General features: G+C 42.0%; 4 protein-coding genes and 1 long non-coding RNA gene across 11 annotated transcripts in view; 3 read left to right on the top strand and 2 right to left on the bottom strand.

Annotated features, from left to right (window-relative positions):
- Nucleotides 1–9,595: 9,595 nt before the first annotated feature.
- LOC109881069 (synaptophysin-like protein 2) lies at nt 9,596–18,573 on the bottom strand. Its single transcript, XM_020473235.2, has 6 exons — nt 18,380–18,573; nt 18,135–18,212; nt 15,952–16,073; nt 15,182–15,383; nt 12,289–12,480; nt 9,596–11,647 (listed from the first exon to the last, which is right to left on the bottom strand). The coding sequence occupies exons 1-6, from the start codon at nt 18,395–18,397 to the stop codon at nt 11,513–11,515; spliced, it is 747 nt and encodes a 248-aa protein (XP_020328824.1). The 5' UTR covers nt 18,398–18,573; the 3' UTR covers nt 9,596–11,512.
- A 7,121-nt stretch (nt 18,574–25,694) lies between these two features.
- LOC109884909 (sortilin) lies at nt 25,695–72,888 on the top strand. Its single transcript, XM_031794761.1, has 19 exons — nt 25,695–26,247; nt 46,451–46,510; nt 47,162–47,235; nt 47,340–47,442; nt 47,736–47,897; nt 50,542–50,615; nt 53,043–53,092; nt 53,532–53,659; nt 53,936–54,080; nt 54,556–54,711; nt 56,303–56,512; nt 60,724–60,892; nt 61,508–61,698; nt 61,907–62,096; nt 62,705–62,821; nt 63,579–63,690; nt 64,043–64,155; nt 68,210–68,333; nt 68,533–72,888. The coding sequence occupies exons 1-19, from the start codon at nt 25,984–25,986 to the stop codon at nt 68,545–68,547; spliced, it is 2,457 nt and encodes an 818-aa protein (XP_031650621.1). The 5' UTR covers nt 25,695–25,983; the 3' UTR covers nt 68,548–72,888.
- On the bottom strand, nt 69,817–75,186 carry LOC116354445 (uncharacterized). Its single transcript, XR_004203748.1, has 3 exons — nt 74,616–75,186; nt 74,132–74,240; nt 69,817–73,948 (listed from the first exon to the last, which is right to left on the bottom strand). It is a non-coding gene; the product is annotated as an uncharacterized LOC116354445 (long non-coding RNA).
- Nucleotides 75,187–75,346: 160 nt separating this feature from the next.
- Nucleotides 75,347–95,334, top strand: LOC109884907 (nuclear transcription factor Y subunit alpha-like). 6 transcript variants are annotated; one of them, XM_031794766.1, is made up of 10 exons: nt 75,374–75,491; nt 79,855–79,981; nt 84,226–84,312; nt 84,789–84,935; nt 85,142–85,318; nt 86,830–86,959; nt 87,933–88,087; nt 89,954–90,127; nt 92,256–92,360; nt 94,171–95,334. In XM_031794766.1, exons 3-10 carry the CDS (start codon nt 84,274–84,276, stop codon nt 94,234–94,236), a joined length of 993 nt encoding a protein of 330 aa, XP_031650626.1. In that variant the 5' UTR covers nt 75,374–75,491; nt 79,855–79,981; nt 84,226–84,273; the 3' UTR covers nt 94,237–95,334. The 6 variants fall into 6 exon arrangements, with proteins under 6 accessions (XP_031650623.1, XP_031650622.1, XP_031650626.1 ...); XM_031794767.1 differs by having other exon boundaries at nt 75,466–75,491; nt 84,226–84,309; XM_031794763.1 differs by lacking the exon at nt 84,226–84,312 and having other exon boundaries at nt 75,347–75,491.
- Nucleotides 95,335–99,439: 4,105 nt separating this feature from the next.
- The window catches only part of LOC109885827 (S-adenosylhomocysteine hydrolase-like protein 1), a 72,810-nt gene continuing 28,070 nt past the window's right edge, over nt 99,440–144,179 (top strand). The window contains exon 1 of one of the 2 annotated variants that reach the window (XM_031794759.1): nt 99,440–99,976. In XM_031794759.1, coding sequence (XP_031650619.1) covers nt 99,785–99,976 — 192 coding nt within the window. In that variant the 5' untranslated portion in view covers nt 99,440–99,784. The remainder of the gene's footprint in view (nt 99,977–144,179) is intronic. The other variant, XM_031794760.1, reaches the window with a different exon arrangement.

Below are 144,179 nucleotides of genomic sequence, written 5' to 3'. Positions count from 1 at the left end.
TCTCTCTCTCTCTCTCTCTCTCTCTCTCTCTCTCTCTCTCTCTCTCTCTCTCTCTCTCTCTCTCTCTGTCTCTCTGTCTCTCTGTCTCTGTCTCTCTCTCTCTCTCTCTCTGTCTGTCTCTCTCTCTCTCTCTCTCTCTCTCTCTCTCTCTCTCTCTCTCTCTCTCTCTCTCTCTCTCTCTCTCGGTTAAACAGATTTATTTCACAGTGTTAAATAAAGCCAGTATCTAGCGGCAGTAATCTTGGTGCCAGGGGAGGAGCCTTGTGGTGAGATGTACGGGATTTAAAGGGGTTCAGTAATCTTGGTGTCAGGGGAGGAGCCTTGTGGTGAGATGTACGGGATTTAAAGGGTAATCTTGGTGCCAGGGGAGGAGCCTTGTGGTGAGATGTACGGGATTTAAAGGGTAATCTTGGTGCCAGGGGAGGAGCCTTGTGGTGAGATGTACGGGATTTAAAGGGTAATCTTGGTGCCAGGGGAGGAGCCTTGTGGTGAGATGTACGGGATTTAAAGGGTAATCTTGGTGTCAGGGGAGGAGCCTTGTGGTGAGATGTAGAGGATTTAAAGGGTAATCTTGGTGCCAGAGGAGGAGCCTTGTGGTGAGATGTACAGGATTTAAAGGGTAATCTTGGTGCCAGGGGAGGAGCCTTGTGGTGAGATGTACGGGATTTAAAGGGGTTCAGTAATCTTGGTGTCAGGGGAGGGGCCTTGTGGTGAGATGTACGGGATTTAAAGGGGTTCAGTAATCTTGGTGTCAGGGGAGGAGCCTTGTGGTGAGATGTACGGGATTTAAAGGGGTTCAGTAATCTTGTAGTCCCATCTATGAATCTGGTCCCGTTGTAGTGTGTCTGGACCTTTCTGAGAAGAAGAGGATTATTGTTTCTAAACATACTGCACTGTCATTATAAAGATTACATTTCATTCCACTGTCACCATTATCACGAACACAGACAGGCAGGCAGGCAGGCAGGCACACACACACACACACACACACACACACATACACACACACACACACACACACACACAGACACACACACACACACACACACACAGACACACACACACACATAGACACACAGACACAGACACACATACACAGACACACACACACACACACACACACACAGACACACACACACACACACACACACAGACACACACACACACATAGACACACACACACAGACACACATACACACAGAGGCAACGCTGATCTGATCCCTCAAAGCAATTTATTTTCCCTCTAATCACTTATCTGTCCTTTCTGTCAACTCCAGCTTCACTAATGAATGATTTCCACTTTGTGTTAGTTTCTCTTGACATGATCACAGATGACATGATGACATGATCACATGCGCAGTGTAGCATGGAGAAGAACCAACCAGAGAATGAGACCACAAACAGGGGGGTATCTCCATGTCTCCATACAAATGGCCTTTTCTGAAAATGTATGTCTGCAATATTCTGTGTAGACTAGCTTCTAAAACATCTAAAAAAATGTTTTAAATGACTTCCTTCCCCTCTCTAGCAGTTGTGTGTACTTAACATGGCCTGGCATGACTTTAGTCCAGAGTCAATGAGCCGGTAGAGATGAATACAGAACATACTGAACATAGTCAGTGTTATTCCTCTGAGATGGACTCATTCACTAATTTGCCGGATCATTTTTTCTATTAGATTGATTTCCCTCTCCAATGGATCTTCTGAGTATAATTCTGTGTTGCAAACCAGCCTGCTCCTCTGTCCTTGTAGAGATAAAAGGAGAACTGAAAGTCCCACCCTTGGGAGATATGAGGGCCAGGACATGGCTAATGAACTGAACGTTTTCTTCTCAAGATTTGAATCAGACGACTTTGTGTCTGAGGTAAAAAACAAACGGAAGCATTATTACAAATGTATGAGACAGTTGTTGTTCAACAGTCTGATGTTCTTCAGTTGTTCAGGGGATGTAACACATACAAAGCCCAGACAAGTTAAGTGGGCATGTGTTAAAGCACTGTGCTGAACAACTGGCTGGTGTTTTTACAGACCTTTTCCAAACCTCACTCGACCAGCAACACGTGCCAGTAGCGTGGAAAACCTCACTCGACCAGCAACACGTGCCAGTAGCATGTGAAAACCTCACTCGACCAGCAACACGTGCCAGTAGCGTGGAAAACCTCACTCGACCAGCAACACGTGCCAGTAGCATGTGAAAACCTCACTCGACCAGCAACACGTGCCAGTAGCGTGGAAAACCTCACTCGACCAGCAACACGTGCCAGTAGCATGGAAAACCTCACTCGACCAGCAACACGTGCCAGTAGCGTGGAAAACCTCACTCGACCAGCAACACGTGCCAGTAGCGTGGAAAACCTCACTCGACCAGCAAACACGTGCCAGTAGCGTGTGAAAACCTCACTCGACCAGCAACACGTGCCAGTAGCGTGGAAAACCTCACTCGACCAGCACACGTGCCAGTAGCATGGAAAACCTCACTCGACCAGCAACACGTGCCAGTAGCGTGGAAAACCTCACTCGACCAGCAACACGTGCCAGTAGCGTGAAAACCTCACTCGACCAGCAACACGTGCCAGTAGCGTGGAAAACTCACTCGACCAGCAACACGTGCCAGTAGCGTGGAAAACCTCACTCGACCAGCAACACGTGCCAGTAGCGTGTGAAAACCTCACTCGACCAGCAACACGTGCCAGTAGCGTGTGAAAACCTCACTCGACCAGCAACACGTGCCAGTAGCGTGTGAAAACCTCACTCGACCAGCAACACGTGCCAGTAGCGTGTGAAAACCTCACTCGACCAGCAACACGTGCCAGTAGCGTGTGAAAACCTCACTCGACCAGCAACACGTGCCAGTAGCGTGTGAAAACCTCACTCGACCAGCAACACGTGCCAGTAGCGTGTGAAAACCTCACTCGACCAGCAACACGTGCCAGTAGCGTGGAAAACCTCACTCGACCAGCAACACGTGCCAGTAGCGTGGAAAACCTCACTCGACCAGCAACACGTGCCAGTAGCGTGTGAAAACCTCACTCGACCAGCAACACGTGCCAGTAGCGTGTGAAAACCTCACTCGACCAGCAACACGTGCCAGTAGCGTGTGAAAACCTCACTCGACCAGCAACACGTGCCAGTAGCGTGGAAAACCTCACTCGACCAGCAACACGTGCCAGTAGCGTGGAAAACCTCACTCGACCAGCAACACGTGCCAGTAGCGTGTGAAAACCTCACTCGACCAGCAACACGTGCCAGTAGCGTGTGAAAACCTCACTCGACCAGCAACACGTGCCAGTAGCGTGTGAAAACCTCACTCGACCAGCAACACGTGCCAGTAGCGTGTGAAAACCTCACTCGACCAGCAACACGTGCCAGTAGCGTGTGAAAACCTCACTCGACCAGCAACACGTGCCAGTAGCGTGTGAAAACCTCACTCGACCAGCAACACGTGCCAGTAGCGTGTGAAAACCTCACTCGACCAGCAACACGTGCCAGTAGCGTGTGAAAACCTCACTCGACCAGCAACACGTGCCAGTAGCGTGTGAAAACCTCACTCGACCAGCAACACGTGCCAGTAGCGTGTGAAAACCTCACTCGACCAGCAACACGTGCCAGTAGCGTGGAAAAACTCACTCGACCAGCAACACGTGCCAGTAGTGTGTGAAAACCTCACTCGACCAGCAACACGTGCCAGTAGCGTGTGAAAACCTCACTCGACCAGCAACACGTGCCAGTAGCGTGGAAAACCTCACTCGGCCAGCAACACGTGCCAGTAGCGTGTGAAAACCTCACTCGACCAGCAACACGTGCCAGTAGCGTGTGAAAACCTCACTCGACCAGCAACACGTGCCAGTAGCGTGTGAAAACCTCACTAATTACAGCCCATCTTAAAGCTTCTAATCCCTCTGTGCTGAATGACTACCGCCCTGTCGCCTTGACATCCTTAGTAATGAAATGCCTTGAGAAACTTGTGAAAAGTCATATTCTCAGCGTCACCCAGAAGCTCCTCGACCCATTTCAGTTTGCCGATCAGCCCAGCAGAGGACTTGATGATGCCATTCTTACCCTCCTTAACAGGGTAAGAATGGGAGGGGCGAGGGAGGGGGGAGGGAGGGAGAGGGGGAGAGGGAGGGAGGAAGGGAGGGAGGGAGGGAGGGAGGGAGGGAGGGAGGGAGGGAGGGAGGGAGGGAGGGAGGGAGGGAGGGAGGGAGGGAGGGAGGGAGGGAGGAGGGAGGGAGGGAGGAGGGGAGGAGGGGAGGAGGGAGGAGAGGGGAGGGAGGGTGTTACTGCATGGGGTCCAGGGTGGTACTGCATGGGGTCCACAATTATTTTGTCTATAGACATCTAGAGGGTGCCAAATCTTATGTTAGGGTTCTGCTTGTTGACTTTTCTTCTGCCTTCAGTGGCTGTTGGACTTCCTGAGCCGACGCTCACAGTGAGTCAAAATAGGTCCCCACGTGTCGGACATAAGCAATACCAACACAGTCTCTCCTCAGGGATGTGTTCTGTCTCCACTCCACCACCAACACAGTCTCTCCTCAGGGATGTGTTGTGTCTCCACTCCACCACCAACACAGGCTCTCCTCAGGGATGTATTGTGTCTCCACTCCACCACCAACACAGGCTCTCCTCAGGGATGTGTTGTGTCTCCACTCCACCACCAACACAGTCTCTCCTCAGGGATGTGTTCTGTCTCCACTCCACCACCAACACAGTCTCTCCTCAGGGATGTGTTCTGTCTCCACTCCACCACCAACACAGTCTCTCCTCAGGGATGTGTTGTGTCTCCACTCCACCACCAACACAGGCTCTCCTCAGGGATGTGTTCTGTCTCCACTCCACCACCAACACAGTCTCTCCTCAGGGATGTGTTCTGTCTCCACTCCACCACCAACACAGTCTCTCCTCAGGGATGTGTTGTGTCTCCACTCCACCACCAACACAGGCTCTCCTCAGGGATGTGTTCTGTCCCCACTCCTGCACATCTTGTACACTAATAGTTGTATTAGTTCCCATCCTGACAGACACCTCGTTAAGTTCGCTGATGACACTGCTTTGATCAGCCTGATGCATGATGACGATGAACATCATGGCCTGGTCCTAGATGACTTTGTAGAATGGTGTGAGGAACATCATGGTCTGGTCCTCGATGACTTTGTAGAGTGGTGTGAGGAGCATCATGGCCCGGTCCTAGATTACTTTGTAGAATGGTGTGAGGAACATCATGGCCCGGTCCTAGATGACTTTGTAGAATGGTGTGAGGAACATCATGGCCCGGTCCTAGATGACTTTGTAGAATGGTGTGAGGAACATCATGGCCCGGTCCTAGATGACTTTGTGAATGGTGTGAGTGTAATGGATGTGAAACGGCTAGCTTAGTTAGCGGTGGTGCGCGCTAAATAGCGTTTCAATTGGTGACGTCACTTGCTCCGAGACCTTGAAGTAGTAGTTCCCCCTTGCTCTGCAAGAGCCGCGGCTTTTGTGGAGTGATGGGTAACGATGCTTCGTGGGTGACTGTTGTTGATGTGTGCAGAGGGTCCCTGGTTCGCGCCCGGGTATGGGCGAGGGGACGGTTTAAAGTTATACTGTTACATGAGGAATCACACTTGGTCCTGAATATCAACAAGACCAAAGAGATGTGCATAGACTTCAGGAAGTGTATAACACCTACCTCTGCAACATCTATCAGAGGTCTGATTGGTTTTATCCTCTGGCCTGTCTGACTGGTTTTATCCTCTGACCTGTCTGACTGGTGCTCTCCTCTGGCCTGTCTGACTGGTGTTCTCCTCTGACCTGTCTGACTGGTGTTCTCCTCTGGCCTGTCTGACTGGTGCTCTCCTCTGGCCTGTCTGACTGGTGCTCTCCTCTGGCCTGTCTGACTGGTGCTCTCCTCTGGCCTGTCTGACTGGAGGGAGATACAGACACAGGAAGGAGGGGCTGGAGGGAGATACAGACACAGGAAGGAAGGGGCTGGAGGGAGATACAGACACAGGAAGGAGGGGCTGAGGGGAGATACAGACACAGGAAGGAGGGGCTGGAGGGAGATACAGACACAGGAAGGAGGGGCTGGAGGGAGATACAGACACAGGAAGGAGGGGCTGGGAGGAGATACAGACACAGGAAGGAAGGGGCTGGAGGGAGATACAGACACAGGAAGGAGGGGCTGGAGAGAGATACAGACACAGGAAGGAGGGGCTGGAGGGAGATACAGACACAGGAAGGAGGGGCTGGAGAGAGATACAGACACAGGAAGGAAGGGCTGGAGAAAGATACAGACACAGGAAGGAGGGGCTGGAGGGAGATACAGACACAGGAAGGAAGGGCTGGAGGGAGATACAGACACAGGAAGGAAGGGGCTGGAGGGAGATACAGACACAGGAAGGAGGGGCTAGGGGGAGATACAGACACAGGAAGGAGGGGCTGGAGGGAGATACAGACACAGGAAGGATGGGCTGGAGGGAGATACAGACACAGGAAGGAAGGGCTGGAGGGAGATACAGACACAGGAAGGAGGGGCTGGAGGGAGATACAGACACAGGAAGGATGGGCTGGAGGGAGATACAGACACAGGAAGGAAGGGCTGGAGGGAGATACAGACACAGGAAGGAGGGGCTGGAGGGAGATACAGACACAGGAAGGAGGGGCTGGAGGGAGATACAGACACAGGAAGGAAGGGCTGAAGGGAGATACAGACACAGGAAGGAGGGGGCTGGAGGGAGATACAGACACAGGAAGGAGGGGCTGGAGGGAGATACAGACACAGGAAGGAGGGGCTGGAGGGAGATACAGACACAGGAAGGAGGGGCTGGAGGGAGATACAGACACAGGAAGGAAGGGCTGGAGGGAGATACAGACACAGGAAGGAAGGGCTGGAGGGAGATACAGACACAGGAAGGAAGGGCTGGGTTGGCATGATAAGCGATGCTGTAGAGCTCTACTGTGTTCACCGGTTTGGGATTTACTTGTGGTGATGACAGCATTTTGATCTTGAATTGAACAGTGACTTTACCAGCCTTTTCTTTTATTCAACAGTGATGTGCTTGTCCAATGAAAACATTACAACAGATGTTGTCATAGTAACACCGGTAAGTTATTTCTGATGTAATGTAGAAATGTATGAATGAAATTGTGCTGAATAGGAACAAGGAACCGAGTGGCTGACAGACAATCATTGAATATATAATGTAATAGAATGACAGTGAAAAAGCATGTGACTCTCCAATAATTTCACCCATCACACAACAACGTTTTAGAAGATAAGGAAGGATCTGGCAGCGAGGACGGTTTAAAATTTTTCTCTCTGCAAGTCTGTCTGTCTGTCTCTCCTCCCCTGTCTGTCTCCCTACTGCCCAGTAGGGAGATGTCAGACAGACAATGCTGGAACTTATCACATACGGACCCCCATAACCCTGTGTGTTGGACTGCACCAGATTTGCCAGTTCTTGCTGTCAGATGTTACCCCACTCGTCCACCAAGGCACCTGCAAGTTCCCGGACATTTCTGGGTGGAATGGCCCTAGCCCTCACCCTCCGATCCAACTGGTCTCAGACGTCCTCAATGGGATTGAGATTCGGACTCTTCGCTGGCCATGGCAGAACACTGACATTCCTGTCTTGCAGGAAATGACGCACAGAATGAGCAGTGTGGGTGGTGGCATTGTCATGTTGTCATCCCGCTCCAGACTACAGGCCTCCGGTGTAGCGCTCATTCCTTCAACGATAAACGCGAATCTGACCATCACCGCTGGTGAGACAAAACCGCAACTCGTCAGTGAAGAGCACTTTTTGCCAGTCCTGTCTGGTCCAGCAACGGTGGGTTTGTGCCCATAGGCGACGTTGTTGCTGGTGATGACCTGCCTTACAACAGGCCTACAAGCCCTCAGTCCAGGTGCTGACTCATCTTGGCCTCTCTAGCCCTGTAGAGCTGTCCATGGTGCTGATTCACATTGGCCTCTCTAGCCTTCTGGAGCTGACCAAGATCCTGCACTTTCCTTTGTAGCGCCCTGCTAATAATGTTCTCTCTCAAGCAATCGTTTTGTCATAGAGTTAACTTATCTCAACATTCAATGATTGCCTGAACTCTCTTCTCTGTGGATTTTTAAAATATTTTATTTGATCTTTATTTAACCAGGTCAGTTAAGAACAAATTCTTATTTTCAATGACGGCCTAGGAACAGTGGGGTTAACTGCCTGTTCAGGGGCAGAACGACAGCTCGGGGGTTTGAACTTGCAACCTTCCGGTTACTCGTCCAAAGCTCTAACCACTAGGCCATCATGCCGCCCCAAAGGCTGTGTTTCAGCCTCTCCCTCCTCAGAGATATCTATTTTAAGCTTCCTTCTCTTTTCCCAACTCCTTGCAGCTACTACTGATTTTAATAATAATAATAATAGTTATAAACAGCCGACCTCTGAATTTTGAGATGCTAGCAACTTCATACCTTCAGGTCTGTTTTTATTTTGGAACACCATTAGGAGTATGAAATCAAATCAAATGTTATTTGTCACATACACATGGTTAGCAGATGTTAATGCGAGTGTAGGGAAATGCTTGTGCTTCTAGTTCCGACAATGCAGTAATAACCAACGAGTAATCTATCTCTTATTTTGGAACACCATTAGGAGTATGATGACCTGTGTCTGGTGAGGTGTATGCTGGGACGTTAGATGGTTTTCACTATGGACCACTTGGTAGCAAACTGTCTCAAACAGGCAGGGACTACTTGGAAATGTTTTCCTACAGTATGCACCAGACCAGTAGGCCTCGTTCAGGAAAGTAGAACATTATAGAATGTTCATGTACAGTATAGAGTAAAATAGATATGAATATCTGTCCTTTTTAATTAAGTATAATATTTAATTGAATAAAAAAAAACATCTAGACAGTCTAGTGACAATGGATTAATGTCAGGGGGTTTGATACTGATACTGACCAGTTACTCTGTATAAAACGTAATGTTTTAGTGCCACCTGGTGTTGAAATGATGTAACTGATCTCTCCTTGTCCTAGCCTGTTTCAAACTGGCCACCATTGTCCCTGTTCCTAAGAACTCAAAAGGTAACCTGCTTACATTACCAATCTCCCTGTAGCGTTCACATCTGTAACTAATAAATGCTGATGAAAGGCTGGTCAACGTTTCTGGGATGATGGTGTTGATGTGAGCCATGACAACCAGCCTTTCAAAGCATTTCACGGCTACAGATGTAAGTGCTACGGGGCAATAGTCATTCAGACAGGTTACCTTGGCCTTCTTTACCAACTCTTTCCCTTTAATAATTTATAGCATTTAAAAAAAAAATGATACATAACATTTGACATTTCTCTCCTAATAAAATGTGTGAAAGAAGGTGATAATTAGAAACATAAAATACAAGGTGAATTAAAAGCAGAACAGGAGTTCATTGACAGCTAGAAGTAGTTCTGCCTTCTCATCACATTGAGGTAGAAGAGAGGCACAAAAAAAACATACAAGTAACTTAAACCAGTCTTCAGTATTTTTGCGTAACTGGAGTGGTAAAAACTGAAACAGTACAGAAATGTTAAGAACTGAAATGGTTGGTGACAAAGGGATTTGTCATCAATACTGTGAGGTCAGCGTGAAAAACAGGAGTTTTGATGGCTTTATTTTCGTACAACATTGTTAAAACAATATGGCAAACCATGCTGCACAACAGAGGGGGAAAAAGGCACATTTCAAAGACATGGCAGGAAGTACTGTAGGATTGCTGATGGCAGGAAGTATTGTAGGATTGCTTATGGCAGGAAGTACTGTAGGATTGCTTATGGCAGGAAGTACTGTAGGATTGCTGATGGCAGGAAGTACTGTAGGATTGCTGATGGCAGGAAGTACTGTAGGATTGCTGATGGCAGGAAGTACTGTAGGATTGCTGATGGCAGGAAGTACTGTAGGATTGCTTATGGCAGGAAGTACTGTAGGATTGCTGATGGCAGGAAGTACTGTAGGATTGCTTATGGCAGGAACTACTGTAGGATTGCTTATGGCAGGAAGTACTGTAGGATTGCTTATGGCAGGAAGTACTGTAGGATTGCTGATGGCAGGAAGTACTGTAGGATTGCTTATGGCAGGAAGTACTGTAGGATTGCTGATGGCAGGAAGTACTGTAGGATTGCTTATGGCAGGAACTACTGTAGGATTGCTTATGGCAGGAAGTACTGTAGGATTGCTTATGGCAGGAAGTACTGTAGGATTGCTGATGGCAGGAAGTACTGTAGGATTGCTTATGGCAGGAAGTACTGTAGGATTGCTGATGGCAGGAAGTACTGTAGGATTGCTTATGGCAGGAAGTACTGTAGGATTGCTTATGGCAGGAAGTACTGTAGGATTGCTTATGGCAGGGTTCCCCAACTGGTGACCTGCGGGCCAGATTGATGTTATTTGGCCAAAGCTTACTGAGCAATTGTTCTAAATTGTTGTACACAAGAAAATAAACAAACAGCAAATCAGCACCAAGTGCTTTTAATTTTGAACATCTTTTCAAAGTAGTCCCACGTATCAGAGAGATTTATGATCTAAATTCAAATGTAAGCAAGGTTTGTAATGTTTCAGTCAAATACATCTGTTTGGATTTCTTGCAGTCTATAAATAATTTGTAATTAATATTCTCCTGCCCACCACCTTCTCTTCCACAAAAAAATGTTTTTTACATAAAAATAAAATCGGCCTGCAGCTGAATCTATATTAGTTGATGATCCCTGGCTTTTGGCATCACTTGAAATGTCAAACCATTTCAAAAACAGAGTGAATATTTATTTTAATTTGCCAAATAACAGCTTGTTATTCTTGTTGTAACATTGATATAAGCACCGCTTATTTTTTTTTATATACAGAACAAAAACACTAAACCATCCTCAAAGTAACAGCATAAAAAATACAAAGTTTCTGATCAACAAAATAAATTCACACGTCTTGACTCTTTGAATAAACGCAGGGATGCATTTGATTGTTGGATATACTGTTAAACTAAACAATTACCTGCATGAAACAAAACTAGTTCTGACCTAAATGTATGGCGTTCCCCCATTCCGTATTTGTACCTATTTAGATAACTTAAAATTGGACCACTTTGTAATAATAAACGTGGCGTTGTCAATGCATGAAAAGAAACTGTTTCCAACTTAATAACCTACTAGAAGACATTTCTAAGCAGCGTTTTGCCCCCGAATGAGACATGCGACTTTACAAGGCATTTGAAAATGGTATAATGTAGGAACTACTTAGTTGGAGGGAATTTCAGGCCCGGGTACAGATCGGCTGCAAAAAGCACACACACAAAATCTCAAAACACACCTCAAAACACACAAGTGTTTAACAAGTCAGAAATCACATTAGGGGCAAATCTTCACGTCCACAAAGGCACATTGTCTACCATTGGCATCGATGACTAAGTGCAAATATGTGTCAAAGTTAAGATTCGACCCCAAGATCGGTTAATTTGTGCAGTGCAACTGCTTTGCATGCAGTCTGGAACGTAGCCGTTGACAGCAGGGAACTGCTGCTCAGTTAGGAAGTCATGGGCCTGACACCTAAACCCTCCTCGGCGTCACCAAGCGGATTGGCTGACTTGTGGAAGGGCGTCTCCTTAAAGATGAACCAGCAGTTACCACCCCACAATATCAGGTTGAGGAATCCAAAGACCTGCCATAAGACAAAATCACATTTTTTAGACAGGACGAAAATAAAAAAAATAACATGTTTTTTTTAGTTAAGAACAATCACATTTCTCAATGGCTCCACGTTTCAATTTGTTGAAAATTAATTGAGGGTATATGTAAGATACATGGATTAAATTCTGTAGCCAGGGTTTGAGGGGAAAACGCAATGGAATTCGGTTCTCAAGCAAAAGCTCAGGTTGACATGTAAAACTTGTTTTTGAGTCGAGTTCCCAGTTTCCCCGATTCCAAACATGTACAGATAATTCAGGAGGGTACTGTATTATTAAAAAAAAAAAAAAAATGTCAAAATAATTGTGTTATTACATGACACAAGTAATTTTTCCAACAATTGTTTGCAGATTATTTCACTGTCTCCTTATAACATTTGTTGATGACATAACATGTTTGAATAATTTTAACTCTATTAATATGTTAGATTCATATGATATTTTGAGTGTAAGATCAAGCTGATCAACAAATACTCACTCTTTCCCCCCCCCCCCCCCCCACACACACACACACACACACAGACAGACTTTTGTTCATATTCATCTAGGGTGCCAATAATTCAGGAGGGCACTATACATAGCCACCATTAACAACACTACAGGTAATATAGCCTACCACAGAGGAGTTGAGTCGCCCCATGTGAGGCACTGCTCCTGGTGTGCACTTGTTACCGACGTCCTTGCAGGTGGAGATTAAGCCTACCAGGTTAGAGGGGCTGGTAGCCCACTTCACATCTGTCAGGCCTTTACCCCAGGCAGAGGAGGACACCAGCCACAGGAAGGTGAAGGCTGCTGTCAACAGCAGGTCCTGTTGGAAGGACACAAGACATTGTAAATACAAGTATATAAAATGCAGGTTCAAGAGGAAAGTTGGAACATAAAAATCAGACAAACACACATACAAACAGTATGGAAAGAGCCCATATAAACAACCTCACTTGTTGGTAACACCTGCATCCCACCACCAAATCCAAATAATTAGCCAACACGCTTTTTCATTTGAATTGTTATGCATCCGATTGTGTGAAACTTGAATTAGTGAAGCAGACAAGTATTTGATGTTTGCTTAATTCAGCTTCGATTTTGCACTTTTGGAACTAATATATTGGTTCCATTGTACTGGGAAAACTAAATCAAGTGCACCTCAAATATCTGACAACGTACTTGACCCAGATCCGCTGGTCCACAAGCAACCAAAATATACCAAGAAACTGTCATTGAACATGACTAGTGGCTTCATTATTGCTAGAGTTGACTTCATGAGGAACACACCCCTGACTAGAGGTCGACCGATTAGGATTTTTCAACGCTGATACCGATACAGATTATTGGAGGACCAAAAAAATACGATACCAATTAAATCGGCCGATTTTTACATTTATTTGTAATGATGACAAATACAACAATACTGAATGAACACTTGTAATAATACATCAATAACATCAATTTAGCCTCAAATAAATAATGAAACATGTTCAATTTGGTTGAAATAATGCAAAAACAACGTGTTGGAGAAGAACGTAAAAGTGCAATATGTGCTATGTAAGAAAGCTAATGTTTCAGTTCCTTGCTCAGAACATGAGAACATATGAAAGCTGGTGGTTCCTTTTAACATGAGTCTTCAATATTCCCAGGTAAGAAGTTTTAGGTTGTAGTTATTATAGGAATTATAGGACTATTTCCCTCTATACCATTTGTATTTGTATGGCACTTTAGTATTGCCAGTGTAACAGTATAGCTTCCGTCCCTCTCCTCACTCCTCCCTGGGCTCGAACCAGGAACACATCGACAACAGCCACCCTCGAAGCAGCGTCACCCATGCAGAGCAAGGGGAACAACTACTAGAAGGCTCAGAGCGAGTGACGTTTGAAACGCTATTAGCGCGAGCTAACTAGCCAGCCATTTCACTTCGGTTACACCAGCCTCATCTCGGGAGTTGATAGGCTTGAAGTCATAAACAGGGCAATGCTTGACGCACAATGAAGAGCTGCTGGCAAAACACACGAAAGTGCTGTTTGAATGAATGTTTACGTGCCTGCTTCTGCCTACCACCGCTCAGTCAGATACTTCGATACTTATATGCAACGCAGGACACGCTAGATAATATCTAGTAATATCATCAACCATGTGTACTTAACTAGTGAATATGATTGATTGTTTTTTATAAGATAAGTTTAATGCTAGCTAGCAACTTACCTTGGATTCTTACTGCATTTGTGTAACAGGCAGGCTCCTCGTGAGGCGGGTGAATAGAGCGTTGGACTAGTAACCGTAAGGTTGCAAGATTGAATCCCGAGCTGACAAGGTAAAAATCTGTCGTTCTGCCCCTGAACAAGGCAGTTAACCCACTATTCCTAGGCCGTCATTGAAAATAAGAATGTGTTCTTAACTGACTTCTCTCGTTAAATAATTTTTAAAATATATTATAATTATTTATTTTATAAATCGACGTCCAAAAATACAGATTTCCAATTGTTATGAAAACTTGAACTCGGCCCTAATTTAAATCGCCCATTCCGATTAATCGATCGACCTCTACCCCTGACCCTACCCAGTTCCAGGGGAACACACCCCTGACCCTACCCAGTTCTGGTTCTTCATTTACAGACCACCCGTTCAGTGCCCTTCCTCTCGTTAAGTGCCCTTCCTCTCGTTAAGTGCCCTTCCTCTCGTTAAGTGCCCTTCACACGCAGACGTCAAGTGTCTATAGCTATTTCGTGCCACTGCTCAAGCTCTTTAGCCTTGTTGGGTTCTGAGAATACTAAATAAACGTATTCATGTTACTGAGGAGAGAGGGTAACGTATAAAGTTTACATTATGTCAGGATATGTTATTGTTAGCCATCAGGGATACTCTGGGAGGAGAAAGAGACACAGTCTGGTACCAATCACCATGACAGCCTTGAGTTGGGGAGGAGTGAGCACTTTGGGGTAGAGGTCAGGTCAGATGAAGTGAGGAAGAACAGATATTACTAAGGTTCTGTCTAGCAACAGAGATGCATTGGCTGTTCAGATGTGGAGGAGGAGACTCAGCCTAGGAGAAAGGGTTAAATATCAGTGCTTGTACAGATGTGTAGAAGGAGACTCAGCCTAGGAGAAAGGGGTTAAATATCAGTGCTTGTACAGATGTGTAGAAGGAGACTCAGCCTAGGAGAAAGGGGTTAAATATCAGTGCTTGTACAGATGTGTAGGAGGAGACTCAGCCTAGGAGAAAGGGTTAAATATCAGTGCTTGTACAGATGTGTAGAAGGAGACTCAGCCTAGGAGAAAGGGTTAAATATCAGTGCTTGTGTGAACAAATGTCTTTGTCTAATGCAGCTCTATTGCTCCTCTGGGAAGAATAAACTTGCTTTGAGCTTTCATAGTGTCGGTCGAGTTTTTACTCAGAATTAAAACCCAACAGCTATTCCAAGTCATTCTATAGACTGGGATTTTCCTCAACGCCTAACATCAACACCTTCCGTCAAACACTACAAAGAGAATGAACAGAACAATCCCCAGTTAACTCACCACAATGGGGCCACGGCTGGTCTGCCTGTAGACGTGCTGGTAGCCCAGGTAGATCACCAGGCTGGTGGTGCTGTAGAGGAAGGCAAACACCCCGATACAGACGTAGAACTCAGCTGAGGAGGAGTGGTCGCCGGTCAGATAGAGCTGGATAGTACTAGAGTCGTTGTTACAGGAGGGGACGATGTATGGATGGGCCATCAGCCTGTGAGAACAGAGATATGTAGAGAGAGAGGGTGGTGTTCAGTAAGGGGAAAAAGTGAAACAGGGATGTACTACCAGAAACTGTCCAATAAGAACACATGATCTTTTGAGTGTAGTCACATGGGGACTTGGGGGTCATAGGGTCATGTTCGGTAGGTTTACATAAGTTTAGGAAATGTTTAATATCGGTGGAAAAACAGCGATATACTCGGCTGAGCTTGTCCAGTAAAAATATAGATTTTCATGTTTTGTTGCAAAACATTTTGATTCAGTGTGCCCCGATGAACACGACCAAATTATAACAAGCCACTTTAAAAAACTTTTTTTTTTTTAAATGTTACCTTTATTTAACTAGGCAAGTCAGTTAAGAACAAATTCTTATTTTCAATGACGGCCTAGGAACAGTGGGTTAACTGCCTGTTCAGGGTCAGAACGACATATGTCAGCTTGGGGATTTGAACTTGCAACCTTTCGGTTACTAGTCTAAAGCTCTAACCACTAGGCTACCCTGCCACCCCATTGAACAGAAACATCCATACAATTCATCCGTTGACTCCTGTTCTGCTTACCTGAATGGGTAGTTAAAGACAGCAGTGATTTCTTGGCTGGTGCTGCTACCCTGGCACTGCACATTGATGCTCGTAGCGCCGGCATAACCTGACGCCGTAGCGAAGGCAAATATGGAGAAGATCTGCAGACAGACAAAGCCAAATAAGGACATGACACAATGAAATTAAAGAAACAGTTGACAGCTTATAACTACACACACACACACACACACACACACACACACACACACCTGAAATGACATTCAGTCCAAACAGTGCAGATTAGAACATGTGACCATGCTGCCCTACCAAGACAAAACGGCAGCAACTGCTCTTTTGGTCAAAAATGTGTTAATGTCATTTTTTTGCTACATTAAGAACATCATGTGGACAAGTATCCTGCCTCTATTGTATTGTGTTTTGGATTAAAATGGAGGTCATGTTTACAGTAACTGTATAAAGTTACTGTGATACCAAGGTAAATAAAAGACATTCCACCCCCCTCCCCCTCAGTTCCACGCTATGAGCAGTTTGTGTATTTTTGTTTGGTAGGGCAGTAGGGTACCCTGTGCTATAACTAAGGGCAGTTTGTGTATTTTTGGTACAAATCTGTCATTCTACCCCCAGTCCGTTGCAACGGTGGTGAATAATAATTGACTGATAGAATATCATTCTATCATGATGTTCTTACACCGTAGAGAACAGTCGTTTTTATTAACCTCAATAAAAACAACCCTTTAATAGATGCGGTACAGGACGCATGTCTAAAAAACACTTTTCTCAAGAGACGCCACCTCTCAGATGGCCGTGTAGCGCCTTGTTGTATTCACACACTACAGAGGCCATAGTATAGGGTGGTGAATAATGCTAATTTACTGATAGAATATCACATTTCAGCTAGATATAAAAGGAGACTGGAGTCTGTCTTCTATGTCTTGGTGCCACACTAGTCACAGAGAGTCCACACTCTTTGCAGAAATATATATTTGTTGCATCTTGTAAATGATCAAATTTCTCAAATGTTTCATATTTAGTTTGCAACAATTAAGTTGTTACAAGTATAGTTAGTAGTCTAGGTCGGGACTTCCAAATTGTTACATGATGAATAGGTGAACTGCAGTACGCCGCAACACCAGCTAGTTTCAATCCATTTGAAACCCATTCTGCTGCTATGCAGGGCGGCTGGTGACACTTCTTTTTTTTATTTTTTAAAGGTAACGTCTGCATTAGTCTGCTTAATCAGGCTGTAATACATACATCCTGAATCAAATGACTGCAATGTCATGCAAATGTTCCTTACAAACCAGAATTATGAATTTAATTACATTTGAACTTACTCTACCAATTATCTATGCATTTTAATATTTCATTTGAGACAAAATATCCACAGGAAAGTATTGTTTGCCCAACTTTTTCGAGTGGCGGCATTGAAGTTGACATTTCTCTAACCTTGACCATGTAAATACCTGCTAATTTTAAGTTAGTGCATCGCGTGCACACGTTTGCTCGTGACTGAAGGTATGTGCACTAGACGTAAGTACATGTGCACTAGACGTAAGTACATGCACACAATGCATACATACTAACCATACCTTAGTGATACAATCTGAAGTCAGCAGGTGTTTACTTAGTTTGAAACATGTTCCAAGTGAAAGAAATGTTCAACTTCCTTACCAGCACTCTAAAAAAAAAAGTTGGGTAAACATAACAATGCTTTCCTTTGTATATTTTGTCTCAAATTTCAGCCATCTGGACAAAACGCAACAACCAGTAGAGTAATTTCAAATGTAACTGTATTCGACCATCTGACGTGTAAAGAACATTTACACGATGTTACTGTCTTATTTTCACGCTGCATTTACCAATTAATTGTGTATTACAGTCTGATTAAATCAGACTACCACTATATATTTATAGTGATATTTATATTTATTTAAGAGGTGTTTTAAGAGCCAGAAACTGGGACTGAACATTAACACGCGGAACCTTATCTTTCATATCAGCAAGGAATTATATAAAAACACAACGTTCAATTGATCCACACCTTTATTTAACTAAGCAAGTCAGTTTAAGAACACGTTCTTATTTACAAAGACGACCTACCCATCATTGGTCCTTATAAGGTGTAATCGTCTAGTTAAGGTCCTTACGAGTACATTTGGGCTACATAGCATAATAAGTATCTAGAAAAACTAAAAACTTACCCATTCGAGCACTCTAATAAATGCCAAGGGCTCTTTCAAGGGACCCAAGTCCAGAGTAAATCCTGAAGTCTGAATGTTCTTTTGAGATTCAAGAAACAAAAAAAGGTAAACAGTTTATTAGCTGACAAAGTGGAGTTGTCATTCGAGGATAGGCATGCAACCAAATACACAAATAGAAATACCGCGCAATAGAAGAATATGTAAATTAGCAAACATAAACACTTTTTTTCTAACGCTGTTTTTACCTGGGATATCCCGTCCATTGTCCCACTGTCGCAAGTCAATTTTCTCGGACAGTATGCAGTACTTTCTCTTTAGACGATTGTTCGTAGGGGGGGGGAGAAATTGGATGACTTGCTTGGTAATTTCAGAAATTTATGTCAAACTTTTTTTTCTCCTCCAAGTGAAGAGCGCTGCACACGTGTTCACCGACGTTCTTAAAGTGACACGTCCACCTAATTATTTCGTTTGTATTAACAAGAATACATCCACACAAAAGGTACATGGGGAATATACAGTACCAGTCAAAAGTTTGGACACACCTACTCCTTCCAGGGTTTTTCTTTATTTGTACTATTTTCTACATTGTATAATAATAGTGAAGACATCAAAACTATGAAAAAGCATATGGAATCATGTAGTAACCAAAAAAGTGATAAACAAATATTTGAGATTCTTTAAAGTAGCCACTTTGTCACCAGCCACCCTGCATAGCAGCAGAATGGGTTTCAAATGGATTGAAACTAGAAGACTTGGTTGATCTACGAGGACAGGTTCGCAACTGGTTCAAATCATACCTCTCTGAGCGGTATCAATTTGTTCAGAAGGGCAACAATTCATCTGAACGCTCCAAGGTTTAAAGTGGCGTTTCCCAAGGTTCTGTGCTTGGACCCCTTTTATTTTCCTTGCACATTCTACATTTCTACACTTTGGTTGCTACGCTGATGATACCCAATTGTATTTATCTTTTAAACCAGACAATGTTTTACAGTCAGCCCACCTTGTGACTTGCATCAAAGATGTTAAACACTGGATGCCAAACAAACTTCTTGCTTTTACATTCTGATAAGATGGAAATTATGCAACCTGGCCACAAGAAACTTACAAAGTGTCAGACCTCACGCTCAACATTGATGGTTGCCTCATCACACCAAACATGGTTGTTAAAAACCTTGGTGTTACCTTTGACCCCGGCCTAACTTTTGACAACCACATAAAGAGCACATCCAAAACAGCATATTTCCATCTCAGGAACATTTCTAGAATTACACACTTCATCTCTCAGCCCCCCAACATTTCCAATTATATTTAACTAGGCAATTTACAATGACAACCTAGGAACAGTGGATTAAATGCCTTGTTCAGGGGCAGAACGATAGATTTTTACCTTGTCAGCTCGGGGATTCTATCCAGCAACCTTTCGGTTACTGGCCCAATGCTCTAACCACTAGGCTACCTGTCGCCCCAGATGCCGAGAAACTGGCCCATGCATTTGTTTCATCTAGGCTAGACTACTGTAATGCCCTCCTCTCCAGCTGGTCAAACTTTACTATTAGAAGCCTGTGGAGGCCAGGTCATCTGATGCAGCACTCCATCACTCTCCTTCTTGGTCAAATAACCCTTACACAGCCTGGAGGTGTGTTGGGTTATTGTCCTGTTGAAAAACAAATGATAGTCCCACTAAGTGCAAACCAGATGGGATGGTGTATCGCTGCAGAATGCTGTGGTAGCCATGCTCGTTAAGTGTGCCTTGAATTCTAAATAAATCACTGACAGTGCCACCAGCAAAGCACCCCCACACCATCACACCTCCTCCTCCATGCTTCACGGTGGGAACCACACATGCGGAGATCATCCGTTCACCTACTCTGCGTCTCATAAAGACACGGCAGTTGGAAACAAAAATCTCAAATTTGGACTCATCAGACCAAAGGACAGATTTCCCCCTCTGAAGAGTATGAATTAGGCTGTTTGAGAAAGTATGAATCCATAGCAACTTGCATACACATCGTTTGAAGTTCAATAGACCAACATAGCTACTGTAGTAGGTCAAAGCTGTGTGCTGGAAAACCTTGGTAGAGGATGGGTGGAGTAGACATTGGGGTGCTGTAAAACCTTGGTAGAGGATGGGTGGAGTAGACATTGGGGTGCTGTAAAACCTTGGTAGAGCATGGGTGGAGTAGACATTGGGGTGCTGTAAAACCTTGGTAGAGGATGGGTGGAGTAGACATTGGGGTGCTGTAAAACCTTGGTAGAGCATGGGTGGAGTAGACATTGGGGTGCTGTAAAACCTTGGTAGAGGATGGGTGGAGTAGACATTGGGGTGCTGTAAAACCTTGGTAGAGGATGGGTGGAGTAGACATTGGGGTGCTGGAAAACCTTGGTAGAGCATGGGTGGAGTAGACATTGGGGTGCTGTAAAACCTTGGTAGAGCATGGGTGGAGTAGACATTGGGGTGCTGTAAAACCTTGGTAGAGCATGGGTGGAGTAGACATTGGGGTGCTGTAAAACCTTGGTAGAGGATGGGTGGAGTAGACATTGGGGTGCTGTAAAACCTTGGTAGAGGATGGGTGGAGTAGACATTGGGGTGCTGTAAAACCTTGGTAGAGGATGGGTGGAGTAGACATTGGGGTGCTGTAAAACCTTGGCATGGTACGCATTTTAGCGGTCCTGTGAAATTCCTTTAGTTTTTGGCTTCAGGCCAATGCCTACTTTTCACTTAAAACACAGTATTATGTTTTTAATTTACATGTTTTTTACACTGGATGGTGATTATAAAAAGTTTTGTGTCTTTCAAAAATTACATTTGCGCTTCAAATTTGGTTTTAAAAAAAATAATGGTTTTGTCTCACATTATTGGCCCAGTTTCCCAAAAGCATCTTAAGGCTTAAGTTCATCCTTATTACCTTCATGGGTGCATCGTTAAATCTCCGAGCTGTTTCCCAAAACGACCATTAATAAAGTTGCACTTGAAAACCCTCGTTATCTGCCGACTGCCTCAGACCACTTGGCTGTTCTATTCAATCATCCCACTATGAGCAGCTGGGGACAACTGTTATGAACAGCTGTGACGTGAACAGACATTAAGTTGCATGGCATCTATTCAACTCTTAATAATAATTTCAATTCAGCCAATCTAGGAGATAAACACATTCAATTTGACTAGAATTTAGGATTTTGCATGGGATTTAAATGCCTGATATGACTGAATTTAAATTGGAAATGCCCCTGATCACAATGGTGATTAGGTGTGCTGTGTTACCACACTAAATAATGTCAAGGGGACAGGCAGTTCTTCATCACAAGGGGGCGCTATTTCTACATACAGCAAGGCAAATGTCTTTGATGAAATTGTCTCATTCATATCAGAAGATTAGAGTGTTTTATAACTAGCCTCTAACAGTTCTGTCCCATATCTACTCTTTCCAGTTCTTGACAGTTAGTCAGTTTATGAAGTAGGTAGGCTAATCGGTTTACTCATGACATATTAAAGACAGATGCATGACAATAAAACGTTATTCACAATATTGATCACTATGTCCTCTGTTGAACAAGTCGACAAACTTCAGTGACGAACCTTCCTTCCTCTAATATCTTTGACTCAGTTCACTGGTTTCTCCCTGAACACAAAAGCCTAGCCCACCTTGTGGCCAGACCAGGAATTATTGTTAGAAAGTGCACAGTCACAGTCTTCATATCGTGGAGCACATCCCCAAGAAGGAATAAGAGATTCTTTGTTCTCCACCTTCTGACAGTTGACTGGGCGGCCATTCTGGGGCCGTGGGGGAGGAGTTGCCTGTGTATTGTACAGTTCTGGGGATACGTCCCAAATGGCACCCTTTTCTCTACGTAGTGCACCACCTTTGACCAAAAGTAGTGCACTTTGTAGTTAATAGGGTTCCATTTGGGATATAGGTTCCATCTCACAGGAATGCTGCTCTGCAGATCATTGTGCTGCTGTGAGCTTCGGTCGAATGGCCTCGCCAGACCGGTTGCTTTGCTTTTTGTTAATAGTGAATCTGGGAGAGAGAGAGAGAGGAATACGTAGCCGGTAACCACTACAGCGTGGTTGGGGTTGTTTTTCAGAAAGAGAAGTAACCACAATGTATTCACGTGGCCAATGTTTTGACAGTAGGTCACACAGAGACACTGTGTGACCTTACTTCAATAGACTATTAGGGTCAAGTTTTGGTTCTGGTTCACCAACTTCAACAGTTTCAGTATATCTGGCTCTCGTTGTTTGATTACTGTGTGTCTGTCCTCCTGTCTCTAGTTCTGAAACTATTGTCACCAGCAGATGTTTAATAGTGGGCTTAGATATGGTATCGAGAGTCCAACACAATTTGGGGAAAATTACACTCAATCTACGAGTGGGGATTGTGTGGATCCTCTCTGACTGTTTGGATGTTGCAATGTTTTTGGACAACAGGTCACACAGGCTGTAGCAGGGTTATCATCACTGTCATCTAAAGATGAGACTGTGGTTAGGATCAGGTTTACAGAACGGGTCAGAAAATTAGTCAGGTAGCCAAACAGGTTTGTCTGACCCATGTTGTTTATCTTGACCATTTGGAGTTCTGGAACTGTTATGTTTATGTTTTCACGATACACATGTTTGCGGGCGTGACAACATGGGATCAAAATGAACAGTTTAAACCAACGTGTAACATCTGCCTGAAACTATTGTTGGGGATTGGATGGATGTTAGCTCCTCTAACATCAGCTGGCTAGAGTTTTCATCATCCTGGTTGTTATGTCTTGTGGGTTTCATAACCACGTCTTTATACCAATTAAATAACGATGAGACGGGAGACAGGAATTCAGTTCAACCATTTATATGAACACGCTCATCTCAACACACACAACTCCCATGATGCTCTGAGGCACAACTCCATCGGGCTCGACGTTCCGCTCTCTGACTCAGCATTCTGAAACTCTGGACGACTCTAGAATGTCTTCCATCGGGCTCGACGTTCCGCTCTCTGACTCAGCATTCTGAAACTCTGGACGACTCTAGAATGTCTTCCATCGGGCTCGACGTTCTGCTCTCTGACTCAGCATTCTGAAACTCTGGACGACTCTAGAATGTTTCCATAGGGCTCGACGTTCCGCTGCCTGACTCAGCATTCTGAAACTCTGGACGACTCTAGAATGTCTTCCATCGGGCTCGACGTTCCGCTGCCTGGGAAGATGGATAGGTGTTGGTGAAGATCCCGTGGTTGTGGTGGTCACTGAATTTTAAAGCCTGGCTGGCGAGAGACTCCAGTCCTTTCTTTCTCTCCAACACCACATGATGTCCAGTCATGGGTTCACCCTGGCACAAGGGGTATCTCATCACATGGCACATTTAAAATCTGTTTCTGACCCACTCCATCTCGTAAAATGAATTAAATCTAATTTAAGGTTGCGTATGGTGAACAAATGACGCTCTTATGTGAGTTATTTCAGGAACAAACAGGAGAGCATAGTAGGGTCAAATAGGCAAGGTTTAACTTTTGATCTGAATGACCCACCCTTGCCAGCACCTCTATCAATTTAGCCTATGGAATGATGTAAGTAACAGGCGTATGGACAGGCAGCCCATTAGACAGGCGAGTGGCCAGACAGACAGATAGACCGACAGGGCAGGCGAGTGGCCAGACAGACAGACAGACCGACAGGGCAGGCGAGTGGCCAGACAGACAGGGCAGGCGAGTGGCCAGACAGACAGACAGACAGACAGGGCAGGCGAGTGGCCAGACAGACAGACAGGGCAGGCGAGTGGCCAGACAGACAGACAGACAGACAGGGCAGGTGAGTGGGCAGACAGACAGACAGACCGACAGGGCAGGCGATAGGCCAGACAGACAGACCAACAAGGCAGGCGAGTGTCCAGACAGACCGACAGGACAGGTGAGTGGCCAGACAGACAGGGCAGGCGAGTGGCCAGACAGACAGACTGACAGGGCAGGCGAGTGGCCAGACAGACAGAGAGACAGACCGACAGACCGACAGGGCAGGCAAGTGGCCATACAGACAGACAGACAGACGAGTGGCCAGACAGACAGATATACAGACAGACAGGCAAGGCATGCGAGTGGCCAGACAGACAGGGCAGGTGAGTGGCCAGACAGACAGACAGACAGACAGACAGACAGACAGACAGACAGACAGACAGACAGACAGACAGACAAGGCAGGCAAGTGGCCATACAGACAGACAGACAGACGAGTGGCCAGACAGACAGATAGACAGACAGACAGACAGACAGGACAGGCGAGTGGCCAGACAGACAGACAGACCGACAGGGCGGGCGAGTGGCCAGACAGACAGACAGACAGACAGACAGACAGACAGACAGACAGACAGACAGGGCAGGTGAGTGGCCAGACAGACAGACAGACGAGTGGCCAGACAGACAGACAGACAAGGCAGGCGAGTGGCCAGACAGACAGACAGACCGACAGTACAGGACAGGCGAGTGACCAGACAGACAGACAGACAGACCGACCGACAGGGCAGGCGAGTGGCCAGACAGACAGACAGACAGACCGACAGGGCAGGTGAGTGGCCAGACAGACAGACAGACCGACAGGACAGGCGAGTGGCCAGACAGACGGACAGACAGGACAGGCGAGTGGCCAGACAGACCGACAGGGCAGGCGAGTGGCCAGACAGACAGACAGACAGACAGACAGACCGACCGACCGACCGACAGGGCAGGCGAGTGGCCAGACAGACGGACAGACAGACCGACAGGGCAGACCTGTTTGCTGTTTACTGAGGGTTTATTCAAGCTGAGTATATCTGATAATCTCTGGCTATGTCCCAAATGTTCATCCTCTCTCAGCCTGTCACTCATCATGCCATGGGCTCTACACTCTTTTGATCTGTGTAAGGCACGTGCCACGCCTGTGTTTGTTGTTTGTTGTTTTCAATGCCGAACCATTGAAGCATTTGAGAACGGGATAATGACACAAGAATTTTGGTTATGTTGTTGTTGAGAGCCTTGGATTCTATTTGACTACTTTCACTTGGTTCCGTTTGGAAACATCAAAGGCAAGGATATTAACAGGACCTTTACAATTTTTCTCAACCATCCCTTTTAATTGGCTTTTTCTCAACCATCCTTTTTAATTGATTTATCAATTTCAGTCCCCCCATATGTTTACTACTACACCCACTGATCCAACATGGTCACATGAACTACACCTGATATCTAAAGAGCCTGACACAACTAGGCTGGCTATGACATTACATAAACTTGTTTTCTCATGTTTATTTTTCTCATGTTTTGCATGCTTATAAACATGTATTCCTATTGATGTATATTTAATTTGATAATTGTACATATTCGGAATCATACATATTAACAAGTATTGATCAAGCTCACTGAAGGGACAAATCATTCCATAATATAATAGCTGTCGTGCCCTCAACCAAGCATGGCAAAGCTATTGTGAGGTGGGATGTGCTATTGAGGTCTTAACCAATCAGAAGAGGAATTTCTCGTGTCAAACAGAGCAAAAGCCAATCACAGTGGGCTGTCTGCAAAGGGCTATCCAATATCAATGCCATTGACACAATTTCTGGCCAAGCAGTTGCACGGTGGACAATTGGACGTAATGCATCTCGGCAAATTAATGCGCCTGATTTGTTTTTAGAAACGGAGTTTATGACCGGTCGGTGGAGAGGATACAGAGCCGCAGTAGGCTACCATTCGCTGTCAGGGCTACTGTTTTTTTGTTGATGTCATCGGTAGCCGTGTTCGAACAGGAGCGACCGTCAATTTATAGTCAGGATTACTAGAATAACAAAATAAAGCCCACAATAAAAAAAGTCGCAAGTTTTTTTTGTGCGCACAGTGAGTATGGGAATTCTAACGCACTGTGTTTTACTTTTTTTATTCCAGCATTTGACGTCCGCTTATGATTTTAAAGAAGGACTAGATAACGGACAGTATGCATTTGTGAAAGATCCTAGTTTGAATATCGAAAAGAGATCTGCAGATGTAGAATTATTCCAGTTTGACTCTGAATCATCCGAACACATTCGGAGCAGGAGAAGCGCTGATCAAGGGGACTGTAAAAGTCTCCAGGGATTCGACACCAAGTTGACTAACAACACCCACACCGTAAGTTAACCCTGCAGGTCCGGTTTGACTTCTCTTCTCACCGATATAATAGGCTAATGTTCTGCAGGTGGCACGTTACCTGGACAATTATCTTCACAATAAGAAAATGACTTGGGTTTTAACAGTACAGCTGATTTTTTTTTAAAACCGTTAACATGCAACTAACCACACATGATCTATTCGCCAGCTTCTTGCATGAGACCAATCTGTCATGATTCACAGCTCACTCAATTGTAGTCAAGCCAGTTGATACTGACACAAGTAGGCTACTGTATTTAAAGATTACTTCAACCCCATACAGAGCAGGATTACGGGTTAATATTCAGTTTAGCATCTCTGTAGCTAATTGTTTAAGGGTACCTGTAAGTCATTTATCAAGTTTAATCTTTAGTGAGTTTCGCATCCAGTTAGTCTGTAATACAGTTGTAATACAGTAGGTATAGGTATACAATGATAAATTCTAATGGTGTATCTAGTCAGTCTAGTCTAGTGTAGTGTATGTACACACATACTTAGAGGGGGGTCCCGAAAATATTGACACCCTTGATGAACAATAATGTGTCAAATTTATAATTAAAATACTGAGCTATTGTATGCTCAAATCTTTGGGGAAATTGTTATTTTATACTAATTAAATTGCTCAGAGAAAGAGGTATTGTTTAACAAGTCAGTTTTGTTTTTCTCTCCAAAAGGTAGGGGTCAAATGTATTGACACCCCTAAAGATTCTTCTGTAATAAAGTAGTCCAAAGTGTAGTACTTTGGCCCCGTATTTCTAGCGCTCAATGGTGACATCAAGCTTGTGAATCTACAAACTTGTTGGATGCATTTGCAGTTTTGTTTTGGTTGTGTTTCAGAAATTTGTGCTTGCTTAGCAATGAATGGTAATAATGTATCGTGACATTTTTTTGGAGTCACTATTTTTCCTTAATAATGGTAGCATCCACATTAATGTAGAAGTGTTTAGACGAATTTGTAGAGTCCTAATCTTGATGTAGTAATTGCGTGCTAGGAATATGGGATCAAATACTAAACTTTTGACTACTTTATTTATAAGAATCTTTAACCTTGTCAATAATTTGGACCTCTACCTTTTTACTTGTTAAACAAAATATATTTCTCAGAGAAATTGTATTAGTATAAAATAATATAATTTCCACATTGATTTGAGCATACAATAGCTTAGCATTTGAATTGTTTATTTTATACAGTCATTATTTGCTTATCTTTATCAAAGGGTGTCAATAATTTCAGACCCTGCTGTATGTGACTCTCACCTGTTCTCTAGTGGTTAGGAGTCTGACCTATATTTCCTCCTAGGAATGATGATGCTGCTGTCCTTCATACTAGGCCTGGCCTAACTTTTCATTTTTCTGCTCCAGTGTGTACAGAGGGGGAAATTAGCATTATTTTACAATAAGAGAACAGGTGAAACCTAGTGTTTGTTTGGCAATTTAGGTGACTTATAGAATTCTGCTACCTATACTTCTGACTAGGCCTGTCCTGACTTCTTAGTGTTCGTGATCTGCCTCCGTGTGTCTGGAGGCCTATGGGTGGTTTTAAAAAGGCAATCTGGTTTTTCATGAAGTTCTATTGCCTGTGTGTATAGAGGAGGTGTTTCTTTGTAAGGGAAATGTGTGCGTGCGTGCAGTTGTTTGGCAATTAGGTTACAAGATACACACATGCAAAGTGTTTCTGCATTTGAGAGCACATTCTTAACATTTAGACTATACTGTAGAACAGCGGCATCATGGGCTAGACCCATATGTTCTTGACTATACATTCTTAACATTTAGACTATGCAGTAGGCCTATACTGTAGGCAGAAGTGATTTTAAAATTGGGAGTATATTATGAAGTTCTTGCCACTCATAGCCTGGTTCCTCTCTAGGTTTCTTCCTAGGTTCTGGCCTTTCTAGGGAGTTTTTCCTAGCCAACGTGCTTCAACATCTGCATTGCTTGCTGTTTGGGGTTTTAAGCTGGGTTTCTTTACAGCGCTTTGTGTGACATCAGCTGATGTAAGAAGGACTTTATAAATACATTTGACTGACTGTCTTTCTTAATGATGTTGTCCTCAACCACTGTGCTCTAACTAAGGACATAGTGTAATTTAGGATCACCAGATATCTTTTGGAGGCAGGGTTATCTTACTATCCGGCTGTGTCAACACTGGACAGATCGACCAGCTTAACAACGTCCTACCCAATGCATCCGCATTCTACTCCGCAAACAAACAGCATACCCACAGACAACTCGTTGAGTTAGTTCGTAGTTCCTGCTAAGAATTTGTGTATGTCAAGTTCTTGATGTCCTTGTAGCAAGTAGCAACAAATTGCATTTAGTATAAACATTTAGTTGGAATTAGTACCTTTTTTATTTATAATATGTCCTTCTAAATAATACGTTCCTCCTATGTCTGACTGTGTATGATGTCATGATAATTACATCAGCCAGCTCAACATGCGTCAGAGGAGGAGGACTAAAGACCCCGAATGGCACGCCAGGACCTGAGGGAAAAGAGTCACCACCTCTGACACAGGTTTTCTGTAAACAAATCTGTGCACCAAGATGCAATTCGATGCAAATTTACTGTTGGAGAAAAATACCCTTTTATAATATAACCATATTATATGTTGCCATGTGGCATAGACTACTACAGTTTAGCAGAGGTGTTTTTAGGACTTCCACATGGGGATTTTCCTTTAGCAGGGTCCACTTGTGGTAAATTCAATTGATTGGACATGATTTGGAAAGGCAAAAACCAAGCCATGAGGTCAAAGGTATTGTCTGTAGAGTTCTGAGACAGGATTGTGTCAAAGCACAGATCTGGGGAAGGGTACCAAAACATTTCTGCAGCATTGAAGGTCCCCAAGAACACAGTGGCCTCCATCATTCTTAAATGGAACAAGTTTGGAACCACCAAGACTCTTCCTAGAGCTGGTCACCCAGCCAAACTGTGCAAGCGGGGGAGAAGGGCCTTGGTCAGGGAGGTGACCAAGAATACGATGGTCACTCTGACAGAGCTCCAGAGTTCCTCTGTGGAGATGGGAGAACTTTCCAGAAGGACAACCATCTCTGCAGCACTCCACCAATTAGGCCTTTATGGTAGAGTGGCCAGACAGAAGCAACTCACCAGTATTGACACATGGAGTTTCTAAAAGGCACCTAAAGACTCTCAGACCATGAGATCCTTGATGAAAACTTGCTCCAGAGCTCTCAGGCTGGGGCGACGGTTCACCTTCCAACAGGACAACGACCCTAAGCACACAGCCAACACAACACAGAAGTGGCATCGGGGCAAGTCTCTGTATGTCCTTGAGTGGCCCAGCCAGAGCCCGGGCTTGAACCCGATCTAACATCTCTGGAGAGACCTGAAAATCGCTGTGCAGCGACATTCCCCATCCAACCTGACAGAGCTTGAGAGGATCTGCAGAGAAGAATGAGAAACTCCCCAAGTACAGGTGTGCCAAGCTTGTCGTGTCATACCCAAGAAGACTCGAGGCTGTAATCGGTGCCAAAGGTGCTTCAAGAAAGTACGGAGTACCTTCCAGTTCTCTGCAGCCAATGACTGGAACGAACTGCAAAAATCACTGAAGCTGGAGACTCATGTCTCCCTCACTAACTTTAAGCACCAGCTGTCAGAGCAGCTCACAGATCACTGCACCTGTACATAGCCCATCTGTAAGTAGCCCATCCAATCTACCTCATCCCCATACTGTATTTATTTATGTATCTTGCTCCTTTGCACCCCAGCATCTCTACTTGCACATTAATCTTCTGCACATCTATCACTCCAGTGTTTAATTGCTAGATTGTAATTACTTCACCACCATGGCCTATTTACTCCCATACCTCATTTGCACACCCTGTATATATACTTTTTATACTGTATTATTGACTGTATGATTATTTATTCCATGTGTAACTCTGTGTTGTATGTGTTGCACTGCTTTGCTTTATCTTGGCCAGGTCGTAGTTGTAAATGAGAACTTGTTCTCAACTAGCCTACCTGGTTAAATAAAAGGTGAAATAAATAAAGGGTCTGAATACTTAATAAGTAAATGTGAAATTTCTGTTTTTTTATTTGTAGTACATTTGCAAAAATGTCAACTTGTTTTTGCCTTGTCATTATGGGGTATTGTGATGTCATTATGGGGTATTGTGATGTCATTATGGGGTATTGTGATGTCATTATGGGGTATTGAGTGTAGATTAATGTGGGGGGGAGGGAAAAACAATTGAATCAATTTTAGAATAAGGCTGTAATGTAACTGTGTAAAAAGAGGAAAATAAATCTATGCCAAGGTGCATTGATGCTGTTCAGACAGCTTGTGGCATCACAACACCCATTTAAGACACTTTGTGGCTTCTCCTTAGTTTTGGCAGAAACCTGTATGTGCTTCTGATAACTTAATCCCCCCAAAAATATCGTCTGTGGTTGAATTAAAATATTTTTCTTTGACCTATTTTTTTTAATTATTTTTTTTCCCCCCAATTTTCTATATTTTGTAGAATAACCGTGAAGACGGTTACTATATGTAGTAACCCAAAAAGTGTAAACAAATCAAAATATATTTTAGAATTGAGATTCTTCAGTAGCCACCCTTTGCCTTGACAGCTTTGCAATGACAAAACTACACATTATAGCGGCCTTTTATTGTCTGCAGCACGAGGTGTACATTTGAGAGGGATAAGCTAATGAAACATGGGACCAACACTTTGCATATTGCGTTTTATATTTTTGTTCAGTATATAAATGGAAAATCCCATTGACGTCACACCATTCATTCCTATGACTCAATGGCGCATTTGAAATCAAGGAAGTAGATTTTTACCAACAAAGATGGCATCTCGTGGAGAATATTTTCAAGACATAACATGCCCAGTTTTGAGCTAGTCCAGGAAGTGACGTTGAAGACTAGCTCAGTGTTTGCCCCCCCCCCCCCCCCCCCCCTCTCATTGAGGATCTCTAGTTGAAGGCCAACCTGGGTACTGAAGGCTGCCGGGAGTAACTAAATTATCCTTAACTTCTTCTGTGTGTTTATAAAAAATGATCATAATAATCAGGACATCTTGTGTAATAGAAGCAAGTACTCGTTCCATGATTGATTATCTTAGAAAAAAAGGTATTTATACAAATGTCGTCAATTACCGATTCACTATAATGGTGATCCTGCTTTCTGGATTCAATGAGAGGGGCAGTTCTCCCCTGTGTCCAATATACTGATGTTTGGGTACCGTACAGTAGAGCTCTGCTACCCGACATTATACATTGGGTTATGGCCAGGTAGGTCCTAGGGTACGTGTAGATCATCACAAAAATGTTGAATTTGAGCCATTTTGCACATGCTCAGTCATATCTGACTAAGATTATTTAGTAGGTGCTCTTATCCAGAGCAGTAGTGATTTGCAAGCATTTTCATTCATACTGGTCCCCCTTGTGGGACTCAATCCCACAACCCTGACATTGCAAGAGCCAATGCTCTACAAACTGAGCTACACAGGACCACAGTAAAGTTCTTCAACCTCGTCAAATATAAAACTGGAGAGATTATTTTATTTAAAAAATAATAATGAGCTTTGAGTTTTGTCCTTAGTTTTATAATGATAAGTAGCTAACATGTCTTCATTTATTTATTTATTTAGATAAAAAAATTTTTTAACTAGGCAAGTCAATTAAGAACAAATTCTTATTTTACAATGATGGCCTACCAGAAGGTAAAAGGCCTCCTTGCGTGGACGGGGACTGGGATTAAAAATGTAGGGCATAACACACGTCACGACAAGACACCAAAACACAACGTAAAGACCTACAGTAAGACAACAGCAGCATGGCAGCACATGAAAACACAGCATAGTAGCAACACAACATGACAACAACATGGTAGCAACACAACATGACAACAACATGGTAGCAACACAACATGACAACAACATGGTAGCAACACAACATGACAACAACATGGTAGCAACACAACATGACAACAACATGGTAGCAACACAACATGACAACAACATGGTAGCAACACAACATGACAACAACATGGTAGCAACACAACATGACAACAACATGGTAGCAACACAACATGACAACAACATGGTAGCAACACAACATGACAACAACATGGTAGCAACACAACATGACAACAACATGGTAGCAACACAACATGACAACAACATGGTAGCAACACAACATGACAACAACATGGTAGCAACATGACAACAACATGGTAGCAACACGACAACAACATGGTAGCAACACAACATGACAACAACATGGTAGGTTTTAGGTGTCGGTTCTGTTCCAGATGTATTTGAACCCGGGTCTGGTTTCTAGACCCAGCTGTAGGACTGTTTTAGGTGTCGGTTCTGTTCCAAACCAGTACAGGGCTACTGACCGCAGTCTGGGCCTAATCTATGGATGAGTAGAGTAGCCGCTTACATTTACACAAACTTAACAGACATTCTTGCTCAGAGTGCATACATGTGTTGCTACCATGCTGTGTTGTTATGTTTTCTTAGGTCTCTCTTTATGTAGTGTTGTCTCTCTTTATGTAGTGTTGTGTTGTCTCTCTTTATGTTGTGTAGTGTTGTCTTAGGTCTCTCTTTATGTAATGTTGTGTTGTCTCTCTTTGTGTAGTGTTGTGTTGTCTCTTTGTGTAGTGTTGTGTTGTCTCTCTTTGTTGTGTTGTCTTAGGTCTCTCTTTGTGTTGTGTTGTCTTAGGTCTCTATTTGTGTTGTGTTGTCTTAGGTCTTTCTTTATGTAGTGTTGTCTTAGGTCTCTATGTTGTGTTGTCTCTCTTTGTGTAGTGTTGTGTTGTCTCTCTTTATGTTGTGTTGTCTTAGGTCTCTCTTTATGTAGTGTTGTCTCTTTATGTAGTGTTGTCTCTTTATGTAGTGTTGTCTTAGGTCTCTCTTTATGTAGTGTTGTCTTAGGTCTCTCTTTGTGTAGTGTTGTATTGTCTCTCTTTGTGTAGTGTTGTGTGGTCTCTCTTTATGTAGTGTTGTGTGGTCTCTCTTTATGTAGTGTTGTCTCTTTATGTAGTGTTGTCTTGGGTGTCTCTTTATGTAGTGTTGTCTTAGGTCTCTCTTTGTGTAGTGTTGTCTTAGGTCTCTCTTTGTGTAGTGTTGTGTGGTCTCTCTTTATGTAGTGTTGTCTCTCTTTATGTAGTGTTGTCTCTTTATGTAGTGTTGTCTTAGGTCTCTCTTTGTGTAGTGTTGTGTTGTCTCTCTTTGTGTAGTGTTGTCTCTCTTTGTGTTGTGTTGTCTCTCTTTGTGTTGTGTTGTCTCTCTTTGTGTAGTGTTGTCTCTTTATGTAGTGTTGTCTTAGGTCTCTCTTTATGTAGTGTTGTCTCTTTATGTAGTGTTGTCTTAGGTCTCTCTTTGTAGTGTTGTATTGTCTCTCTTTATGTAGTGTTGTCTCTTATGTAGTGTAGTGTTGTCTCTCTTTATGTAGTGTAGTGTTGTCTCTCTTTATGTAGTGTAGTGTTGTCTCTTTATGTTGTCTCTCTTTATGTAGTGTTGTCTTAGGTCTCTCTTTATGTAGTGTTGTCTCTTATGTTGTGTTGTCTTAGGTCTCTCTTTATGTAGTGTTGTCTCTTTATGTAGTGTTGTCTCTTTATGTAGTGTTGTCTTAGGTCTCTCTTTATGTAGTGTTGTCTTAGGTCTCTCTTTGTGTAGTGTTGTATTGTCTCTCTTTATGTAGTGTTGTCTCTCTTTATGTAGTGTTGTGTGGTCTCTCTTTATGTAGTGTTGTCTCTTTATGTAGTGTTGTCTTGGGTGTCTCTTTGTGTAGTGTTGTCTTAGGTCTCTCTTTGTGTAGTGTTGTGTTGTCTCTCTTTATGTAGTGTTGTCTCTCTTTATGTTGTGTTGTCTTAGGTCTCTCTTTATGTTGTCTCTCTTTATGTAGTGTTGTCTTAGGTCTCTCTTTATGTAGTGTTGTCTCTTATGTTGTGTTGTCTTAGGTCTCTCTTTATGTAGTGTTGTCTCTTTATGTAGTGTTGTCTCTTTATGTAGTGTTGTCTCTTTATGTAGTGTTGTCTCTTTATGTAGTGTTGTCTCTTTATGTAGTGTTGTCTTAGGTCTCTCTATGTGTAGTGTTGTATTGTCTCTCTTTATGTAGTGTTGTCTCTCTTTATGTAGTGTTGTGTGGTCTCTCTTTATGTAGTGTTGTCTTGGGTGTCTCTTTGTGTAGTGTTGTCTTAGGTCTCTCTTTGTGTAGTGTTGTCTTAGGTCTCTCTTTGTGTAGTGTTGTCTTAGGTCTCTCTTTGTGTAGTGTTGTCTTAGGTCTCTCTTTGTGTAGTGTTGTGTTGTCTCTTTATGTAGTGTTGTGTTGTCTCTCTTTATGTAGTGTTGTGTGGTCTCTCTTTATGTAGTGTTGTCTCTCTTTATGTTGTGTTGTCTCTCTTTATGTCGTGTTGTCTCTTTATGTAGTGTTGTCTTAGGTCTCTCTTTGTGTAGTGTTGTGTTGTCTCTCTTTGTGTAGTGTTGTCTCTCTTTGTGTTGTGTTGTCTCTCTTTGTGTAGTGTTGTCTCTCTTTGTGTAGTGTTGTGTTGTCTCTCTTTGTGTAGTGTTGTGTTGTCTCTCTTTGTGTAGTGTTGTGTTGTCTCTCTTTGTGTAGTGTTGTCTCTCTTTATGTAGTGTTGTGTTGTCTCTCTTTGTGTAGTGTTGTGTTGTCTCTCTTTGTGTAGTGTTGTGTTGTCTCTCTTTGTGTAGTGTTGTGTTGTCTCTCTTTGTGTAGTGTAGTGTTGTCTCTCTTTGTGTAGTGTTGTCCCTCTTTATGTAGTGTTGTGTCTTTATGTAGTGTTGTCTTAGCTCTCTCTTTATGTAGTGTTGTGTTGTCTCTTGTGTAGTGTTGTGTTGTCTCTTTGTGTAGTGTTGTCTCTCTTTGTGTAGTGTTGTCTCTCTTTGTGTAGTGTTGTGTTGTCTCTCTTTGTGTAGTGTTGTGTTGTCTCTCTTTGTGTAGTGTTGTGTTGTCTCTCTTTGTGTAGTGTTGTGTTGTCTCTCTTTGTGTAGTGTTGTGTTGTCTCTCTTTGTGTAGTGTTGTCTCTCTTTATGTAGTGTTGTGTTGTCTCTCTTTGTGTAGTGTTGTGTTGTCTCTCTTTGTGTAGTGTTGTGTTGTCTCTCTTTGTGTAGTGTAGTGTTGTCTCTCTTTGTGTAGTGTTGTCTCTCTTTGTGTAGTGTTGTCTCTCTTTATGTTGTGTAGTGTTGTGTCGTCTCTCTTTATGTTGTCTTAGGTCTCTCTTTATGTAGTGTTGTGTTGTCTCTCTTTATGTTATGTAGTGTTGTGTCGTCTCTCTTTATGTTGTCTTAGGTCTCTCTTTATGTAGTGTTGTGTTGTCTCTCTTTATGTAGTGTTGTGTTGTCTCTCTTTATGTAGTGTTGTGTTGTCTCTCTTTATGTAGTGTTGTGTCGTCTCTCTTTATGGAGTGTTGTGTTATCTCTCTTTATGGAGTGTTCTCTCTTTATGGAGTGTTCTCTCTTTATGTAGTGTTGTGTCGTCTCTCTTTATGGAGTGTTGTGTTGTCTCTCTTTATGGAGTGTTGTGTTGTCTCTCTTTATGGAGTGTTGTGTTGTCTCTCTTTATGTAGTGTTGTGTTGTCTCTCTTTATGTAGTGTTGTGTTGTCTCTCTTTATGTAGTGTTGTCTCTTTATGTAGTGTTGTCTCTTTATGTTGTGTTGTCTCTCTTTATGTTGTGTTGTCTCTTATGTTGTGTTGTCTCTCTTTATGGAGTGTTGTGTCGTCTCTCTTTATGGAGTGTTGTGTCGTCTCTCTTTATGGAGTGTTGTGTCGTCTCTCTTTATGGAGTGTTGTGTTGTCTCTCTTTATGGAGTGTTGTGTCGTCTCTCTTTATGTAGTATATTGTATTTTAATCCCAGGCCCCCGTCTCTGCAGGAGGCCTTTTTTCCTTTATGGCCGTCGGTGCAAATAATATGAATTTGTTCTTAACTGACTTGCCTAGTTAAATAAATTTATGTAGTGTTGTCTCTTTATGTAGTGTTGTCTCTTTATGTAGTGTTGTCTTAGGTCTCTCTTTGTGTAGTGTTGTATTGTCTCTCTTTATGTAGTGTTGTCTCTCTTTATGTAGTGTTGTGTGGTCTCTCTTTATGTAGTGTTGTCTTGGGTGTCTCTTTGTGTAGTGTTGTCTTAGGTCTCTCTTTGTGTAGTGTTGTCTTAGGTCTCTCTTTGTGTAGTGTTGTCTTAGGTCTCTCTTTGTGTAGTGTTGTCTTAGGTCTCTCTTTGTGTAGTGTTGTGTTGTCTCTTTATGTAGTGTTGTGTTGTCTCTCTTTATGTAGTGTTGTGTGGTCTCTCTTTATGTAGTGTTGTCTCTCTTTATGTTGTGTTGTCTCTCTTTATGTAGTGTTGTCTCTTTATGTAGTGTTGTCTTAGGTCTCTCTTTGTGTAGTGTTGTGTTGTCTCTCTTTGTGTAGTGTTGTCTCTCTTTGTGTTGTGTTGTCTCTCTTTGTGTAGTGTTGTCTCTCTTTGTGTAGTGTTGTGTTGTCTCTCTTTGTGTAGTGTTGTGTTGTCTCTCTTTGTGTAGTGTTGTGTTGTCTCTCTTTGTGTAGTGTTGTCTCTCTTTATGTAGTGTTGTGTTGTCTCTCTTTGTGTAGTGTTGTGTTGTCTCTCTTTGTGTAGTGTTGTGTTGTCTCTCTTTGTGTAGTGTTGTGTTGTCTCTCTTTGTGTAGTGTAGTGTTGTCTCTCTTTGTGTAGTGTTGTCCCTCTTTATGTAGTGTTGTGTCTTTATGTAGTGTTGTCTTAGCTCTCTCTTTATGTAGTGTTGTGTTGTCTCTTGTGTAGTGTTGTGTTGTCTCTTTGTGTAGTGTTGTCTCTCTTTGTGTAGTGTTGTCTCTCTTTGTGTAGTGTTGTGTTGTCTCTCTTTGTGTAGTGTTGTGTTGTCTCTCTTTGTGTAGTGTTGTGTTGTCTCTCTTTGTGTAGTGTTGTGTTGTCTCTCTTTGTGTAGTGTTGTCTCTCTTTATGTAGTGTTGTGTTGTCTCTCTTTGTGTAGTGTTGTGTTGTCTCTCTTTGTGTAGTGTTGTGTTGTCTCTCTTTGTGTAGTGTAGTGTTGTCTCTCTTTGTGTAGTGTTGTCTCTCTTTGTGTAGTGTTGTCTCTCTTTATGTTGTGTAGTGTTGTGTCGTCTCTCTTTATGTTGTCTTAGGTCTCTCTTTATGTAGTGTTGTGTTGTCTCTCTTTATGTTATGTAGTGTTGTGTCGTCTCTCTTTATGTTGTCTTAGGTCTCTCTTTATGTAGTGTTGTGTTGTCTCTCTTTATGTAGTGTTGTGTTGTCTCTCTATGTAGTGTTGTGTCGTCTCTCTTTATGGAGTGTTGTGTTATCTCTCTTTATGGAGTGTTCTCTCTTTATGGAGTGTTCTCTCTTTATGTAGTGTTGTGTCGTCTCTCTTTATGGAGTGTTGTGTTGTCTCTCTTTATGGAGTGTTGTGTTGTCTCTCTTTATGGAGTGTTGTGTTGTCTCTCTTTATGTAGTGTTGTGTTGTCTCTCTTTATGTAGTGTTGTGTTGTCTCTCTTTATGTAGTGTTGTCTCTTTATGTAGTGTTGTCTCTTTATGTTGTGTTGTCTCTCTTTATGTTGTGTTGTCTCTTATGTTGTGTTGTCTCTCTTTATGGAGTGTTGTGTCGTCTCTCTTTATGGAGTGTTGTGTCGTCTCTCTTTATGGAGTGTTGTGTCGTCTCTCTTTATGGAGTGTTGTGTTGTCTCTCTTTATGGAGTGTTGTGTCGTCTCTCTTTATGTAGTATATTGTATTTTAATCCCAGGCCCCCGTCTCTGCAGGAGGCCTTTTTTCCTTTATGGCCGTCGGTGCAAATAATATGAATTTGTTCTTAACTGACTTGCCTAGTTAAATAAAGGTTCAATAAAATACATGTTCATACTGGTCCCTCGTGGGAATTGAACCCACAACCCTGGTGTTACAAACACCATGCTCTACCAACTGAGCCTTGATGAGATTGAGAGTTTTTTAAATATTTTTTTAAGTGGGTTATTCAGGCCAGCAGGACCAACATGCTTGTGTGTGTACAGGACAAAATGGAAAGTATTTCAATCAATGTCATTTATGTCACTTAGTTTTAAATGTTGTATGACATCGTCCCACCCATTAACTGTTATTGAAGACTTCATGACATTTTTTAACTAGGCAAGTCAGTTATTAAGAACAAATTCTTACTTTAAATGACGGCCTAGGAACAGTGGGTTAACTGCCTGTTCAGGGGCAGAACAACAGATTTGTACCTTGTCAGCTCGGGGGTTTGAACTTGCAACCTTCCGGTTACTAGTCCAACGCTCTAACCACTAGGTTACCCTGCCGTGGGGTGGGATTGACAGTTGGGAAATGTATGTTGGCGCTGCTTCCGCCAGTGAGGACACTGTCTTGATGAACTCTTTAGGCAGACGTATTGGACCTAATGATATCCAGGTTTGTCCCTTATTTTTCCAGAAGGTTTCACAGTTGATTGACAGTTTGAGACTGGTTGTACTAGTGCAGCCTCAGCCTGTGAGAACATTAAGGGTAAGACGCCTATGCTACTGGTCGGCAGGCTAAGGATTAAGGGGACTGTAACACTTCACTGTCTACATTAGATGTTTTGTAATACTTAGAGGGAGAGGTATGGTACAGCATTAGGGAGGGAGAGGGAGAGGTATGGTACAGCATTAGGGAGGGAGAGGGAGAGGTATGGTACAGCATTAGGGAGGGAGAGGGAGAGGTATGGTACAGCATTAGGGAGGGAGAGGGAGAGGTATGGTACAGCATTAGGGAGGGAGAGGGAGAGGTATGGTACAGCATTAGGGAGGGAGAGGGAGAGGTATGGTACAGCATTGGAGAGGGAGAGGTATGGTACAGCATTAGGGAGGGAGAGGGAGAGGTATGGTACAGCATTAGGGAGGGAGAGGTATGGTACAGCATTAGGGAGGGAGAGGTATGGTACAGCATTAGAGAGGGAGAGGGAGAGGTATGGTACAGCATTAGGTTGGGAGAGGGAGAGGTATGGTACAGCATTAGGTTGGGAGAGGGAGAGGTATGGTACAGCATTAGGTTGGGAGAGGGAGAGGTATGGTACAGCATTAGGTTGGGAGAGGGAGAGGTATGGTACAGCATTAGGGAGGGAGAGGTATGGTACAGCATTAGGGAGGGAGAGGGAGAGGTATGGTACAGCATTAGGGAGGGAGAGGGAGAGGTATGGTACAGCATTAGGGAGGGAGAGGTATGGTACAGCATTAGGTTGGGAGAGGGAGAGGTATGGTACAGCATTAGGTTGGGAGAGGGAGAGGTATGGTACAGCATTAGAGAGGGAGAGGTATGGTACAGCATTAGGTTGGGAGAGGGAGAGGTATGGTACAGCATTAGGGAGGGAGAGGGAGAGGTATGGTACAGCATTAGGGAGGGAGAGGGAGAGGTATGGTACAGCATTAGGTTGGGAGAGGGAGAGGTATGGTACAGCATTGGAGAGGGAGAGGGAGAGGTATGGTACAGCATTAGGTTGGGAGAGGGAGAGGTATGGTACAGCATTAGGGAGGGAGAGGGAGAGGTATGGTACAGCATTGGAGAGGGAGAGGTATGGTACAGCATTAGGGAGGGAGAGGTATGGTACAGCATTAGAGAGGGAGAGGGAGAGGTAATGGTACAGCATTAGGGAGGGAGAGGGAGAGGTATGGTACAGCATTAGGTTGGGAGAGGTATGGTACAGCATTAGGTTGGGAGAGGTATGGTACAGCATTAGAGAGGGAGAGGGAGAGGTAATGGTACAGCATTAGGGAGGGAGAGGGAGAGGTATGGTACAGCATTAGGGAGGGAGAGGGAGAGGTATGGTACAGCATTAGGTTGGGAGAGGTATGGTACAGCATTGGAGAGGGAGAGGTATGGTACAGCATTAGGTTGGGAGAGGTATGGTACAGCATTAGGTTGGGAGAGGGAGAGGTATGGTACAGCATTAGGGAGGGAGAGGGAGAGGTATGGTACAGCATTAGGGAGGGAGAGGGAGAGGTATGGTACAGCATTAGAGAGGGAGAGGTATGGTACAGCATTAGGGAGGGAGAGGTATGGTACAGCATTAGGGAGGGAGAGGGAGAGGTATGGTACAGCATTAGGGAGGGAGAGGGAGAGGTATGGTACAGCATTAGAGAGGGAGAGGTATGGTACAGCATTAGGGAGGGAGAGGTATGGTACAGCATTAGGGAGGGAGAGGTATGGTACAGCATTAGGGAGGGAGAGGTATGGTACAGCATTAGGGAGGGAGAGGGAGAGGTATGGTACAGCATTAGGGAGGGAGAGGGAGAGGTATGGTACAGCATTAGGGAGGGAGAGGTATGGTACAGCATTAGGGAGGGAGAGGGAGAGGTATGGTACAGCATTAGGGAGGGAGAGGTATGGTACAGCATTAGGGAGGGAGAGGTATGGTACAGCATTAGGTTGGGAGAGGTATGGTACAGCATTAGAGAGGGAGAGGTATGGTACAGCATTAGAGAGGGAGAGGGAGAGGTATGGTACAGCATTACGGAGGGAGAGGGAGAGGTATGGTACAGCATTACGGAGGGAGAGGGAGAGGTATGGTACAGCATTAGGTAGGGAGAGGTATGGTACAGCATTAGGTAGGGAGAGGTATGGTACAGCATTAGGGAGGGAGAGGTATGGTACAGCATTAGGGAGGGAGAGGTATGGTACAGCATTAGGTTGGGAGAGGGAGAGGTATGGTACAGCATTAGGGAGGGAGAGGGAGAGGTATGGTACAGCATTACGGAGGGAGAGGGAGAGGTATGGTACAGCATTACGGAGGGAGAGGGAGAGGTATGGTACAGCATTAGGTTGGAAGAGGGAGAGGTATGGTACAGCATTAGGTTGGGAGAGGTATGGTACAGCATTAGGGAGGGAGAGGGAGAGGTATGGTACAGCATTAGAGAGGGAGAGGTATGGTACAGCATTAGAGAGGGAGAGGTATGGTACAGCATTAGGGAGGGAGAGGGAGAGGTATGGTACAGCATTAGGGAGGGAGAGGGAGAGGTATGGTACAGCATTAGGGAGGGAGAGGGAGAGGTATGGTACAGCATTAGGGAGGGAGAGGGAGGGGTATGGTACAGCATTAGGGAGGGAGAGGGAGGGGTATGGTACAGCATTAGAGAGGGAGAGGGAGAGGTATGGTACAGCATTCGGGAGGGAGAGGGAGAGGTATGGTACAGCATTAGGGAGGGAGAGGGAGAGGTATGGTACAGCATTAGGGAGGGAGAGGGAGGGGTATGGTACAGCATTAGGGAGGGAGAGGGAGGGGTATGGTACAGCATTAGAGAGGGAGAGGGAGAGGTATGGTACAGCATTCGGGAGGGAGAGGGAGAGGTATGGTACAGCATTAGGGAGGGAGAGGTATGGTACAGCATTAGGGAGGGAGAGGGAGAGGTATGGTACAGCATTAGGGAGGGAGAGGGAGAGGTATGGTACAGCATTAGGTAGGGAGAGGTATGGTACAGCATTAGGGAGGGAGAGGGAGAGGTATGGTACAGCATTAGGGAGGGAGAGGTATGGTACAGCATTAGGGAGGGAAAGGTATGGTACAGCATTAGAGAGGGAGAGGGAGAGGTACAGCATTAGGGAGGGAGAGGGAGAGGTATGGTACAGCATTAGAGAGGGAGAGGGAGAGGTATGGTACAGCATTAGAGAGGGAGAGGTATGGTACAGCATTGGAGAGGGAGAGGTATGGTACAGCATTAGGGAGGGAGAGGGAGAGGTATGGTACAGCATTAGAGAGGGAGAGGGAGAGGTATGGTACAGCATTAGGTTGGGAGAGGGAGAGGTATGGTACAGCATTAGGTTGGGAGAGGGAGAGGTATGGTACAGCATTAGAGAGGGAGAGGGAGAGGTATGGTACAGCATTAGGGAGGGAGAGGGAGAGGTATGGTACAGCATTAGGGAGGGAGAGGGAGAGGTATGGTACAGCATTAGAGAGGGAGAGGTATGGTACAGCATTAGGGAGGGAGAGGTATGGTACAGCATTAGGGAGGGAGAGGTATGGTACAGCATTAGGGAGGGAGAGGGAGAGGTATGGTACAGCATTAGGGAGGGAGAGGGAGAGGTATGGTACAGCATTAGGGAGGGAGAGGGAGAGGTATGGTACAGCATTAGGGAGGGAGAGGTATGGTACAGCATTAGGTTGGGAGAGGTATGGTACAGCATTAGAGAGGGAGAGGTATGGTACAGCATTAGAGAGGGAGAGGGAGAGGTATGGTACAGCATTACGGAGGGAGAGGGAGAGGTATGGTACAGCATTACGGAGGGAGAGGGAGAGGTATGGTACAGCATTAGGGAGGGAGAGGTATGGTACAGCATTAGGTTGGGAGAGGTATGGTACAGCATTAGGTTGGGAGAGGGAGAGGTATGGTACAGCATTAGGGAGGGAGAGGGAGAGGTATGGTACAGCATTACGGAGGGAGAGGGAGAGGTATGGTACAGCATTACGGAGGGAGTGGGAGAGGTATGGTACAGCATTAGGTTGGAAGAGGGAGAGGTATGGTACAGCATTAGGTTGGGAGAGGTATGGTACAGCATTAGGGAGGGAGAGGGAGAGGTATGGTACAGCATTAGAGAGGGAGAGGTATGGTACAGCATTAGAGAGGGAGAGGTATGGTACAGCATTAGAGAGGGAGAGGTATGGTACAGCATTAGGGAGGGAGAGGGAGAGGTATGGTACAGCATTAGGGAGGGAGAGGGAGAGGTATGGTACAGCATTAGGGAGGGAGAGGGAGAGGTATGGTACAGCATTAGGGAGGGAGAGGGAGGGGTATGGTACAGCATTCGGGAGGGAGAGGGAGAGGTATGGTACAGCATTAGGGAGGGAGAGGTATGGTACAGCATTAGGGAGGGAGAGGGAGAGGTATGGTACAGCATTAGGGAGGGAGAGGGAGAGGTATGGTACAGCATTAGGTAGGGAGAGGTATGGTACAGCATTAGGGAGGGAGAGGGAGAGGTATGGTACAGCATTAGGGAGGGAGAGGTATGGTACAGCATTAGGGAGGGAAAGGTATGGTACAGCATTAGAGAGGGAGAGGGAGAGGTACAGCATTAGGGAGGGAGAGGGAGAGGTATGGTACAGCATTAGGTTGGGAGAGGGAGAGGTATGGTACAGCATTAGAGAGGGAGAGGGAGAGGTATGGTACAGCATTAGGGAGGGAGAGGGAGAGGTATGGTACAGCATTAGAGAGGGAGAGGGAGAGGTATGGTACAGCATTAGGTTGGGAGAGGGAGAGGTATGGTACAGCATTAGGTTGGGAGAGGGAGAGGTATGGTACAGCATTAGAGAGGGAGAGGGAAAGGTATGGTACAGCATTAGGTTGGGAGAGGGAGAGGTATGGTACAGCATTAGGGAGGGAGAGGGAGAGGTATGGTACAGCATTAGGGAGGGAGAGGGAGAGGTATGGTACAGCATTAGAGAGGGAGAGGTATGGTACAGCATTAGGTTGGGAGAGGGAGAGGTATGGTACAGCATTAGAGAGGGAGAGGGAGAGGTAATGGTACAGCATTAGGGAGGGAGAGGTATGGTACAGCATTAGGGAGGGAGAGGGAGAGGTATGGTACAGCATTAGGGAGGGAGAGGGAGAGGTATGGTACAGCATTAGAGAGGGAGAGGTATGGTACAGCATTAGAGAGGGAGAGGGAGAGGTATGGTACAGCATTAGAGAGGGAGAGGTATGGTACAGCATTAGAGAGGGAGAGGTATGGTACAGCATTAGAGAGGGAGAGGTATGGTACAGCATTGGAGAGGGAGAGGTATGGTACAGCATTAGGGAGGGAGAGGGAGAGGTATGGTACAGCATTAGGGAGGGAGAGGGAGAGGTATGGTACAGCATTATAGAGGGAGAGGTATGGTACAGCATTAGGTTGGGAGAGGGAGAGGTATGGTTACAGCATTAGGTTGGGAGAGGGAGAGGTATGGTACAGCATTAGGGAGGGAGAGGTATGGTACAGCATTAGGGAGGGAGAGGTATGGTACAGCATTAGGGAGGGAGAGGGAGAGGTATGGTACAGCATTAGGGAGGGAGAGGGAGAGGTATGGTACAGCATTAGGGAGGGAGAGGTATGGTACAGCATTAGGGAGGGAGAGGTATGGTACAGCATTAGGGAGGGAGAGGGAGAGGTATGGTACAGCATTAGGGAGGGAGAGGGAGAGGTATGGTACAGCATTAGAGAGTGAGAGGTATGGTACAGCATTAGGGAGGGAGAGGGAGAGGTATGGTACAGCATTAGGGAGGGAGAGGGAGAGGTATGGTACAGCATTAGAGAGTGAGAGGTATGGTACAGCATTAGGGAGGGAGAGGTATGGTACAGGCATTAGGGAGGGAGAGGTATGGTACAGCATTACGGAGGGAGAGGGAGAGGTATGGTACAGCATTACGGAGGGAGAGGGAGAGGTATGGTACAGCATTAGGTAGGGAGAGGTATGGTACAGCATTAGGGAGGGAGAGGTATGGTACAGCATTAGGTTGGGAGAGGTATGGTACCAGCATTAGGGAGGGAGAGGGAGAGGTATGGTACAGCATTAGAGAGGGAGAGGTATGGTACAGCATTACGGAGGGAGAGGGAGAGGTATGGTACAGCATTACGGAGGGAGAGGGAGAGGTATGGTACAGCATTAGGTAGGGAGAGGTATGGTACAGCATTAGGTTGGAAGAGGGAGAGGTATGGTACAGCATTAGGTTGGGAGAGGTATGGTACAGCATTAGGGAGGGAGAGGGAGAGGTATGGTACAGCATTGGAGAGGGAGAGGTATGGTACAGCATTAGGGAGGGAGAGGGAGAGGTATGGTACAGCATTAGGGAGGGAGAGGGAGAGGTATGGTACAGCATTAGGGAGGGAGAGGAGAGGTATGGTTACAGCATTAGGGAGGGAGAGGGAGAGGTATGGTACAGCATTAGGGAGGGAGAGGGAGAGGTATGGTACAGCATTAGGGAGGGAGAGGGAGGGGTATGGTACAGCATTAGGGAGGGAGAGGGAGGGGTATGGTACAGCATTAGAGAGGGAGAGGGAGAGGTATGGTACAGCATTAGGGAGGGAGAGGGAGAGGTATGGTACAGCATTAGGGAGGGAGAGGGAGAGGTATGGTACAGCATTAGGGAGGGAGAGGTATGGTACAGCATTAGGTAGGGAGAGGGAGAGGTATGGTACAGCATTAGGGAGGGAGAGGGAGAGGTATGGTACAGCATTAGGGAGGGAGAGGTATGGTACAGCATTAGGGAGGGAGAGGTATGGTACAGCATTGGGAGGGAGAGGGAGAGGTATGGTACAGCATTAGAGAGGGAGAGGTATGGTACAGCATTAGGGAGGGAGAGGTATGGTACAGCATTAGGGAGGTAGAGGGAAAGGTATGGTACAGCATTAGGGAGGGAGAGGGAGAGGTATGGTACAGCATTAGGGAGGGAGAGGTATGGTACAGCATTAGGGAGGGAGAGGGAGAGGTATGGTACAGCATTAGAGAGGTATGGTACAGCATTAGAGAGGGAGAGGTATGGTACAGCATTAGGGAGGGAGAGGTATGGTACAGCATTAGAGAGGGAGAGGGAGAGGTATGGTACAGCATTAGGGAGGGAGAGGTATGGTACAGCATTATAGAGGGAGAGGTATGGTACAGCATTATAGAGGGAGAGGTATGGTACAGCATTATAGAGGGAGAGGTATGGTACAGCATTAGGGAGGGGGAGGTATGGTACAGCATTAGGGAGGGAGAGGGAGAGGTATGGTACAGCATTAGGGAGGGGGAGGGAGAGGTATGGTACAGCATTAGGGAGGGAGAGGTATGGTACAGCATTAGGGAGGGGGAGGTATGGTACAGCATTAGGGAGGGAGAGGTATGGTACAGCATTAGGGAGGGAGAGGTATGGTACAGCATTAGGGAGGGAGAGGGAGAGGTATGGTACAGCATTAGGTTCACGGCTGGGTGAACACATTCTACTGGAGCTACTTGTATGTGGACACTTTAAAATCAGATTAGGGGAATTAATTTATTGCATTATCTTTTATTACTATATGAGGCCTACATTATCAGATCCACTGCTGCTAATATTAAAGATCATGTATGAATTAAACCATTTCTGGATGACTCACACACTGCGTGAGTAATGTGACTTCTTGCCTCTTATACATGATGTTGTGATGGATATCAGTCTGTGAACAATAACCAGAACATGTCTGCTTTTCTCTCTTTTCCTCTCAGTATTCCTTCAATGACCTGAGTGGGTCCGTGTCACTGGCCTGGGTTGGAGACGCCACCGGGGTGAGTTCTACTATGTTCCATTCTGTCACTGTTACGTACCGACCGATATAACTATAATTATCGTTATGTCAAACCGGGCTCTCAAACTTATAGATGGAATATAAGTATAATATAATTATCCTTACGGGCGCTCTATACCAGTCCTCACGGGCGCTCTATACCAGTCCTCACGGGCGCTCTATACCAGTCCTCACGGGCGCTCTATACCAGTCCTCACGGGCGCTCTATACCAGTCTTCACGGGCGCTCTATACCAGTCCTCACGGGCGCTCTATACCAGTCCTTACGGGCGCTCTATACCAGTCCTCACGGGCGCTCTATACCAGTCGTCACGGGCGCTCTATACCAGTCGTCACGGGCGCTCTATACCAGTCCTCACGGGCGCTCTATACCAGTCCTTACGGGCGCTCTATACCAGTCCTTACGGGCGCGCTATACCAGTCCTTACGGGCGCTCTATACCAGTCCTCACGGGTGCTCTATACCAGTCCTCACGGGCGCTCTATACCAGTCCTCACGGGCGCTCTATACCAGTCCTCACGGGCGCTCTATACTAGTCCTTACGGGCGCTCTATACCAGTCCTTACGGGCGCTCTATACCAGTCCTCACGGGCGCTCTATACTAGTCCTAAAGCTAGACTTTTTCTGTACAGGTCATCCTGGCTTTGACAACATTCCAGGTTCCATTCTTCATGTTGAGATTCGCCCAGTCTAAACTCTATCGAAGGTAAGAACAGACTGATTCATCACCAGTTGTGTCAAAGATTTTCTGTGGTAAAAATATAGCCAGATATTATTTGAGTTGTTGAATATTTAAGTTTGCTTCCTCAGTGAGAACTATGGGAAGTCGTTCCAGGATGTCACAAACCTCATCAACAACACTTTCATCAGGACAGAGTTTGGGATCGCCATCGGACCAGAGAACTCTGGGAAGGTAAGATTCCTTTTTAGAACCTGTGAACTATCTTATGTGTTAATGGCATGTTCTAGAATAAACGCTTCTGAAAATAATGGCAACACTTTACTGAAAGACTGCAGGTATAACTTTGTTTTTTTTCTTAGCATGTATAAACCTTTACTGTCACGTATCAAAGCTCATAATATGTTATATCTCCCTAATGTATCAAAAGACATGTGATGTTGTAGACCACTGTTCAATGTTCACAATAGTTCTATGAGTTCAATGGGACATATCATCATTTGGTTTGCCTGTTCTGCTCCTCTCAGGTGATCCTGACAGGTGATGTGTCTGGCAGCCTGGGATCTCGTATCTTTATCTCCAGAGACTTTGGGAACAGCTTTGAGCAGCAGGACCTTCCCTTCAACCCCCTGATGCAGATCACATACAACCCCAGAGATGCCAACGTTCTCCTGGTTACCAGCAACACTGTGAGTCTGGGGGGGGGGTCAGGGGTCGGGGGGGTCAGGGGGCATGTGGAGGGTGAGGAGTACTACAAAGTGTTCTTACTTATCCTAAAACCCAGACCCATCGACACACATCATCAGTACTTTTACAACACCAGTGGTCTAGTCAGCCTCATCATTTACCTCTCAGGGTTGATAGGAGCTGTTCCGATCCTCTCTGTCTAAATCACTTTATTTTAGAGCTATATTGAAATGTTTTTTTTACAGAAGAAATATGAGAAACATATACATGAGCGTGGTAGCAAGTGAATGGGAACAGTTTGGAGATCATGGGAACAGTTTGGAGATCATGGGAACAGTTTGGAGATCATGGGAACAGTTTGGAGATCATGGGAACAGTTTGGAGATCATGGGAACAGTTTGGAGATCATGGGAACAGTTTGGAGATCATGGGAAAAGTTGAGGACACAACAGTTCACCTGACTCAAGACTGAATACAAACATTACACTTTATATTTGGGGAGGATTTTACATTTACTGTACTTTTTACTGCATTTGTTGATATAGAAATCTGAAAATTGTCTGAATGCATTCATTAGCATGATAAGAATGTCTGGATAATGTGGGGTAGGTGCAACATAAGGATGTTTTTTTTTTTAAATTTCACCTTTATTTTACCAGGTAGGCTAGTTGAGAACACCTTTATTTAACCAGGTAGGCTAGTTGAGAACACCTTTATTTAACCAGGTAGGCTAGTTGAGAACACCTTTATTTTACCAGGTAGGCTAGTTGAGAACACCTTTATTTAACCAGGTAGGCTAGTTGAGAACAAGTTCTCATTTACAACTGCGACCTGGCCAAGATAAAGCATAGCAGTGTGAACAGACAACACAGCGTTACACATGGAGTAAACAATTAACAAGTCAATAACACAGTAGAGAAAAAAAAGAGTCTATATACATTGTGTGCAAAAGGCATGAGGAGGTAGGCGAATAATTACAATTTAGCAGATTAACACTGGAGTGATAAATGATCAGATGGTCATGTACAGGTAGAGATACTGGTGTGCGAAAGAGCAGAAAAGTAAATCAATATAAACAGTATGGGGATGAGGTAGGTAAATTGGGTGGGCTATTTAACAATAGACTATGACTACTGCAGCGATCAGTTAGTTGCTCAGATAGCATATGTTTGAAGTTAGTGAGGGAGATAAAAGTCTCCAACTGAACAGAATGTGCGTGTGACCACAAATGTTTCTATATAAGGTGCAGCATAAGACCAGGGTTTCAGTGAGAGGGCTCTCCTGTTAGCCCTCTCCACACACCTCTCCAAAGTGTGCACAGTTCCTAAGCAAATTCAAGTCTTCAACTATTAGGTACTTTTTGGCGCTCTCCTAGCTGTGCCCGTTGAGGAACTAGAGCAAGCACACTTGTCTTTGTTTTGTTTGGAACACAGCCCTGCTTCCCAGCCAGCACACAATTACTGTTGTTGTTTACGCAATCCAAAAATGGTCCCTTTTTTTTAATAAATCTCAATCTGGGACAAGTTGTCATGATATGAAAGCTTGATCTATTGCCATGATTTGGATAAGTTGTAAAATATGATCTTACAGTGTTAGGCTTTTTACAGGGTAATTCAGAACAAAATAGACCGTAATGTTGATGCACATAGAAAAGAGGTTATGCATTCAGGTGTGTTTTCACTGCAAATGTTCTTCACAATAAACCCCAGGCACATTCTGTTCGGAACAACCCCAGGCACATTCTGTTCGGAACAACCCCAGGCACATTCTGTTCGGAACAACCCCAGGCACATTCTGTTCGGAACAACCCCAGGCACATTCTGTTCGGAACAACCCCAGGCACATTCTGTTCCTAGTGGTTAGAATGTTGGACTAGTAACCGGAAGGTTGCAAGTTCAAACCCCCGAGCTGACAAGGTACAAATCTGTCGTTCTGCCCCTGAACAGGCAGTTAACCCACTGTTCCTAGGCCGTCATTGAAAATAAGAATTTGTTCTTAACTGACTTGCCTAGTTAAATAAAGGTAAAATAAAAAAACCAGGCACATTCTGTTCAGAACAACCCCAGGTACATTCTGTTCGGAACAACTCCAGGCACATTCTGTTCGGAACAACTCCAGGCACATTCTGTTCGGAACAACTCCAGGCACATTCTGTTCGGAACAACTCCAGGCACATTCTGTTCGGAACAACTCCAGGCACATTCTGTTCGGAACAACTCCAGGCACATTCTGTTCGGAACAACTCCAGGCACATTCTGTTCGGAACAACTCCAGGCACATTCTGTTCGGAACAACTCCAGGCACATTCTGTTCGGAACAACTCCAGGCACATTCTGTTCGGAACAACTCCAGGCACATTCTGTTCGGAACAACTCCAGGCACATTCTGTTCGGAACAACTCCAGGCACATTCTGTTCGGAACAACTCCAGGCACATTCTGTTCGGAACAACCCCAGGCACATTCTGTTCGGAACAACCCCAGGCACATTCTGCATTCAGCCTCCCGATCACGGCCGGTTGTGACACCCTGGGATCAAACCCTGGTCTGTAGTGACGCCTCATGCACTGCGATGCATTGCCTTAGACCGCTGCGCCACTCGGGAGGACCAATTGATGTATTTTTAATACCTTTTAACCCCTTTACAGAACGAGCTCTGGCTGTCAGAGGACTTTGGAGAGAACTGGAGGAAGATCCATGACATGGTGTGTCTGTTCAAATGGTAAGAGACTACAAGAGATAATATATATATATATATATATATATATATTATAGTAAAGAGACATCAACTTTGGGTAAAGATATATATAGTAAAGACACATCAACTTTGGGTAAAGATATATAGTAAAGAGACATCAACTTTGGGTAAAGATATATAGCAAAGAGACATCAACTTTGGGTAAAGATATAGTACTAGAGTAGCAGAAGATCCTTACATGGCTGCCCACAGGGTAAGAGTTTGTAAATGTTAGGAACTATTAGCAGCCAGTTATCCCATTGCTCTGTTTTGAGTTCCTATAATGACCACTGTTGTTATGTAGACTGAACTGTACGTTCATTCCCTCTCTTAACTATAGCTCAGTCCCTGTGGTTGATTTGGTGGAATTATATTAGCTTGACTTCTGCTCCCTCGGGCAGCTAGCTGATTAGTTGTAGATGTTGAATAAACCCATAGAATTTGAATACTAAAATTGATATGAACCTTCTTATGAGGGTTCAAAGGTCAGATATATTGGTCAGGGAGATGGTCGACCACATTTTGCCAGTGCTGTGCTAAGATATCTGCACTGTATGTACGTTAGCTAGAGAAATATTTCGAATTAACTGCCAATATTCCATTCTAACTCATTCGACTCAGTTTATGACAGGATTTAGACTGGCAGGTAGCCAGTATGGTCAGGTAGACTGGAGGTTCGAGCATTGGGCCAGTAACTGAAATGTTGCTGGATTGAAAACCCGAGTCAACAAGGTGAAAGATCTGTCGGTGTGCCCTTGTGCAAGGCACTTAACCCTAATTTGTTTCAGGGGTGCCATACTACTATGGCTGACCCTGTAAAACAACACATTTCACTGTAACAAATATATATATATATATATATATATTTTGTATAAAGTTGTAAATCCAACAAGTACTGATATTGTATCATATAATAGCACGTGCAGCTTTCCAAGAAAACACAATCTGAGACATGTATGGTCTGTTAACATATATTTTTTAGAGGCTATTTATATAGAAAATGTATAAACTGTATTTGTAAATATATGACAATATCCTAGTTTGACTATAATTCCATTACACAATTTGCGATACATCACATGCCTTACTTTTATTGTCCTGCATCAGTAAAAGCAGGAATTGCATCACCAATGCCTCTACTGCCATTCAATCCAATTGGACTGGTTTTGGATTTCTCCCTGACCAAGATGGCTGCCATTTTCACCCATTTATGGAACTTTGAGGGTTTAGTCCCTCTAGTAATTTAATAGGTCTATTCATAGAGATCCTATCAGCTAGCTGATTAGTTTTTAGATGCAATATGTTGAATAAACATACTAAATAAACATCAATATTGCCCCGACTGTTATCAGGGCACCACAAGGTTGCGAGTTCAAACCCCCGAGCTGACATGGTACAAATCTGTCGTTCTGCCCCTGAACAGGCAGTTAACCCACTGTTCCCAGGCCGTCATTGAAAATAAGAATGTGTTCTTAACTGACTTGCCTGGTTAAATAAAGGTAAAATTAAAATTTTTTAAAAACACACACGTAAAACACACACTGTAAAAGCAGGCAGTAAACTGGAATTGCAATTATGTTAGTGTTTGACTATGTGTTCTCTGGGCCAAGCCCTACCCCGCACAAGCTCTATCTTTCTGTCGAGGTATTTCCTGGTTCTGCCTGCATTGTGATGAAAGGGCGTCAGTAGTAGCTGTTGAGTGTTTGTTTACCCTCGCTGGTTCACTTTCTAGCGCTGCGACACCCAGAGCGTCACAAGTAGTGTACAGTACACACACACACACACAGCGATATCACACCACCCAGCCTCTTCTCCCAGTCCCTAAAGACCTAAACTTGATAGAAACACAGGAATATAGGTCAAACTTAACTATGTCATGACAAGACTTTCTGAAGACAAACACAGAAAAGTAGATATTTGAGAAGGGCTTGGCTGTACAGTATGTACTGTATGTGGGAGGGAATGTGTGATTAAACTGTAACCACGACGATAACGCAAGTCACCAAGGTCCTTTTAGGACAACAGGATCAGCTGTTTGTCTCTACAGCCTGTCTGAACTTCCATCATATCTCCAGCTGTACCAGTGTGTCCCAAACTATATCAGTCCAGTATACATTGAAAACAGTGATCTTGGTGTTGTACTAGCAACTAAACTTGTTTGGGTAAAGCGGCAGGTAGCCTAATGGTTAGAGCGTTGGGCCAGTAACCGAAAGGTTGCTGGATCGAATCCCCAAGTGGACAAGGTAAAAAAAAAATCTGTCATTCTGAACAAGGACGTTAACCCACTGTTCCCCGGTAGGCCGTCATTGTAAATAAGAATTTGTTCTTAACTGACTTGCCTAGTTACGTTTTAAAATGAATGTTTACAAAGGCTAGTAATGTGTGGTGACGGCTTGTCTTCTCTGTTTCCAGGGGGATGGACAGTAACATATTCTTCACCACCAGCCTCAATGGATCCTGCAGTAAGTGACACCGACATCCATTCAATAGCTAATAAATTCTAGAATGTCTCTATATTCGTAATAGTCTCTCTAGTCATTGTAGTCTCTAGTCACTGTAGTCTAGTCGTTGTAGTCTCTAGTTGTTGTAGTCTCTCTAGTTGTTGTAGTCTAGTCATTGTAGTCTCTAGTCATTGTAGTCTCTAGTCATTGTAGTCTCTAGTCGTTGTAGTCTCTAGTCATTGTAGTCTCTAGTCGTTGTAGTCTCTCTAGTCTTTGTAGTCTCTAGATGTTGTAGTCTAGTCGTTGTAGTCTCTAGTCGTTGTAGTCTAGTCGTTGTAGTCTCTATAGCCTCTTGTGAGAGACTGTCATAAATAGTTAATGTGGTTCTGGATTGCAAGATAAATAAGTTGACATCTAACTTTAAGAATAGATAAGGAGAGCATCTGTCTCTCCCTCTCAGATGACAGAGGGATGCTGGACTTGAGGAGGACGACGGACTATGGGAAGACCATCAAGACTGTTGCCACTAAGATCTTCTCTTTCGGCCTGGGGGGAAAGTTTCTGTTTGCCTCTGTTATGACTGGAACTGTAAGTATGAGGAAGTGTGTGTGTGTGTGGTCTACTTGTTTGCATAATGTTTGTGTTCCTGCTTTGAATGTAAGCTTGTTCACTAAGCCTAAGGCCCTTCTCACTCTCTCGGTTTCTCACTCTCTCGGTTTCTCACTCTCTCGGTTTCTCTCTCTCTCTGTTTCTCTCTCTCTCTGTTTCTCTCTCTCTCTGTTTCTCTCTCTCTCTGTTTCTCTCTCTCTCTGTTTCTCTCTCTCTCTGTTTCTCTCTCTCTGTTTTTCTCCGACCCTACCCCAGGGCACTCTGAGGAGGATCCATGTGTCGACTAACCAGGGGGATGAGTGGAACATGGCTCAGCTGCCTCCGGTTGGCCACGAGGAGTTCTATTCCATCCTGGCAGCCAATGAGGATATGGTGTTCATGCACGTGGATGAACCAGGAGGTGAGTCAATACCCATACTGTGGTCTTTCTTTTCACCTTAAAGTATTTCCACACAGTGTCTCACTAAATAACCGTGTTGGACCCCAATAGGACCAATGTTCTGTCCTCTTCCTGTCCCTCTAGTTAACCATGTTGGATATGACCCCAATAGGACCAATGTTCTGTCCTCTTCCTGTCCCTCTAGTTAACCATGTTGGATATGACCCTAACAGGAACAATGTTCTGTCCTCTTCCTGTCCCTCTAGTTAACCATGTTGGATATGACCCTAACAGGACCAATGTTCTGTCCTCTTCCTGTCCCTAAATTTAAAAGAATCTCCATTATAATCCATCTGTTTTAGAGAGTAAATCTCCCTTCCTCTTCTACTCTACTCCTCCCATCCTCTGTTCCTCCTTTCCTTTCCTCATCACCTCCTCTCTTCCTCTCCTTCACTTAATACAGTAATAGAACTGTCTCTCTCCTATATGTCCCCAGACACAGGCTATGGCACCATCTACGTGTCAGACGACAGGGGTACGGTGTACTCTAAGTCTCTGGAGCGTCACCTCTACACCACCACAGGGGGAGACACTGACTTCACCAACGTTACCTCTCTACGAGGGGTCTTCATCACCAGTATACTGGCAGAGGGTAGGGACTACACACACACACACACACACACACACACACACACACACACACACACACACACACACACACACACACACACACACACACACACACCTGCTTTAAATGCTCCAACACTCAGAGCACTTAGACTCCTGTGTTCTCAGACTCCTGTGTTCTCAGACTCCTGTGTTCTCAGACTCCTGTGTTCTCAGACTCCTATGTTCTCAGACTCCTGTGTCCTCAGACTCCTGTGTCCTCAGACTCCTGTGCACTTAGACTCCTGTGTTCTCAGACTCCTGTGTTCTCAGACTCCTGTGTATTATATGCCAGTTATGAGGCCCAGTATGACTCTCCTTAGCTGTTCAGTGTGAAATCAGCTGCATGTCTACAGCAGCTCAGGAAGACCAGTGGACCCATATATACACTGGGTTATATATACACTCCATCTAACTTTAGGCATCAGCTGTCTGAGCAGCTTACCGATCACTCTACCTGTACGTAGCCCATCTGTAAATAGCACACCCAACTACCTCATCCCCATATTATTACTTATCCTCTTGCTCTTTTGCACCCCAGTATCTCTATTTGCACATCTCACTCCAGTATTAATGCTAAATTGTAATTATTTTTGCCTCTAGGGCCTATTTATTGCCATACCTCCCTACTCTTCTATATTTCCACACACTGTACATAAATAGAAAAATATCTTTCTTGTCTTTTGTGTTATTGACTGTGTGTTTGTTTATGTGTAACTCTGTTGTTTTTGTCACACTGCTTTGCTTTATCTTGGCCAGGTAGAGGTTGTAAATGAGAACTTGTTCTCAACTGACCTACCTGGTTAAATAAAGGTGAAATAAAGAAACAAGTATTTATATGGACAGTGAAGCTACAACTTTTAGTCTCTTTACGCTAGTATTTGGCATTTGTTTCATATGAGGCAACAGTACAGAATGTCACCTTTTTATTTTAGGGTATTTTCATGCATATTTGTTTTACTGTTTAGAAATGAAAGCACTTTATGTATCTAGTCCCCCCATTTGAAGATGTAATAAGTATATGGACAAATTCACTTGTGTGTATTATAATGTAGTCAAAAGTTTAGTATTTGGTCTCATTTTCCTAGCATACAATGACTACATGTGTGCGCCCAATAGAAATGAATGGTAAATAATATATTGTGTCATTTTGGAGTCACTTTTATTGTACATAAGACTAAAATATGTTTCTAAACACATTTTAATGTGGATGCTACCATGATTAGCGAAAATAATTGGGAATAATGATGAGTGAGAAAGTTACAAGGGTAGAGATCATACCCCCAAGACATGCTAACCTCTCAGTATTACCACTAACAGGGGAGGATAGCATTATTTTTTTTTGGGGGGGGTGAGATCCTTGTTCTTACACTATGTGAATTTGTCCAAATGCTTATTCAAATGGAGGGACACGACACATCAATTGCTTTCATTTTTGTACTGTCGCCTCATGAAATATTTGATCGAAAATCCAAAATGCTGGAGTATAGAGACAAATAATACATTAAAAAAAGCTTCGCTGTCCAAATAAATATTGTTGGGGGGGTGTAAATGTCTCTTGTTGTGTTGTTGTCCAGATGGCTCGGTGCAGTCCGTGGTGTCCTTCGACCAGGGAGGGGAATGGGTGCCCCTGCAGAAACCTGCCAACACAAAGTGTGACTCCACAGCCAAAGACCCTGACAAGTGCAGTCTCCACATCCACGCAGCTTACAGCGAGGCTATGAAGCTGAACGTCCCCATGCTGCCTCTCAGTGAACCAAACGCTGTAGGACTCATCATGGCTCACGGTAAATCACACACATCTCCTTAGTCATTCACCTGTTCATGACTCTGTCAAGCAAATTAAGCCAGGTCGTCATGCCGGAGTCTGATCAAGCGTTAACACTCGGAGTTCCAGGCTCGACCATCTCCTGACCCCTAACCCATAGCCTCTGACTCCCGCCCTCAGGGAGTGTGGGCAATACAATCTCATACCCAATGTGTTTTTAGTCATTCAGCAGACGCTCTTTATTTTACCCCGGTTGTGGTATCCAATTGGTAGTTAGTCTTGTCTCATCGCTGCAACTCCCATACGGACTCGGGAGAGGCGAAGGTCGAGAGCCGTGCGTCCTCCGAAACACAACCCAACTGCACTGCTTCTTGACACAATACCCACTTAACCCGAAGCCAGCCGCACCAATGTGTCGGAGGAAACACCATATTCAACCCAGGGTAGCTGGGCGCTTTAGGAGGAAGGGTTACCAGAAGTCACGCAGCGTAGGGCTCTCTCCATCTCCTGGTTTGCAGTTCGGTCTGGCTGTTGGTCTGGGGGTGATATCCAGAAGAAAGACAGACATTGATACGAAGAGCTGAACAGAAGGATCTCCATACCTTTGATGTAAACTGGGGTCCCCTGTCGGAAACGATGTCAGTGGGAATGCCATGTCAACATTTCTCTCTGCAGGTGAAAGTTTACGGGAAAAGAATGCACATGGGTGGAGCTTCTGATCAGAGGGGGAATGTTGAGAAAGAACCGCACCTACCCTTGTGTCGGAGATGTCCACCTCCACGATGAACTGGAGTTTTTGGTCTGGCTGAGTGAGGAGCGGAAGTTCCAGGAACGCCACCTCTGCTTCAGGGGTCCAGTGGAACGGAGTGGAGGTGAGAGGTGTTGCCAGACGGCTGTAGTTGCGGATGAAACATCTGTAAATAAACCCCTGGAGATTCTGTAACTGCTTCAGGTTAGAGGGTCTCAGGCCACTCGGACTGCCATGACTTTCACAGGGTCCATACGCAACTGTCCCTGTGCAATAATATAACCCAGAAAAGACACAGGAAGCATGGAACTCACATTTCTCAACTTTAACAAAAAAGCTTATTCTCCCACAGCCATTGGAGAACATATTGCTGGTGAGCCTCATCATCCTTAAAAAACAATCTGGATGTTGTTCAAATAGACCAAAACGAAGCGTCCAATCACATCCCTTAGCACATCATTGACTAGGTTCTGGAAAACAGTAGGAATGTTAGTAAGACCAAAAGGCATGACCAAATATTCAGTGGCCTAGTTATGTGTTGAACGCAGTTTTCTACTCGTCCCCCTTTCTGATGCGGACAAGGTGATGGGCATTGCGGAGGTCGAGTCTGGTGAACACCGTGGCACCATGGAGGGGGGTAAAAGCAGAACTATTGAGTGACTACTTGTCCCACACTGGGATATTTTTCAGCCGTCTATGCACGGCCACAGTGACCCATCATTTTATTTACCAAAAAGACGATTTGGCTCAACAGTATATCCCCCACAACTGCTGAGCCACCTCTTTTGCTGGACGCAGGGAACAAGTAGAGACAAAGTGATCAACCTGGCCACAGTATAGGCAGATCCTAGTGCTGATTCGGCGCTGCATCTCTTCTGAAGAGAGACAGGCCCGGCCGAGCTGCATGGGTTCATGTTCTGGAAGAGACTTGGGAAGGGAGGCAGTCAGAGAAGGAGAACAAGGCAAGGAAGCAGATGTTATGGGGCATGCAACCTTACTTGCCATCTCCCTCTGACGCTCCCGGAGACAGTTGTCGATGCGGATGGCGAGAGAGATGAGCTCAGAGTCCATCAGGCTCATCCCTGGACACCTACTCGTCCTTGATAGTCTCAGTGAGAGCATTCTGGAATGCTCCCTGAAGGGCGGACCTCATTCCAGCCGCTCTCAGCAGTGAGGGTGTGAAACATGCTCCCATGACACTATGGGAGCCTTGACGGAGGGACAGAAGTTGTTTAGCGGCATCCTTATTGCAGACAGGGTGGTCAAAGACTCTTCATCTCCTCTGTGAAGCTGGAGGTGGAAAGCAAAAGGGGGACTGTTTCTACCATAACACCGTGGCCCAGGAAAGCACTGCTCCACAGAGGCATCCAATCCGGAAGGAAATCTTGGCCCGTTCGCTAGCGTAAGAGTAGGGCTGTTGCTCTGCAGGTCAGAAAAGCTCAGTGAAAACTCCTTGACGTGCTCCAGAAGGGTTTTCAGGGCTTGGTCATGTTGCTCAAACGGGGCGCCTTGGCCGGCGAGGGTTTGGTGGAGAGGATCTAAGTCTGCTGGGTTCCTATCTGTGGCCAGATCTTACTGTTAGGCGGGGCGGAGCAGGTTAATCCAAGTGCAGACTCAGACTAGGAGACAGGGATAAGGTAACTAAGGTATTTATTGAAAAGCAGGGGGGGGAGATGGGTGCAGGCCAGGGGAAACTCGGGTGGGTAGCAGGGAACCAGTAACTGAGGCAAGGGGAGTAGGGGCAGGTCAAGAACGGAATCAAAGGAAGCAGGGAAGCAGGACTGATGAGACAAGGGACTGGAGACAGGGACCAGAGTCAGAGCGGATGGAACTGTAGCGAAGAGAAAAGCAGTGTCAGGCTAGGGGAAGAACTGGCACAACAGGATAACAAGCTCTATGCAGGAACAAACATTTTGAACCGCAAACTGACTGAGCAGAGGTTACGATCTGGCAGCGTGGAAGTGGCAGGGCTGAGTCTTTGTAGAGATCTGCTCTGCCCTGTGGAGGCAGAGCAGGGGTTGCACAAACCCTGTGATTACATTGATGGACAAGCCAATGGAATGTGAGTACTGCGCTTCAACATGGTTGAGGACGACGGACACAGACATAATTTAAAATCACAGGGAGGTAATTCACCAAAATATTCACCAGGATAATCGAAATGATCTTGAACGTCCCCATCTTCATGTTATTTGTCCCCTCCCTGTCCCATTCCCCCCGGGCCCAGGTTGTTTCAGAACCCTGAGAACTGAGAGGCAGCAGAACATCACAGACGTCAGCATAGTTGAATGTAGACATTCCAATCAGAAGCACACCGAACAAACCGACCCCCAGAACTATCAGCCAGGCAACGCCACAACAGCTCACCCTAGCTGTGTCAGGGGTTTGTGCTCCACGCAGATGCAGCACTGGAACAGGGGTCGACCAGTGAACAAGAGACCCATACCAAACGCTGCTAGACTTGAGACTGCAGTTGTTTTGATGTGGTATGCTGAAAACGGAAGAAAACGGAAGACGGGTAGAAGAGGACGTCGGACACACGGCCAGCTTGAGAGAAGAAGAACTCGCTCCGGTCACTATCAGCCACAGGAAGTAGCCATTGGTGGGGGACACTCAGGATGAGATTGATTTCACAGGAAGTGAAAGTGTTGATGAAAATCCGTTGTGCATAAAAGTCAGCTAACTGAAAGTTCTGTTTGTCTCTGAGATGTTAATGTGTTGTGGGCTTCAATACGCTTCGACAGTGACAAAGAGTTGTTATTAGCATTGGTCCTGTTGCAATGCCACGGTAAAACATGAATCAATCAAAGGATATCAAGAGTAAATTCTATTTCTACTCAGTCAATTCAGGAAATCAATCGATATTAGCAGCACAAAATTATACGTTATCGTATTAACTAAATTATATGTTATCAAATGAACTCCATCTTATTCATCACATCAGATACATCTAAATTCCACAAAACTAACCCTTTCTTACATTAGACGGTGTCAGAGATAAAAGGAACACACCTAAATGGTGGGAGTTCTCCTCTGGTCTGGAAGGTGTTGAGGAGACATTACATAGACAAGATGACGCTTGAGTGCTGCAATAGACACACACACACACACACACACGCCTGTGTCTTTACATTGATGGACCACACCCGATATGCAAATGTTGACATGCAAAATGTAATCTATATCACGCCACTATATGCCACGTTGTGTGCTATGGATGTGTCATGGGTATGGTTGGGAGTTTTTCCTTCCAGGTCAAATGGTGCTGAAGGTTTACCATATAATGAATATATTTGAATATAATTAAAGGGTCAGTCTGGGATTGGTTCATCAATTTTTGGTACAAAAAATGTAACGTAAAAATATGATGTACTGTATAGCCATTGATTCTTGAAGAATATAACTTGTAAATGCCTCATGGGCATAGACGACCTACACCTTGCTGTCTATTTTACTTGACCTCTGACCCCCTAACCTCTCAGGGAGTGTGGGCGATGTCATCTCTGTGATGAAGCCTGACGTATTCGTGTCAGATGATGGCGGTTACACCTGGCTACAGGCCCTGGAGGGACCTCACCACTATGCCATCCTGGACTCTGGTGGACTCCTGGTGGCCGTGGAGCACTCTGCTCAGCTCATCAAAGACATCAAGTACGTCTGTGTGTCCATAAGAAGGGCTCTGTTCTAAGTAGTGTACTTTATAGGAACAATAAGGGCTATGTGTTCTAAGTAGTGTACTATATAGGAAAAATAAGGGCTATGTGTTCTAAGTAGTGTACTATATAGGAAAAAGAAGGGTTCTGTTCTAAGTAGTGTACTATATAGGAAAAAGAAGGGTTCTGTTCTAAGTAGTGTACTATATAGGAAAAATAAGGGCTATGTGTTCTAAGTAGTGTACTATATAGGAAAAATAAGGGCTATGTGTTCTAAGTAGTGTACTATATAGGAAAAAGAAGGGTTCTGTTCTAAGTAGTGTACTATATATGAAAAAGAAGGTTATGTTCTAAGTAGTGTAGTATATAGGGAATAGGCCAGGGAGTCATTTCAGAGGGCGAGGCGATGCAGGTAGCCTGGATCCCAGTCTCAGGCTATTCTGCTGTAAGACAATACTGGCATCCAGGCTAGAATGCAGAGGCCTCAAAAAAACCTAAAGAAAGAGAGAAAGAACTGAAACATCTGCTAGGGCTTCCATAGAAAACCACGTTACGATTTAACACACCCCGTGGCAAATGTTCTGACGTAGGGTAATGTGTTCTTTCCTGTCAGGTTTTCCACAGACGAGGGCCAGTGCTGGCACGTTCACCAGTTCACCAGCGATCCCATCCACTTCACAGGGCTAGCGGTGGAGCCGGGGGCGAGGTCTATGAACGTCAGTGTCTGGGGCTACAGAGACTCTCTGCTCAGTCAGTACTGGGTATCTGTCACCGTTGACTTCCGAGAGCTGCTCACTAGAACCTGTGAGTACCAGGAGATACAATTAAACACTTCACACTACTTAGCCAACCTGACCTGCACTGTATTGGCCTGGTTACACATCCGCGTAACCAGTCTAAAGGAAACTGATGTAATATAGATGGGACTGACTGGGGTTCAAACCTGGTTGTCTTTCACACCTCAAAGAACTGTGTCGGCCCGCTGAGCAAAATCCTCATGTCTGTTTCTCAGGTGAGGACCAGGACTACGTGCAGTGGCTGGCACACTCTGATGACATCAGCGACCCTAACGACGGCTGTATGCTGGGTTACAAGGAGAAGTTACTGCGTCTAAGGAAGGCCTCGGTCTGCTGGAACGGACGGGACTATGAGGTCAACAAGCAACCCACCCCCTGCCTCTGCACCCTGGATGACTTTCTGTGGTCAGTGGTTCAATTACTTCCAACTGTTGTTTTGTAAACTGTAAATCCATGGGCATATTGCAGTTGTGTATTGTAAAGGAGAATAGATTAGACTAGAATAGAATATATCCAACTAGACTAGATTAGATTCAACTAGACTAGATTAGAATAGAATAGATTCAACTAGAATAGATTCAACTAGACTAGATTAGAATAGATTCAACTAGACTAGATTAGAATAGATTCAACTAGACTAGATTCAACTAGAATAGATTCAACTAGACTAGATTAGACTAGATTCAACTAGACTAGATTCAACTAGATTAGAATAGATTCAACTAGACTAGATTCAACTAGACTAGATTAGAATAGATTCAACTAGACTAGATTAGAATAGATTCAACTAGACTAGAATAGATTCAACTAGACTAGATTCAACTAGACTAGCTTAATTTATTTTGTTCAGGTCAGCACATCAGAAACATACAAAACAATTCACAATGTTGTCTGTCCCTGTCCGTCCCGGTCTATCCCTCCCTCCCGCTCTGTCTCTCCCATCCTGTTTGTCTATGTCCCGGTCTCATCCGGTCTGTCCTTGTTTAACCTGCTCCACGCTGCCCCACCTTTAGTGACTTTGGGTACTATCGTAAAGAGAACAGCTCTGAGTGTGTGGAGCAGCCGGACCTGAAGGGCCACCTTCTGGAGTTCTGTCTGCAAGGCAAGGAGGAGCTGCTGCAGACCAGAGGGTAAGGCTTTAGTCTCTGTGTTCCAACCTGGGTCTCCTGTGCATAACGAGAACGTGTTAGCCCAATGAGTGAAAGCCTAGGCATTAGCTTGGGGATGCTAACACAAGCCTTCCAAGTCTCAGACAAAGCTACTCATCACACAAGTGTGGCTCACCAAACCACCTCCATTTTTTTTTTTTTTTTTTTTCACCTTTATTTAACCAGGTAGGCTAGTTGAGAACACCTTTATTTAACCAGGTAGGCCAGTTGAGAACACCTTTATTTAACCAGGTAGGCCAGTTGAGAGCACCTTTATTTAACCAGGTAGGCCAGTTGAGAACACCTTTATTTAACCAGGTAGGCCAGTTGAGAACACCTTTATTTAACCAGGTAGGCCAGTTGAACACCTTTATTTAACCAGGTAGGCTAGTTGAGAACACCTTTATTTAACCAGGTAGGCCAGTTGAGAACACCTTTATTTAACCAGGTAGGCCAGTTGAGAACACCTTTATTTAACCAGGTAGGCCAGTTGAGAACACCTTTATTTAACCAGGTAGGCTAGTTGAGAACACCTTTATTTAACCAGGTAGGCCAGTTGAGAACACCTTTATTTAACCAGGTAGGCCAGTTGAGAACAAGTTCTCATTTACAACTGCGACCTGGCCAAGATAAAGCAAAGCAGTGTGAACAGACAGCAACACAGAGTTACACATGGAGTAAACAATAAACAAGATTAAGATACACGACTGACCACTAAGCATGTCCTCATGGTCCACAGCTATAGGAAGATCCCCGGGGATAAGTGTGAGGGAGGAACACAGCCGGAGAGAAAAGAGATCGACCTCAGTAAGAGGTGTGTCAGTGATCTGCTGGGACCTCAGGAACTACTGGTTAGTATAAATATATGTCAGCGAATCTCATTGGTCCTGGTCTACGATGGACCATAATCCATTGGTAATCTGGTGAGTTTTGACTCCTAGCAGAAAAGCAGTCAATTAGATCCAGTTGAATTGGGTCATAATGACATTCTATCAACCAGTTTAGCCTGCTGGGGGTGGAGTCAAAACTCCCCAGACTACCAATGGATGTCATTGGTCCTGTTATGTAATAATTGACCACTGCAACATGACTATGGAGGTGATGCTGCACCACTGTCAGTAGTAATGTTAACATGACTTTCTTATTTGCTGTAAGTCTTACTCTACTCTCTCTATCTCTCTCTGTATCTCTCCGCTCCTACAGATGGACGGCCATCTGTCCAGCTCTGCACCCATCATAGTGACTGTTTTAATCATTGTGCTGCTCGCAATCATAGCTGGGGTCCTCATCGTCAAGAAGTATGTCTGCGGTGGCAGGTCAGTAGAGCTGTTTTTATGATTCATTATGTTTTAGATCAGGTCAGTAGAGCTGTTTTTTATGATTCATTATGTTTTAGATCAGGTCAGTAGAGCTGTTTTTATGATTCATTATGTTGTTTTAGATCAGGACAGTAGAGCTGTTTCTATGATTCATTATGTTTCAGATCAGGTCAGTAGAGCTGTTTCTATGATTCATTATGTTTTAGATCAGGTCAGTAGAGCTGTTTTTCTGATTCATTATGTTGTTTTAGATCAGGACAGTAGAGCTGTTTCTATGATTCATTATGTTGTTTTAGATCAGGACAGTAGAGCTGTTTCTATGATTCATTATGTTGTTTTAGATCAGGTCAGTAGAGCTGTTTCTATGATTCATTATGTTTCAGATCAGGACAGTAGAGCTGTTTTTCTGATTCATTATGTTTCAGATCAGGTCAGTAGAGCTGTTTTTCTGATTCATTATGTTGTTTTAGATCAGGACAGTAGAGCTGTTTTTCTGATTCATTATGTTGTTTTAGATCAGGTCAGTAGAGCTGTTTCTATGATTCATTATGTTTCAGATCAGGACAGTAGAGCTGTTTTTCTGATTCATTATGTTGTTTTAGATCAGGACAGTAGAGCTGTTTTTCTGATTCATTATGTTTCAGATCAGGACAGTAGAGCTGTTTCTATGATTCATTATGTTGTTTTAGATCAGGACAGTAGAGCTGTTTCTATGATTCATTATGTTGTTTTAGATCAGGTCAGTAGAGCTGTTTCTATGATTCATTATGTTTCAGATCAGGACAGTAGAGCTGTTTTTCTGATTCATTATGTTTCAGATCAGGTCAGTAGAGCTGTTTTTCTGATTCATTATGTTGTTTTAGATCAGGACAGTAGAGCTGTTTTTCTGATTCATTATGTTGTTTTAGATCAGGACAGTAGAGCTGTTTTTCTGATTCATTATGTTGTTTTAGATCAGGACAGTAGAGCTGTTTTTCTGATTCATTATGTTGTTTTAGATCAGGACAGTAGAGCTGTTTTTCTGATTCATTATGTTTCAGATCAGGTCAGTAGAGCTGTTTTTATGATTCATTATGTTGTTTTAGATCAGGACAGTAGAGCTGTTTCTATGATTCATTATGTTTCAGATCAGGACAGTAGAGCTGTTTTTCTGATTCATTATGTTGTTTTAGATCAGGACAGTAGAGCTGTTTCTATGATTCATTATGTTTTAGATCAGGACAGTAGAGCTGTTTCTATGATTCATTATGTTGTTTTAGATCAGGTCAGTAGAGCTGTTTCTATGATTCATTATGTTTCAGATCAGGACAGTAGAGCTGTTTTTATGATTCATTATGTTGTTTTAGATCAGGACAGTAGAGCTGTTTCTATGATTCATTATGTTTTAGATCAGGTCAGTAGAGCTGTTTTTATGATTCATTATGTTTTAGATCAGGTCAGTAGAGCTGTTTTTATGATTCATTATGTTGTTTTAGATCAGGACAGTAGAGCTGTTTCTATGATTCATTATGTTTCAGATCAGGACAGTAGAGCTGTTTCTATGATTCATTATGTTGTTTTAGATCAGGTCAGAGCTGTTTCTATGATTCATTATGTTTCAGATCAGGACAGTAGAGCTGTTTTTATGATTCATTATGTTTCAGATCAGGACAGTAGAGCTGTTTTTATGATTCATTATGTTGTTTTAGATCAGGACAGTAGAGCTGTTTCTATGATTCATTATGTTTCAGATCAGGTCAGTAGAGCTGTTTTTCTGATTCATTATGTTTTAGATCAGGACAGTAGAGCTGTTTTTCTGATTCATTATGTTGTTTTAGATCAGGACAGTAGAGCTGTTTTTATGATTCATTATGTTGTTTTAGATCAGGTCAGTAGAGCTGTTTCTATGATTCATTATGTTTCAGATCAGGACAGTAGAGCTGTTTTTCTGATTCATTATGTTTCAGATCAGGACAGTAGAGCTGTTTCTATGATTCATTATGTTGTTTTAGATCAGGACAGTAGAGCTGTTTCTATGATTCATTATGTTTCAGATCAGGACGGTAGAGCTGTTTCTATGATTCATTATGTTTTAGATCAGGACAGTAGAGCTGTTTCTATGATTCATTATGTTTCAGATCAGGACAGTAGAGCTGTTTTTATGATTCATTATGTTGTTTTAGATCAGGACACTAGAGCTGTTTCTATGATTCATTATGTTTTAGATCAGGTCAGTAGAGCTGTTTTTCTGATTCATTATGTTGTTTTAGATCAGGACAGTAGAGCTGTTTTTCTGATTCATTATGTTGTTTTAGATCAGGACAGTAGAGCTGTTTCTATGATTCATTATGTTTCAGATCAGGACAGTAGAGCTGTTTTTCTGATTCATTATGTTGTTTTAGATCAGGACAGTAGAGCTGTTTCTATGATTCATTATGTTTTAGATCAGGACAGTAGAGCTGTTTCTATGATTCATTATGTTTTAGATCAGGACGGTAGAGCTGTTTCTATGATTCATTATGTTGTTTTAGATCAGGACGGTAGAGCTGTTTCTATGATTCATTATGTTGTTTTAGATCAGGACGGTAGAGCTGTTTCTATGATTCATTATGTTGTTTTAGATCAGGACGGTAGAGCTGTTTCTATGATTCATTATGTTGTTTTAGTACTGTATGTCCAGTAATAGCCAGGTATACATTTGGAAAGAATTCAGACCGCTTGACTTTTTCCACATTTAGTTACGTTACAGCCTTATTCTAAAATGGATTAAATAAATAAAATCCTCATCAATCTACACACAAAACCACATAATGACAAAGTGAAAAGTTTGTTTTGTATTTTTTTGTATTGTATAACTAATAATAATAATACCTTATTTACAATAGTATTCAGACCCTTTGCTACGAGACTCGAAATTGAGCTCAGGTGCATCCTGTTTCCATTGATCATCCTTGATGTTTCTACAACTTGATTGGAGTCCACCTGTGGTAAATTCAATTGATTGGACATGATTTGGAAAGGCACACACCTGTCTATATAAGGTCCAACAGTTGACAGTGCATGTCAGAGCAAAAACCAGGTCATGAGGTTCGAAGGAATTGTCCGTAGAGCTCCGAGACAGGATTGTATCGAGGCAATACATCCGAGGAACACATTACCAACACATTTCTGCAGCATTGAAGTTCCCCAAGAACACAGTGGCCTCCATCATTCCTAAATGGAAGAAGTTTGGAACCACAGACTCTTCCTAGAGCTGGCCTCCCGGCGAAACTGAGCAATCGGGGGAGAAGGGCCTTGGTCAGGGAGGTGACCAAGAACCCGATAGTTACTCTGACAGAGCTCTAGATTTCCTCTGTGGAGATGGGAGAAACTTCCAGAAGGACATCCGTCTCTGCAGCACTCCACCAATCAGGCGGAAGCCACTCCTCAGTAAAAGGCACATGACAGCCCGCTTGGAATTTGCCAAAAGACACCTAAAGGACTCATACCATGAGAAACCAGATTATCTGGTTTGATGAAAGCAAGATGGAACTCTGTGGCCTGAATGCCAAGCGTCACATCTGGAGGAAAACTGGCACCATCCCTACGGTGAAGCATGGTGGTGGCAACATCATGCTGTGGGGATGTTTTTCAGTGGCATGGACTGGGAGACTAGTCAGAATCGAGACAAAGATGAATGGAGCAAAGTACAGAGAGATCCTTGATGAAAACCTGCTCCAGAGCGCTCAAGACCTCAGTCTGGGGTGAAGGTTCACCTTCCAACAGGACAACGACCCTAAGCACACAGCCAAAACAATGCAGGAGTGGCTTCGGAACAAGTCTCTGAAGGTCCTTGAGTGGCCTGAATACTTCCCAAAGGCACTACATCCACAAAGAAGTGCAGAGAGCAAAGAGGCTGATCAGTAGTTTAGGGGAGAGCTGTAGAGAGCTTCTAATGATCCGAGCCAAGCTATACTGACCCAAGCCAAGCTATACTAAGCCGGTTACTCATGCACCCTAGTTTCTGGCACAACAATCATGTGAAAGGGGTTTAAGGGGCTCAGTGTATCTGTGTTTTGATTGGCTCCCCCAGGTTCCTGGTACACAGCTACTCTGTCCTACAGCAGCATGCTGAGGCCCAGGGACTAGACGAACCCCTAGACAGCAACCACACTCAGGCCAGAAACATGGCCGACTTCCACGACGATTCAGACGAGGTAATGTTACCATAAAAACACTTACACGTCCTTTTTGTTTGGTTATTTGTGTGTCCTTAGCACGTACTGAACAGATCCAATATAGGTCAATACTTGGGTATGGGAATGGCCGTCTCTCCATTGCCTCAGTGTTTTCTCTAGTCCTTTCTGTGAAAAGTCCACTTTCATAGAAATGTTTTTGTTCTCTGTGCTTCTGTAGGATCTTCTGGAGTAACAGGTTGAACATGCAGCTCCCAAGAGGACCTACTCGTCTCCTGTCTGTCCTTTACAACCCAGAGACTCCTGCAGCTACAAGAGGAATCTAGTCTCCTGGCTGTCCTTTACAACCCAGAGACTCCTGCAGCTACAAGAGGACCTACTCGTCTTCTGTCTGTCCTTTACAACCCAGAGACTCCTGCAGCTCCCAAGAGGACCTACTCGTCTCCTGTCTGTCCTTTACAACCCAGAGACTCCTGCAGCTACAAGAGGACCTACTCGTCTCCTGTCTGTCCTTTACAACCCAGAGACTCCTGCAGCTACAAGAGGAATCTAGTCTCCTGTCTGTCCTTTACAACCCAGAGACTCCTGCAGCTACAAGAGGAATCTAGTCTCCTGTCTGTCCTTTACAACCCAGAGACTCCTGCAGCTACAAGAGGACCTACTCGTCTCCTGTCTGTCCTTTACAACCCAGAGACTCCTGCAGCTACAAGAGGAATCTAGTCTCCTGTCTGTCCTTTACAACCCAGAGATTCCTGCAGCTACAAGAGGACCTACTCGTCTCCTGTCTGTCCTTTACAACCCAGAGAATCCTGCAGCTACAAGAGGAATCTAGTCTTCTGTCTGTCCTTTACAACCCAGAGACTCCTGCAGCTACAAGAGGAATCTAGTCTCCTGTCTATCCTTTACAACCCAGAGACTCCTGCAGCTACAAGAGGAATCTAGTCTTCTGTCTGTCCTTTACAACCCAGAGACTCCTGCAGCTACAAGAGGAATCTAGTCTCCTGTCTGTCCTTTTACAACCCAGAGACTCCTGCAGCTACAAGAGGAATCTAGTCTTCTGTCTGTCCTTTACAACCCAGAGACTCCTGCAGCTACAAGAGGAATCTAGTCTCCTGTCTGTCCTGAGGCTCACTGCTCTACATCGAAGAACACGTTTCTTCTCTCTGTACAACCAGAGGCTCGCTGCTGCTGCTCTCTTCTTCGCCTCCTGCTACTTCCTCCTTCCCTCCCTCCACCATGACCCTTGACCTCTAACCCCTGACCTTCCAGCGCCTGGCGGAGAGTTGTTCCAGTACAGCTCTCATCAGTGAGGTATCCAATGAGGCTTTGTGATCTGAGTGAAACACAGCCAGAATTCAGCAGGAGAGCAGAGGTCCAATCGTTATGGTTGATTTTAAAAAAACAATTTAGTCTCCAAGTTCCTTTTCTGTTGGGATGGAATGGTGTGATGGTTCTGGAATGCTGGTGAATCTGGAATCATGGAACCGTTGTTTTAGAAGCTGTTTTATGGTCTTTGGGAGCTTCTCTTAATATCTACTGTAGCTAGACTCTTCAAAACAAGTGACTGTAAACAGCACCATGATGACATTACGGGTTATACATGCCTCTCCCATTGCTTGGGACTGGGGATCTTGGGAAATATTACGTATACGTTTCTATTGAAGACATGTCCTTTTCCCCTCCCCTGCACTTACATAAAGATCTTTCATTTTTCATTGATGTGATTCAGGGTTGGGACTATGGTAAATAGTTTGTAGTTGGTTACTGTGGCTTGGTAAAATTACTCTACCAAGCCACCCTATTCTTAACTATTTTGAACTATTTTGCCTAAATGATAAGATGCAAGTGGAAATATTTATAAGCATTTAAAGTTGGATAGCAATAACATGTTTAGATCCACTGTATCAACACGCTAAGCTTTCATAGCAGGACTCAACCTCCTCCTCTAAACTAAAGGGATTCATCCTAACATGAGAATTGTGTACCTAACTCAAACATTCACCTTCTAAATCATGCATCGTTTTTTTTTTTTAACTCAAGTTATGATTTGTCTATATTAGAACAATAGACTTATTCTATCTAAACAGTGTATGCAGTTGTGACTGCCAGAAGCAGTGAAAAAAACCTCTGTTTAGTTTGAGTCAGAGGGGGGGAAATGTAGTATACAAAAAGCTATTCACCTCATGCCTCCTCATTTCTCTACACAAATTATGTTTAATATGTTGAGCTAATCCTACACAAGTGAAAGTAGACCCCAATGTGAAGGAAGGACTATAGGAATCAATCGAACGTAAACACAGGCGCTAAGGCCACATTTTGTTTTTAGAAATGTAATAACTGTCACATAGATCTGGACATCTTTGACGAAGCCATTTTTGTTAGAATAAATTGTTTTATAAACTTAACAACGTTGTATGGATGTCTAGCAGTTTTGCCACTGGCGTGTCTGTTTTCAGTGTGTAGAACAAACCTCTTGTCTGTATGTACTGTACACTCGTATCTTAATATGATGAGCTAATATTACTGAATTACACATTTTATTGTGGTCACCACATTACCTGAAAAATGTCATTGACTTAAGTTTCACCTAGACTAGGGTCATTCTAGCCTCGGGAGCCCATTTGGAACAATGGCCTTGGGAGACTAGGGTCATTCTAGCCTCGGAAGCCCATTTGGAATGATGGCCTTGGGAGACTAGGGTCATTCTAGCCTCGGAAGCCCATTTGGAATGATGGCCTTGGGAGACTAGGGTCATTCTAGCCTCGGAAACCCATTTGGAACGATGGCCTTGGGAGACTAGGGTCATTCTAGCCTCAGAAACCCATTTGGAACGATGGCCTTGGGAGACTAGGGTCATTCTAGCCTCAGAAACCCATTTGGAACGATGGCCTTGGGAGACTAGGGTCATTCTAGCCTCAGAAACCCATTTGGAACGATAGCCTTGGGAGACTAGGGTCCTTCTAACTGGGAGTATACACCTGACAGGCGGTTTCCATTTGTTCCTAATACTATAGTCAGATACAATTGTTTTTAGAATAATACATGTACAGAGTAGAAGCTAAATTAACACTTCTTGTAGGCTTGAATGTTGGAGAAACAAGGCACTGATGATAGCTTCCCATTTGAACTAGGCTACTTTAAATACTGTGGAGTCACATGATCTCTCTCTCTCAATAGTTTGCCGTTTTAAAACATTTGTTGCGCCATCCTTTCCTCTTCCTCTCTCTTCTCTTGTCTTCCACGCCCCTTTACATGGTGAACTGGTATTTATTTAGAATGATCTGATTGATTCGGAGTGCAGTAATGTAACTTATTGTGTGGATGGTTATACAAATCAAATCACATTTTATTGGTCACATACACAAAAGTGTCTAGTAGAGGGGGTAGGGTCTGTCCAGTGTGTGTGTGTGTGTGTGGGGGGGGGGGGTCTGTCTAGTAGAGGGGGTAGGGTCTGTCCAGTGGGGGGTGGGGGGGGGGGTCTGTCTAGTAGGGTCTGTCTAGTAGAGGGGGTAGGGTCTGTCCAATAGAGTCTTTCTAGAAGGGGAGGTAGGATCTGTCTATGAGGGTCTGTCTAGGAGGTTCTGTCTAGTAGTGGGGGTAGGGTCTGTCTAGTAGTCTTTCTAGAAGGGAGGGGGGTCTGTCTAGGAGGGGGGAGGGTCTGTCTAGGAAGGAGGAGGGTCTGTCTAGTAAGGGCTGTCTAGTAGGGTCTCTCTAATAGAGGGGTCTGTCTAGTAGGGTCTGTCCTGTGGGGTCTGTCTAGGAGGGGGAGGGGTCTGCCTAGTAGGGTCTGTCTAGTAGAGGGGTAGGGTCTGTCTAGGAGGGTCTGTCCTGGGGGGGGGACACACCCCTAGATCGGCTAACTATGTAAGAGCCATTTTAATGATTCCATTTCTTGAATTCAAACCAATAAGACATTACATGTTGACCTGCAATACCAACTACCCTGTTGTTTTGTAGAATAGTCCTCAGACTTCTCCTCTACCCATAATGCAATGGGAACAACATAACCCAATTTAATTTTACTCCCTGATCATGCAATACAGCTTTATTTGTCCATTGTGAAACAGACAAATGGAATGTTTCATCCAACCTATATTTGGTGTTTGGTTTGTACATTACTGTACCCACATTTGCACAGGATTGAAAGAATTAGCGAAATCTCAATTGGCAGAACCAAGCCAACACATACTGTAGCTGCTAAAACACGAGGAAGACACTTGTTCTGAAGGTTTTATGTATTGAGATTTGAAAGGTGACATCTTTATTACATTTTAAAATAGCTGTATAAAGTTATAATGCAATGTGAGAAAGTTCTGGAATCGTTACATCTTTGTATCTGCTGTGTAGTTCAATATATTTGAGGTGATTTTGCTTTGGGTTATTGGCTAATAAATCAACTTGTTCCTTTGATAAGTTTTCTGCTCATATATATATTGCATAAGAGTAGATTTTATTTTGTTAATGTTCAGAAAAACAACTTGATACAAGAATGTAAAATCAAACCTTAACAGATGAATGGTAAATAATGTGACATTATCAGTCTGTCATCTTTAAATAAAGGTTGCATATTACTGCATTACAGAGAAATCTTCATAAATATAAACATCTCAACTTCAGATTCTGTACAGGAAGTTTCCCTCAGAAGAAAATAACTATTTTCCATTCTGTAGCACAGGCCAGGGCTTTGTAGACCGCATTAGTTCCTCCGGTTCTTCCTCTGATAACATCGTTCCCATCTCTCCATCTGCTTGTCCTTCTCCTCAACCTTCTCCGACACATTGTCCTCTGGATCTTTCTCATCTTCCTCCTCCCTAGAGTTATTTTTGTCCTCAGGTGCGTCTGCTGTGCAGGGTGGGTAGTGAGGCCAGAGGAGCAGGGCTGTTTCCAATAGTCATGGGTCTAGGGCAATCCTCCCCTCCTTGGGTATCAGTCTCTGGCTGGTTAGGAGGACCAAGGCACCGGTGCCACTTCCTTTGGGTGGCATGGCTGGTGTGCTACTGCTGCTGTGTCCAGAGCCAGGCAGCTGCTGCCTACCCTGTCCCACCTCCACCCCCAGGTTGGACCTGTTGCCTACCCTGTTCCTCCATCCCCAGGTAGGGCCCGTTGTCTACCCTGTCCCTCCACCCCCAGGAAGGACCTGCTGCCTACCCTGTTTCTCCACCCCCAGGTAGGACCTGCTGCCTACCCAGTCCCCCTGTTCCTCCACCCCCAGGTAGGGCCTGCTTCCTACCCTGTTTCTCCACCCCCAGGTAGGGCCTGCTGCCTACCCAGTCCCCCTGTTCCTCCACCCCCGGGTAAGACCTGCTGCCTACCCAGTCCCCCTGTTTCTCCATCCCCAGGTAGGACCTGCTGCCTACCCTGTCCCCCTGTTCCTCCACCCCCGGGTAAGACCTGCTGCCTACCCTGTCCCTCTGTTCCTCCATCCCCAGGTAGGGCCCGTTGCCAACCCTGTCCCACCTCCAGGTATGGCCTGCTGTCTCAGCCTGGCCCACACGCTGGAGTCCTGTTTCGCTTTCCTCTCTGGGGTGGGGGTGAACTTGCTCCGGAGGACTCTGAGGAAGATGTCACGATGCAAGGAGAAGCCCTCGGCCAGATGGTCAACAGTCCATTCCTCTGGTAGCTCCTGCTTCAGATACCTGGGGTGCAGTCATTGAGTCATTGGTGTGGTCAGCCTTTTGAGGCAAAACATTCACAAAGTTGCAGATAGAAATGTAAGAAATAAAGGTAACATGACTCTCTTCTACCTAACAGACAATCAAACATGTCATACACATTACATTTCTTTCTGACTATTTAGTAACATTTCACCCTTGCCTCACCTGATCTACTACATGGTGTCCCAGCTCAGCCTCCTCTCTGGAGCTTTAGACTCAGTCAGCTGTTTCCTGACTATATGGTACATAACCATCCTGTCTCCTCCTCCCTTCACTGAAAACATGGAAGGTGACATTAGGCCTAGAGTGTGTGGAGTGATGACTTAATATCATATGTATCATCTTAGATGCAGTGTGGACCGATTACTGACAGGGTGAAAGTGGCTAGTGTACCATGTAAGCTACCATTGTGACAGTGCTTTTAACCAACACATCAACATGTCATTCTGCTACAGTAACAGGTATCCCACATTAGGATAGGCACCCTTCAATAGCCTGGTGGTCCCAGATCAGTTTTTTCGTCACCAACTGTCTCACGGTGGTTGTCAGAATGACCGCTTAAACAGACGTGGGACCAGGCTATGCCTATGGTTCAGTTTTTAGGATAGCTGTTTCTCAACTGAGCCCCAGTCTGGACCTTGTCACCTACATCACACATCTTCTTCAAACCTCTCCTCCCGCCCACTGTCTTTGTGGGCCGAGGTCCTGTGTGTCTGCCTGTTTCATCCAGGCATCGCTGATTGCATGTAGACACTGTGGTTCAGTGACAGTGTGCCAAGCTTTGAGGCTATCAGCGAGACCTGAAGGCTCACCACTGGTTACCAGACACTACTTGAACAAAACTCTAAATCTGGCATATTTATTTCCCCCTGGTCAGATCTAGCTAAAAAGGATACCCCAATGCAATGGAATGTAACCGTAGCTAGTATACAGAGCCGAACGCCTTAGATATCTAGATGCATACTCCTTTCCGCTAAATTACATCCATTTAACATATCACAACGTGTTCAACAACCAGGTGTCTAGTTAACATGGATAGACAGAATTAACCGTTTTATTCAACCAAATAAGATTCTCCTGCTAGACCAGATATAATTTGCTTAAAAATATCTGGCTATGCTTGCTTAACTCGTGGAAACAATGTGGCACTTCCGCAAACATTCTACAGCCTACATCTGCACACACTGCCACCTACTGGAGCGGGATATAAAAATACATTTAAAAAAAGTCTACTTGGTCGAAAATACCAGACCACAAACCATCATTTTCCTAAATACATTGATATTGATGCGTTTAAAAAAAACTAATTTATGCAGTGGTAACGCTTGTTAGAGATTACATACTAAAATAAATACTGGGTGATAGATCGGCCATTTCCGTCTATCTTCGTCTAAAAGATCACATGCGTCTCTTCGGCATCGCTGTTGTTTTTCCATTTGCGCCATTTTGTTCGCTCACTTTGGTGATTGGGCTTTAGAACCCTGTACTGGAGCCAATCAGAAGGATACCGGACAGCGGAGACACGGTAAGAGAAGTCCGATTGAAGGCACGGATTGGTTTGTCATTGACCAACCAAATTACTAAACGCTACAAAATACAGGAATCGAATGTTTAAATTACGAACTCTTAATGATTTCAGTGTGATGTTAATAGAAAATAATTGCTTGCTAGTCAACTGGCGCGACCGAGATAAGAGTTGCACGATAAATGCAACGTTGCGTTTGAATGAAGCCAATCATTAATGGTGTCGTTTTTTTGTAAGCAAGCCAGTGTTATACCCAAACATACATGCATTTCCAACATTCCTCCGCTCAGTATGTGAGACTTTCTACAGACTACCGTAGTTGTTTTACTTGCTAGCTAGTAAACTATCCAGTTAGCTAACTAAGATCACATTTTCGGCCTTTTCTCAAGCTAACTAACGTTAGCGGTGTACAGTACCTAGCGACACGTTTTGCTAGCAACAGTATCAAACAAAGACTGAAGGTTTGGTAGGCTACAGTAATTGTTAGCTAGCTAGAACAAAGACAAGACAAAACTCGGCGCAACAATATGCCCTTCGACAAATGTAGCTATCTTTTGTATTGATTTGCTGCATGGTGTTTGTTGTATGCAGGCCATTCTGCATCCTATGCTCGGCAGATGGCGATGCTGAGTCGTTTCATTTTGCTGTCTAAACGCATTGTATGCAGCCGGCAATACATTCGTATCTAAAACATTTTCCATTCAGGCTGGATAAGCTTCGATTTCCTCCTTTTAATGTGACAAGATATGCATACTTTCCTTATGAAACACACTTTTCAACCACCTGTGGCTAAATGCTAATCCTGAATGTTTTGCCAGTCTTGTTGCAGCAGTATTTTTTTTCTCACCCCTAACTAAATGCTGCTAAATGATTTAATTACTCTGTACATCAACATGTAAACTGAGTAGTGCCCCACTACAGACAATTGTAGTGTTTAATGCAAGATGCACAGTCTCTCCTCAGAGATTGCATTGGTTTTGGGAAATTGCAAAAATATGACCTTTTCATTCAAGACAGTTTCAGTTGTTTTCTTGCTAGTTAGTAAACTATCCAGTTGTGGCTAAGTAAGATCATATTTTGGCCTTTTCTCAAGCTAACTAACGTTAGCGATGTACAGTACCTAGGGAAACGCTTTGCTCATAACAGTATCAAACAAAGACTGAAGGTTTCAGTTCATAATAAAACATGTTAAGCTACTTTTTCCTCAACTTCTTTCTCTAATTTATTTCTCCAAGGGTTTAGGAGACTGGGGTTAAAGTTAAAAGAGACAGGATTCACACTAACCGCATGGAGTTCCTGGATTATTTCCAGCAACATCAAACTGTTTTTAGAGACTGACGACAGACAGGGTCTGGTAGTGCTCCAGTTCTCCCTGTCAGAATAAGCACCCGGAGGACTTGGAAAGCATATCAACTCCTGTAGAAATGGCACTTTGGTTATTGTGAGTAACCTAGTTTAGGTTCCTCTAACTCTAGTGAGTTTATACAAACTGTCATCTCCTACCATTCTAAAAAGATTGGAGACTCTCAGAAAATGTGGTTGTAACTTTCATTATTTGATTGGTATTCCATTGGTTACCTCGAGGGAGTGGCCCACACTCATTTGAATGTGGTGCTTTTTAAATGTTAGAGGAATCACAAGTTAAAAACCTTTGTTGTGAATGACCTCTTTACCGAGCGCAAAGTTGATTGCATGTTTCTCACTGAAACATGGCTGTCATCCGACTAGTGCCGCTCTTATTGAAGCCTCCCCCTGGACTACAGCTTTTCATACTCGATCGGAAAACGGGTACTAATACTCTCAGCTGTAAGAATATTTTGTCTGGCAACTTTATGTATTTTGAGCATCATGCTATACTGTTTAAATGTCAGCTACCAGTGCTAGCTATAACCCTGTATAGGACAACAAAGTACTGCCCCACTTTCTTTACTGGTTTCTCTGAACTATTGTCTGTTGTCCTTGAACTATGATAAAATCATTGTGTTGGGTGATTTTAATATTCATGTTGACAGACTGACTCCAAGGCCATTGAATTTATGAATCTTTTTTGCTCTATGGACTTTATCCAAAATGTTACTGGGCCCAGCCATAACTACAGCCATACTCTGGACCTGGTTATTACCAATAGACTTTCTACTGGGCCCAGCCATAACCACAGCCATACTCTGGACCTGGTTATTACCAAGGGTCTTTCTACTGGGCCCAGCCATAACTACAGCCATACTCTGGACCTGGTTATTACCAAGGGGCTTTCTACTGGGCCCAGCCATAACCACAGCCATACTCTGGACCTGGTTATTACCAAGAGGCTTTCTACTGGGCCCAGCCATAACCACAGCCATACTCTGGACCTGGTTATTACCAAGAGGCTTTCTACTGGGCCCAGCCATAACCACAGCCATACTCTGGACCTGGTTATTACCAAGGGTCTTTCTACTGGGCCCAGCCATAACCACAGCCATACTCTGGACCTGGTTATTACCAAGAGGTTTTCTATTGACATATCCTCTATTGTTGATGTTGCTTTACCTGATCAACACTGTATTTGTTTACTACCTTTTTTACGTACCTGAACACATTAGTAAGAAGCACTATCTGACCTCTGAAGTTGCTACAGATTGTATTATTGTGTCTGAACAATACACAATCACCTATTCTGCCTTCCTCTTGTGGTGATTTAGTTGATAACCTTTAATAACAAATGAAGGGAAACCACCGATGCCAGATCTCCAGTAAGGTTGAAAATGGCCACATCCAAACAGAGAGCCTCTTGGATGAGGTGAGGAAACAAAAGAGAAATTGTAGAGTGGAAGTGGAGAAAGTCAAAGTAGCAGGTCCATTATGATATTCTGAGAAAGCAACTTGGCAGATATAACAAGGCAATTAGAAATGCCAGACGGGGTTACCCTGGCGTGATGTTTTGATGACCATGTAAATGCAAAACTACAAATCCCAGCCAGCTCTTGCACGTCATCTCTAGCGGACACCTTTGCAAACAGGTATTTTGTCAATTTTAAAACTTGCACAAGACAGTTCCCACAAGACAATTATTTTTTTGCCAATTTATTCATTACTACATGTAGCTAACATTATATAGTTAATCCAGAGATTTTGTTTAACCTTTGCCTCTGTTCGGCAGTCTCGTCCAGATTATCATGGCATTTTTAGTTCTTTATGGCAGCCACTTTAGCATCACATTTTTGGGGGGTAAATAGAGGCAAATATATTGATAAAAGTCACGTTGTGCTAGACAGATTTACGCGGTGATCAAAACGTCACGTAAACCCGACACGAAACACAGCCCTTATTTTAAGTGTTTCGAAAATCTTCTATGGGGAAAAATGTATGGTGGGGGGGGGGACGACGACGACGATTGCAACCATTTCCCTGTTTGACCACTAGGTTTTTATGGGTATTATGACTCATACTGTGGTAGTCTATACACAACATCCGGGACTAACCCAAGATAGACCAGAGCCTGTAGTTTCCAATGGGAGCAAATGAAACATAGTGGGCAGAGCCAAGCACGAGCTAGCATGATCTTTTTGGCACTTTCTAGCATTTTATGTGCACATTTCCATCAGAGAACGCCTACTCTGTGAAGTGCACGTGTGCAATAACACAATTCACCCTTGCACTCCTTTTAAACAATACTTCTTTTTTTTTACTTTTGTAAAGTCTACAAGATGTAGTCCACTTTTTGAAAACTGCATTGACATCAAAATCTTTAATTGAGGAGAACATTTGCTAAATGTCGACCCAAGTCCATCTCGCTCCGTCTTCTCACACTGCCGGCCACTGGGCTTCCTCTTCTCATCCCCATATTTGGTGTCGAGTGGAAACGGCAACCGGATTTTCCAGTGAAATATCTGTTTCATTGTTCTATCTATTGCTAGCATGCTGGTGGAAAATGGTGTTTCATTGTTCTATCTATTGCTAGCATGCTGGTGGAAAATGGTGTTTCATTGTTCTATCTATTGCTAGCATGCTGGTGGAAAATGGTGTTTCATTGTTCTATCTATTGCTAGCATGCTGGTGGAAAATGGTGTTTCATTGTTCTATCTATTGCTAGCATGCTGGTGGAAAATGGTGTTTCATTGCCACTAACGTTAGCAATTACATGCTACCTGTTCCTATAGACTTCCAGTCATTGAGCCAACAACTATCAAATTAAGCGAGTCTTGGCAGAAACATATATGACTAAATTACATTTTTTTGCAGCAGTGGCAACAATGAGGCCTCTGCTGCTAAATTAATATTGGGAAAACACTGTCATAGGCTATTATTGCTTTTGTGACCCTAACCTTGGTATTGACATCCCAACCTGCTTCACATTTTATTGACAAAACTCTGTACTTAACAGGAAGTGGCTATAACAGGAAGTGACAATAACGGGTAGTGACTAGCTGACCATGGAGTACACCACCGCCACCACCTCGACTGGGGAGCAGATAGTCGTGCAGACATCCAATGGACAGATACAACAACAGGTGGGTAACTATCTACTATGAGCTGCTGCTGGTTTGAATTAATTCATGTTCAAACCTCTAAATCAGTTGGTCCTTAAAATCATATCTAGATTTTTTTTTCACATTTATGGGTGATTTAACAATATATATCTTGCCCTCTAAATCAAATTTGTTGTACAATTTAAAAGGTCAAATACACTGCATTTCAAACAGTCCGCAATAATCGAATGAATTCGGAGCTGATGAAATGTATACCTAGGCTAAATATAAGCCTTCCACAACCATAACACCCACTAATAATGTAACAGTTTAACCTGATTTTTTTGGGCAATAATGACTGATCTGGCTTTCAAGTCGGTCTCTGAAAATGCCCTTTTTGTTCCAAATTTAACCAGAACCATGCATAATGCATATTCACTAATAATTACCAACTTTGTGTAGCAGGCATGATAGAAAATTAACACAGGTCTCATAAAAAATCTCTCAAGCATAAGCTCATGTGCTAGTGAGTAGCCAGCTAATCTTTATTCCGACTTGGACCTATTTGCTCGCTAACAAGGTAGAACAGTTTAACTCTTATGAACGCTTATGAACTCTTATGAACTCTTCTGTCCGTATCCCAACTGTTTGAACAGCATGCAAGCATTTTTGAAGAGTTAAGACATAAATAAAAATAGAGTTTGAAATGTTAACTTCTCCCCTGTTTCCAGTAAAATAATTATGTTGGACCAAACCTCAAATTCAAATAGTGAGTTAAAACTGCTTGTCAGAAAGCAGAAAGCAAGACGTGATCTCTCATCTTTGTTGTGAGTGCTAGGGGGCGGGGCCTGATGTCAGGGGGAGGGGCTTGGTGTATGTGTGTGTGTGTGTGTGTGTGTGTGTGTGTGTGTGTATATAAATAGGAAGATGCATAATCACAGCACAGAAGGAGACTAGACAAAAAAAAGACATGAGAACAAGTGGACACAAACACTCATGAAAAGGAAAATAAACAAAACTAGATTGTTGCGATACAGGCATTTAGACTGAGAAACAGAGTAGAACACTATGTGCAGTTCATTTTTACCTCAGCCCTAGTTCAAACACCGGCTCCATCGCCTCAACGAACTAAAAAATATGTCCCTTTCTCTTTGGAAAAGCGGGGATAGCGTGTCGTCTGAAACCACGCACAGTGCCTTGTCGGACTTTTGACGACTTTTGGCTGCCTCTGGTGAGGGTGAAGCACGCCTCTGTTTCATGCAGTGCGCCAGAGCAGTTCTTCCACTGTCAGGAGAAATGAATCGCTTCGCTACAACAACCACAACGGAAGCACAATCATGGCCTCGGATTCGCAAGGCGGACGCGTTAGAACAGACCCAGTATCTGCTTCTGTGGTGGCAGAAATGCTAAAAGCCTCATGGGTAGTGTAGTTTTTGAAACCAGCAACTGACGGTGAATACACGACATCTCAACAGAGAGGTTAAAACATTAATAATCGATGGGCACTACGTAAAATCTACTCCAGGAAGTGACATTGCAGGGTAGCTCTACTCCAGGAAGTGACGTTGCAGGGTAGCTCTACTCCAGGAAGTGACATTGCAGGCTAGCTCTATTCCAGGAAGTGACGTTGCAGGGTAGCTCTGTGCTGCCCGCTCTCATTGAGTTACTCAAGTTGAAGGCTGACCAGGGTACTGCAGGCTGCCATTAGCAACTAAATTATCCTTCAAACTTCTTCTGTGTGCGATATATATTTTACAATTACATTTTTTTATCAAATAATTTGTTCAAGTACACTATATATACGAAGGTATCTGGACACCCCTTCAAATTAGTGGATTTGGCTATTTCAGCAACACCCATTCCTGACAGGTGTATAAAATCGAGCACACAGACATGCAATCTCCATAGACACACATTGGCAGTAGAATGGCCTTACTGAAGAGCTCAGTAACTTTCAACGTGGCACCATCATAGGATGCCACCTTTCCAACAAGTCAGTTCGTCAGGTTTCTGCCCTGCTAGAGCGGCCCCGGTCAACTGTACGTGCTGTTATTGTGAAGTGGAAATGTCTAGGAGCAACAACGGCTCAGCTGCAAAGTGGTAGGCCACATAAGCTCAAAGAACGGGATCGCCGAGTGCTGAAGCGCATAGCGCGTAAAAATAGTCTGTCCTCGGTTGCAACACTCACTACCGAGTTTCAAACTGCTTCTAGAAGCAACGTCAGCACAATAACTGTTTGTCAAGAGCTTCATGAAGTGGGTTTCCGTGGCCGAGCAGCCGCACACAAGCCTAAGATCACCAGGCGCAGAGCCAAGCGTCAGCTGGAGTGGTGTAAAGCTCGCCGCCTTTGAACTCTGGAGCAGTGGAAACACGTTCTCTGGAATGATGAATTACGCTTCACCATCTGATCGTCCGATGGAAGAATCTGGGTTTGGCGATTGCCAGCAGAAGGTTACCTGCCCGAATGCATAGTGCCAACTGTAAAGTTTGGTGGATGAGGAATAATGGTCTGGGGCTGTTTTTCATTGTTCGGGCCCCTTAGTTCCAGTAAAGGGAAATTTAAACACTACAATATACAATGACATTCTAGACAATTCTGTGCTTACAACTTTGTGGCAACAGTCCATTTCCTGTTTCAGCATGACAATGCCCCTGTGCACAAAGCAAAGTCCATACAGAAATGGTTTGTCGAGATCGGTGTGGAACAACTTGACTGGCCTGCACAGAGCCCTGACCTCGACTCCATCGAACACCTTTAGGATGAATTGGAACACCGACTGCAAGCCGGGCCAAATCGCGCAACAATCGCACAACACCTCACTCATGCTCTTGTGGCTGAATGGAAGTCCCTGCAGCAATGTTCCAACATCTAGTGGAAAGCCTTCCCAGAAGAGTGGAGGCTGTTATTGCAGCGATGTTCCAACATCTAGTGGAAATCCTTCCCAGAAGAGTGGAGGCTGTTATTAATGCCCATGATTTCGGAATGAGATGTTCGAAGAGCCGGTGTCCACATACTTTTGGTCATGTAGTGTACACACCTAGAGTGTAATAGAAGCAATTATTGGTACTGTGATTGATTGTCTTCTAGAACTTTAATTTAAAAAATTATTCTAAGATTGACCGCCATTTCCTGGTTGCTGAAATTCTAGTAGTTTGCCTAATTTCAGGTTATGTGACACAACAAGCATGTATAGTGTAGATTCATTGTACCATCTAAACTGCTGGGAAATATATTTTCAATAAGCAAAAATATTGTTTCTTTAATGTTTGAACCTGGTGTACAAAACCCGAAAGTAAAAGATGCAAAAAACATAACTTTTAAGAATGGGAAGCATAGAAATAGCACACACAGAACTGATCTACCACCTCATGACTTGCTTTCAATGAGAATGACAGATCTATAACTCAGATTTCTATGTGAATTTGGTCGGGTCACCCAAAAATGTTATGCTAGATGTTATGCTAGATGCTAGATGTTATGCTAGATGCTAAATGTTATGCTAGATGCTAGATGTATAATGCTAGATGTTATGCTAGATGCTAGATGTATAATGCTAGATGTTATGCTAGATGCTAGATGTATAATGCTAGATGTTATGCTAGATGCTAGATGTTATGCTAGATGCTAGATGTTATGCTAGATGTTATGCTAGATGTTATGCTAGATGTTATGCTAGATGCTAGATGTTATGCTAGATGCTAAATGTTATGCTAGATGTATAATGCTAGATGCTAGTTTTCTAAGGCTCTTTTTCAAAGCCTTTGCTTAGTCCTCATTTTTAGGATGGAAAGTGGTAAAAAAAAATGAATATATGCCTTAATAAAAAACAAATATATATATTAGCTTTCATTTGACACCCAATTTGATGAATTTCACTTGTTATTGCTCATGGGACATTTTACATGGAAATGCAATTATACTGCTTATATTATCAAACAATTGTTACACCTCTCTGGGACGAGGCGTCTCTTGTTACACCTCTCTGGGACGAGGCGTCTCTTGTTACACCTCTCTGGGACGAGGCGTCTCTTGTTACACCTCTCTGGGATGAGGCGTCTCTTGTTACACCTCTCTGGGACGAGGCGTCTCTTGTTACACCTCTCTGGGACGAGGCGTCTCTTGTTACACCTCTCTGGGACGAGGCGTCTCTTGTTATGCAGAATCACTGATATCAACATCGCCTTGCTTCCCCAAATATATCTACTCGGTGATGTGATCAAGATGAGCGATTCTGCTCCTCGCCTTGCTCAAAGTGATCCAGCTTTGTCTGCTGCCTTGTCTACAGACTCAGGGCACAGTGACGGCAGTGTAGCTGCAGACCGAGGCGGCCGTAATGACGGCCTCTGGCCAGCAGGTGCAGACACTCCAGGTAGTGGTGTGACCGCCGGCCTGACTGTCACTCAGTGTCACAGTGTACTTGCATGACCCTCGTCCACCCACCCATCTCAGTGCCCTGAGCACCGCTAGCATGCTAATTAGGTTATCGCTGTTCTGAACCGCAATGTAACTCCTTTTTAATGGAGGTATCAACATTTTGGAGACAATTATTCGGGGCCATCTTGTTGTTCATCGTATTTGACTCTGTTTTCCGCGTAGTGTCAACTCAAAGAGCTGGCTCCATTCTGTGTGTGTGTGTATTTATCATTTTATTTCCTGTAAGCAGCAATGCTTTGTCAGAAATGTCAATTCATAAGCCTGAATGGCATGCATGGCATTCAATGGAACTCTCGCTAAGCCATGAAACGGTTACTTTATATCAAGCTATACATTGAATCATTTTTATTGTCAAATTTAAAAAACAATTAAAGCAATGAACTTAACCCCCCCCTCCCTCCCCTCCCCACACAGGTCCAGGGTCAGCCCCTGATGGTGCAGGTGAGCGGAGGGCAGTTGATCACGTCGTCAGGGCAACCCATCATGGTGCAGGCTATGGGTGGGGGACAGGGACAGACCATCATGCAAGTGCCTGTGTCTGGAGGACAGGGACTACAACAGGTGAGGAATGGGATGAAGAAGAAGAAGAAGAAGAAACCATATAGAAATATATATTTACTAGAACCCATTCAATGAGGATGCAGTCAAATTGCAGTGGTCTTAGTGGCTTTTCCCATTCTAGTAATCATATTTCTTTGAGCCAGATTCAGGAGTTGGAAATGATATTATGAACACAAAGCTATCATCTGATCATGTTTCACTGTCAGATCCAGCTGCAGGGTGGACAGCAGATCCAGCTGCAGAACGGTCAGACGATCCATCTAGGGGGACAGCAGATCCAGCTGCAGGGCGGACAGATGTTACAGCTCGGGGGACAGCAGGGTCAAACCCAACAGATCATCATCCAACAGCCACAACAAGCCATCACAGCCGGACAGAACCAGGTATATACACACACACAGGCGCATGTACACATATATACACACACACGCTCCCATACACACACAGGCGCATGTACACACTCTCCCACACACACACACACAGGCACATGCACACACTCTCCCACGCACACAGGCACATGTACACACACACACACACACACACACACACACACACACACACACACACACTCCTGTAGGGTCAGGAGTGACCCCGTACTGTGTGTTCCTGTATGTAGGGTCAGGAGTGGCCCCGTACTGTGAGTTCCTGTATGTAGGGTCAGGAGTGACCCTGTACTGTGTGTTCCTGTATGTAGGGTCAGGAGTGACCCTGTACTGTGAGTTCCTGTATGTAGGGTCAGGAGTGACCCTGTACTGTGTGTTCCTGTATGTAGGGTCAGGAGTGACCCTGTACTGTGTGTTCCTGTATGTAGGGTCAGGAGTGACCCTGTACTGTGTGTTCCTGTATGTAGGGTCAGGAGTGACCCTGTACTGTGTGTTCCTGTATGTAGGGTCAGGAGTGACCCTGTACTGTGTGTTCCTGTATGTAGGGTCAGGAGTGACCCTGTACTGTGTGTTCCTGTATGTAGGGTCAGGAGTGACCCCGTACTGTGTGTTCCTGTATGTAGGGTCAGGAGTGACCCCGTACTGTGTGTTCCTGTATGTAGGGTCAGGAGTGACCCTGTACTGTGTGTTCCTGTATGTAGGGTCAGGAGTGGCCCCGTACTGTGAGTTCCTGTATGTAGGGTCATACTGTATGTAGGGTCAGGAGTGGCCCCGTACTGTGTGTTCCTGTATGTAGGGTCATACTGTATGTAGGGTCAGGAGTGGCTCTTTCTGTAATTCCTTTCCAATTGAGGTGTTATTTATAGGGATTCTTCTGGATTTTTGGCAATGAAGCCCACTATCTACTTCCCCAGAAGGAAGTTCGAGGTCGTTTTGTGAGCCAATGCTGACTAGCGTTACCCATAAACTTACGGTCATTGCGCTATCTGCTAGCATAGACTGACAGTCATTATGCTAATGCTAGTTGGCAACTGCGCTAGTTAGCAACTCCCTTCAAACTGCACATGTAACAAACAGTATAACTTTAGACCGTCCCCTCGCCCATACCCGGGCGCGAACCAGGGACCCTCTGAACACATCACCAACAGTCACCCACGAAGCATCGTTACCCATCGCTCCACAAAAGCCGCGGCTCTTGCAGAGCAAGGGGAACCACTACTTCAAGGTCTCAGAGTGACGTCACCGATTGAAACGCTATTTAGCGCGCCCCACCGCTAACTAGCTAGCGGTTTCACATCCGTTACCCACACAGATGTAAAAAATTGGGGGGGATGTGTGTGTAAGGTCCTGTTCTTGTACATCAAGTTGTCTCACGCTACAGAAACAGGAAACAGGAAACGGGTTCCTACTCCTATGAGCCGTTCCAGTTCGCACTAGCCAAGGCTCATGCTACGTACTTTACCTGTCGTCATATATGACCCAGTCCTGTGTGTTCCGGTGTGTTCCTACAGGGCCAGCAGATCCAGTTGCAACAGGGCCAGCAGATCCAGTTGCAGCAGGGCCAGCAGCTGGCACAGACGGCTGACGGACAGACCATCGTCTACCAGCCGGTCAACTCAGACGGCACCGTCCTGCAACAGGGTTTGTTTACATTACACACACACTGATATGAATGACCGCACACATGCCTACACACACACACACATACACACACACACACACACACACACACACACACACCCTGATATGCATGACCGCACACATGCCTACATACACACACACACATACACACACTGATATGCATGACCGCACACATGTCTACACACACACACATACACACACACACATACACACACACACTGATATGCATGACCGCACACATGCCTACACACACACACACACACACACATACACACACACACTGATATGCATGACCGCACACATGCCTACACACACACACACACATACACACACACACTGATATGCATGACCGCACACATGCCTACACACACACACACACACACACATACACACACACACTGATATGCATGACCGCACACATGCCTATACACACACACATACACACACACACTGATATGCATGACCGCACACATGCCTACACACACACACACACACACACATACACACACACACTGATATGCATGACCGCACACATGCCTACACACACACACACACACACACACACATACACACACACACTGATATGCATGACCGCACACATGCCTATACACACACACACACATACACACACACACTGATATGCATGACCGCACACATGCCTACACACACACACACACACACACACACACACACACACTTTATTTACTTTACACAATAATTTCGCTGCCCCTGTGATAACATCTGTAAATCTATGTACGCGACCATTAAATTTGCACAAATACGAACGTGTGCAACACACACACACACACACACACACACACACACTTCCAGTAATATACGTTCTGTATATTCTCAAAAGATGTTAGTTAAATGCCGTCACATACTGTACCTTCTGGTGCCGTGAGTGAAATGTCAATCTGATGACTATAGTAATGGTGATGGTGGTGGTGATAAGGAGGCTTTTTCTCCCCAGGAATGATCACCATCCCAGCAGGCAGTCTGACGGGGGCCCAGATGGTACAGACAGGGGGCGCCAACACCACCACTACCAACAGTGGACAGCAGGGCACCGTGACCGTCACCCTGCCAGTCTCAGGCAACATGATGAACACCGGTGGCATGGTCATGGTAAGGCCCCCGGCACCAGCAGATACACCCAGACATCCTGTTACCTAGATCACTGAGGGGGGTGGATCACCAGGTCTGTTATCTCCTGGTCGTTGCAGAGTCTGTAGTGTGTCATTGCAGAGCCTGTAGTGTGTCGTTGAAGAGCCTGTAGTGTGTCGTTGGAGAGCCTGTAGTGTGTCGTTGCAGAGCCTGTAGTGTGTCGTTGCAGAGCCTGTAGTGTGTCGTTGCAGAGCCTGTAGTGTGTCGTTGCAGAGCCTGTAGTGTGTCGTTGCAGAGCCTGTAGTGTGTCGTTGCAGAGCCTGTAGTGTGTCGTTGCAGAGCCTGTAGTGTGTCGTTGCAGATCCTGTAGTGTGTCGTTGCAGATCCTGTAGTGTGTCGTTGCAGAGCCTGTAGTGTGTCGTTGCAGAGCCTGTAGTGTGTCGTTGCAGAGCCTTTAGTGTGTCGTTGCAGAGCCTTTAGTGTGTCGTTGCAGAGCCTTTAGTGTGTCGTTGCAGAGTCTGTAGTGTGTCTTTGCAGAGTCTGTAGTGTGTCATTTCCTGGTTATTACAAAGTCTATAGTGTGTCATTTCCTGGTTATTGCAGAGTCTGTAGTGTGTCATTTCCTGGTTATTACAGAGTCTGTAGTGTGCATTTCCTGGTTATTGCAGAGTCTGTAGTGTGTCATTTCCTGGTTATTACAGAGTCTGTAGTGTGTCATTTCCTGGTTATTACAGAGTCTGTAGTGTGTCATTTCCTGGTTATTGCAGAGTCTGTAGTGTGTCATTTCCTGGTTATTGCAGAGTCTGTAGTGTGTCATTTCCTGGTTATTACAGAGTCTGTAGTGTGTCATTTCCTGGTTATTACAGAGTCTGTAGTGTGTCATTTCCTGGTTATTACAGAGTCTGTAGTGTGTCATTTCCTGGTTATTACAGAGTCTGTAGTGTGTCATTTCCTGGTTATTACAGAGTCTGTAGTGTGTCATTTCCTGGTTATTACAGAGTCTGTAGTGTGTCATTTCCTGGTTATTACAGAGTCTGTAGTGTGTCATTTCCTGGTTATTACAGAGTCTGTAGTGTGTCATTTCCTGGTTATTGCAGAGTCTGTAGTGTGTCATTTCCTGGTTATTGCAGAGTCTGTAGTGTGTCATTTCCTGGTTATTACAGAGTCTGTAGTGTGTCATTTCCTGGTTATTACAGAGTCTGTAGTGTGTCATTTCCTGGTTATTACAGAGTCTGTAGTGTGTCATTTCCTGGTTATTGCAGAGTCTGTAGTGTGTCATTTCCTGGTTATTGCAGAGTCTGTAGTGTGTCATTTCCTGGTTATTACAGAGTCTAGTGTGTCATTGCAGAGTCTGTAGTGTGTCATTTCCTGGTTATTACAGAGTCTGTAGTGTGTCATTTCCTGGTTATTACAGAGTCTGCAGTGTGTCATTTCCTGGTTATTACAGAGTCTGCAGTGTGTCATTTCCTGGTTATTACAGAGTCTGCAGTGTGTCATTTCCTGGTTATTACAGAGTCTGTAGTGTGTCATTTCCTGGTTATTACAGGGTCTGTGGTGTGTCATTTCCTGGTTATTACAGAGTCTGTAGTGTGTCATTTCCTGGTTATTACAGAGTCTGTAGTGTGTCATTTCCTGGTTATTACAGAGTCTGTAGTGTGTCATTTCCTGGTTATTACAGTCTGTGGTGTGTCATTTCCTGGTTATTAGAGCCCAAAATGAATTCGCACACACATAATTCTTACCTAGACTCAGTAAGGTATTTGCCAGTGAATTAGATATTACACTATCTCTATGGTATGGGGGTGTTTTATTGGAAAGAATTGTCTCTTGTCAGGCACATGCCAGGTGTGTGTTTGTCCCTCTAACTAGTTTGTCTCTCCCTGCTAGATGATGCCTAGTGGAGGTGCGGTGCCTGCTATGCAGCGTATCCCTCTACCCGGGGCTGAGATGTTAGAGGAGGAACCTCTGTACGTCAACGCTAAACAGTACCATCGCATCCTGAAGAGAAGACAGGCCCGCGCCAAGCTGGAGGCTGAGGGCAAGATCCCCAAGGAGAGGAGGGTGAGTAGCCTGGGTTAGTGTTAGTGTGTGACGACAGGCCCGCGCCAAGCTAGAGGAAGAGGGAAAGATCCCCAAAGAGAGGAGGGTGAGTAGCCTGGGTTAGGGTAGGGCTTCAAATCTAATGTTATTTGTCACATGCGTCGTAAACAACAGACTAACAGTGAAATTCTTACTTAAGGTCCCTTCCCAACAATGAGGAGAGCGAGTATACAACAGGTGTAGACTAAGTGAAATGCTTACTTAAGGTCCCTTCCCAACAATGAGGAGAGTATCTCAACACACTAGACTCTGCTATTCAACCAGATGTCTTCTCTATATTTCAAATGACTCGAACAGTGGCTTCTGGTAAGAGTCGGTCGGTCGGGGAATGTTTCCTCATAAACAGTTCCTAGCATACCGAAGATAACATTGCGAGCTGCTGTTCACTCGTCCTGGAGTTTCTGATGCTAAAATGGCGACCCCACTATATGCAGAGTATTTTTCTTTATTTTTACTATTTTCTACATTGTAGAATAATAGTGAAGATATCAAAACTATGAAATAACACATATGGAATCATGTAGTAACCAAAAAAGTGCAAAACAAATCAAAATATATTTGAGATTCTTCAAAGAACCCTTTGCCTTGATGAAGGCTTTGCACAATCTGAAGAAATTTGACATGCCGCCCCAGGTCCTCTCCAAATACTATCCCAGCACCATCGAGAGTGTCCTGACTGGTTGCATCATGGCCCGGTAAGGGAATTGCTCCATCCACTACCGCAAGGCCCTCCAGAGGGTGGTAAAGACGGCCCAATACATCACTGGGACCGTGCTTCCACCCATCCAGGACATCTACTCAAAACGGTTCATAATAAATTAGTTAGATGTAAAATTGCGAGGCTAAGCTCTCCTTGGCAAAAACATCAAAGTTAATGACAGATTTATTGAGTTAGTTATTTTAGATAAATTCTGACTTTTGAGGAAGTGTATACTGGCTACAGCTTCTCAAAGTAGTACTATTGCTTTTTCAAGCTAAGGTCTTTTCACGGGAGTATGCGAGCACACTGGTTCAGTTCGGCTAGCCGAGTTTGGCAAGGCACCAGCCAACTGAAGGATGATGAAGCCTTAAACACTCACCACTGAGGGTCCCCGTGTTGCGGGTCAGCATGGCGGATGTGTTGTTACCTACCCTCACCACCTGGGGGCAGCCTGTCAGGAAGTCCAGGTTCCAGTTGCAGAGGGAGGTGCTCATTCCTAGGGTCCTGAGCTTAGTGATGAGCTTGGAGGGCACTATGTTGTTGAACGCTGAGCTGTAGTCAACGAACAGCTTTTCTCATGTAGATGTTTCTCTTGTCCAGGTGGGAGAGGGCAGTGTGAAGTGCAATAGAGATTGCATCATCTGTAGTCGGGCGGTATGCGAATTGGATTGGACCCAGGATTTCTGGGATGATGGTGTTGATGTGAGCCCTGTCCAGCCTTTCAAAGCATTTCATAGCTAGAGTTGAGTGCTACGGGGCGATAGTCATTTAGACAGGTTACCTTGACGTTCTTGGGCACAGGGACTATGGAGGTCTGCTTGAAACATGTAGTTCTTACAGACTGGGTCAGGGAGAGGTTGAAAATGTCTGAAGACATTTGCCAGCTGATCAGGGCATGCTCTTAAGTATGCGTCCTGGTAATTTGTCTGGCTCCGCGGCATTTTGAATAGATTTTTTAACATTTTTATTTAGTTTTGCCTTGTGAATGTTAACCTGTTTTAAAGGTCTTACTCACATCGGCTATGGGGAGCGAGATCAGACAGTCGTCCAGAACAACCAGGGCTCTCATGCATAGTTCAGTGTTGCTTGCCTCGAAGCAAGAAGGAATTTAGCTGGTCTGGTAGGCTCGCGTCACTGGGCAGCTTGCGGCAGTGTTTCTCTTTATCATCTGTGATAGTTGCGAGTGTCGGCTGATGTAGTAGAGTATGACAGCGCCAAGCTAGAGGCTGAGAGAAAGACCCCCCAAATAGAGGAGGATGATTCAGAATGGTCTCACACTTTTCTGAAGGGCTGTCACTATGGAGTATGGGAATTGATTATGTTCTTCTGATGCTGGACTGAAAAAGCAGTGTTGTTAGTGACTAACATTTGTCTGTCTCTGTTTTGCAGAAATACCTGCACGAGTCCCGTCACCGTCACGCCATGCAGCGCAAGAGGGGAGACGGAGGACGCTTCTTCTCTCCCAAGGAGAGGGAGGAGATGGCCCTGGCCCTGGTAAGAGAGCTGGTGAAGGGGAACCACAACCAGACATTCAGGAGGGGATGAGTTGAGGTTCTACTGGCTGCTTCCTCACTATAACCGCCATTATACAATTTAAAGAATCCTTACTAGTGCCAGTCTTTTCAGGTTTTATAAAAATACACATAGATGATATTGATGATAATAATAATAATAATAATAATAATAGCTTTTAGAATGGGAAATGCTGTAATGTACAGTGCATTCGGAAAGTATTCAGACCCCTTGACCCACATTTTTACATTACAGCCTTATTCTAAAATTAATTAATTTGTTTTTTCCCCTCATCAATCTACACGCAATACATTTTTGCAAATTAAAAATAAATCATAATAATGAAATATCACATTTACATAAGTATTCAGACCTTTTACGCAGTACTTTGTTAAAGCAGCGATTACAGCCCGAGTCTTCTTGGGTATGACACTACAAGCTTGGCAAACCTGTATTTGGGGAGTTCCTCCCATTCTTCTCTGCAGATCCTCTCAAGCTCTGTCAGGTTGGATGGGAAGTGTTGCTGCACAGCTATTTTCAGGTCTCTCCAGAGATGTTCTATCGGGTTTAAGTCCAGGCTCTGACTGGGCCACTCAAGGACATTCAGAGACTTGTCCCGAAGCCACTCCTGCGTTATCTTGGCTGTGTGCTTAGGGTCGTTGTCCTGTTAGAAGGTGAACCTTCGCCCCACTGTGAGGTCCTGAGCGTTCCGGAGCAGGTTTTCATCAATGATCTCTCTGTACTTTTCTCCATTCATCTTTCCCTCAATCCTGACTCGTCTACCAGTTCCTGCCGCTGAAAGACCTCCCCACAACATGATGCTGCCACCACCATGCTTCACCGTAGGGATGATGCCAGGTTTCCTCCAGATGTGAAGCTTGGCATTCAGGCCAAATAGTTCAATCTTGAATTCATCAGACCAGAGAATATTGTTTCTCATAGTCTGAGAGTCTTTAGGTGCCTATTGAAAAACTCCAAGCGGGCTGTCATGTGCCTTTACTGAGGAGTGGCTTTCGTCTGGCCACTTTACCATAAAGGCCTGATTGGTGTAGTGCTGCAGAGATGGTTGTCTTTCTGGAAGGTTCTCCCATCTCCACAGAGGAACTCTGGAGCTCTGTCAGAGTGACCATCGGGTTTTTGGTCACCTCCCTGACCAAGGCCCTTTTCCCCCGATTGCTCAGTTTGGCCCGGGTGGCCAGCTTTTGGAAGAGTCTTGGCGGTTCCAAACTTCTTCCAATTAAGAGCGATGGAGGCCACTGTGTTCTTGGGGACCTTCCCCAGATCTGTGCCTCGACACAATCCAGTCTCGGAGCTCAACGGACAATTCCTTCGACCTCATGGCCTGGTATTTGCTCTGACATACACTGTCAACTGTTTGACCTTATAGGTGTGTACCTTTCCAAATCATGTCCAATCAATTGAATTTACCACAGGTGGACTTGAGAAACAGCTCAAGGATGATCAATGGAAACAGGATGCACCTGAATTCAATTTTGAGTTTCATACATACTCAAAGTCTGAATACTTATGTAACTAAGGTATTTGTTTTTTATTTTTAATACATTTGCTATAATCTCTAAAAGCCTGTTTTCGCTTTGTCATTATGGGGTATTGTGTGTAGATTCATTGCTATTTAATACATTTTAGAACAAGGCTGTCACGTAACAAAATGTGAGGGGAAAAGTTGAGGGGTCTGAATACTTTCTGTACATGATGTTATAGAATGTACATGATACATGTTTAGGTTGATTGGTACCTTCATCCTTCCTCTCTCTCGCCTTCTCTTCCTCAGCAACAGGCAGAGCTGGCCGCCCAGGCAGGAGAAGACAATGTAGCTCAGATGGTCCGAGTTTCTTAGCACCTACAACCCCCGACCACCCCTCCGTCAGTCAGTCGAGGCCCTCTGAGCCCCCCCCCACCCAGCTAGCCAGCACTTCTCCAGACACTCAAAGTTCTTTATAATGTAAGGAGGAAACTCATCCAAGAACTACAAATATGTAGCTCCTATCCGGATGATGCCATGGCAGACATAAACCTGTATTCTCCCACCACCTCTTGCCCCTATACTCAACAATATGATATCCCTATGACTGGTGTCCTCCATGATGGGTCTTCCAGACCTGGCTCTGTGACTGACTGCAGTGCCTGAGGTATTCAGTAAGATGTGAAAGTTAAGATGTACTGGGACTGTAGCGCTCTGTCCTGGAAACCAAGACAACGATGAGATGTTTCACCTGCATAATACCACCGGTCAATGACTTCATGTTTTCTGACGAAGTCATAACTGATGGTAGTTAGTTGCAGAATACATTTTGTTTGGTCGTAAAGCAACACATTTTTTTGTTGTTGGTGTGTTTCACAAATGCAAAAAAAAACTGTTTACAAATTCAGCTGTAAAAGAGTCAAAATGATGGAACACTTATTGTTGCCCTGTATGTGTCTTTTGTTGAAACATGCAACACCATAGAAGCCCAGCCTTGGTCCATAAGGATTGTCAAATATTGTCTCCAAAATGGATATTAGTTAGAACGTTTTTTTGTAAGCACTTCTCAGCAGGGTCCAATTTCAAAATGTTCTCATAGAGAACTATAGAGGCACATTTTTAATTTCAGTTTACTTCCTGAATTGAAATGGAAGTGACCCCAAGTCTTGCATTTCAGATGTGATTTCAATATCCAGTCCCCAGTTATTGTCTGTACAGGGAATATGTCTTTTATATGACTTCTTTTTTTTTCTTTGTAGCGAAATAGACACATTTATGTTGACACGACGTCTGAATGACCCGTGTACTTTGTCTGATTTACTTTAGGGAGTCTTTTTTATTTTTATTTGAAGAGTACGTTTTATATTCTTCTGAAGCAGTCCTTCAAAACATTGTTTAGTTTTTTAGTGGTTGACACCATTGTTTCAAAGAGCTCATCTGTTCATTAAATTCTATTACGTTGACTTGAAGTCACTTTTATTGTTCTGTATGTTTTCATTGAACATATTTTATCTAGTGTGTGTGTGTGTGTGTGTGTGTGTGTGTGTGTGTGTGTGTGTGTGTGTGGAGATTTCCTCCTGTTTAGGTTCTAGTGAGGATGAATTTATCAATGTATCTTAACATCTTTTATCAGTAGATAACACAGTCACAGAGAACTATACTTGTGAACCTTGACCTGTGGCCACCAATGATGCTCCTCGCATCTGTCTCGCCCGGCAGGTGACAGGAGAGGCACGTAATTGGTGGCCAGTGGTCACACACAGTATCTTAGCACTTTTAACAGTAGATAAAACAACTGCAGAGAACTACTGTATCCTTGTGACCCTTGTACATGTACACAGTCTCATGCGTTCCAGGTAGCTCCAACCCTGACAAACCTGTTAGCAGGAAGGATGTTCAGAACAGCACTAACATTCAGCTATTCAGCATTCAACCTACAGAACACAACATATGACTTATTGGGCTCCTGAGTGGCTCAGCGGTCTAAGGCAACTGCATCTCAGTGATAGAGGCGTCACTACAGACCCTGGTTCGATTCCAGGCTGTATCACAACTGGCCGTGATTTTGAGTCCCATAGGGCGGGGCACAATTGGCCCAGCGTCGTCCGAGTTAGGATTTGGCCGGGGTAGGCCGTCATTTATAAATAAGAATTTGTTCTTATTTACTGACTTGCCTAGTTAAATAAAGGTGAAGGTAAATAAAGTTTTTTTTTGTCATTATCCTTCTAAAGATTCAAAACAACAATTGAAGAACATCAAACCCTCTAGCTACTGACTCCACTGCTACAACTTCTCAAAATAATAATCGTCTTCTCAGAATCGTATTACAGAAGAGGGAAGGAGGCGAGAAAAAGGCATCTTCTGAACCTGCTCTCTCTGAAGACTATTTCTCCTGTCCTGTGTGCAGTAACATCTTCAAGGATTTAGTTTTCCTAACATGTACCCACAGCATCTGTAAAGTCTGTCTGCGGATAATTCTGGAAACAGAAGAAATCTCAGGAATCAGAAAATATTTCCAATGAACCTATCTGTGACCTGGTCTAAAAGAAACCTGTGGTTAGGTCTTTGTAGGATAGAAGTCTGAGAGCTTCAGCTGGGTCTGAGGTACAGGAGGGGAGGCAGAGGGCTTCAGCTGGGTCTGAGGTACAGGAGGGGAGGCAGAGGGCTTCAGCTGGGTCAGAGGGAGGGAAGCAGAGGGCTTCAGCTGGGTCTGAGGTACAGGAGGGGAGGCAGAGAGCTTCAGCTGGGTCTGAGGTACAGGAGGGGAGGGGAGGCAGAGAGCTTCATCTGGGTCTGAGGTACAGGAGGGGAGGCAGAGCTTCAGCTGGGTCTGAGGTACAGGGGGGGAGGCAGAGCTTCAGCTGGGTCTGAGGTATAGGAGGGGAGGCAGAGAGCTTCATCTGGGTCTGAGGTATAGGAGGGGAGGCAGAGAGCTTCAGCTGGGTCTGAGGTATAGGAGGGGAGGCAGAGAGCTTCAGCTGGGTCTGAGGTACAGGAGGGGAGGCAGAGCTTCAGCGGTGTCTCATGTGCTCTGCAGTCTGCACAGTGAGAAAGTCAAGCTCTGCTGTCTGGATGATAAACAGCCTGTTTGGTGTGTTAGACTTCAAAGAAACATAAAAAGCATGACTGCATCCCAATAGATGAAGCATCTGTAGAAATATGCTTAAACATACAGTACCAATCAAAAGTTTGGACACACCTACTCATTCCAGGGTTCTTCTTTATTTTTCTAATTTCTACATTGTAGAATAATAGTGACGACATCAAAACTATGAAATAACACATATGGAATCATGTAGTAACCAAAAGTGTGTTAGACAAATCAAAATATATTTTTGATTTTAGATTCTTCAAAGTAGCCACCCTTTGCCTTGATGACAGCTTTGCACACTATTGGCATTCTCTCAACCAGCTTCATGAGGTAGTCACCTGGAATGCATTTCAATTAACAGGTGTGCCTTGTTAAAAGTTAATTTGTGGCATTTCTTTCCTTCTTAATAAGTTTGAGACAATCAGTTGTGTTGTGACAAGGTATGGGTGGTATACAGAAGATAGCTATATTTGGTAAAAGACCAAGTCCATATTATGGCAAGAACAGCTCAAATAAGCAAAGAGAAATGACAGTCCATCATTACTTGAAGATCATGAAGGTCAGTCAATACGGAAAATGTCAAGAACTTAGAAAGTTTCTTCAAATGCAGTCACAAAAACCATCAAGTACAATGATGAAACTGGCTCTCATGAGGACCGCCACAGGAAAGGAAGACCCAGAGTTACCTCTGCTGCAGAGGATAAGTTCATTAGATTTAACTGCACCTCAGATTGCAGCCGAAATAAACGCTTCACAGAGTTCAAGTAACAGACACATCTCAACATCAACTGTTCAGAGGAGACTGCGTGAATCAGGCATTCATGGTCTAATTGCTGCAAAGAAACCCCTAATAATAGTTCTGATGTCTTCACAATTATTCTACAATGTAGAAAATAGTAAAATAAAGACAAATCCTGGAATGAGTTGGTGTGTCCAAACTTTTGACTGGTACTGTGTATTATTGAGATTCTCTATTCTTTCTGTTGAGCTTCTGTGACTCTGGACTCCAACACTGCCAACCTGTCTGAGGACCTGCCCAGTGTTGAGAGACAGCAGCTTCCTGACAACACACAGAGTGTACTGGGCTCTTAGGGATTTAACTCAGGGGACACAGCTGAGAAGTGGAAGAACATACACTGGCACCTGGGTGTGGTCACATGGTCTGTCAAGAGGAAGAGAACCAGTGACGTTTGGGGGCGGATCCTGGTGTATTTTGTTTAGTGTTATATTATGATGATGCACTTTTCAAACAGAGAACCACTAGACCCACAGTAACTCCCCTCCAGAAGATCAGCTGGACTAAGGAACACTCGTTATTCTCTGACCGAGTCAGTAACACATCACTACTATAGAAGAGGTTTCCCCACACCTGTTGCAATTGTTGAAAACTTTTGTCCTTTTATGATATTACATGTGAAGGTGTCTGTTTGGGGGTGCTGCCAGCTAGTCATTCCTTTTTTTAGTAGACACTCTTATCCAGAGCAATTTACAGTAGTAAGTGCATACATGTTCATACCTTTTCCATATTAGTCCCCTGTGGGAATCGAACCCACAACCCTAGCATTGCAAGCACTATGCTCTACATTGCTTTATCTCCATGGTGATAGAAAGTCGACCGGTACAAACCTAGATGACCAGCCCGTGTACAATATATTAAGTGGTCTGTAAAAGGATGGTAAATTAATCATGCACAAAAAAGTGGTTGTTTTCCATGCTATTTGATCAAAGAAACATCTTTAATTTAATGTGGATGTTTTGTGTCTTTGCCTCTAACTTTACACCTTTTGATGTAAACGTTTTGAGTACAGGGTTGTGTTCTTTCTGGATTCCATTAGAATGACATCACAGAGAAAAGGAACAGGGGAAACCACGTTTACAATTCCAACGGTTGAATCCTGCAAGATACTGTTCTTAACTATACAACTACTGTTTTGCAGCACCCCTACTGCCCGTTGCTATGAGCACCTTATGCTATAAACGAGTCAGTGTACGATTGTGATGGAGTAAAAGAGGACCGACTCTTCACCATCTTTATCTCATCAATCAGCAAAAACGTGTTTTAATTTAAGGGGTATTTTTTTGGTCATATTTTGATGCAGTCCTTCAGGGATGAGAGATAAAAGAAATTTTGGTTAACTAATCTCGGTTTTCAAAAAGTACAATTATTGCTAAAGTTTGTAATTTACACTGATTCTGTCCACAGGAGATTCACGTTTTTGGATAACAAATTATTTGACTGTGAACTCTTTCGGGTAACATCTGTTCATTAAATTATACTAACATGGTGTGTAGCTATTGATACACTTCATTGATCATCAATACACAAAAAAAATCTTAATTTGAACAAAATTGACTGTGGGTTAGCAGTGGTCATGATGCTTTCAAAAGTGAGACGGGTCCAGTCCAGCTCTCATTGGGCACACGTGCGGTCCCTTCACATCTTCTCGGCTGGCCATTGGCCGAGAGCCTTCCACATCCCGCCCACTCATTCAGGTGACTGATTCTAAAAAGACGCCCACATCGGATGCTGAGCTTGTGACTGAGACAACCGACTGTAACTGGTAAACCGGCGGATGACCGAAAACAAGAGTTGTCGACACACTCTCCACTGTTCAGTGCTTACATGCCAACTAATAATATTCAGTATAGTAACGTTACATGGTCCATCTCTTGATTTTGCGCTCAGCAGACTGTTTCGGTTCAGAAAATCCAAACACGAAGCAGTAAAGCTCACCGGTCAACGAAAAGCGAGCAGCAGAGAGAAGACTAGCCTACCAAGTCGGACATTATCACAATTCTCAAACAATAGGTCGGAATCACTTGAATGCGAAGATGACAGACGCGGTCGTAGACGGTAAATTGGAGCTGGTGAAACAGGCAACGAAATATGTAAAAGAGACCGAGAACGTCGCGGAAAAATATTCGGCGATGACCGTTAGCAAGAACAGCGACATGAACATGAATGTCGGTGAATTGCAGTCCGCCGCATTTACTGCGGTGCCCACTCTCAAATCTGTCAAGAAGGTAAGACCGACAAAAGCGTGAGCACTGAGCACCGTCATCAACATTCAGTATAGTATAGGATAATTGTAGGAAAACTGCATCTATGCGGTATTATGGATGGATGGGTGCAGGATCTGCCTGCTGTACCATAGTGACTAATGTTTTTTAAAGAAAAAGCATCCTATTGCGTCTCTACCTTCTAAAATATCAAATAAAAATTAACTTTATTAATTTTTCACCTTATGTCACCCAATGATAAATATTGTATTTATTTACTGGGAAATCCCCTGAATTTATAGCAGGACCATTATTCTTATAATGTACAGTATTCTGAAAGTATTCAGACCCCTTCCCCTTTTCCACATTTTGTTACATTACAGCCTTGTTCTAAAATGGATTCAATAAAAAAAAAATACTCATCAATCTACACACAATTCCCCATAATGACATCACAATTCCCCATAATGACATCACAATTCCCCATAATGACATCACAATTCCCCATAATGACATCACAATTCCCCATAATGACAACAGGCTTTTAGAAAGGTTTGCAAATTTATAAAAAAGCAAATACCGAAATACCTTATTTACATCAGTATTCAGACCCTTTGCTATGAGACATGAAATTGAGCTCAGGTGCATCATGTTTTCATTGATCATCTTTGAGATGTTTCTAGAACTTGATTGGAGTCCACCTGTGGTAAATTCAATTGATTGGACATGATTTGGAAAGGCAACACACCTGTCTATATAAGGTCCCACAGTTGACAGTGCATGTCAGAGCAAAAACAAAGCCATGAGGTCAAAGGAATTGATCTGGGGGAAGGGTACAAAAAAATTATGCAGTATTGAAGGTCCCCAAGAACACAGTGGCCTCCATCATTCTTAAATAGAAGGAGTTTGGAACCACCAAGACTATTCTTGGAGCTGGCAGGACAACGGCCAACAGGACAACGACCCTAAGCACACAGCCAAGTCAAAGCAGGAGTGGCTTCGGGACAAGTCTCTGAATATCCCTGAGTGGCCCAGTCAGAGGCCGGACTTGAACCCAATCGAACATCTCTGGAGAGACTTGAAAATAGCTGTGCAAAGACACTCCCCATCCAACCTGATAGACCTTGAGAGGATCTGCAAAAATGGGAGAAACTCCCCAAATACAGATGTGCCAAGCTTGTAGTGTCATTCTCAAGAAAACGTGAGGCTGTAATCGCTGACAAAGGTGCTTTCAACAAAATACTGAGTAAAGGGTATGAATACTTATGTAAATGAGGTATTTCTGTTTAAAAAAATGTTTTTTATACATTTGCAAAAAAAATCTAACACCTTTTTTTCTTTGTCATTATGGGGTATTATGTGTAGATTGATGAGTTTATTAAAGAAAAACGATTTAATCCATTTGAGATATAAGGCTATTCAAGACCCATGCAAGTGCTACTAGTCAGTGTCCCAGCTGAGCAGTGAGCATCTTGATCTATCTATTACTCAGACCCAGATAGAAAAGCTAATCCTCTGCATAATTGTAATTAATTAACTGCACTATTCATCAGTAGGCTACTTCAAAAACAATGACCAAACTCTACAATACTCCTAATCAGGCATGTAACTTTGGTTTTGGGCGGGACAGAATCTCTCAGGGGGGTTCAGAATTGTCTCAAGCTGATTTCCTGCATTTCTACTAGGACTGTCCCTGACAAAAATAAATATTGATCCACCAAGTGTAGTCGTTTCCAACCAATTAGTCAAAAGTTTAAAATGTCTATTTTTCCACAGGCCTATATAGACACATCCTGTGTGTTTGAACTTGTACTGACCTTGTCTGATGCTTTAAGCACGATGTTTGATTAAATAATGACGACACACAAATGACTCGAGGGAGCCAGAGATCAAGATAGCCTAACCAGAAAAATAAATAAAAAAACCTGTTCCCAACCCTCTCGTTGCTCCAGACGTTGCCGGTTAAAAGGCTACACCAACAGTCGGCAACCTTTTCCATCTGCGGTGCCAATTTATCTTGCCATTTTTATCCATCTGCTCGCCCAGTTATGATTTGCATAATGCACTTTCTCTTGGAACAGTTTCATTTCATTTATAATAGTCTTTGTATCTCAAAATCATAGGACGTTGATTAACCACAGACGATCTAAATGAAAATGATACAAAATCTAAAAGTAACTCTTATTACCAACTATAACCTACATAAAGCCAACGCAAAAAAAAACCATTTCAGACAGCAGGTAGAAAATAACCAATGTTTCAACGATCTTGAAACATTGTATCAACTATCAACTGGGTGGCCCCAAAACTAGCACTAGCAATCTTGAGACATTGTATCAACTGGGTGGCCCCAAAACTAGCACTAGCAATCTTGAGACATTGTATCAACTATCAACTGGGTGGCCCCAAAACTAGCACTAGCAATCTTGAGACATTGTATCAACTGGGTGGCCCCAAAACTAGCACTAGCAATCTTGAGACATTGTATCAACTATCAACTGGGTGGCCCCAAAACTAGCACTAGCAATCTTGAGACATTGTATCAACTGGGTGGCCCCAAAACTAGCACTAGAAATCTTGAGACATTGTATCAAATATTCTGGGCCTTCAGTTTCCAGCTCCAGTGAGCTTGAGGCAGGACACAGCTGTAGACTATTTGTGCAAAAGGATAAGAGGTAATCAGTTATTTTATGATGTTTCCACTGGATCAGAGCATTACATTTTTCCCTTTTTATGCAGAGGGTTTATCAAAAGGGAGAGAGTTCGAAACTATTGTCATTCTCAATTCATTCTAAAAACAGACTTTGTTTACTTGCTGTTTGAGGTGAAGAAAAAATTACTTTGAGAAGTTCCACAGCTCATTAGTGTTGGTTCGTCAAGACAGTCAGAAATACTGTCAGACATCCTCAAATGGGCACATTTATAGGCCAGGTAGACTAGTCCTACTTCTATATGCATAATCAGGTGTGCGTCTTTACTCAACAATGACAGGAGCGTTTCAAACAAAAAAAATGAATAAATAAATTGACAAAACTTTTAAATGAAATGGAAAAAAAACACAAAAAAACATGTTTCTCAAGAGTGTATCATTAACATCTGCTGAATACATGTCTACTCCCGACAATGACATCTGTAAATGACTTTACTAGTACTATATTGAAGGCATTAACAGAAATTACCATAACCAAACAAGCATGGCAGATGATAAATGACGGAAAATGTAGGCTTACTACTGGTGATTTGATAGACACAGCAAAACACTGTACACAATGAATGTTATGAAACAATGAATAGCCATGAAATGGAGAGAGAGAGAGAGAGAGAGAGAGAGAGAGAGAGAGAGAGAGAGAGAGAGAGAGAGAGAGAGAGAGAGAGAGAGAGAGAGAGAGAGAGAGAGAGAGAGAGAGAGAGAGAGAGAGAGAGAGAGAGAGAGAGAGAGAGAGAGAGAGAGAGAGAGAGAGACAGAGACGTCCCTTGTGCATCTGGGTCACAATCCCCCATATTCCTTGGAACAGTGGCATCCCCAGTGGGCCTCCTCAATGGACAGGGGCAAAATCCCACGGGTGACTCGTGTGCCATGGAGGGAAAAAAGTATCTATTTGGTACTGCTCTACAACAAATACTCCAGCCTTCCCATAATGCAAATACAGTATGTCCCCTTTTGTGTTTTACACTTCCAGCAGAGGAATAACATTTCTGTGTGCATGATATTCAGTTTCACTTGCTTATATATAGTATGTTCTATGGATGGCCTGAAACTGCAGTCTTTGATGTCTGAATTTATATGAACATGACTGGGCTTTCAAACATACAGTATCTGTATCCATTTATCATCGTCAATATTGCGTTGTGTACTGACTGTGCACCATGACAGTGAAGCCTGTAGAGCTGTTTATGCTTATGCCAGTGTAAAAAGTAGGGAATTAGCTAGGGAAACTGACAGATCAATAACATTACAATGCTATACTGAATCTAATAAAAACTCACATTGCGCTGTCGGTTTGATCGTTTGACCTCAGGTTTCATCGTTTGATTCAAGTCTACTGTGGTGTGATTGAGGCATAAATAATACCGAAAGTAAGTGAGCTAGCTAGCTAACGTTAGCCAACTTTTGGCTAGCTCTAATGATACATCTACTGGTGAAAACTAACCAAGTTAATTTACTTCTGTTGAAACGGGACAAAAAGGATACAACACTGACAGATAGCTAGAGCTGAACTGGCTGTGGTAGCTACTAGCTAGCTAGCTAGTTCATTTTCTTCAGACAGAACTTCAGTCGAGAGATAATGTTTCATCCTCTAATGTTAAATAATACCTAAAGTAAGTGAGCTAGCTAGCTAACGTTAGCCATGTTTCTTCCTCTAACGTTAAATAATACCTAAAGTAAGTGAGCTAGCTAGCTAACGTTAGCCATGTTTCATCCTCTAACGTTAAATAATACCTAAAGTAAGTGAGCTAGCTAGCTAACGTTAGCCATGTTTCATCCTCTAACGTTAAATAATACCTAAAGTAAGTGAGCTAGCTAGCTAACGTTAGCCATGTTTCATCCTCTAACGTTAAATAATACCTAAAGTAAGTGAGCTAGCTAGCTAACGTTAGCCATGTTTCATCCGCTAACGTTTCATGTCATTTACACTACTAGCTCAGCACTGGGAATAAATAAATACTTTTTTCCCCAGTTAAGTCAAACAGCTGTTACCTTGCCAGCTACATCAGGCAAATAAAGATTAGCCAGTTTCTGCTCTGCTTGCTTTTACAACCCTGAGGAAAAGTGCAACACACAGACAGCAGCACCGTGCTGGTCAGAAGCTGCACAGCCTGTCTGCATGCTCTGTGGTGTCCACGTGGTCCTAAATCCAGCTGGCTGAAACCACCAAACAGCCTACTCGACCGCTCTGAGATGGTCTTTCCCATGTGGCCAGGGAAAGTTGCACCCCTGCTCTCAATTGTAGCCAGTTTGTTTTGCCCAGTTATTTTCAAATGCAGCTAAATTGGGACATGATTTCAGCTGAACAGGGTATGGCAAAGTGGGGTCAGTTCAGATAAACGTAGGGTATGGCAAAGTGGGGTCAGTTCAGATAAACGTAGGGTATGGCAAAGTGGGGTCAGTTCAGATAAACATAGGGTATGGCAAAGTGACAGTGTTGAAGCTCATTTACTGTATTTCTACACAATTTAAAAACTCTAAAATACTATTCAGAGAACAGCAAAAACAAACAAAATTGACTCCAGCCATGATCACCTTGGCTGCTGTAAATTCATTCACCTCAGCTGATAAGGGACACAAATAACATTCTACGAAAACATGTTTTACAGCAATTAGCTGATAAGGGACATAAATAACATTCTACGACAACATGTTTTACAGCAATTAGCTGATAAGGGACATAAATAACATTCCCACGACAACATGTTTTACAGCAATTAGCTGATAAGGGACATAAATAACATTCCCACGACAACATGTTTTACAGCAATTAGCTGATAAGGGACATAAATAACATTCCCACGACAACATGTTTTACAGCAATTAGCTGATAAGGGACATAAATAACATTCTACGACAACATGTTTTACAGCAATTAGCTGATAAGGGACATAAATAACATTCCCACGACAACATGTTTTACAGCAATTAGCTGATAAGGGACATAAATAACATTCCCACGACAACATGTTTTACAGCAATTAGCTGATAAGGGACACAAATAACATTCCTACGACAACATGTTTTACAGCAATTAGCTGATAAGGGACATAAATAACATTCTACGACAACATGTTTTACAGCAATTAGCTGATAAGGGACATAAATAACATTCCCACGACAACATGTTTTACAGCAATTAGCTGCTACAACACTAGCTCTGCACTGGGATTAAAAACTCTGGTTTCGTTTCAAGTCAAGTCAAACAGCAGTTACCTAGCCATTTTACAGCCATCTTTAACCTCTGCACTGTTTCGAAGGGAAAGTCCTGCTGATCCTTCCTGCCCGCTCTAAGGCGTCTGCATGGTCCTAAAGCCAGCCCTAATATGTTAAACTGCTATTGTCTTTTAATCAGGATTGGAATGGTTTTAATACTCTGCCATACTTTGCCATACCCAATTGACACCCCTGCGATGCATGTAGACAAATAGCAAAGGGCCAGGGGTATGCTGTATTTAGAATTTAGTTCCAGACTTTTGACACGGTGCCTTGCAGTCAGAGACTGAAGAAAGGCTTTAGGGATGTGCATATATAAGAGAACATTTTGAGGATGAGAACACGATGAACTATTCCTGGCCGCAATCAGTGTCTGTAATGACACATTAGTGTATTCCTTATTATAGATTGCTGTTGTTAAAACATGTTTACAACATATTGAGGAACATTCAAAGAGTTTATATTGTTTATTTAAAAAATAATGTATAACTTGTTTATTATCAGGAATGTGTTCCCTGTATGTACCTAAATATGTCCCGTTCCCTGCCTTGACCAATTTAGGAAAAAAAACATTGGCAAACAACCGCTAGAGACTAAGTAGTTGAATCCTCAGAGTGTTTCAGTAAAGACAGAGCCAGTATAGTGAAGGGATGACAGTAGGCTGCTATAGGAGGAAACACTCGCTTCAATATCATGGAGGGATGTGCATTGCAACGATAGACTGAGGTGCACTGAGCTTATTTAACTCTCGATTGTGTCCGGGTCCCAAATGCCATTTCCCCAAGAGCATTATGGGCCATGGCCAAAAAGGAGCCATTTACGATGCATACTGTGATAGACTATTAACATTTAACCTTTATTCAACCTTTATTCAACCTTTATTTAAACTTTATTTAACTAGGCAAGTCAGTTAAGAACAAATTCTTATTTTACAATGATGGCCTACACTGACCAAACCCGGACGACGCTGGGCCAATTGTGCGTCACCCTATTGGGACTCCCGAAATCACGTCCGTTTGTGATACAGCCTGGAATCGAACCAGGGTCTGTAGGGACGCCTCTAGCACTTAGATGCAGTTGCCTTAGACATCTGCGCCACTCGGGAGCCTGCGCACGTAAGATTTAGACCTAGTTCTGGGTTTGGATTCATTAAAAACAGAACATATCACTGATGAGTGTTGAAACCCCTTGATTAGCCATGACAATATATGGACTGAGTACTATCTAATTGCCAATTGCACTGACTGAGGTGCACTGTACTGCACTGTTTGGATTTGAATGATTAGTATCCCCAGAATGTATACAACCCAAGTCTTTGGTTTATACTGTAGCATGACAGCCAGGGATACGTCCCAAATGGCACACTATTCCCTTGTTATAGTGCACTACTTTTGACCAGGGCTTCCATATGGGAATACTAGGCTGCTGTTTGGGACACACACATCACAGAGCTTATACAACCCAGAACGTATTGCTGCAGAGCCCCTCTTAGACCTGGCAATATGTGGACTGAGTTTCCCAGAGCCTCAGTCTGCAAGGAGAGTAGGAGTGCTGATCTAGGATAAATTTTCCCTTTTTTAGATCATAATAAATAAGATTACATGAACAGTGGGGATCTGATCCTAGATCAGCATTCCTGCTCTGATGTTCTTTGTGATTAAAACACACTGGATATGGGAGGAATGTGGTCTTGACTCTTATGGAAAATAAATCTCTTGTGTTATGAATTCATGTGAGAGGCTGAGAGCCAGGGCTCCCTGCTGTGGTCAAACTGTGACACCTGTAGAGTGTTAAAGTCTTGAGTAAAGAAGATGGATTTAACAGGGTCAAAATAGTGAATAAGACTTTCTAAAACACTGAAGTTGAACATGGATTATGGCAATTATTTAAAAAATCATTATTATACTGTAGTGCGGAGCAGTATTTGGGGAAGTTAAATAAATGTTATGGTTTTCTAAAACAAAAGACATGTCCAATATGTCCGTGGTCTCTCTCTCCATACCAACTGTGGTCTCTCTCTCCATACCAACCGTGGTCTCTCTCCATACCAACCGTGGTCTGTCTCTCTCCATACCAACCGTGGTCTCTCTCCATACCAACCATGGTCTGTCTCTCTCCATACCAACCATGGTCTGTCTCTCTCCAAACCAACCATGGTCTGTCTCTCTCCATACCAACTGTGGTCTCTCTCTCCATACCAATCGTGGTCTCTTTCTCTCTCCATACCAACCGTGGTCTCTTTCTCTCTCCATACCAACCGTGGTCTCTCTCTCTCTCCATACCAACTGTGGTCTCTCTCTCTCTCCGTACCAACCGTGGTCTCTCGCTCTCTCCAATCCAACCGTGGACTCTGTCCATACCAACCGTGGTCTCTCTCTCTCTCTCTCTCTCTCTCTCTCTCTCTCTCTCTCTCTCTCTCTCTCTCTCTCTCTCTCTCTCTCTCTCTCTCTCTCTCTCCCCATACCAACCATGGTCTCTCTCTCTCTCTCCCCATACCAACCATGGTCTCTCTCTCTCTCTCTCCATACCAACCGTGGTCTCTCTCTCTCCATACCAACCGTGGTCTCTCTCTCTCTCCATACCAACCGTGGTCTCTCTCTCTCTCCATACCAACCGTGGTCTCTCTCTCTCTCTCTCCGTACCAACTGTGGTCTCTCTCTCCAATCCAACCGTGATCTCGCTCTCTCCATACCAACCGTGGTCTCGCTCTCTCCAATCCAACCGTGGACTCTCTCTCTCTCTCTCTCTCCATACCAACCGTGGTCTCTCTCTCTATCCATACCAACCATGGTCTCTCTCTCTCTCTCCATACCAACCGTGGTCTCTCTCTCTCTTTCCATATCAACCGTGGTCTCTCTCCCCATACCAACCTTGGTCTCTCTCCCCATACCAAACTTGGTCTCTCTCTCCATACCACATGACAGTGAATTGGACAGTTATGCAAGTTGGGAGTGTAATTCTAGGCCTATTTAGTGTATTCGCTGTCACTACACTGTTACTAGCCACAACATGGTATTGAGTTTCACCCACCGAATCTCCAGTGTGTGTGTGGGTCCGTCTATGTGTCCATGTCTGTGTGTCCGTGTGTATGTATGTGTGTGTGTGTGTGTCCGTCTATGTGTCCATGTCTGTGTGTGTGTGTGTGTGTCCGTCTATGTGTCCATGTCTGTGTGTGTGTGTGTGTGTCCGTCTATGTGTCCATGTCTGTGTGTGTGTGTGTGTGTTGTGTGGACACAATAGCACTCCCTCCTCTTTATTAATCTACCCACTATAGTTACACAACACAGAGAATGGATTCATTATTATATTACATCTATTCGTGCTTTTATCTTTTGTTGTCACTTATCATGAAAGACTACCTCTTGGGAAATGTTCTCCTACATTTAGATTTCTGTTAACGTTCAACGTTCAAATCTGCTTTATTTGCTGATAGAATCGTATAGGTACATTGCACTTTGGTTTATGTCGAGGTCAAGTTCAGTACATTTTAGCACACAGTTAATAATCTCTTGTGTTATGAATTCATGTGAGAGGCTGAGAGCCAGGGCTCCCTGCTGTGGTCAAACTGTGACACCTGTAGAGTGTTAAAGTCTTGAGTAAAGAAGATGGATTTACAGGGTCAAAATAGTGAATAAGACTTTCTAAAACACTGAAGTAATACGTTTTTATTAATTACAATTACATGTAATGTGCTGTGTGCTGCTCACACAGTACTGAATGTGTCATGCTGCAGTGCAGTGCTGCTCACACAGTACTGAATGTGTCATGCTGCAGTGCAGTGCTATGCTGCTCACACAGTACTGAATGTGTCATGCTGCAGTGCAGTGCTATGCTGCTCACACAGTACTGAATGTGTCATGCTGCAGTACTATGCTGCTCACACAGTACTGAATGTGTCATGCTGCAGTGCTGTGCTGCTCACACAGTACTGAATGTGTCGTGCTGCAGTGCTATGCTGCTCACACAGTACTGAATGTGTCGTGCTGCAGTGCTATGCTGCTCACACAGTACTGAATGTGTCATGCTGCAGTGCAGTGCTATGCTGCTCACACAGTACTGAATGTGTCATGCTGCAGTACTATGCTGCTCACACAGTACTGAATGTGTCATGCTGCAGTGCAGTGCTATGCTGCTAACACAGTACTGAATGTGTCATGCTGCAGTGATATGCTGCTCACACAGTACTGAATGTGTCGTGCTGCAGTGCTATGCTGCTCACACAGTACTGAATGTGTCATGCTGCAGTGCAGTGCTGCTCACACAGTACTGAATGTGTCATGCTGCAGTGCAGTGCTATGCTGCTAACACAGTACTGAATGTGTCATGCTGCAGTGCAGTGCTATGCTGCTCACACAGTACTGAATGTGTCATGCTCCAGTGCAGTGCTATGCTGCTCACACAGTAGTGAATGTGTCGTGATGCAGTGCAGTGCTGCTCACACAGTACTGAATGTGTCGTGATGCAGTGCAGTGCTATGCTGCTCACACAGTACTGAATGTGTCATGCTCCAGTGCAGTGCTATGCTGCTCACACAGTACTGAATGTGTCATGCTGCAGTACTATGCTGCTCACACAGTACTGAATGTGTCGTGCTGCAGTGCTATGCTGCTCACACAGTACTGAATGTGTCATGCTGCAGTGCTATGCTGCTAACACAGTACTGAATGTGTCATGCTGCAGTGCTATGCTGCTCACACAGTACTGAATGTGTCATGCTGCAGTGCAGTGCTGCTCACACAGTACTGAATGTGTCATGCTGCAGTGCAGTGCTATGCTGCTCACACAGTACTGAATGTGTCGTGCTGCAGTGCTATGCTGCTCACACAGTACTGAATGTGTCGTGCTGCAGTACTGTGCTGCTCACACAGTACTGAATGTGTCATGCTGCAGTGCTATGCTGCTCACACAGTACTGAATGTGTCATGCTGCAGTGCTATGCTGCTCACACAGTACTGAATGTGTCATGCTGCAGTACTATGCTGCTCACACAGTACTGAATGTGTCATGCTGCAGTGCAGTGCTATGCTGCTCACACAGTACGGAATGTGTCATGCTGCAGTGCAGTGCTATGCTGCTCACACAGTACTGAATGTGTCATGCTGTAGTGCAGTGCTATGCTGCTCACACAGTACTGAATGTGTCATGCTGCAGTGCAGTGCTATGCTGCTCACACAGTACTGAATGTGTCATGCTGCAGTGCAGTGCTGCTCACACAGTACTGAATGTGTCGTGATGTAGTGCAGTGCTATGCTGCTCACACAGTACTGAATGTGTCAGGCTGCAGTGCTATGCTGCTCACACAGTACTGAATGTGTCATGCTCCAGTGCAGTGCTATGCTGCTCACACAGTACTGAATGTGTCATGCTGCAGTACTATGCTGCTCACACAGTACTGAATGTGTCGTGCTGCAGTGCTATGCTGCTCACACAGTACTGAATGTGTCATGCTGCAGTGCTATGCTGCTAACACAGTACTGAATGTGTCATGCTGCAGTGCTATGCTGCTCACACAGTACTGAATGTGTCATGCTGCAGTGCAGTGCTGCTCACACCATACTGAATGTGTCATGCTGCAGTGCAGTGCTATGCTGCTCACACAGTACTGAATGTGTCGTGCTGCAGTGCAATGCTGCTCACACAGTACTGAATGTGTCATGCTGCAGTGCAATGCTGCTCACACAGTACTGAATGTGTCATGCTGCAGTGCAGTGCTATGCTGCTAACACAGTACTGAATGTGTCATGCTGCAGTGCAGTGCTGCTCACACAGTACTGAATGTGTCATGCTGCAGTGCTATGCTGCTCACACAGTACTGAATGTGTCATGCTGCAGTGCAGTGCTATGCTGCTCACACAGTACTGAATGTGTCATGCTGCAGTGCAGTGCTATGCTGCTCACACAGTACTGAATGTGTCATGCTGCAGTACTATGCTGCTCACACAGTACTGAATGTGTCATGCTGCAGTGCTGTGCTGCTCACACAGTACTGAATGTGTCGTGCTGCAGTGCTATGCTGCTCACACAGTACTGAATGTGTCGTGCTGCAGTGCTATGCTGCTCACACAGTACTGAATGTGTCATGCTGCAGTGCAGTGCTATGCTGCTCACACAGTACTGAATGTGTCATGCTGCAGTGCAGTGCTGCTCACACAGTACTGAATGTGTCATGCTGCAGTGCTGTGCTGCTCACACAGTACTGAATGTGTCGTGCTGCAGTGCTATGCTGCTCACACAGTACTGAATGTGTCGTGCTGCAGTGCTATGCTGCTCACACAGTACTGAATGTGTCATGCTGCAGTGCAGTGCTATGCTGCTCACACAGTACTGAATGTGTCATGCTGCAGTACTATGCTGCTCACACAGTACTGAATGTGTCATGCTGCAGTGCTGTGCTGCTCACACAGTACTGAATGTGTCGTGCTGCAGTGCTATGCTGCTCACACAGTACTGAATGTGTCGTGCTGCAGTGCTATGCTGCTCACACAGTACTGAATGTGTCATGCTGCAGTGCAGTGCTATGCTGCTCACACAGTACTGAATGTGTCATGCTGCAGTACTATGCTGCTCACACAGTACTGAATGTGTCATGCTGCAGTGCAGTGCTATGCTGCTAACACAGTACTGAATGTGTCATGCTGCAGTGATATGCTGCTCACACAGTACTGAATGTGTCGTGCTGCAGTGCTATGCTGCTCACACAGTACTGAATGTGTCATGCTGCAGTGCAGTGCTGCTCACACAGTACTGAATGTGTCATGCTGCAGTGCAGTGCTATGCTGCTAACACAGTACTGAATGTGTCATGCTGCAGTGCAGTGCTATGCTGCTCACACAGTACTGAATGTGTCATGCTCCAGTGCAGTGCTATGCTGCTCACACAGTAGTGAATGTGTCATGCAGCAGTGCAGTGCTGCTCACACAGTACTGAATGTGTCGTGATGCAGTGCAGTGCTATGCTGCTCACACAGTACTGAATGTGTCATGCTCCAGTGCAGTGCTATGCTGCTCACACAGTACTGAATGTGTCATGCTGCAGTACTATGCTGCTCACACAGTACTGAATGTGTCATGCTGCAGTGCAGTGCTGCTCACACCATACTGAATGTGTCATGCTGCAGTGCAGTGCTATGCTGCTCACACAGTACTGAATGTGTCGTGCTGCAGTGCAATGCTGCTCACACAGTACTGAATGTGTCATGCTGCAGTGCAATGCTGCTCACACAGTACTGAATGTGTCATGCTGCAGTGCAGTGCTATGCTGCTAACACAGTACTGAATGTGTCATGCTGCAGTGCAGTGCTGCTCACACAGTACTGAATGTGTCATGCTGCAGTGCTATGCTGCTCACACAGTACTGAATGTGTCATGCTGCAGTGCAGTGCTATGCTGCTCACACAGTACTGAATGTGTCATGCTGCAGTGCAGTGCTATGCTGCTCACACAGTACTGAATGTGTCATGCTGCAGTACTATGCTGCTCACACAGTACTGAATGTGTCATGCTGCAGTGCTGTGCTGCTCACACAGTACTGAATGTGTCGTGCTGCAGTGCTATGCTGCTCACACAGTACTGAATGTGTCGTGCTGCAGTGCTATGCTGCTCACACAGTACTGAATGTGTCATGCTGCAGTGCAGTGCTATGCTGCTCACACAGTACTGAATGTGTCATGCTGCAGTACTATGCTGCTCACACAGTACTGAATGTGTCATGCTGCAGTGCAGTGCTATGCTGCTCACACAGTACTGAATGTGTCATGCTGCAGTGCAGTGCTATGCTGCTAACACAGTACTGAATGTGTCATGCTGCAGTGCTATGCTGCTCACACAGTACTGAATGTGTCATGCTGCAGTGCAGTGCTGCTCACACAGTACTGAATGTGTCATGTTGCAGTGCAGTACTATGCTGCTCACACAGTACTGAATGTGTCATGCTGCAGTGCTATGCTGCTAACACAGTACTGAATGTGTCATGCTGCAGTGCTATGCTGCTCACACAGTACTGAATGTGTCAGGCTGCAGTGCTATGCTGCTCACACAGTACTGAATGTGTCATGCTCCAGTGCAGTGCTATGCTGCTCACACAGTACTGAATGTGTCATGCTGCAGTACTATGCTGCTCACACAGTACTGAATGTGTCGTGCTGCAGTGCTATGCTGCTCACACAGTACTGAATGTGTCATGCTGCAGTGCTATGCTGCTCACACAGTACTGAATGTGTCATGCTGCAGTGCAGTGCTATGCTGCTAACACAGTACTGAATGTGTCATGCTGCAGTGCAGTGCTGCTCACACAGTACTGAATGTGTCATGCTGCAGTGCCATGCTGCTCACACAGTACTGAATGTGTCATGCTGCAGTGCAGTGCTGCTCACACAGTACTGAATGTGTCATGCTGCAGTGCAGTGCTATGCTGCTCACACAGTACTGAATGTGTCATGCTGCAGTGCAGTGCTGCTCACACAGTACTGAATGTGTCATGCTGCAGTGCAGTGCTATGCTGCTCACACAGTACTGAATGTGTCGTGCTGCAGTGCAGTGTTGCTCACACAGTACTGAATGTGTCGTGCTGCAGTGCAGTGCTGCTCACACAGTACTGAATTTGTCATGCTGCAGTGCAGTGCTATGCTGCTCACACAGTACTGAATGTGTCATGCTGCAGTGCAGTGCTGCTCACACAGTATTGAATGTGTCATGCTGCAGTGCAGTGCTGCTCACACAGTACTGAATGTGTCATGCTGCAGTGCAGTGCTACAGTACTGAATGTGTCATGCTGCAGTGCAGTGCTATGCTGCTCACACAGTACTGAATGTGTCATGCTGCAGTACTATGCTGCTCACACAGTACTGAATGTGTCATGCTGCAGTGCTGTGCTGCTCACACAGTACTGAATGTGTCGTGCTGCAGTGCTATGCTGCTCACACAGTACTGAATGTGTCGTGCTGCAGTGCTATGCTGCTCACACAGTACTGAATGTGTCATGCTGCAGTGCAGTGCTATGCTGCTCACACAGTACTGAATGTGTCATGCTGCAGTACTATGCTGCTCACACAGTACTGAATGTGTCATGCTGCAGTGCAGTGCTATGCTGCTCACACAGTACTGAATGTGTCATGCTGCAGTGCTATGCTGCTCACACAGTACTGAATGTGTCATGCTGCAGTGCAGTGCTGCTCACACAGTACTGAATGTGTCATGTTGCAGTGCAGTACTATGCTGCTCACACAGTACTGAATGTGTCATGCTGCAGTGCTATGCTCCTAACACAGTACTGAATGTGTCATGCTGCAGTGCAATGCTCCTAACACAGTACTGAATGTGTCATGCTGCAGTGCTATGCTGCTCACACAGTACTGAATGTGTCAGGCTGCAGTGCTATGCTGCTCACACAGTACTGAATGTGTCATGCTCCAGTGCAGTGCTATGCTGCTCACACAGTACTGAATGTGTCATGCTGCAGTACTATGCTGCTCACACAGTACTGAATGTGTCGTGCTGCAGTGCTATGCTGCTCACACAGTACTGAATGTGTCATGCTGCAGTGCTATGCTGCTAACACAGTACTGAATGTGTCATGCTGCAGTGCTATGCTGCTCACACAGTACTGAATGTGTCATGCTGCAGTGCAGTGCTATGCTGCTAACACAGTACTGAATGTGTCATGCTGCAGTGCTATGCTGCTCACACAGTACTGAATGTGTCATGCTGCAGTGCAGTGCTGCTCACACAGTACTGAATGTGTCATGCTGCAGTGCAGTGCTGCTCACACAGTACTGAATGTGTCATGCTGCAGTGCTATGCTGCTCACACAGTACTGAATGTGTCATGCTGCAGTGCAGTGCTGCTCACACAGTACTGAATGTGTCATGCTGCAGTGCAGTGCTATGCTGCTCACACAGTACTGAATGTGTCATGCTGCAGTGCAGTGCTGCTCACACAGTACTGAATGTGTCATGCTGCAGTGCAGTGCTGCTCACACAGTACTGAATGTGTCATGCTGCAGTGCAGTGCTGCTCACACAGTACTGAATGTGTCATGCTGCAGTGCAGTGCTATGCTGCTCACACAGTACGGAATGTGTCATGCTGCAGTGCAGTGCTATGCTGCTCACACAGTACTGAATGTGTCATGCTGCAGTACTATGCTGCTCACACAGTACTGAATGTGTCATGCTGCAGTGCTGTGCTGCTCACACAGTACTGAATGTGTCGTGCTGCAGTGCTATGCTGCTCACACAGTACTGAATGTGTCATGCTGCAGTGCAGTGCTATGCTGCTCACACAGTACTGAATGTGTCATGCTGCAGTACTATGCTGCTCACACAGTACTGAATGTGTCATGCTGCAGTGCAGTGCTATGCTGCTCACACAGTACTGAATGTGTCATGCTGCAGTGCAGTGCTATGCTGCTAACACAGTACTGAATGTGTCATGCTGCAGTGCTATGCTGCTCACACAGTACTGAATGTGTCATGCTGCAGTGCAATGCTGCTCACACAGTACTGAATGTGTCATGTTGCAGTGCAGTACTATGCTGCTAACACAGTACTGAATGTGTCATGCTGCAGTGCTATGCTGCTAACACAGTACTGAATGTGTCATGCTGCAGTGCTATGCTGCTCACACAGTACTGAATGTGTCATGCTGCAGTGCTGTGCTGCTCACACAGTACTGAATGTGTCATGCTGCAGTGCTGTGCTGCTCACACAGTACTGAATGTGTCGTGCTGCAGTGCAATGCTGCTCACACAGTACTGAATGTGTCATGCTGCAGTGCAATGCTGCTCACACAGTACTGAATGTGTCATGCTGCAGTGCAGTGCTATGCTGCTAACACAGTACTGAATGTGTCGTGCTGCAGTGCTATGCTGCTAACACAGTACTGAATGTGTCATGCTGCAGTGCTGTGCTGCTCACACAGTACTGAATGTGTCATGCTGCAGTGCAGTGCTATGCTGCTCACACAGTACTGAATGTGTCGTGCTGCAGTGCAGTACTGTGCTGCTCACACAGTGTTTTGACTATCAGCGTAGGAGTCATTTAACACTGAGAGAAAGTAGCGATAAACTGAGACATTTGGCACATGGGCGGCAGTGTAGCCTAGTGGTTAGAGCGTTGGTAACCGAAAGGTTGCAAGTTCAAATCCCCAAGCTGACAAGGTACAAAATCTGTCGTTCTGCCCTTGAACAGGCAGTTAACCCCACTGTTCCTAGGCCGTCATTGAAAATAAGAGTTTGTTCTTAACTAACTTGCCTGGTAAATAAAAACATCCATACTGACTGGTCAAGAACATTTTTCTTTGCTGGTTTTGAAGTAATGTCTTGACATTTAGAACGCCTGTCTTCCGAACGGCACCGTATTCCCTGTACAGCCCAACGGGCCCTGGTCAAAAACAAGTACATCATAATGTCGTGTCTTTACTATCATTAACTGAAGACTGATAGTTTATCAAAGATTCCCTGTACAGCCCAACGGGCCCTGGTCAAAAACAAGTACATCATAAAGGGAATTAGATTTGTGATGCAGGTGTCGTGTCTTTACTATCATTAACTGAAGACTGATAGTTTATCAAAGATTAATGTAATTAGTTATTACGCGATTAGACTGATTAATCATGTAACTGTAATGAACTAGGAAGTCGGAGCACCAAGGATAAATATTCAGATTACAAAGTTATAATTGCCTAAAATAACTTTTCAGATATTTTATCTGATCACTTAGTCTTCGAATTAATTAATTATTTACTTTACCTCACGTTAGTCTCATTCCAAACGTCGTAAATTGTTGGTTATCTGCACAAACCCAGTCTTCACTATGAGTCATCCATACATCAATTGTCTTAAATCATTTATTTATTACTAACTAAGTAATTCACAGAAATGCATAAACAAACAAACAAACAAGGTAAATATGGTTACAAGAAATGATAGGAGAATGTGCCCTAGTGGGATAAACCGGCATGACTGCTTGTTAGACAAAAGGGTAGTGGGGGTCGATTAAGAAGTCACTACAGAGTGATAATTATAACAATTGAAATGTTAATCCTTTGCACATGAAAGCTCACTCATTCGGGAACAATTGCAATCAATATATATATTTACGCTCAGTGTGTCGTCTTGATCGCTGGTGAAAAGTTGGTTTCTTTTGTAGAATTGTCTGTCTCTATCCCTCTCTCTATCGTGGTTAGAGGGGATTGTTCAGAGTGACATTCATTCATTTGTAATAGAATGGATGTTTTGGCGGTTGTCGTTCTTATTCAAAGACTTGTTCTTATTCTGTCGGTATCGATAGTCTAAGAGTTTAACCACGTGGTATGGTTAAAAGATTCAGCAATGGTCTACAACCTTTGTCCTCCTAATGGAGAAAAACATGGACTGCAACCTTTAGCCATCTCGTAATTGAGGTAAGCTCGGTCTGCTGATCGAAAACCCCAGTGGGGGTTTTATTCGGAAGGCAGAAAAGGGCTGTCCCAGGACGCTGGGCTCAGGGGCGGTCCTCTGATTTAGTTAACTCCAATCCCCTTTTTGAGTTTTCCTTCATTAATCAGTCCAAAATCATATTACACAATTTTACAAACAGTATCATACTCACTCATTCATCTTATACAACAATTAGATGTAAACCTCATATCTGAGGCTATTATATAAACAGCGTTATGGTAATGTGGCCACACCATCTCCCATGAGCTTCCCCAAGTTGTGACAAGTGGACCAGTTCATAGCTGGATTCTTCACCGATCTTTTATACTTTCTCCGGAACATGAAATTTGTTCGTACCTCAAGTTCTGTGAGGTGGAAGGAATTGCTTTGTGCTCTATGTAAATGTACTCTCTCTATACTGTGTGTCCATGAGGAGATCCTCAGGAATTTACTACGTCTCTCTGACCACAGCAACCTAGTTGAAGGAGGAAAGGGGGAGGCAGGGAGAGGGGGATGGGGCTTGCTATACCCAAAGAGGCCAACGTCATGACACAGGCAAATGTCTCCAAATTGAACATTGCCTACCTGTCTCGGTCCTGCTAACGTTGCCTACCTGTCTCGGTCCTGCTAACGTTGCCTACCTGTCTCGGTCCTGCTAACGTTGCCTACCTGTCTCGGTCCTGCTAACGTTGCCTACCTGTCTCAGGTCTGTTAACGTTGCCTACCTGTCTCGGTTCCTGTTAACGTTGCCTACCTGTCTCGGTCCTGCTAACGTTGCCTACCTGTCTCAGGTCTGTTAACGTTGCCTACCTGTCTCAGTTCCTGTTAACGTTGCCTACCTGTCTCAGGTCTGTTAACGTTGCCTACCTGTCTCAGGTCTGTTAACGTTGCCTACCTGTCTCAGTTCCTGTTAACGTTGCCTACCTGTCTCGGTCCTGTTAACGTTGCCTACCTGTCTCAGGTCTGTTAACGTTGCCTACCTGTCTCGGGTCTGTTAACGTTGCCTACCTGTCTCGGGTCTGTTAACGTTGCCTACCTGTCTCGGTCCTGCTAACGTTGCCTACCTGTCTCGGTCCTGCTAACGTTGCCTACCTGTCTCGGTCCTGCTAACGTTGCCTACCTGTCTCGGTCCTGCTAACGTTGCCTACCTGTCTCAGGTCTGTTAACGTTGCCTACCTGTCTCGGTTCCTGTTAACGTTGCCTACCTGTCTCGGTCCTGCTAACGTTGCCTACCTGTCTCAGGTCTGTTAACGTTGCCTACCTGTCTCAGTTCCTGTTAACGTTGCCTACCTGTCTCAGGTCTGTTAACGTTGCCTACCTGTCTCAGGTCTGTTAACGTTGCCTACCTGTCTCAGTTCCTGTTAACGTTGCCTACCTGTCTCGGTCCTGCTAACGTTGCCTACCTGTCTCAGTTCCTGTTAACGTTGCCTACCTGTCTCGGTTCCTGTTAACGTTGCCTACCTGTCTCGGTCCTGCTAACGTTGCCTACCTGTCTCAGGTCTGTTAACCTTGCCTACCTGTCTCAGGTCTGTTAACGTTGCCTACCTGTCTCGGTTCCTGTTAACGTTGCCTACCTGTCTCAGGTCTGTTAACGTTGCCTACCTGTCTCAGGTCTGTTAACGTTGCCTACCTGTCTCAGGTCTGTTAACGTTGCCTACCTGTCTCAGGTCTGTTAACGTTGCCTACCTGTCTCAGGTCTGTTAACGTTGCCTACCTGTCTCAGGTCTGTTAACGTTGCCTACCTGTCTCAGTTCCTGTTAACGTTGCCTACCTGTCTCAGTTCCTGTTAACGTTGCCTACCTGTCTCAGGTCTGTTAACGTTGCCTACCTGTCTCGGTTCCTGTTAACGTTGCCTACCTGTCTCAGGTCTGTTAACGTTGCCTACCTGTCTCAGGTCTGTTAACGTTGCCTACCTGTCTCAGGTCTGTTAACGTTGCCTACCTGTCTCGGGTCTGTTAACGTTGCCTACCTGTCTCGGGTCTGTTAACGTTGCCTACCTGTCTCGGGTCTGTTAACGTTGCCTACCTGTCTCGGGTCTGTTAACGTTGCCTACCTGTCTCAGGTCTGTTAACGTTGCCTACCTGTCTCGGGTCTGTTGAGTTCTCAGGGTCCTTGACATTTGGTCTTGTCTTCTCCATGTTTTGACGCTAAAAGAAAGACATGCCATCTGCAAGCACAATTCACCATCCCTGCTGTTATACTGTTACTCTCACATGGATTCGTCTGGTTGGCAGCTTTGCCTATGTGCATCACGGCTGCATAGCCTAGTGTCCTCTTGACACTCAGTCAGCTATAAAGGCCACGGTGTCGTCTTGAAGGTCGTAGAGTGAAGAGGGGGGTTTATCAGCCTGTCTGTTTTTCATAACACTAGTTGGGTCTAAGCCGTCATGCCTCTGTGGAACTCTGTGGAATGTAGACACAGGTGATGCTTGTGTGTGATGTGTTTTATGAGAGATAGCGAGAGATTTTAGTGTAATTCTGGTGGCCCTTCGTTGGCTGTGGAGGGATTATTGATTTACACTTCCTGTCCTGTCATGTTCTGGCCTGTTCTGTCCTGTTTTGTCATTTCCTGTTCTGTTCTGACATGCTCTGTCTTGTCCTGCCATTTCCTGTTCTGTAATGTCATAACCTATTCTGTCAGGTCATGTTCTGTCAGGTCTTGTTTGGTCCTGCCATGTTCTGTCATAAAATGTTCTGTCATGTTCTGTCCTGTTCTGTCCAGTCCTGTTTTGTCATGTCCTGTTTTATCATGTCCTGTCCTGTCCTGTTTTGTCATGTCCTGTTTTATCATGTCCTGTCCTGTCCTGTTTCTCCTGCCTTGTCCTGTTCTGTCATAAAATGTTCTGTCATGTCCTGTTCTGTCATGTCCTGCTCTGTTCTGTCATATCCTGTTCTGTCAGGTCCTGTTTGGTCCTGCCATGTCCTGTTCTGTCATAAAATGTTCTGTCATGTCCTGTTATGTAATGTCCTGTCCTGTCCTGCTCTGTTCTCTCATATATTGTTCTGTCAGGTCCTGCCATGTCATAAAATTTTCTCCCATGTCCTGTTCTGTCATGTTAATACCTGTCCTGTCATTTCCTGTTCTGTCATGGCCTATTCTGTCCTTTTTTGTCAGTTCCTGTTCTGTTAGGTCCTGTGATGTCCTAGTCTGTCATCATGTCCTGGCCTGTTCCGTCATGTCCTGTTCTATCAATACCTGTCATGTCCTGTCAATACCTGTTTTGTCCTGTCATATTCTGTCATTTTACCTTTATTTAACTAGGCAAGTCAGTTAAGAACAAATTCTTATTTTCAATGACGGCCTAGGAACAGTGGGTTAACTGCCTGTTCAGGGGCAGAACAACAGATTTGTACCTTGTCAGCTCGGGGATTTGAACTTGCAACCTTTCAGTTACTAGTCCAACTCTTTAACCACTAGGCTACGCTGCCGCCGTCATGTCCTGTTCTGCCATTTCCTGTTCTGTCCTTTTTTTGTCAGTTCCTGCTCTGTTAGGTCCCGTGTTGTCCTGCCATGTCCTGTTCTGTCAATACCTGTCCTGTCATGTCCTTTTCTGTACTGTCATTTCCTGTTTTGTCCTGTCGTGTCATGTTCTGTCCTGTTCTGTCATGGCCTGTTTTGCCCTGTTTTGTAATGTACTGTCATGTCCTTTTCTGTACTGTCATTTCCTGTTTGTCCTGTCGTGTCATGTTCTGACCTGTTCTGTCATGGCCTGTTCTGTCATGGCCTGTTCTGTTCTGTCATGGCCTGTTTTGCCCTGTTTTGTAATGTACTGTCATGTCCTGTTCTGTCTTGGCATGTCCTGTTCTGTCATTTCCAAATTTGTCAATACCTGTCCTGTAATGTCCTGTCCTGTTCTGTCCTGTCCTGTTCTGTCATGTCCAATTCCTGTCATGTCCTGTTCTGTCATGTCCTGTTCTGTCATGTCCTGCCATGTCATGTCCTGCCATGTCATGTCCTGTTCTGTCATGTCCTGCCATGTCATGTCCTGCCATGTCATGTCCTGCCATGTCATGTCCTGCCATGTCATGTCCTGTTCTGTCAGATGGTGTGGTGGTATTAGTGGTGGAACTTTAAGTGGTTTTAATGTTTTTCTATACTTATACTGATGTTACACCTCCCTCTATACTTAGCCTGTTGTCTACTGTTACACCTCCCTCTATACTTAGCCTGTTGTCTACTGTTACACCTCCCTCTATACTTAGCCTGTTGTCTACTGTTACACCTCCCTCTATACTTAGCCTGTTGTCTACTGTTACACCTCCCTCTATACTTAGCCTGTTGTCTACTGTTACACCTCCCTCTATACTTAGCCTGTTGTCTACTGTTACACCTCCCTCTATACTTAGCCTGTTGTCTACTGTTACACCTCCCTCTATACTTAGCCTGTTGTCTACTGTTACACCTCCCTCTATACTTAGCCTGTTGTCTACTGTTACACCTCCCTCTATACTTAGCCTGTTGTCTACTGTTACACCTCCCTCTATACTTAGCCTGTTGTCTACTGTTACACCTCCCTCTATACTTAGCCTGTTGTCTACTGTTACACCTCCCTCTATACTTAGCCTGTTGTCTACTGTTACACCTCCCTCTATACTTAGCCTGTTGTCTACTGTTACACCTCCCTCTATACTTAGCCTGTTGTCTACTGTTACACCTCCCTCTATACTTAGCCTGTTGTCTACTGTTACACCTCCCTCTATACTTAGCCTGTTGTCTACTGTTACACCTCCCTCTATACTTAGCCTGTTGTCTACTGTTACATCTTCATCTATACTTAGCCTGTTCTCTACTGTTACACGTTCTATTGACATTCACTAGGGGATCACAGAGGCCAGGGGAGCCGAAGTCTGTGACCTGCTCAACCATCTAAGAGACGGAAGGAATATTTTTAGTTATAGGATGACTATATGGGTATTGGACTGCAGTGTAGGCTTATAGCCTGGTCCCAGATACGTTTGTGCTGTATAACCAACTCCTATGGTCCCTGAGACGGATATAGCTATAAGATGATGAGGAATGGATGGCTGCCTATTGAGGCTTAGACTATAGCCTGGTCCCAGGTCTTGTATATTACAGCACAAATAGATCTGGGACCAGGTTAGGCAGGACCATGTTGGCTATAAAGGACAAACCGATCTGGGACCATGTTGGCTATAAAGGACAAACCGATCTGGGACCATGTTGGCTATAAAGGACAAACCGATCTGGGACCAGGTTAGGCAGGACCATGTTGGCTATAAAGGACAAACCGATCTGGGACCAGGTTAGGCAGGACCATGTTGGCTATAAAGGACAAACCGATCTGGGACCAGGTTAGGCAGGACCATGTTGGCTATAAAGGACAAACCGATCTGGGACCAGGTTAGGCAGGACCATGTTGGCTATAAAGGACAAACCGATCTGGGACCAGGTTAGGCAGGACCATGTAGGCTATAAAGGACAAATAGATCTGGGACCAGGTTAGGCAGGACCATGTTGGCTATAAAGGACAAACCGATCTGGGACCAGGTTAGGCAGGACCATGTTGGCTATAAAGGACAAACCGATCTGGGACCAGGTTAGGCAGGACCATGTTGGCTATAAAGGACAAACCGATCTGGGACCAGGTTAGGCAGGACCATGTTGGCTATAAAGGACAAACCGATCTGGGACCAGGTTAGGCAGGACCATGTTGGCTATAAAGGACAAACCGATCTGGGACCAGGTTAGGCAGGACCATGTTGGCTATAAAGGACAAACCGATCTGGGACCAGGTTAGGCAGGACCATGTTGGCTATAAAGGACAAACCGATCTGGGACCAGGTTAGGCAGGACCATGTTGGCTATAAAGGACAAACAGATTTGGAACACCGGGGTATTTGGAAATGGCCACGGGATGGTTTTTCAATACTGTCAATACCGTAAAAAAACTATTTATTTGAAGTTTTTCAATACATTTGAATATTTGTAGTTTTTAAGTAAATACCTGCAGTCAACTCGTGCAATACGTTAGGAGATATTTCAGATGGCGTTCTTCATTTCACCTGTCACGTTATTATACATTATGAAGCTCACCTGTCGGTCTGCAGATAGAATGCCTGTTGGTGGATTCTCATCAGAGTGGAGAAGGGCAACGGAAGATCAAAAGTAGTCTGAGGTCGAGACAATTACAATAAGAAACGTTTTAGATATGCGTTTATTAAACGCAGCAACATATTTCTTATGGGTTTTATCTTTTCTTTTTTTAAGCAAAAAACGCAGAATTCTGCGTTAAACATGACCCCTAAGTTTAACTTGCTGGTTATCTAAGTGGCTGAATTACTAATGTGACGGGGCATCATATTGGGTTAGCTTTCTGCCGTGTTTGAGAAGTTAAAGCCCTTTGGATCAGTTATCTGTACAGCTGACACTGCTATCTTGATTTTCTTGATTTTTGTTCTCCTCTGTTCTGGCCTTTCTGCACCTCCCCCATCTTCTCTGAGCAGATCAGTCAGGCCTGTTGCCCTAGCGACTCCACACAGATCCAGAGTGTACACACACGGAGCCACAACTGTTGTTCCTTTAGACAAGCATGCATCGAAACTTTGTTCATTTGCACAATGCCTCTGATTCACATACGCTTGTAAATATCCAGACTCACCAAAAATGACATTCGGTAGCTCCTACCTACGGTGCATTCGGAAAGTATTCAGACCCCTTGACTTTTTCCACATTTTGCTGTTACAGCCTTATTCTAAAATTTATTAAATCGTTTTTTCCCTCATCAATCTACACACAATACCCCATCATGACATCACAATACCCCATAATGACATCACAATACCCCATAATGGCAAAGCAAAAACAGATTTTTAAGACATTTTTGCAAATGTATCAAAAATGTCAAACTGAAATATCATACTTACTTAAGTATTCAGACTCTTTACTCAGTACTTTGTTGAAGCACATTTGGCAGCGATTACAGCCTAGAGTCTTCTTGGGTATGATGCTACAAGCTTGGCACACCTGTATTTGGGGAGTTTCTCCCATTCTTCTCTGCAAATCCTCTCAAGCTCTGTCAGGTTGGATGGGGAGCGTCGCTGCACAGCTATTTTCAGGTTTCTCCACAGATGTTCGATCGGGTTCAAGTCCGGGCTCTGGCTGGGCCACTCAAGGACCTTCAGAGACTTATCCCGAAGCCACTCTTGCGTTATCTTGGCTGTGTGCTTAGAGTCTTTGTCCTTTTGGAAGGTGAACCTTCGCCCCAGTCTGAAGTGTTCATGATTTTAATATGCAAAAACACTCAAACAAAATAACAAAAGTGAAAACGAAAGCGCACAGTTCTGTCAGGCAAAAAAACTAAACAGAAAACAAGATCCCACAAACTCAGGTGGATAACAGGCTGCCTAAGTATGATTCCCAATCAGAGACAACGATAGACAGCTGCCTCTGATTGGGAACCACACTCGGCCAAAAACAAAGAAATAGAAAACATAGACTTTCCCACCCGAGTCACACCCTGACCTCACCAAACATAGAGAATAATAAGGATCTCTAAGGTCAGGGCGTGACAGATACCTACTACTAGTCTAGTTTATATTATATATGTATGATATCTACTACTAGTTTATATTATATATGTATGATATCTACTACTAGTTTATACTATATATGTATGATACCTACTACTAGTTTATATTATATATGTATGATACCTACTACTAGTCTAGTTTATATTATATATGTATGATACCTACTACTAGTTTATACTATATATGTATGATATCTACTACTAGTCTAGTTTATATTATATATGTATGATATCTACTACTAGTCTAGTTTATATTATATATGTATGATATCTACTACTAGTTTATATTATATATGTATGATACCTACTACTAGTCTATATTATATATGTATGATATCTACTACTAGTTTATATTATATATGTATGATATCTACTACTAGTCTATATTATATATGTATGATACCTACTACTAGTTTATATTATATATGTATGATACCTACTACTAGTCTATATTATATATGTATGATATCTACTACTAGTTTATATTATATATGTATGATATCTACTACTAGTCTAGTTTATATTATATATGTATGATATCTACTACTAGTCTAGTTTATATTATATATGTATGATATCTACTACTAGTTTATATTATATATGTATGATACCTACTACTAGTCTATATTATATATGTATGATATCTACTACTAGTCTAGTTTATATTATATATGTATGATACCTACTACTAGTTTATATTATATATGTCTGATATCTACTACTAGTTTATATTATATATGTATGATATCTACTACTAGTTTATATTATATATGTATGATACCTACTACTAGTTTATATTATATATGTATGATACCTACTACTAGTTTATATTATATATGTATGATATCTACTACTAGTTTATACTATATATGTATGATATCTACTACTAGTTTATATTATATATGTATGATACCTACTACTAGTTTATATTATATATGTATGATATCTACTACTAGTCTAGTTTATATTATATATGTATGATATCTACTACTAGTCTAGTTTATATTATATATGTATGATACCTACTACTAGTTTATATTATATATGTATGATATCTACTACTAGTTTATATTATATATGTATGATACCTACTACTAGTTTATATTATATATGTATGATACCTACTACTAGTTTATATTATATATGTATGATACCTACTACTAGTCTAGTTTATATTATATATGTATGATATCTACTACTAGTTTATATTATATATGTATGATACCTACTACTAGTTTATATTATATATGTATGATATCTACTACTAGTCTAGTTTATATTATATATGTATGATACCTACTACTAGTTTATATTATATATGTATGATATCTACTACTAGTCTAGTTTATATTATATATGTATGATATCTACTACTAGTCTAGTTTATATTATATATGTATGATATCTACTACTAGTCTAGTTTATATTATATATGTATGATACCTACTACTAGTCTAGTTTATATTATATATGTATGATACCTACTACTAGTCTAGTTTATATTATATATGTATGATATCTACTACTAGTCTAGTTTATATTATATATGTATGATACCTACTACTAGTCTAGTTTATATTATATATGTATGATACCTACTACTAGTCTAGTTTATATTATATATGTATGATACCTACTACTAGTCTAGTTTATATTATATATGTATGATATCTACTACTAGTCTAGTTTATATTATATATGTATGATATCTACTACTAGTTTATATTATATATGTATGATACCTACTACTAGTTTATATTATATATGTATGATATCTACTACTAGTTTATATTATATATGTATGATACCTACTACTAGTTTATATTATATATGTATGATACCTACGTCTAGTTTATATTATATATGTATGATATCTACTACTAGTCTAGTTTATATTATATATGTATGATATCTACTACTAGTTTATATTATATATGTATGATACCTACTACTAGTTTATATTATATATGTATGATATCTACTACTAGTTTATATTATATATGTATGATACCTACTACTAGTTTATATTATATATGTATGATACCTACTACTAGTTTATATTATATATGTATGATATCTACTACTAGTTTATACTATATATGTATGATATCTACTACTAGTTTATATTATATATGTATGATACCTACTACTAGTTTATATTATATATGTATGATATCTACTACTAGTCTAGTTTATATTATATATGTATGATACCTACTACTAGTTTATATTATATATGTATGATACCTACTACTAGTTTATACTATATATGTATGATACCTACTACTAGTTTATACTATATATGTATGATATCTACTACTAGTTTATATTATATATGTATGATACCTACTACTAGTTTATATTATATATGTATGATACCTACTACTAGTCTAGTTTATACTATATATGTATGATATCTACTACTAGTTTATATTATATATGTATGATACCTACTACTAGTTTATACTATATATGTATGATACCTACTACTAGTTTATACTATATATGTATGATATCTACTACTAGTTTATATTATATATGTATGATACCTACTACTAGTTTATACTATATATGTATGATACCTACTACTAGTTTATATTATATATGTATGATACCTACTACTAGTCTAGTTTATATTATATATGTATGATACCTACTACTAGTCTAGTCTATATTATATATGTATGATATCTACTACTAGTCTAGTTTATATTATATATGTATGATATCTACTACTAGTCTAAGTTTATATTATATATGTTGATACCTACTACTAGTTTATACTATATATGTATGATATCTACTACTAGTCTAGTTTATATTATATTTGTATGATATCTACTACTAGTTTATATTATATATGTATGATATCTACTACTAGTTTATATTATATATGTATGATACCTACTACTAGTTTATATTATATATGTATGATACCTACTACTAGTCTAGTTTATATTATATATGTATGATACCTACTACTAGTCTAGTCTATATTATATATGTATGATACCTACTACTAGTCTAGTTTATATTATATATGTATGATATCTACTACTAGTCTAGTTTATATTATATATGTTGATACCTACTACTAGTTTATACTATATATGTATGATATCTACTACTAGTCTAGTTTATATTATATATGTATGATATCTACTACTAGTTTATACTATATATGTATGATATCTACTACTAGTTTATACTATATATGTCTGATATCTACTACTAGTCTAGTTTATATTATATATGTATGATACCTACTACTAGTTTATATTATATATGTCTGATATCTACTACTAGTCTATATTATATATGTATGATACCTACTACTAGTTTATACTATATATGTATGATACCTACTACTAGTTTATATTATATATGTATGATATCTACTACTAGTTTATATTATATATGTATGATATCTACTACTAGTTTATACTATATATGTATGATATCTACTACTAGTTTATATTATATATGTATGATACCTACTACTAGTTTATATTATATATGTATGATATCTACTACTAGTCTAGTTTATATTATATATGTATGATACCTACTACTAGTTTATATTATATATGTATGATATCTACTACTAGTTTATATTATATATGTATGATACCTACTACTAGTTTATATTATATATGTATGATACCTACTACTAGTTTATATTATATATGTATGATACCTACTACTAGTCTAGTTTATATTATATATGTATGATATCTACTACTAGTTTATATTATATATGTATGATACCTACTACTAGTTTATATTATATATGTATGATATCTACTACTAGTCTAGTTTATATTATATATGTATGATACCTACTACTAGTTTATATTATATATGTATGATATCTACTACTAGTCTAGTTTATATTATATATGTATGATATCTACTACTAGTCTTGTTTATATTATATATGTATGATACCTACTACTAGTCTAGTTTATATTATATATGTATGATATCTACTACTAGTCTAGTTTATATTATATATGTATGATATCTACTACTAGTTTATACTATATATGTCTGATATCTACTACTAGTCTAGTTTATATTATATATGTATGATACCTACTACTAGTTTATATTATATATGTATGATACCTACTACTAGTTTATATTATATATGTATGATATCTACTACTAGTTTATATTATATATGTATGATACCTACTACTAGTTTATATTATATATGTATGATACCTACTACTAGTTTATATTATATATGTATGATATCTACTACTAGTTTATACTATATATGTATGATATCTACTACTAGTTTATATTATATATGTATGATACCTACTACTAGTTTATATTATATATGTATGATATCTACTACTAGTCTAGTTTATATTATATATGTATGATACCTACTACTAGTTTATATTATATATGTATGATATCTACTACTAGTTTATACTATATATGTATGATATCTACTACTAGTTTATATTATATATGTATGATACCTACTACTAGTCTAGTTTATATTATATATGTATGATACCTACTACTAGTCTAGTTTATATTATATATGTATGATACCTACTACTAGTCTAGTCTATATTATATATGTATGATACCTACTACTAGTCTAGTTTATATTATATATGTATGATATCTACTACTAGTCTAGTTTATATTATATATGTATGATATCTACTACTAGTTTATACTATATATGTATGATATCTACTACTAGTTTATACTATATATGTATGATATCTACTACTAGTTTATATTATATATGTATGATACCTACTACTAGTTTATATTATATATGTATGATACCTACTACTAGTCTATATTATATATGTATGATATCTACTACTAGTTTATATTATATATGTATGATACCTACTACTAGTCTAGTTTATATTATATATGTATGATATCTACTACTAGTTTATATTATATATGTATGATATCTACTACTAGTTTATATTATATATGTATGATATCTACTACTAGTCTAGTTTATATTATATATGTATGATATCTACTACTAGTTTATATTATATATGTATGATACCTACTACTAGTTTATATTATATATGTATGATACCTACTACTAGTCTAGTTTATATTATATATGTATGATATCTACTACTAGTCTAGTTTATATTATATATGTATGATATCTACTACTAGTCTAGTTTATATTATATATGTATGATACCTACTACTAGTTTATATTATATATGTATGATACCTACTACTAGTTTATATTATATATGTATGATACCTACTACTAGTCTAGTTTATACTATATATGTATGATATCTACTACTAGTCTAGTTTATATTATATATGTATGATACCTACTACTAGTCTAGTTTATACTATATATGTATGATATCTACTACTAGTCTAGTTTATATTATATATGTATGATATCTACTACTAGTTTATATTATATATGTATGATACCTACTACTAGTCTAGTTTATATTATATATGTATTATATCTACTACTAGTTTATATTATATATGTATGATACCTACTACTAGTCTAGTTTATATTATATATGTATGATACCTACTACTAGTCTAGTTTATACTATATATGTATGATACCTACTACTAGTCTAGTTTATATTATATATGTATGATACCTACTACTAGTTTAGTTTATACTATATATGTATGATATCTACTACTAGTCTAGTTTATACTATATATGTATGATATCTACTACTAGTCTAGTTTATATTATATATGTATGATACCTACTACTAGTTTATATTATATATGTATGATATCTACTACTAGTTTATATTATATATGTATGATATCTACTACTAGTTTATATTATATATGTATGATACCTACTACTAGTTTATATTATATATGTATGATACCTACTACTAGTTTATATTATATATGTATGATATCTACTACTAGTTTATATTATATATGTATGATACCTACTACTAGTTTATATTATATATGTATGATATCTACTACTAGTTTATATTATATATGTATGATATCTACTACTAGTTTATATTATATATGTATGATATCTACTACTAGTTTATACTATATATGTATGATATCTACTACTAGTCTAGTTTATATTATATATGTATGATACCTACTACTAGTCTAGTTTATATTATATATGTATGATATCTACTACTAGTCTAGTTTATATTATATATGTATGATACCTACTACTAGTTTATATTATATATGTATGATATCTACTACTAGTCTAGTTTATATTATATATGTATGATACCTACTACTAGTCTATATTATATATGTATGATACCTACTACTAGTTTATACTATATATGTATGATACCTACTACTAGTTTATATTATATATGTATGATATCTACTACTAGTTTATATTATATATGTATGATATCTACTACTAGTCTAGTTTATATTATATATGTATGATATCTACTACTAGTTTATATTATATATGTATGATATCTACTACTAGTTTATATTATATATGTATGATATCTACTACTAGTTTATATTATATATGTATGATATCTACTACTAGTCTAGTTTATATTATATATGTATGATACCTACTACTAGTCTAGTTTATATTATATATGTATGATATCTACTACTAGTCTAGTTTATATTATATATGTATGATACCTACTACTAGTCTAGTTTATACTATATATGTATGATACCTACTACTAGTCTAGTTTATACTATATATGTATGATACCTACTACTAGTCTAGTTTATACTATATATGTATGATACCTACTACTAGTCTAGTTTATACTATATATGTATGATACCTACTACTAGTCTAGTTTATACTATATATGTATGATACCTACTACTAGTCTAGTTTATATTATATATGTATGATACCTACTACTAGTTTATATTATATATGTATGATATCTACTACTAGTTTATATTATATATGTATGATACCTACTACTAGTCTAGTTTATACTATATATGTATGATACCTACTACTAGTTTATATTATATATGTATGATATCTACTACTAGTTTATACTATATATGTATGATACCTACTACTAGTCTAGTTTATACTATATATGTATGATACCTACTACTAGTCTAGTTTATACTATATATGTATGATACCTACTACTAGTCTAGTTTATACTATATATGTATGATACCTACTACTAGTCTAGTTTATACTATATATGTATGATATCTACTACTAGTCTAGTTTATATTATATATGTATGATACCTACTACTAGTCTAGTTTATACTATATATGTATGATATCTACTACTAGTTTATATTATATATGTATGATATCTACTACTATTTTATATTATATATGTATGATATCTACTACTAGTCTAGTTTATACTATATATGTATGATACCTACTACTAGTCTAGTTTATACTATATATGTATGATATCTACTACTAGTCTAGTTTATACTATATATGTATGATATCTACTACTAGTCTAGTTTATACTATATATGTATGATACCTACTACTAGTCTAGTTTATACTATATATGTATGATATCTACTACTAGTCTAGTTTATACTATATATGTATGATATCTACTACTAGTCTAGTTTATACTATATATGTATGATATCTACTACTAGTCTAGTTTATATTTTTATATATGATACCTACTACTAGTTTATATTATATATGTATGATACCTACTACTAGTCTAGTTTATACTATATATGTATGATATCTACTACTAGTCTAGTTTATATTATATATGTATGATATCTACTACTAGTTTATACTATATATGTATGATATCTACTACTAGTTTATACTATATATGTATGATATCTACTACTAGTCTAGTTTATATTATATATGTATGATACCTACTACTAGTCTAGTTTATATTATATATGTATGATATCTACTACTAGTTTATACTATATATGTATGATACCTACTACTAGTCTAGTTTATATTATATATGTATGATACCTACTACTAGTTTATATTATATATGTATGATACCTACTACTAGTTTATATTATATATGTATGATACCTACTACTAGTTTATATTATATATGTATGATACCTACTACTAGTTTATATTATATATGTATGATACCTACTACTAGTCTAGTTTATACTATATATGTATGATATCTACTACTAGTCTAGTTTATATTATATATGTATGATATCTACTACTAGTTTATACTATATATGTATGATATCTACTACTAGTTTATACTATATATGTATGATACCTACTACTAGTTTATATTATATATGTATGATATCTACTACTAGTTTATATTATATATGTATGATACCTACTACTAGTTTAGTTTATACTATATATGTATGATCCCTACTACTAGTTTATATTATATATGTATGATATCTACTACTAGTTTATATTATATATGTATGATATCTACTACTAGTCTAGTTTATATTATATATGTCTGATATCTACTACTAGTCTAGTTTATATTATATATGTCTGATATCTACTACTAGTTTAGTTTATATTATATATGTCTGATATCTACTACTAGTTTATATTATATATGTCTGATATCTACTACTAGTTTATATTATATATGTATGATACCTACTACTAGTCTAGTTTATATTATATATGTATGATACCTACTACTAGTTTATATTATATGTATGATATCTACTACTAGTCTAGTTTATATTATATATGTATGATACCTACTACTAGTTTATACTATATATGTATGATATCTACTACTAGTCTAGTTTATATTATATATGTATGATATCTACTACTAGTTTATACTATATATGTATGATACCTACTACTAGTCTAGTTTATACTATATATGTATGATACCTACTACTAGTTTATATTATATATGTATGATACCTACTACTAGTTTATATTATATATGTATGATACCTACTACTAGTTTATATTATATATGTATGATATCTACTACTAGTCTAGTTTATATTATATATGTATGATATCTACTACTAGTTTATATTATATATGTATGATATCTACTACTAGTTTATATTATATATGTATGATATCTACTACTAGTTTATATTTTTTATGTATGATACCTACTACTAGTTTATATTATATATGTATGATATCTACTACTAGTCTAGTCTATATTATATATGTATGATACCTACTACTAGTTTATACTATATATGTATGATATCTACTACTAGTCTAGTTTATATTATATATGTATGATACCTACTACTAGTTTATATTATATATGTATGATATCTACTACTAGTCTAGTTTATATTATATATGTATGATATCTACTACTAGTTTATATTATATATGTATGATATCTACTACTAGTTTATATTATATATGTATGATACCTACTACTAGTTTATATTATATATGTATGATATCTACTACTAGTTTATATTATATATGTATGATATCTACTACTAGTTTATATTATATATGTATGATACCTACTACTAGTTTATATTATATATGTATGATATCTACTACTAGTTTATATTATATATGTATGATATCTACTACTAGTTTATATTATATATGTATGATATCTACTACTAGTTTATATTATATATGTATGATACCTACTACTAGTTTATATTATATATGTATGATACCTACTACTAGTTTATATTATATATGTATGATACCTACTACTAGTCTAGTTTATATTATATATGTATGATACCTACTACTAGTTTATATTATATATGTATGATATCTACTACTAGTTTATATTATATATGTATGATATCTACTACTAGTTTATATTATATATGTATGATATCTACTACTAGTTTATATTATATATGTATGATACCTACTACTAGTTTATATTATATATGTATGATATCTACTACTAGTCTAGTTTATATTATATATGTATGATACCTACTACTAGTTTATATTATATATGTATGATATCTACTACTAGTCTAGTTTATATTATATATGTATGATACCTACTACTAGTTTATATTATATATGTATGATATCTACTACTACTAGTCTAGTTTATATTATATATGTATGATATCTACTACTAGTTTATACTATATATGTATGATATCTACTACTAGTCTAGTTTATATTATATATGTATGATATCTACTACTAGTTTATACTATATATGTATGATACCTACTACTAGTCTAGTTTATACTATATATGTATGATACCTACTACTAGTTTATATTATATATGTATGATACCTACTACTAGTTTATATTATATATGTATGATACCTACTACTAGTTTATATTATATATGTATGATATCTACTACTAGTTTATATTATATATGTATGATATCTACTACTAGTTTATATTTTTTATGTATGATACCTACTACTAGTTTATATTATATATGTATGATATCTACTACTAGTCTAGTCTATATTATATATGTATGATACCTACTACTAGTTTATACTATATATGTATGATATCTACTACTAGTCTAGTTTATATTATATATGTATGATACCTACTACTAGTTTATATTATATATGTATGATATCTACTACTAGTCTAGTTTATATTATATATGTATGATATCTACTACTAGTTTATATTATATATGTATGATATCTACTACTAGTTTATATTATATATGTATGATACCTACTACTAGTTTATATTATATATGTATGATATCTACTACTAGTTTATATTATATATGTATGATATCTACTACTAGTTTATATTATATATGTATGATACCTACTACTAGTTTATATTATATATGTATGATATCTACTACTAGTTTATATTATATATGTATGATATCTACTACTAGTTTATATTATATATGTATGATATCTACTACTAGTTTATATTATATATGTATGATACCTACTACTAGTTTATATTATATATGTATGATACCTACTACTAGTTTATATTATATATGTATGATACCTACTACTAGTCTAGTTTATATTATATATGTATGATACCTACTACTAGTTTATATTATATATGTATGATATCTACTACTAGTTTATATTATATATGTATGATATCTACTACTAGTTTATATTATATATGTATGATATCTACTACTAGTTTATATTATATATGTATGATACCTACTACTAGTTTATATTATATATGTATGATATCTACTACTAGTCTAGTTTATATTATATATGTATGATACCTACTACTAGTTTATATTATATATGTATGATATCTACTACTAGTTTATATTATATATGTATGATACCTACTACTAGTCTAGTTTATATTATATATGTATGATACCTACTACTAGTCTAGTTTATATTATATATGTATGATATCTACTACTAGTCTAGTTTATATTATATATGTATGATACCTACTACTAGTTTATATTATATATGTATGATACCTACTACTAGTTTATATTATATATGTATGATATCTACTACTAGTCTAGTTTATACTATATATGTATGATATCTACTACTAGTTTATATTATATATGTATGATACCTACTACTAGTTTATATTATATATGTATGATATCTACTACTAGTCTAGTTTATACTATATATGTATGATATCTACTACTAGTTTATATTATATATGTATGATATCTACTACTAGTTTATACTATATATGTATGATACCTACTACTAGTTTATATTATATATGTATGATACCTACTACTAGTTTATATTATATATGTATGATATCTACTACTAGTCTAGTTTATATTATATATGTATGATACCTACTACTAGTTTATATTATATATGTATGATACCTACTACTAGTCTAGTTTATATTATATATGTATGATATCTACTACTAGTTTATACTATATATGTATGATACCTACTACTAGTTTATATTATATATGTATGATACCTACTACTAGTTTATATTATATATGTATGATACCTACTACTAGTCTAGTTTATATTATATATGTATGATATCTACTACTAGTTTATACTATATATGTATGATACCTACTACTAGTTTATATTATATATATATGATACCTACTACTAGTCTAGTTTATATTATATATGTATGATATCTACTACTAGTTTATACTATATATGTATGATACCTACTACTAGTCTAGTTTATATTATATATGTATGATATCTACTACTAGTTTATACTATATATGTATGATATCTACTACTAGTTTATACTATATATGTATGATACCTACTACTAGTTTATATTATATATGTATGATACCTACTACTAGTTTATATTATATATGTATGATATCTACTACTAGTTTATATTATATATGTATGATATCTACTACTAGTTTATATTATATATGTATGATATCTACTACTAGTTTATATTATATATGTATGATACCTACTACTAGTCTAGTTTATATTATATATGTATGATACCTACTACTAGTTTATATTATATATGTATGATACCTACTACTAGTTTATATTATATATGTATGATATCTACTAGTTTATATTATATATGTATGATACCTACTACTAGTTTATATTATATATGTATGATACCTACTACTAGTTTATATTATATATGTATGATACCTACTACTAGTTTATATTATATATGTATGATATCTACTACTAGTTTATACTATATATGTATGATATCTACTACTAGTTTATATTATATATTTATGATATCTACTACTAGTTTATACTATATATGTATGATATCTACTACTAGTTTATACTATATATGTATGATATCTACTACTAGTTTATACTATATATGTATGATATCTACTACTAGTCTAGTTTATATTATATATGTATGATATCTACTACTAGTCTAGTTTATATTATATATGTATGATACCTACTACTAGTTTATACTATATATGTATGATACCTACTACTAGTCTAGTTTATATTATATATGTATGATACCTACTACTAGTTTCTATTATATATGTATGATACCTACTACTAGTTTATATTATATATGTATGATATCTACTACTAGTTTATATTATATATGTATGATACCTACTACTAGTTTATATTATATATGTATGATACCTACTACTAGTTTATATTATATATGTATGATATCTACTACTAGTTTATACTATATATGTATGATACCTACTACTAGTTTATATTATATATGTATGATATCTACTACTAGTTTATATTATATATGTATGATACCTACTACTAGTTTATATTATATATGTATGATACCTACTACTAGTTTATATTATATATGTATGATACCTACTACTAGTTTATATTATATATGTATGATATCTACTACTAGTCTAGTTTATATTATATATGTATGATACCTACTACTAGTTTATATTATATATGTATGATATCTACTACTAGTCTAGTTTATACTATATATGTATGATACCTACTACTAGTTTATATTATATATGTATGATATCTACTACTAGTCTAGTTTATATTATATATGTATGATATCTACTACTAGTTTATATTATATATGTATGATACCTACTACTAGTTTATATTATATATGTATGATATCTACTACTAGTTTATATTATATATGTATGATATCTACTACTAGTTTATATTATATATGTATGATACCTACTACTAGTTTATATTATATATGTATGATATCTACTACTAGTTTATATTATATATGTATGATACCTACTACTAGTCTAGTTTATATTATATATGTATGATACCTACTACTAGTCTAGTTTATACTATATATGTATGATATCTACTACTAGTCTAGTTTATATTATATATGTATGATACCTACTACTAGTTTATATTATATATGTATGATATCTACTACTAGTCTAGTTTATACTATATATGTATGATACCTACTACTAGTTTATATTATATATGTATGATATCTACTACTAGTCTAGTTTATATTATATATGTATGATATCTACTACTAGTTTATATTATATATGTATGATACCTACTACTAGTTTATATTATATATGTATGATATCTACTACTAGTTTATATTATATATGTATGATATCTACTACTAGTTTATATTATATATGTATGATACCTACTACTAGTTTATATTATATATGTATGATATCTACTACTAGTTTATATTATATATGTATGATACCTACTACTAGTCTAGTTTATATTATATATGTATGATACCTACTACTAGTCTAGTTTATACTATATATGTATGATATCTACTACTAGTCTAGTTTATATTATATATGTATGATACCTACTACTAGTCTAGTTTATATTATATATGTATGATATCTACTACTAGTTTATATTATATATGTATGATATCTACTACTAGTCTAGTTTATATATTTTTTATATATGATACCTACTACTAGTCATATGTAAATATATTTGGTACCTACTACTGATATATGCAATTTGTTTATTTTAGTTTGTGCTCCTTAGCATATTTAGCTATCAGCCACCGTTGAAATTCGCATGTAATTGTGCTAATTTTGTTAGCATTCTGGTAATAGATGCCGAATGGGCTATTTAGAGTTTTGTTTTGGCATCCCCTTGTGTACTAAGCCGTTAATACCATAAATCGCGTGATGAGAGAAGGACTGTATGACGATATGAACATCTGGATACTGCCAACCCTACCCTCAATTCCCTTTTTACTAGCTAGAAGGCCTGTCTGATTAGGAACATGCAACAGCTTTATAATTTTGCCTCAGGTAGATAGGGACGGAAAGGGGATATCTATATTAAATGTCTTCCGCATTTAACCCCTCTGAATCAGAGAGGTGCAGGAAAATGACGAGCTCCAATAGATTAATAAGCAAGGCAGGACAAATAGTTTGTACTGTGTGTGTGTGTGTGTGTGTGTCTGTGGGGTTTTGTGTGTGTGTGTGTGTGTGGGGGGGGGGGTTTGTGTGTGTGTCTGTGTGCGTGTGTGCATGAGTGTGTGTGTGTGGTTTTGTGTGCTGTGTGCAGGGGTGTCAAACAAATGGCATGCGGTTCTAGCTAGCATGTAGTTGCCAAGGACGAGACCAAGACCGAGAGAGGAGGGATTGTTCAGGTCAGATAGTTTGGACACCCTCGCCTCCTACATGTTGTCCATTAGAAATGATGGTAATCTCCACACAGAAACCTCCCCCTATCTGTCTGGTCTGAGGTGTGTGTGTGTGTGTGTTCAGTAATAATAACCCAGTAGCAACATAACATCAGGGACACACAGTCAGAGAAACACAGGACCATCACTCAGACAGAGAAACACAGGACCATCACTCAGACAGAGAAACACAGGACCATCACTCAGACAGAGAAACACAGGACCATCACTTAGACAGAGAAACCGAGGGAAAGAGCTAGAGACAAAGAGCTGACCATGGAGAAGGACAAACAGGGAACCATAACACATAGAAACCCACAACATGGATATGGGCCTGGGCATCGGCACGGGATGGAGCAGGTAAGTAACCTACTCCATATGAAGTCACTTACCGTAATGACTCTTTATCTAGACCTATAGACTCAGTTATTCAATAGTTGAATTGTTTTTGTCCAGAATATGTCTGTACTCTGTTATCAGATACCTACTGGATAAGACCTTTACATTTGTGTTCTTCTCTGTGCTGATTGGCTCTGGCTTTCACGTTCTCATCTGGGTTTAATCGTTGGCCATCTCTTCAAGTTTGAAACTAAATTGAATTGTAGATGATTAGCTCGTGTTATAAGAGGCACAGATTTGATTGCAGATAGAATGTAGAGGTCAGGATCCTCTAATTCACTGTGATCAAGGTTAAGAGGAAAAACTGTTGGAGTAGTGGTTATTGCCATAGAAACAGGAGATCACTAGTTCCATGATTATTACTCTGTAACAACTATGGTTTTGAGAGAGCGAGAGAGACAGAGACACACAGGGAGACACACAGAGAGAGAGAGAGAGACACAGAGACCCAGATTTGTACATTGTTAAAACACTGTATATATATAATATGACATTTGTAATGTCTTTATTGTTTTGACACTTCTGTATGTGTAATGTTTACTGTTAATTTTTATTGTTTATTTCACTTTATATATTCACTTTATATATTATCTACCTCACTTGCTTTGGCAATGTTAACACATGTTTCCCATGCCAATAAAGCCCTTGAATTGAATTGAATTGAATTGAGAGACACAGAGAGAGAGAGAGTTTTGAGAGAGAGAGAGAGAGACACACACACACAGTGAGACACACAGAGAGAGAGAGAGACACAGAGAGAGAGAGAGAGACACACACACAGTGAGACACACAGAGAGAGACCATGTTAGGGAAGGCAGAACATTGAAATGCACCCTACCTAGATGCAAAGCAAACACCAAATGCTTTCCCACTAAAACGAGAGAGCCCACTATAGGCCACACATCCAGTGGCCAAAACAGCCACATGCAGAGTTCTGTCTTTAAACAGAGTTTATAGTTAGGTTATGAAAGTTCAATGGATAGCTGTAGGCTACTAGCTCCTACTCTTGAAACTACTAACTAAGTATATAACTAACTAACTCTACTTATCACTAACAGGCCATCTTTAAGTGTTTCAGCCATGGTTGTAAGTGTCAACACATGACATTTGTTTCTATGTTTTGGGTTAGATCTCTATATAATATTGTCACTCAAAATACTGGTTTTGACTTAGGTACCTTTTTATTATAAAGCATGGATGACTCTGCAATGACTGACCCTAAACACATCAGTGTGCTTCATACGTCAATGTTACCCATAATAGCCAAGTGACTGTAGTTAGTCTGCCTTATCTCTTACATGTTGTGTCAACTCATCCATCTTCACACATGTCGTTTTCAGTATAAACACGACCCACAGACGTCTCAAACAGACGTCCTTATTATTATTATTCGACCATGCTGGTCATTTATGAACATTTGAACATCTTGGCCATGTTCTGTTATAATCTCCACCCGGCACAGCCAGAAGAGGACTGGCCACCCCACATAGCCTGGTTCCTCTCTAGGTTTCTTCCTAGGTTTTGGCCTTTCTAGGGAGTTTTTCCTAGCCACCGTGCTTCTACACCTGCGTTGCTTGCTGTTTGGGTTTTTTTAGGCTGGGTTTCTGTACAGCACTTTGAGATATCAGCTGATGTACGAAGGGCTTATAAATAAATTTGACTTGATTTTAAATATAACAACAAGACCTTACAGGAAGCTGACCTATGTATGTATGTATGTATGTATGTATGTATGGTTGGTTGGCCGGGGTTCAGGAAGGTTGTCACGTTGTGTTGAGTTGTGTACGTTAATAGCTGAGGGACACATTTTTAAAGAAGTAATGTCTGCAACTCTTGCTTAGGGATCAAACCTATAGACATTACACACACACACACACACACACACACACACACACACACACACACAGACACACACACACACAGACACACACACACAAACCTAGTGTCGCATACTTGTTGAAGTAGAGTTTTGGTGGACATTGGACAGTGTGGTTCTGTTGAAGTGTCATAGAGGAGTGAGGACACTATCTATTACTTAAACGTTACGAGGTGAAATGACCACAGGGAAATCCCTGTTACATCAGTGTCTGAAGGCTGAGTTACGAGCTGGACAGGGACGATGCTCTGTGTCTGACCCTATGCTGCTCCCAGCCTGTCGTGTTGTGTGTGTTTGGTGTCAGGTTGGGTATGCCGACAACAACTAAAATATAAGGCTATCCCATGCAAGTGGACAATAAAGATCTATTCTATTTCTGGGGTCTACTTTAGGTCCAGGGCATGTTTCAATGTTTATTATCCTGATGGAACCAGTCTGATCGCTGTCTTCACCATTCTGTTATCCTGATGGAACCAGTCTGATCGCTGTCTTCACCATTCTGTTATCCTGATGGAACCAGTCTGATCGCTGTCTTCACCATTCTGTTATCCTGATGGAACCAGTCTGATCGCTGTCTTCACCATTCTGTTATCCTGATGGAACCAGTCTGATTGCTGTCTTCACCATTCTGTCTAGGTGTTCCTGACCTGTCTGTCACCTGCCTTCAGGTTCTTGTGCAGGCTCCCTGTAGATAATGACCATATGGTCTCCTTCAGGTTGTTGTGCAGGCTCCCTGTAGATAATGACTGTATGGGTCTCCTTCAGGTTGTTGTGCAGGCTCCCTGTAGATAATGACTGTAAGGGTCTCCTTCAGGTTGTTGTGCAGGCTCCCTGTAGATAATGACTGTATGGGTCTCCTTCAGGTTGTTGTGCAGGCTCCCTGTAGATAATGACTGTATGGTCTCCTTCAGGTTGTTGTGCAGGCTCCCTGTAGATAATGACCATATGGTCTCCTTCAGGTTGTTGTGCAGGCTCCCTGTAGATAATGACCATATGGTCTCCTTCAGGTTGTTGTGCAGGCTCCCTGTAGATAAT

The sequence above is a fragment of the Oncorhynchus kisutch genome, linkage group LG17, assembly GCF_002021735.2.
Source record: "Oncorhynchus kisutch isolate 150728-3 linkage group LG17, Okis_V2, whole genome shotgun sequence".
Classification (NCBI taxonomy): Eukaryota; Metazoa; Chordata; class Actinopteri; order Salmoniformes; family Salmonidae; genus Oncorhynchus; species Oncorhynchus kisutch.
This window is presented reverse-complemented; position numbering and strand designations above follow the sequence as displayed.

What these genes read in the sequence shown, in the direction of transcription:
- LOC109881069 (XM_020473235.2), bottom strand. An exon ending in TTATTAGAGTGCTCGAATGG is followed by an intron (nt 16,074 to 18,134) that starts GTAAGTTTTTAG and finishes GTCTGTCTGCAG; the next exon opens with ATCTTCTCCATATTTGCCTT. An exon ending in CCAGCCGTGGCCCCATTGTG is followed by an intron (nt 12,481 to 15,181) that starts GTGAGTTAACTG and finishes TCCTTCCAACAG; the next exon opens with GACCTGCTGTTGACAGCAGC.
- LOC109884909 (XM_031794761.1), top strand. Translation starts at nt 25,984, where the DNA reads ATGGGAATTCTAACGCACTGTGTTTTACTTTTTTTATTCCAGCATTTG. An exon ending in GAGCTGCTGCAGACCAGAGG is followed by an intron (nt 62,822 to 63,578) that starts GTAAGGCTTTAG and finishes CATGGTCCACAG; the next exon opens with CTATAGGAAGATCCCCGGGG. An exon ending in TGGGACCTCAGGAACTACTG is followed by an intron (nt 63,691 to 64,042) that starts GTTAGTATAAAT and finishes CCGCTCCTACAG; the next exon opens with ATGGACGGCCATCTGTCCAG.
- LOC109884907 (XM_031794762.1), top strand. Translation starts at nt 79,904, where the DNA reads ATGGAGTACACCACCGCCACCACCTCGACTGGGGAGCAGATAGTCGTG. An exon ending in TCACAGCCGGACAGAACCAG is followed by an intron (nt 85,319 to 86,829) that starts GTATATACACAC and finishes GTGTTCCTACAG; the next exon opens with GGCCAGCAGATCCAGTTGCA. An exon ending in AGATCCCCAAGGAGAGGAGG is followed by an intron (nt 90,128 to 92,255) that starts GTGAGTAGCCTG and finishes TCTGTTTTGCAG; the next exon opens with AAATACCTGCACGAGTCCCG.